General features: G+C 41.2%; 5 protein-coding genes across 11 annotated transcripts in view; 4 read left to right on the top strand and 1 right to left on the bottom strand.

Moving 5' to 3' along the window:
• ctbp1l (C-terminal binding protein 1-like) overlaps positions 1-1,647 on the top strand; it is a 10,797-nt gene extending 9,150 nt beyond the window's left edge. For both annotated transcript variants that reach the window (XM_085423548.1, XM_085423557.1), the window contains 2 exons: positions 421-538; positions 622-1,647. In XM_085423548.1, the coding sequence (XP_085279674.1) occupies positions 421-538; positions 622-808 (305 nt within the window). In that variant the 3' untranslated portion in view covers positions 809-1,647. The remainder of the gene's footprint in view (positions 1-420; positions 539-621) is intronic.
• A 4,754-nt stretch (positions 1,648-6,401) lies between these two features.
• spon2a (spondin 2a, extracellular matrix protein) lies at positions 6,402-24,931 on the top strand. Of its 4 annotated transcripts, XM_085423515.1 has the most exons (7): positions 6,402-6,555; positions 6,995-7,067; positions 15,116-15,344; positions 17,295-17,515; positions 22,915-23,106; positions 23,441-23,612; positions 23,983-24,931. In XM_085423515.1, the coding sequence occupies exons 3-7, from the start codon at positions 15,116-15,118 to the stop codon at positions 24,168-24,170; spliced, it is 1,002 nt and encodes a 333-aa protein (XP_085279641.1). In that variant the 5' UTR covers positions 6,402-6,555; positions 6,995-7,067; the 3' UTR covers positions 24,171-24,931. The 4 variants fall into 4 exon arrangements, with proteins under 4 accessions (XP_085279641.1, XP_085279661.1, XP_085279652.1 ...); XM_085423535.1 differs by lacking the exon at positions 6,402-6,555 and having other exon boundaries at positions 6,921-7,067; XM_085423526.1 differs by lacking the exons at positions 6,402-6,555; positions 6,995-7,067 and adding an exon at positions 10,348-10,497.
• Positions 24,932-25,901: 970 nt separating this feature from the next.
• Positions 25,902-51,859, top strand: kdm3b (lysine (K)-specific demethylase 3B). 3 transcript variants are annotated; one of them, XM_085423487.1, is made up of 25 exons: positions 25,902-26,415; positions 34,746-34,904; positions 37,963-38,076; positions 38,389-38,494; positions 39,274-39,398; positions 39,496-39,555; positions 39,677-40,372; positions 40,487-41,684; positions 41,767-41,983; positions 42,098-42,312; positions 42,406-42,558; positions 42,674-42,781; positions 42,893-43,020; positions 43,120-43,417; positions 43,527-43,780; positions 44,149-44,421; positions 44,584-44,755; positions 44,891-44,981; positions 45,179-45,309; positions 45,411-45,530; positions 46,349-46,372; positions 48,818-48,957; positions 49,192-49,368; positions 49,491-49,625; positions 50,899-51,859. In XM_085423487.1, the coding sequence occupies exons 1-25, from the start codon at positions 26,209-26,211 to the stop codon at positions 51,004-51,006; spliced, it is 5,409 nt and encodes a 1,802-aa protein (XP_085279613.1). In that variant the 5' UTR covers positions 25,902-26,208; the 3' UTR covers positions 51,007-51,859. The 3 variants fall into 3 exon arrangements, with proteins under 3 accessions (XP_085279613.1, XP_085279606.1, XP_085279622.1); XM_085423480.1 differs by having other exon boundaries at positions 43,117-43,417; XM_085423496.1 differs by lacking the exon at positions 46,349-46,372 and having other exon boundaries at positions 43,117-43,417.
• A 1,185-nt stretch (positions 51,860-53,044) lies between these two features.
• On the top strand, positions 53,045-64,821 carry reep2 (receptor accessory protein 2). The gene is made up of 8 exons (XM_085423467.1): positions 53,045-53,278; positions 55,198-55,270; positions 58,405-58,481; positions 58,744-58,864; positions 58,968-59,081; positions 60,298-60,478; positions 61,684-61,850; positions 62,869-64,821. Exons 1-8 carry the CDS (start codon positions 53,247-53,249, stop codon positions 62,938-62,940), a joined length of 837 nt encoding a protein of 278 aa, XP_085279593.1. The 5' UTR covers positions 53,045-53,246; the 3' UTR covers positions 62,941-64,821.
• A 1,236-nt stretch (positions 64,822-66,057) lies between these two features.
• Positions 66,058-68,288, bottom strand: LOC146677528 (uncharacterized). The gene is made up of 4 exons (XM_085382273.1): positions 68,125-68,288; positions 67,856-67,884; positions 67,167-67,262; positions 66,058-66,983 (listed from the first exon to the last, which is right to left on the bottom strand). Exons 1-4 carry the CDS (start codon positions 68,194-68,196, stop codon positions 66,188-66,190), a joined length of 993 nt encoding a protein of 330 aa, XP_085238399.1. The 5' UTR covers positions 68,197-68,288; the 3' UTR covers positions 66,058-66,187.
• Positions 68,289-127,546: the final 59,258 nt, after the last annotated feature.

Below are 127,546 nucleotides of genomic sequence, written 5' to 3'. Positions count from 1 at the left end.
GGAAAAAAGAGACCTCTACTCGTGCTGTGCTTCCATGGTAGGACAGCATGAGAACAAGAAACAAAAAAACTCCTCTGCACAAAAAGCACATAAATGTCCACATCACACTTTGTGAAAGACATGACAAGCCACAGGATTGGGTGGGGGGTGAGGAGTAATACGAAGCGAACACAGCAGCCGCCCTGCACAGCGCTACCATTCCAGCGCGGCACATAGACCCGCTGTGTTCCCCCGCAGGAAACAAGCATCGAAGGCGTTTGGAATACACAGGCTTCATTGGAGTAACGTGTTCCCTGTTGCCATGCTGAGACTGTTTTGACTCATATTGCTAGAACATTAAACCAGAAATGTATCCGGTAGCTGAATAAGGAGGTTGTTGGTCATATCTGACAGCGAAACTTTGTGGTTTGTTTACTGCAGGGCGTATCCCCGACAGTCTGAAGAACTGTGTTAATAAGGAGTATCTGATGGCAGCCTCTCAGTGGCCCGGCATTGAGGCCGCTACTGTTCACCCAGAACTAAATGGAGCCGCCTACAGGTGAGCGGAGAATTGACCAAGATTGCCTCATTGGTGATAAGGTTGAATTTAACCTGATCTGATTTTGTTTGGCTCTGTGTCAGATTTCCTCCGGGGCTGATCAATGTTGCAGCAGCAGGCGGTCTCCCAGGAGCTGCCGCAGGCGTTGAAAGTTTGGTTCCAGGAACCCTGGCACATGGCATCGCCCCCGTCTCCCACCCCCCTCACGCCCCATCCCCAGGGCAACCTACTAAGGCCGAAGCCGACAGAGACATCCCTTCCGACCAATAGCCCCCCCCCACCGCCGTCAGCACATTCCGTCATCTCTGGAAACCAACCCCCGCCTCCCAGGATCAGACACAACCCTACCCTCCAGTACATCGGCAGCACTAGTTTGACCTGACGTGGCTCTACAGTCTTTTCTCAGATCACATAACCAGCCCAGGAGTGACCTGTCCACACCACAACAATCCACCCCCCCAACCACCACCACCCAGAATACACCCTTGCCTCCATCATCCACCTGCTCACCCACCATCCCCTCATCTCCTTCACTCCCCCACTACGTCAGCAATAACTGTGTTCTCAAGGATTCAGTGATTGGATTGGTTTATTTCCTTAGTTGGTTGTTGTTTTAATGAAAAGTTGATCTGCTCTGGTTCTAGATGTTAATGTTTGTTTGTTTAAAAAAGAAGAAAACAAGAAAAAAAGCATTTCTGACACGAGGCTTTACAGTCTGCCTCCTGCAGTCCTCCTCTGACCACTAGAGGCACAGACACAGAATGGTTGAAGCCCCACTTTTGTACATTAATGGCTCATGTTACTGCTCTCTTCCTCTTTTCTTTTTCTTACCCTTTCCATCTTTCTCATGATGGGGGGTGAAGTTTGTACTGAAGTAAAAGAAGAAAACAGGACAGAATCACAAACAGTACATCCTCTTCTCCCTGCCAAGTATCTAGCTAACCCTTTAGCCCACTTTGGCCCTTGTCTCTCCTCTGCGCTGTCATCAGTTTGCTCAGCAGAGGGATCCATAATGCTGTCAGTGTGGAGCTCTCTGACTGTCACAGTGTGTTTTTTATCTGCTAAACTCGTCTGTGAGTATTAAACCCATTATTCTTTGTCAACTTTCACTGCTGCGATTGTCTAGTTTTAGGACAGTCATCCCTGTATTTACACACGCTTTTCCCCTTTTGGATTGTGATGTCATGAGATAAAAGCTCTGAGCGTCATATCAGAGATGTACCTGCATGTCCTGGTATGAATTTCTATCTCTTGCCAGCAGTCTTGAGTGATGTGCGTTTGAGTGTGCGAGTGAGTGTGTTAGGTCCTGTGCACCTGGTGCCCACAGGGACTCGATTGCAGCAGCTTTTCTGTTTTTCATTTCCTTCCCAGCTGGAAACCCAGCAGCATTTCAGCAGAGGGCGCTGTCTGGCTGCTCAGAGCAGAGGAAGCTGCCTGCAGCTTCTCTCAGTCACAGTTACAGGTAACCTTTAGTGACGAAGAACACGATGACACACTGCCGACGTTCAAACCACAGGAGGGGTGACCAGGGATAGATTACCGCCTTATTGTTAAGCTCGCGCCACAACCACCAACACACCCACTCTGTCACCCACCCTCCACTATTCTCCCACTGTGATGCTCCAACCCTATACATCTGCTCATGAATCCATCAATTCCTTGAAAGTGCGAGGGGACGATAGAGATTAGATTCTCCGTAGGAGCAAATGGGACGGTGTTCTTGCATGCTGGCTCATTAATGACCATGGCATGCGTGTGTGTGTGTGCGCGTGATAGTGTGGGTTTGCGTGCGAGTGTGTGTTTGTATGTTCCCTCACCCTTATAACAAGCTGTTGTCGTTCCAAAGGAATAGCCCCTAGGAGTAACTCTTAAACGCTGTTGCCCTGGTGTCATGGGAACACCACTTCTAGTACCTCAGTAACAGATATTGAATGTACCGTGCATACCCTTTTATTTTTTTGTACAGATTTTCTAGATGCATCTTTACTATTCTTTACTAGAAGGGTTGTAAAATGGTAGCAGTAATGATACAATTTAAAAACAAAAAAAAGCCCCATAAAATAATTTGACAATATCTTTGTAGGTTCGATAAGATCAATGAATACTCAGGCATTAAATCCAATGCGTATCTGTTTGCCTTTACCTTTTTATTTCCTCATAGTGTAAGAATTCGGCACAGATTCAGACTGTAGTCGATGTGTTTCAGTCCCAATCTTACTGGCTGATGGAAAAATGAGAGGAAAAAAAGGAGGAAAAAAACAAAACAAAAGGCGATCGTTGTGATCTGCTAGTTTTCTTTTACTAGAACAGTAGTAGTAGGTGCTGTTTTGTTATTCATTTAATCCCCCTTCGTCAAGCTGCTCTATCTATAGTGCATGTGAGGTCATTTTTAAGGGGAAATACTATTGCCCCCCCCCCCCCCCACTCCCCACTCCCTCCTACCAGACCCCACCGAGTGTTTCCAACCCGAGTTGCCATGTTTGTCGTGGTCAGTTTCCAGTGATGTACAGTTTCCCCCCTCAGAGTCTATGACAGACGTGGAGCGCGTCTGTCCTGAGATGTTAGGCTCCTCTGTCATGTGATGAGTATATATTTTTAATAAATAACCCCCATAGTTTGGATTATGAGCATAATAGTAATCTTAAAATTTTTTTTTTTGCTGTTGTTGATGATGATGATGATTATATATATATTTTTTTTTCAGTTCATCAGTGCACTGTTATGAAAACCGTTCTGTTTTATTTTAATGGATATGCTGTCTGTGTTCTACATGTTGTACTGAAACATTTCAGAGATCAAGAGTTCCCTCTTTCCCCCGCAGCCCCAATTTTTATTTTTTTTTTCTTCTTAAAAGAAATTTGTCTGATCCCACCACCTTTTCTCTCCAACTGATATCCTGTGGGCCTTACTTACTCTCCCCATAATAGTAGCTGTTAGTGAAATTTGCCATGGAACCACTCACTGCCTTAATACAGTTGACCACAGCAGGTGAAGTCAGGAGACACACACCCAGCCAAAAGGAAAAAAGAAGATTGGGCCACATTCAAGGCCTCTCCGCAAAAAGCTCCTCACACCCCAGCAGGCCTAAATCTACCGCACCTTGTTTCTTTATCAGTGACGAACCACATTTAGCCTTGTGTGAACTCTTTTAGCTCATTCTGCAGCACATCAATCCTGTGCTGTACAGCATTATTTTAAATGTCTTTTTCATTACTCCCTGGTTTAATAGTTCAAATCAGCCGGGCAGAGAGTATATGTGTGTTGGCTAACAGATAAGCACAGTGTGAGTATGCTCATAGCTGATATTTCACTCTTGGGTGTGAGACTGCCCCGCCACCGTTACCATCACCGCTCTGCTGCTCTTAAAAGTCTCCGAGCCGGAGCCACAGGGGTGACTGGTAGGGGGAGGACAAAGCGGACTCTGGTGTGGTCTGTTGGCAAAAAGCAAAAGGAGAAAATTATGGTGAGAGCTGGTCACTTTTTCTCTCTCAGGGTTCAAAATGCACACATATCCTCCAGCAGTCGCCCTCTGTCTCTTGTCCCTCATCCCAAGTTTTCCGCCCTGACAATGTAGAACAGCCTCCTGCATTTTTTTTTTTTTCTTTCTTGTTTTTGGAAACCGCTCTCCCCTTCGATCCGTTTGTGCACAGGTCTGAACTTTTTCCTTTACTCTTTCATTTTTGCTTTCTTTTAGCACTGACATCTAACCATCTAACAAGGAATGAATGAATGAATGCTTGGAAGTGACTGTGTGTAATGTTAAAATTGGGAAATGTATTTTTACAACATGTGAACATTTTTTTTTTTTTCCACACACTCTCATTGTGAATTGATTTTTGTTTTGTTTTTTTGTTTTTTTTCTTTCACCAGACTGCAAAAACAAAACAAAACAAATTAAAAAAAATTCTCCTGTAACTAGACTCTTAAGCTTTATTTTTTTGTTTTGTTTACTTTTTTATTAGAAACAATCATGTTTGTGATGGTAACTTCCAATGGTAAACTCCACACCGTATTTTAATAAAATCTTAAAAAATGAAATTTCTCTCACTTCTTTCTTTGCGTTTGTAAGCTGGTACCAGGCGTCCTGCTGTGTGCTGAACCTTTAACACTGCCTTTGGTAATTTCTTCGGGGGGAAAAAAGGGGGTCTGTGCTTCATTATTAGTGGTTAGTTAGATGGTGACAGTTAATTGCCAGCTGTGATATGTTGACAGTCAGCATGTTGAGAACATGGAGCTGTGTTTACAGAACGTCTGCCATAAACAAAATTGTTTACTAGCAGGCTTAAGCTGCTCTTTTATACGCCAACTGTAGCTTAGGCACTGCCAGCATGACCACAGGTTTACAAGTGGGCAAAGTAGGTGGGGAATACAAGGAAGGGGGCCTCAGGAGGGTGGAGGGATTATTGGCTCCAAAATTGCTTCCACATGCACACAACCAGGAACTTTTAAAATGGAGCAGAGATCGCTCTTGACCCTGTTTTCATTTTACTGTACTGTGCACAAGTCTAGAGCCACCCCTCATTTCTCTGCATTTGATTTCAAAGGAGCCAGACCTTGTATCTTTTTTTTTTTTTTTTTTTTAAATGGTCTTGAGCACTAGTTCTCCAGGCTTTCTAAAGGTCTTTCAAAGTCTTTCTCTGGATATTTTGTTTCACTCATCTCAGCCCAGTGCTTGTACCTGGCTGTTTTAGATGAATATATCTTTTTGTTAAGCCACGTAATGCTGACTTGTGAAACACTTATTCAAGTAAAAGAATGGCATCTAATTCAAGGGATGAAGCAGAGTTGCCTACATATAACGACTCAAAAAAAGAACCAGTTTTAAATTGGATTTAAAACTAGGATAGAGACTGTAACTACCAGCCTGTCACAAAACCACATCATTTGTTCCCATTTTTTCAGCTGAATGTGTGAACAGTTCAAACGATAACAGTTTGACAGGAATAAGGTAGTATTTTTTTTGCACCAACAAGGTGGTTCCTAAAGAGCTAGTAGCTCTTCCCATGGTGTGCAGTATGCCCTGAACAAATTTGAGGAAACTGGACAAGTAGAGGACAAAAAATGCAGGTAAAACTACAGCAGATTAACACTACCTAGAAGTCTTGTCCATAAGAAATAGGAAAAATTGCAATATAGATCTGACATATGACATGAAAGATTCATTTGGCCCTTCAGCTGATCCATCTACTGTTCACAGAAGGAAAATAAGCAGGGAGAAAAGGCTGAGCTGTGCCGAATTACACAAGAACTGCACTAAAAATCAGTGCCAACAGGTCTTGTGGAGTAATGAATCCAGATTTAAAATTCTTGGTTCACTGTCAGAGGATGCCAAAAAAGAGGCGCACCAGTGAGTGTCAACAGCCATCTTGAAAACGTGGTGGAGGCACAGAGGTTTAGAGCTGCATTTCAGCCAATAGCATTGGAGAACGTTAAAATAAACACATAAAATTACGGTCATATTTGATCCACTATGCAATGCCATCTGGCAAGCATCAGACTGTTAACAGCTTCATTTTTTAGCAATGATCACAGATACTCTGCCGATGCAATTAAAACATACTTAGATGGAAAAACAGTGAAACACCGTCAGTCATGGACTGGCCTCCCCAGAGCCCGGGTCGCACTATGGGTTCATCTCGACAGAAAACAGAGCAAAAGGCAGTCAATATCCAAAAAAGAGAAGAGCTGGAGAGCTTCGAAGCAGCCTAAAAATTTTCAGACTGTATTGAAGAATTAAGTCACCAAATACTGACTTTGAGTGTTCAAACTGCACAAACTCTGTGTTTGTCTTACATACTGATGTATTTCCATGTAAGTTTACACATATTTTAATAACTGCATACATTTTCCTGGCACCCACACTACCAACAAAGCAGCTACTATGCTAGTAGCGGCTAATGTAGCTCTGAGCATCTTGCCTCAATAATCAAAAGTGACTCAATTTCAGCTGTTTATGTGCTTTTTAGAATTGTTTTACTGTATAGCTAGGTTGGGTCTTGGCTTTTTTTTCTTAAAAGGTTAGTTTTCAAGGTTTAATAGTAACCATATGTACCACTTTAGCTCAATAATGGTATTGAGGTATATGCTAGCAGCTATACCTGAATGTTGTTGTGTTTGGAAGATAGATGTATAAAGAAAAAGAGATTTTAGTCTATTTTCTAAAATTTCTTGGTTAAATTATGGTTCAAATAAAATTAACCAAATTTAATTGCAGTTCATACAAACTACAAAATTATTATCAGTCATCAGAGGTAGTATCAGCCCTACTTACTGTTTTTGTTTAAGAGAGTGACAAGCATATACTGTGTTATGTAACCATGTGTGCAGATGAAGCAGGCCCAGGGTGCCAACGGTATTATTTACCAGACCTGATTCACACACACTTCAAACACACCATTGCGACATCTGTCAGTTCCCATGCTGTGCCAACACATTTTTTTTTATTTGTTTGTTTAGTTCAGAGGAGGAGGGAGTCCTTCAGGTCAGGCCAGTAAAATGTGAGAACTGGTTCCTGCCCTGCTTCTGCAAGGTCAGTAATTTCATTTAACTACTCTTTAAAACGAGTCGTCTGCAGGTTTGAGTGGAAAAGAAAACAACACAGAGGTCTTAGATACAGAGTTGAAAACGTTAAGAAATAAAACTGTTTGGAGTCTTTCTGGTTATACAGGGGAGCGGTTTGACGGACCCACATGTGTCTCATATTGGTTGCGTGCTTGCCCTTATGATAAATTAGTCTGGCAGATTGATGTCCCCCCATGTGGAGGGATCCTATCTTCAAAGCTGTTTGGCATCTTTGGAGTAATTTCATTCTTTTCTAGTAACCGAATCAGTAAGATACCAGTTTTGCTTTCAATTTAAAATGAATGAATCCGGTACTCTGATACTCTGAGATAGTTAATTTATCTTCGACTTCAACTTTGTTAAAAAAAAAACATCACTTTGGTAATACAGGGGACTTTATCACAGATAACATAACTTAAATATTTGAGATAATGTGCAAAACGTAAGTAAAAACAACAAAACAATGTGAAGCATACAGAATTTAGAAAATACAGCTGTATTAAATTCTAAATGGGTTTCAAAAGCACAAATAACGATTTACAAATTCAAAGACAAGACGTAAAAAACAAGATGCTCTGCTTCAGTTCATCATTTACGGTACTCTGAGGTAATTATGGGTCACTCCATCTCAAATCAGCACAAATCATGCAGATCTACGATTTGTATTAAAAAATCGAGGTCCAAAGGTTGGACATACATAATGGCTGTTGTGAAAATTTTGGTTCTTTGGAGTACTTTTCAAAATATGTGTAATTTTTAAAGATGTCGACCCACTTTCTGAGAATGTATTCACACTTTGAAATCTGAGGTGGTGTTTGATCACAAATTTTCACTGGTCTTTCTTACCATTGCAGCGAATCAGGGTCTGTTTGGGGACAGATGAAATGAGCTGTATGTGTCTTTATAAATGAGTAATACATTTTAACAAAGGCCCTGAATCCCCCTGTTGAGAACCTAACATCTTCTGTCAAGCAAGACTGGGAAATACATTTCTTGCAAAGCTAGTGCAGTCGCTCTGCTCGGTTCACGAACTCTTATAGACTGTTGTTAAAAGATGAGCTGATGTAACACAGGGGTAAACATGACCCTGTCACATCCTCTTCAAATAGTGTTTTTTGGGTCAAAGAAATAAACAAATTTCTCAGTTTTCACATTTCAATTATTTACAGTATTTTAGATGATTTAAAAATTATTGGATTCTGTTTTTATTTTCATTTTGCAAAACATCGAAACCTATACCAAAATGTTCTGTTCTGTCGTGCCAACTCCTCTTTGATTGGTAACATCTCCACACCCATGTGTTTTAGGGAACGAGTATATATTTGTGACTTGTTTTTAAATATTTATCTCTTGCAGGGATAAATGAGTTTAAGCTGCGTGGCAGAGGGAGGGTAAAGATGTGCTGAGGAGTTGAGAGATGGATGAACACATTGTTGGTTTTGGTCTCATGCACCGTGTATCGGTGTAATCCATCTGTTCTCCCTGCTGTTCTTTCCTGTTATAGGGGTGCAGACTGTTCATGGCAGTGAGGCTGACATAGTGGATCTAGTATGTCCCACGCACAACGCTCTGTGATTAGCTCACGGTTTTCCTTTCATTGCCCTACTCGCTTGGCTCGTGTAGCACTGACGTGAGCACGTGATCGACAGGAAGAAAACCTCCAGCTATCTTGCCGATTTGCGTCAGTCAGGCAAATCCGCTGCTGTATCCGGTGTCCTAAAGCGAGACTTTTTGAGTGTGTGTGTGCGCTGGAGAGCGCAGCTTAACCGTGAGCTCTGCATGTGTTATGGTAATGTAAGCATTCATCAATTCCCACATAGGTTTGCAGGCACACGTGTGTCAGTGTCCACCGGCATACCTCCCAATGTGGGGTCAAAACTGAGGTCGTTTTGTGGGTGCAGTGTGTTTGATTGCATGCACGTATGCACACCTGTGCAGCTGATAGAGTGTCACTGACATTTCACATTAACGCGGTAAGTCAGTCTGGATGCTAAGCTCACTGTCATTAATCAGCAGGCAGCAGCAAGGGAGTCATGCTTATTTCCCGTAACCTACTTTCAACAGCATCAGCATGAACAGATAGATAGATAGATAGATAGATAGATAGATAGATAGATAGATAGATAGATAGATAGATAGATAGATAGATAGATAGATAGATAGATAGATAGATAGATAGATAGATAGATAGATAGATAGATAGATAGATAGATAGAGCTGGTGAGGAAGTAGTAGTGGAAACAGATGTGTTTGATGGTGTTTGCGTGATTGTTTATAACTGCAGGACACAAAGTCCAAATTGTTACCCGATCCACATCTAACCCCACTCTTCCTCTGCCCTCGCCTCTTCATCCCTTCTTATTCCAGGAAGGTTTAGGGCTATATAGTGACGTGGCTGCCTGTTTTCTTCTTGCTCTGGCTGATGTTTGCCAGGTCAAGCTGATAGCACATGTCTTGAGAGTGGCAAGGCTCGGTCCACACTGAGCCCAAGCAGGGTGTGTGTTTTGATGACACGCAGGCTGCTTTGTTGCACCGCGTACAAACAGTCTTATTTAGTTTCAGCCTCTGACACGTTGATAAGTTTGTGGCGGCCGGCAACAGAAACCTCCCTGGTCGTCCATGTGTCTACCAGCTGTGGGACCTGGTGGCCACACGTCTCTTTCACTCTCTCATATACACACACATACTTAGACACTCTGACCTGAGGAAATGGGGTTCCTCAACTGAGATCACAGATGGATAGGCCACAGGACAGGAGAACTATTTGAAAGGGGTGGGAAAAAAAGTAGACAGGAACCACTTTAAACTCTTTGGTTATCTGCGGTGTCCAATCAGTGCATTCACTGCAGAAATAAAAGCCCATGTTTCTGTCCAGACTGAGCTCATCTGTTATCCAGGTTGCATGTCTGTGCATGAAGCCCCGCTTCTTTCTCTTTCTAATTTACTGCCATTATTCAGCAACTCTACACCTCTCAAGTCTGACAGCTTGAGCTGAAAAACGGGGGCAAGATAATACATAGAGCTGAACGGGGTATGACGAGAGAGAGAGAGGCCAAGGTGGTGTTGATTACCTTGTCAGCAATGTGCCTGTTGAATTTACACAGCCACTGAAAGAATAGAGAGAGAGGCTAAGAGGGAGAAAAGAGGGGAGAGGAGTGAGGCTGTTAACTGCCTTTCCATACAAGGAGAAGTAGGGGGAGGAAAAGGGAAAAAAAACGAGGAGGGGGAGGAGAAAGCAGGAGAAAGGAAGAGAGAAAGGGTAACATGAGGAGATACGGAGAAGGGAGGAGGAGAGAAATTTGGAAAGAGATAAAGACGGGCAACCGAGGGATAAAGGTTGATAAGGCTGCACCAGAAAACCGGTTACAATAGGGAGCAAGTGGAGCTGTACCCTCTCTGTGAGTCTGCTGCAGCTTCTCTCTGTCACTGATAATCCAGCACAGGTAGGGAACACACACTTCATTCATTCACTGCACAGAAAGCCTGGGTGAGTTTAACCCAAATACCCACTTTAATGGAAAATCTTGCTTAAGTAAATGTATAATTTTAACCTTGTCAGTATTGCCTCTGAAATATAATGTAATATAATCATATGACACATCAAATTTCAATTGAAAGTATCTAATTCTGCAAATTCAGCGTTATGTTATACTGCATGCATTTAAAAAGCCCAGACTGAAGGTTGGTTGTACACAAAACTAATTTGTGATCTTGCTACTAGCTAGTAAAGTATCTAATAATTACACTATTCTCTCTGAAATGTAGCAGATTTGTGTTAAGTGGCAGTGATTGAAATATTCAAGTAAATAAAGAGATGAATCAATTTCCCATCACTGAACTCTTCCCTTGCAGGAATGATTCGACTAGATTTTTCTGTTTCACAGCTGATTTTTAGTTCTTCTTTTTTCATATTATAAATCCATATCGTCAGGAAAGCCAAACTCAGGCAGTGCCTCCTCACTTTTCTTTTGTACCAGGTATCATAATTTCCCTTCCAGCTACACGAGAAGCAGTTAAAGTTTCAGACCTGCCGTCGATGTGATGCACATCTCACTGCGTTTTCTCTTTGTATGCACGAATGAATGAAATGGTTGCACAGAAGTAGGCTAATTTAAGACAGACTGATGTGTCTCCCTTCTCGACACAAACTCCTAAACCGGCCGTTGCCCCGTAAAAGATTTTCATGAAAAATCTTGGCCACAAAAGCAAATTATCCCCTTTCCATTTTCTTGTTAAAAACAAACGTACCTCTGGCTGCGTGAACAAATCTGTGCTTTTGTGTTCATAACCGAATGCCTTTGTGTATGAGCTGAGGTGAATGTGTGTATTATCTCTGCTTGAAGCCACTTTAATTGCACAGTAAATGTGCCCGGAGGGCGGCAGCCGCTTAAGTTTGGCTCTGCGCCACATCCCCTTGTTTTATTGTGTCTCGTGCCTGACAGAAACACCGCTGTGTTTGTCTGTCTGTGCCGACTGGTGAGTGCACATCTAAATTGTGTGCGTGCATGTAACTGCGTGTTTGACAGTTTTTGTGTCTTTTATGTGTATTTTTAAAAAAAAAAGAAGCTATTATCTCTGCGTGTGTTGCAGCAGCACGCATCAGCTGGTAGTGTGTCTGCGTGCTAACCGATAAAGTTCACCGTGTCCATGTGGGAATTCAAGAAATGTCTCTTTAGTGTGTTACGGGGTCAATGGGATGAATTCAAAAGGAGCGTAAGAGGGTCAAATAAACCAGTCTCACTGTAGAGCAGGTCAGAGTTGATCAGAAACAAATAATTTCAGAATAAAAGATCATATATGTCCAGAGTGTTTAAGTAAGTGTTTGCATCACCCTGTCACAGCGTTGACCTCCTTTTCTCTAATAAACATAGTGGAGAGAGCAGACAGGACAGTCACAGTTACCAAGTTCACATGGTGATGTTAAAGCCTGCAGGGTCCAGGTCATGAATTTCCACACACAAGCTTCAGTCACAAAGATAAGATAAGAAGCTGAAGTTACTCTCTGGAAGGAGACCCATACTTCTCATCCTGAAGCTTCATCTGACTCCAGCCAAGCTGCAGCAGTCAGTGAGGTGATCTGATGACTGAGCTGCACGATCAATTGGGACCTCTGTGTGTCACCATATGTGGGGTATTTTTTTACAGCTGGCAGTTAAACAGTGCAGTGGAGACATTTAATGGAGACGGGGAATGGATAAAACACGCTGCGAGGACGCGGTCAGAAAAGTGTCAGAGTTGGAGTTTTGCAGCTATATTGGAGGAGTAATACTATCTGACCCCTGAAAATAGACTTCACTGACAATGTGGACATGAGTGTTGTGTGTGTGTGTGTGGGGGGGGGTGTTACATACACATGTGTGTGTTTTTGACTTGCCCAAATTTAACTGTCTGCATTCTGCAGCTGCTTGGAGTTTTAGTTATACTGTAGTAACTCACACAAATGCCACTCTCCCTTTCTGTATCACACAAACGGAAAAAAAGATCTGCCTCGAAGTTACAGACTGGAGACGGAGCTAAAGGATCTGCAAATAAAACACAATAAGTGAGGTGATGTCATTTTGTGTATTTTCCCTTGAAATGCTCGACTCAGCGAAGCATGTCGATGACTTTGGGCCCATCTAATCTAGGTGCCAGTTTGGATTAGGACGGTATTTGGGAATAATTGTAAGATCACATTTTGAAAGTGGAATCAAAAAGCCAGATCTGGAACAAATTTAGATGTAAATTGGTACGTGCACACTATGACACACAGCACTGCAGGGTTGTTCTTTCATTTAGGAGAAATAATGCTAGCTAATAATTGCTTTTGAATCCTCTTGGGTCCCGAGGCTGTGAATTTCCTTCTGAATCCAACTACTGATTTTCTGCCGCTCTTCTTGCTCGTCTTCTTTAACTCTTCTGACAGTGGGACTCTTTCTTTGCCATTAAGAGTTCAACAGTAAGGCTATGCCAGTTGCTCAAAGTTCTGTCATTACAGCTACCCTTGAAAGCTGGCAGCAAACACAAATGCTGTCCTCTTCACTGTGAGAATCCGCTTCCTAATCCTCCGCTTCCTGCCCTTGTGTGTTTCCCACCTTTGCAATTGCTCAAGTTTTTAATGCACTGCCCCTGTGTGTCTTTCCTTTTTGTGTACTGGCTACTTTATTACTTGCTAGTACCTGGTTGGACTCTGTTTTGCCCCCAGAAGTACCTTAATTCTTCATGGCACAAATACAACAAGGTGCTGGTAACGTTCCTCAGAGATTTTGATCCATGTTGACACAACAGCATCACAGAGTTGCTGCAGATTTGTTGGCTGTACATCTCCTGTTGCACCACATCCCACAGTTTCTCTATTGAATTGAGAACTGGTGACTGTGGAGGCCATTTGAATACAGTGAACTCATTGTCATGTTCAAGAAACCATTTGGAGATGATTTGAGCTTTGTGACATGGCTGGAAGCATCCAGATGGACATGATCAACAGCAATGCTCAGTTGGTATGAAGGAGCCCAAAGGCTGCCAGCCACAGCCAGCCTGAACTGTTGATACAGAGCAGGATGGTTCCATGCTTTCATGTTATTTACACCAGATTCTGACTCTACCTTTTGAAAGCTGCAGCAGAAATTGGGACATTTTTCCAGTTTGCTGTTGTTCAGTATTGGTGAGCTCTATGAATTTTATCCTCGACTTCCTGTTCTTAGTTGACAAAATCGGCACCCAATTTGGTTTTCTGCTGCTGTAGCCTTTCAGCTTCAAGGTTCAGAGTTGCTCTTCTGCATACCTTGGTTGTAACAAGTAGTTATTAAAGTCAATTTTAATTTTGCCTTTCTATTTTATGTCTGCACAGAAATGCACAGAATTCTTGCCCTGTGATTGGCCGATTCTGTACTTCTGCTAATGAACAGCTGTCCCAGCAGTTTATCTGGTTTTTATAGTTGGTTTGATTGCAAAGTTGCAAGTTGAGCTGAGATTTTTTGTAATAATCTTAAAAAACAAAGTAAAAACAACACTACTTGTTTACCCTCAGTATGGAACATAGAAGTAGTTGTGGTGGAGAGAGTTTATAATTCACAGCCATCCATTTTCTTCTGCTCGTCCAATGACAGTAAATACCAGGCCAACACTCCAACAAAGTGAATAATGTTATTGTTGCTATAAAACAGAAAATTGAGAGGACGGATGTAGTGACTACTTTGTTGGCTACTTTGTTAGAGATAACAGATTATCTCTCCACAACGGTAGACTCATTAAAAAAACAGAAAAACAAAACACCACAAATTTAAAAATAAATTCAACTAAAAGCATTTTCACCAGAATTTCTGTGGATTTCCCAATAATATTGTTCTCATGAATGTAAAAATCACAAAGAGTTCAAAACAAATGGGGGTTTCTAGACTGTGACCTATGGAGCTGAAATGCATTTTGAGCAATTGTCATGCCCCCGTCGCCCCTCTGCCTCTTAATAGAGTGTGAGTCTGAGTCAGCAGCTGGTGGTCAGTGGATGGTCAGTCGGTGAGATCAGTAGAGCAGACAGAAATTTGTATCCATCCTCAGAGATGTTGTTTTATTTAAAGGCGGCGTCTACAGCAGACATTACAACGTGATGTTTTCCCTGTAGCCAGAAATTGGCTTTTTGTCAGAAGTCTCTTGGCCCGACCAAAGAAATGGGAGAGTTTCTTTAATAGGAAGCCTAAGGGTCAGGGAGTTCATCGGGCTTTGGTCTTTGATAAAAAGGCTGTGTTTTGATATCAGGGCTGGGATATGGAATTTCCCCACTCATACTGATTTTCCGGGATTGTCTGGGTTTGGTTTCCTAAATGTTCGTCTTGCGATCTTTTCATTTACTTGCCCACGTACAAAGATTATATGTCACAGAGTTTATGGTAGACTTGTTCAGCAGCTTTTTGTTCATGCCATTTGCCACAGTGATTTATTTATTTCTTTTTACAATGATTGTGCACAGAGCAAGGAGAAAGACTTTAATGTTTTTTTGTTTTTTTGTTTTTTTGTTTTTCATTTCTCCATTTCTTGCAGATGATGTCATCAGAGCACCTGACCTGTGGCTGGCTGCAGCAGCTCCTTCTCGTACTTGTGAAGCTTGGCTTCACATTTGCTGGGCCTTTGCGACCGCTCATTGGGACAGAATGCACAGCCAAGAGTCCTGCTTCCTACATCCTGGTCTTTACTGGTCACTGGAGCCCTCAGGCTTTCCCAAAGCAGTATCCACTGTTCCGACCCCCTGCACAGTGGTCCAAACTCATAGGTGAGAAAGACCCATGGGGGTGGAAACACAGGTTACTGGAAAATCATCCATGTTAAATGGAAATTTTTACTGTGACACCTGATAATCCATTGCATGTGCACTATTACTTCAGATTCGCAACAGCAGCAAAGAGTCACAGTATTTTTTTTTTCATTTATTTTCAGCAGTTAAGAGTTTACCGATGTAAAGCTTTTGTGTAACAGGTGAGCCAATCAAAATGCACAAATCACATTCACAGTGAGACTTAAGGACATTTTGGACGAGCAGTCACACTGAAGCAACTTCTGCTTCACCCAAGGGCAGTTTATTTATTTTTTGTTCCTCATCAAGGAGCTTCATGCACAACTGCATACAAAAAGAGGTTAGAGATGTTAATGAGCAAAACAGCAAAAAGTTGAGAGCAACAAGAAAAACAACCTAAACGCTCCCAGATGGTAGCGTTTCTCTTTGTTTCTCTAACTTCTCTTCAGCTGTATCTTTAATATTTCTCTATTTCTTCGAGTCAGTCCTACTCTCCTTCCCACATTTCCGCTGGTTTACCACAGTGTTGGCGGTAAAGACTGGAGTGGTGAGTTTGGGGCTGCTGAAGGTGGGTGATGATAGTTGGGGTGTGGTGGGGTCAGACCACTCACCTCGGAGCCAGGAGGAGGAGAAGCAGAACCAGATACAACCTTATATTCTCCCTCTTTTAAAAAAAGCAAAAAACAAACATTGTGGATGGATGGATGGCAGATGTCTGCACATCTGTGTGTGCGGCGTCTTGGACTGCTGTGTGGTGGCTGCAGCTTTGTCTGGTTTCTAGGTCTCCCATTGGTGCTTGACTGCTTTGCCAGAGGATGATGTCCTACTTACTCCATATAGACAGAGGCATCAGAGATTCTGACACACCCATAATGGCTTTTAATGTTCTAGGGTGCTGGGCACCGGGGATTGGACTTTGTCACAAGAAAAGAAAAACAAAGACTTCAGTAGCCTCAGAGTCTGCAGCAGGGGGACACAAAGAAAACTGGGGATGAAATCTGTCACCGCACAAAAAAACAACCTGAAGAAGGTCTGACGGCCAACAGAATAAAGGAGGAATGGAGTTTGTCATAGCCAAAAACAAATACTCAAGAGAATTAGAGGGAAATGGGATTTAATGTCTTGATAGGGCTCAAACGTGATGGGTTATCAAGTTTCAATGATGCTTGTGGGAAGTTTGTTAGGATGGTAATGTAATTAAGCATGAAGTAATCGCAGTTTGGAAAGAAACAAGATAGTGTGTGAAGTGTGCTGGGCAGATCATGTGTGTGTGTGGTTCGGCGTTTTAACTTAAATGCGTTGGCGTGCGTGCGTCTGTACGCAGGTCTGAAAAGTGAGGTAAGGCAGAACCATCAGAGCATTTGTCAACGTGTTTCTGGCTAACCTTACTTTGCCCTTAAAACCACCGGCCCAGGCCAGTAGCTCTGTGGGATTCAACAACGTAGCTTCAGAAGCTGTGGTACAAACAGTTCAGCCTAAATCAGTGTCTCCATTCAAAGCGATTTCATAGATAGCCACAACAAAACATAGGAATGTGAGGCAAATGCTCACGGACCCGACGTATCAGAAAAAGCAAGAGTAAAAGTTATGAATTTATTATTTTATCCACCATCTGGCTGCCAATCCGAGTTCCTGACCTACCTCCTGGCAGCAGTGTTGTGGTTTCTTCAGTGATAGATGGAGAAAAGACGTAACTGTAACCTTGCAATATTGCCAAAGACATGCATGTGGGCAATTCCTTTAGAATTAAATGCTTAAGTGCAGGAAGGAGGAGAGAGCCATAGAAATACATGGAGGCTCCACTGGTGGAAATGATCTCATCGTCTGGCTGAGGCTCTGTGGTGCTTCGCTGACATTGATATGCATTCCAGTGAATAAGCATCTTACTCCTGTCATCTCCTCTTTCTTCAATTTCTTTTCTCTCTTTAGCGGTCAGCCATAATCGTCATTTTCGGCTATGGGAGGAGGGCGCTCCAGCCAGCGCAGGGGTTCAGAGCTTCGCTGAACTCGGAGTGACGGTGGAGCTGATGAAGACAGCCAAGGAGGCCAGGAAGAAGCGCGTGGTCGGCGCCATGTACCGAACGGCTGGCATCCCCAACGGCATCGGGCACAGCTCCACAGAGATGCTTATTCATCCCCGGAGTTCACTGGTAGGCACAAATTTACCTTCATAAATACTCAGACGCAGTAAGTCACACAAACCATCTGCTGGGCTAAACCTATTCCGTCATCTGGTGACCAGCCTCCCCATAACATCCACGTTCATCTGCTCTGATTAAACACTTCACCACTTCTTTCCACTATCCAATCAGCCTATGTTTAGCTGAAGTGCTTCAGCTCTGCAGCCACAAACGCCCACATCCATCCTGCAAGGTCTGTGCTCTGTCTGCTGCGGACCCATGATGACGCGCAGCACAGGGAGCTGTTTCTGGAAACACATTTGCCTGTTTTCTTAGCGTTAGATAAGAAGTTTGATAAATTGGTACAGCAAACGTTACGATATAGCGAGTGGAATCTGGAATCTGTCTTCATGTGATGATGAAATTAAATATATAACAACTAGATGACACCCACTATATAAAGAGCAGCACACTGTTTTTACACTTCGCCCATGGTCCAATAAAGACAAGAAAATGTCAGCTGCTTTTGTAGATAACTTTTGCTAACAGTTTACCTGCTTTAAGCCTTCAACTGGCTCCATATTTTGGAAGCAGACAAGAATAATAACATATGCTCCCATGCCTCTTCTACACCAACATTTAATGGTTGCTTTGATCATTTTACCCGTGTGCTCAACCTTAAAGTGATCCCAGGTGATCAGAACATCTTCATGTGACTTCAGCTACCCGAGTGAACCAAATTAAGTAAATGTTTACCAAGATTTTTTTTTTGCAAACTTTTCTTTTCTTCTGTGTCAGATTTCCTGTACTGCAGCTTAGCAGGGAAAATCCTTTTCTAAGGAAACACAATGTGAAACTGTTGCACTAAAGAACCAGCTGTGGAGGATAACCGCTGTGGTCCCACATGAGCCATATTTTTTTTTTTTTTTAATAAATAGGACAGGGGGAATGATTGAGAGAAAGAGGGGGAGAGAAAGAAAGAAAACCAAAGGGAAGAAGAGACGGTGAGAAGGGGGGGGAAGAGAGAGAGAGAGAAAAAAAAAAAGAACTCCTGGGTCACCTGTATGGAGAAAAAAAAAAAACAAACAAAAAAAACAAACAGAGGAGACAGCAAACAACAAAGAGCAACATAATAATAGAGAAAACAAAGCACCATCACAATAAACTAGCTAGCCATAGATATCAATATTTACTAAATAATAAATGATATTGTGCAGCACGCAAGATAGACAGCGCACAGTGTGCTTTGAGGTAGCAGCCAAGAAAGCTTTAGTCCGCGTCTGTGAATACCCATGTGTGCATACCTGTGTGGATCAGCATGCTTGCATTCCAAAGGTTTCTCCATGTAATGATCTGCTAGGGAGTGTGGGGGGGCCACAGCCCCGTCCTCCAGGGTGTGAAGCGGGTATGGAGGAGATCAAAACTCCAGATATCCAGAGGCCCCCAGAACACAAGAGACCATGGAAGACCAACAGAGGGGCAGCCGCGCCACTATTCCAGTAAGAGCTGAGGAGAGTCCCAGATGAGGGCTCGCCCAGCAGCCGCGGAGCAGAAGTCAGGGGGAGTTGCAGTGACGCGCCCGTGAGCTCCGCCGGCCCCCAGCTGCGCCTGAGTGACCGAGCCCCAGGCCGAGAGGCCGGGGGCACCCCACCTCCAAAGGGGGCCCGAGCGAGCCCCAGGCCCCAGGCCCCGACAAGCGGCCGCCAAGGAGTGAGCCGGTGTGTACCCGGACGCCCACCCCCAGACACAAAGAACCACCAACACACCGACACCTGAGGGAGTCCGCCACCGGCAGGGGAAGTGGTGGTGGGTGGAGATAGGCCTCCAAACCTTGGAGGGCCTGAGGTGTCCCCAGAGAGGTGGCGTCTGATACCCAACCTGACATATAGACACAGACATACAGGCACACACAGACACAAACATCCATTCCCACCCTCATGCTCTCACATGAGCCATATTTAAGGTTGTGGCTTTACTCATTGCTGGATAGCGCTGCGTATCTTGAATGGTGACCGAGTGCGGGAGCAAAAGTCACGGTTGGACTCTTTGTTGAGGCTCGGGTTAAATTTAGGAGCCGGGCCTTAAACAAAGGCAAAGGATTTGAGGCATGGCCATGTGGAAAAGTTACAACTCGAAATAAAATAACCCCTTTATGAGTCAGGCATACGCAGCTGATGAACAAGAAGGAAAAAGGTGTATAGAGGAGAGGGTGGACATTTTACTGGAGCTTGTAGGAATAGGTGTGTGTCTGCCTGAAAGTCTGGTGACCTACATTTGTTTATTGCCTGTCACACTGCTTGAACCCGAGGACCTTAAAAAAATCATAAACAACCTGGTCGGAGGGCATCGTTGGTAAGTACGAGTCATGGACAGCAGCTTAGCAGCTTGTCATCTAGGTATATGATGCCTGTGGCTGCTTTCAAATGGTCTGTTTTTAGACCTGTGGGCAGAACAGCAAAGGAAAGCGTGACATCGGCGGTTTTGTGCTGAGCACACGTGAATGATGTGAAGCTGTCGTCTGCTCAGTCTGCTATTGTGCTTCTCTGTCTGTTTCTCCCGCACGCTCATTTATAAATACCATCCTTTCTCTTCCAAACAACCAAAACATTCATGCTCAGTGACCTAAAAAGCAAAAAAATCCCAAACACATATGATTTCCATCTCCACTGCTCATGACTCTTCTGCTCTTGGTGTGTAATTTAAAACAGACAGATTACAACGAATAAGCCCCGTTGGGAAATTCAGGGCTTTTTGAGAGCAAGAATTCAGGTGACAGAGTCGCATGCTTTCAGGGATGACTATGCTGTTTGTTTTGATGGGTTGGGGAAAAAAGTGAGAGGGGTCATGGGAGATTTGAAACCGTCTATGCTTTGGAGACACTTCCTGGCCCGTGCGTTGCAAAACATCCGCGGACTGATCAAGCTGCTGACGAGGAATACCCCTGAGAAGACATCCTTGCTGAGTGGCCCAATGGATATAGCGGAATGATTTCTTGGAAAAGCCGCTGTTTCAGAGGAGGCTGAAAAAAGAGGACGATGAAGGAGCGGTGTTTGCAGAATAAAGGGAGGAAGAAAGGAAAGAGTGAATGAGTAGATTCATAAAAGCAAGCGTGCGACCTCTGATTTGTTTTTTTCTGTTCTCTGGCATGAATTACAGCCAAGAAACAGACCTCATGTGTCATTCTGACTCTAGCTACTCTCCTGTCTGAGTCTCTTTTGACTAGTTTGATTTCTGTTCCAGCTCTTTCCCCCCCATCCTCCAGGCCACCCTTTCCTATCCATCAAAAGCCAGCCAAGCCCAGCAATCCCTCCCTGAGACTGAGCAGCTTAGCCAAGGTCCTCAAATATCGGCCCTTGAGTGAGAAGGCGTTTTCAGATGTGCTTTTTTCTGGTCATCTGTGAACTCGGTGTGTGCTGACCTCCAGGCCACTTCCTGTATGAGGTCACTGGCACTCATGAGCTCACATGCATTTATAAGTTTTAGAGCTATAAATCCTGAGATCAGCTGTGTTTTTGAGCGTGATGTCATTCTTAATGCATTTATAGTTCTGCAGAATGATTCCTGTAATATAGTTCACGCAGTGAGCATTTGGACAGTCACATGTATCCACTTTAACACAGAGAGCCCAAGTTTAGGTTTTACAAGTTTAGGTGTTAGTGTGTGGTGAAGAAGGACCCAACATGCAGACACGGGGGGGCAGGAGCAAAAGGCAAGCCCTTTGTTAAGCTGATGATGTTTGTGAGGCAAACCACAAAAGAGAAACAAAGTCAATGAATAGTAAAAACTCCCTGGGGCTAGAAGACACTAAAAACCAGAGAACAGCAACTTGTATTGTGTAAAGTTAACAGTGACATTGACAGTAGAGGGAAGGCAGCACTATAAATACACAGACGGAAGATTGAAGCAGAGTCACAGGTGAACATAATCTAATTGATTACATTAAAGGACTTGGATACTAAAGAAACTGAACATAATCTGCCTCACAAACCCTAAAAGTGAAAATATGTACTCTCTTTGGCCCCTGAAAAGCTGCCTTAAGGTCCAGTAATGTTGCTTAGGCGATAACTTCGTGTAGATAATACCTATCAGGACAAAAATGGGCTTATACTGTAAGCTTATTTCTGAGAGTGTTACTGCGTGCATGCCTGTCTGTTGATCTGTCAAGCCAACTATCTGATCCCTCTGGAAGACCACGTTGTTTACTTATATTGACAAGCACTTTTTGTCAGTCTAAACTCTTTAGTACATATTCTAATGTTTAAATGTAACACACTTGGTAGCCAAATGTCCAACTGCTGTTGAACCCCCGAAAATCTGGGCCCTGTAATTTGGAAATATAAGTATATCACGTCTATTACATATTAAAGCTGGGATGTTTTTAGCATTACTTTAGAACAAAGTGGATGCTCTAAAGCACAGAGCCTGATGAACAAAAAGAGCTTGGCTGTCCACATAATTACGGTTTAGACTATACTAAAAGACAAGAAGCATTATAACAAAATATTGCTGTGCTGATGGGATCAGATTTATTGTTTTTTATGGATTGTTTGTCTTTTCTTCCCCAAACAGCCTTCGGTCAGCCTTTTCTCATCCAAAATTCCACAGTTAGACTTTTGATTGTAACCACAGAAATAATTAATAACAGAGGATTGAGTGTAACATTTGTGCTATAGTGAGTTAGACTACTAATTAATGATTAATGTGACTGCATTTTCATCATCGCTGATGTTAAAAGGAAAATGCTCACCGTCATAGTCTGACATCTGAGAATAGTGACTGAACACAAAATGCTGCTGATGCTTTGCAGGGTGAAAATAAATCAAAATAATGAACAATTCATTCAAACGTATCTGGCCCCTTCCTGATTTCTTTCTTTTTTCTTTTTTTTTGCATATTTGTTGCACTTACATGTTTTAGATCATCATGCACATTTCATTAGTCAAACCCAAGTACAATGATTTTGTTTATGAACGAAGTGAAAAATGCTATCCAAACTGACCTCTGAATGACTGAAAAATGAACAGAAAGGTTTTGGAGTGGCCTAATCAAAGTCTGGAGTTAAATCTGATGGAGATGCTTTGGGATGACCATAAGCAGACCACTTACTAGGGTTGTATTAAAACAATTCTGCAAAGATGGTGAGCCCCAGTAATCTGAAAGACCTATTGCCAATTATTACAAATGCTTGATTGCAGTTCTTGCTGCCACTTTTTAGGTTTAGGTGGCATTTATTTTTTCCCACAGGGCCCTGTAAGTTAGCTTTTCCACCCTGACACCGACACAAAGACATCCATGCTGTCAACATTAAAGCACTTTATAGCTTTGCCACTCAGTTTAAATCTGCTTATGAACCGATGACTTGACCGATTAAGACTAGTTCTGGCCTATAAGCTTAAATATTCACTTAACAGTGTCTCTTGTATCAACAGCTGTCCCTGATGGTGAAGGTGATCCCCAGCCCTGACTGGTTTGTTGGTGTGGACAGCCTAAATCTTTGTGAGGGCAACCAGTGGAAACAGGAAGTGACGGTTGACCTCCACCCTTATGATGCCGGCACAGACAATGGATTCACTTTCTCCTCTCCCAACTTCCCCACCAGCCCTCCAGAAAACATCACAAAGGTAGGAATGCTTCCAGTGTGGACTAGTACATCATGTGCTCATAACCTGACACTTCTCTACGTTCTAGGTACATTTTTGTATAGTCTTATTTTTATTTTTAGAACTTTGCAGGATGCTTAAGGGATATCATTCCTTCACTTAAGATATTGCTTGGCAGGCCTCACGTCTGACATGAAGTTGTTTTTTCAGTTAAGAAGGCTCTCTTGCGTAACGGACCATCTATCTTTTCCCAGCATGTGTCTGAAAGTGGGCTATTGTCCATTCAAAGTTGTCTTGAGAATCTGCTGGCTCTCCTGATGAGATATGCCTCACCGCTCTTTGTTGACTTCTCCAGATCACCTCTCAGTTTCCAAACCACCCGGCCAACTCCTTCTACTATCCACGCTTGAAGGATCTTCCACCGATTGCCAGCATAAGGATCACGCGACAGAGCAGATCACGTGACCATCAAACCGCGATGTCCAACCACATTCTGCCCAACTCTATCAGTCCCCGCCGCTTCTCAGGTATGACCACTGGACACATTTAATGCTGAAAGGCCAAATATCGATGCGAATGATTGGATAGGAGAGCACAGGTAATCAAAGAGACACATAATGTGGTTTTATTGTGTTTTTCATTGCATTGAAGTCACATTATGGTTCATTTAGTCACATCTAATGATGATTTAAGTAGGTTAGCAGTCTATGTCTCTACTGAATAAATAGAAATGTGATTTAATGAGTATTTGGTTGGTTAAATCATAGTATAAAATGGGAATGCACTCAGTCCCTTTAAATGCTACAGGAAACTCACAGCATAGTTGCGTCTTTGGTAAATCGCAGTACTTCTACACCTTTTTGGCTGTCTCTTATATTTTCCTCATCTCTTTCTCAGCAACGCCATTGGACTGTGAAGTGTCGCTCTGGTCGTCTTGGGGTTTGTGTCTGGGTCCCTGCTCCAGGGGCGGCGTCCGCCACCGCACACGTTACATCCTCTTACGACCAGCCAACGCTGGAACCCCCTGCCCTGAGCTGGAGGAACAGGCTGAATGTGTACCGCACAGCTGCATGCAACTCCAGTAGCTGCAGAGTGCATGAGCACGCATGCTGCCGGTATGCAACACACTGGGATTTTGTGTCATTACTGCCGGACTTTAAAAGGTTTCTGCATCTTGATCGGCGCGTTTATGAAGCGAGGGGTTCAATTGTCTTTGTTACAGCTCAGTTTTGTAAATTTAAGATGTGGCGCGATAACAGCGAAGGCCGTCAGATTTAGGGCGAACGCTCCTCTGGAACTGAAGTTTATGAGTCTGATTGTAACTGCATGCTGAACGGGTATTAAAGCTTGAGACAGCGGTTTAAATGTTTTGAGTGCAAAGTGATATTTTTGGTTTTTGGAACTGTTGTAGATGCAGAAGAGAAAAACTGATTATGGTCTGTTCATTGTCAGCAACGTATGCATTCAAACTGTATGTCGATAGCTGCACACTGGCACAGAGTGCTCACAAATGTCCTTGCACATACTGCATACCTCTACAGGCATGCTGGCATTACTTCTCTTAGATAACCTATACATGCTTGCCGGATTTCAAAATAACCTCACACCACATTTTATAAATATGACCTTTCATAAGAGACACCCAGTGGCTGACTTGAAGCGTAATGCCAGTCTGAAGAAGCTGGCTTGCAATAAGACACGATGCAGGTTTTTATTGGAAGAAAGATTAAAATATTTGTATTATTTTCTCTTTTGATATTTCATTGTTGAGACTTTTGTACATACTCTAATGTATCGTATCTTGTATAACTCATGAATAAACATGGAGGTGTGTTTTTCAAATTAATTTCTGTGTTGTTCTTCAGTGTGGTTTTCCAGCTGTATGGTGTTTATGTGTGAAAATTATATATTTTAATAAATGTTTACTAAATGCATGGGGTCAGGACCAGGCATTTATCTGAATATCGTCAGATTTTCATTGGGGGACATTAGGGACAGCACAAATTGAGCAGTTTGGAGACAAAGAGAGGCAAAGGTGAGATCGTTTGGACACATGCAGAGGTGGGATATATGATACAAAATTATGTTCATATGGATGCAGTGAAGGAGTAACTTCTCTTTTACACCAGTGTAATAGAGAAGGATGCTGGGGGACAGGGTGAGATGGTCTCCTGTGGTGACCCCTAAAGGAAGCAGCCAAAAGAAGAAGATTGCTGCAAAGATACACAGCCATAAATATCCCAAAAATATAGCTCACAGTTATATTTGTTTATAGATAGAAAGGCACATTTATTAAATTTCTTTTAAACTGTTTTAAAGCCTCACTTGGAAGTCTCGTCATTGCCCTTTAATGATGGCTTTGTGGCGATGTAGCACCTCCTAGTGGTCACAATCAACAACAATAACCACAGTGATCCTCATGAAAAAATAATTTCAATCACAGAAATACATGTATTCATTAGATGACACGTTGTGCGCTTACTCCAAGCTTATTTTCCTGTTTACTGGCAGTATTTTTGTACAATTGAAGACTTAAATTTTAACAACAAATGTATATATGTTATTTTTTGTGATCTTTGTAACAAGCGAATATCCCTGTAAAATAAATCAATAGGTTGTTGAATCAAATTAAATACAAATAATGTAAATAATCGTTTTGATAAAAGTATTTTAACCATTTGCAGTGTAGTTGGGCTGGTCCAGCTATCTCTGGTTAACACTGCGGAAAATCCTGAAAAATAAAGCAGCTATCGTTGAGGTGCTCTGCGGTCCTGTCGCTAGAGGTCGCCGTTTGCGCACACTTTCTCCGTGTCTCCGCAGTGCTGCCTGAATACGAGGAGTGCGTTTGATTGTTGCAGGGCTAAATGGCGGACAGAGCTGGATAGTCGCGTTAACACCGAGGACAAAAACGTTTCGACTGGGTGAATTCCTGGCGTGACCCGGTCCTCAGCCGCGTGTCCCCGGGGTGCAGCGCAATCGTCGAATCGAGCCGTATTGGGCATCGAGCTTAAAGCTGTTTTCCGATCGTACCCTAACCTTAGCTTTCTTGAGTTCCCATCCCAAGCGGAGAAGTTAACACTGTTTATGGTGGCTTACTAGAGGCAGCTAGCCTGTGAGCAAACCATGGAGGACTCTCTTGAATTGATAGGGAAGCGTTTGCTTTTGCTCCTCGACGACGGCAGGTCCGCGAATGGATCCGAGTCGGAGCAGGCTGCCTGGGCCCGGGACTGGCTTCGGGGAACTGTGCGGGCAGTGAGTGTCATCGGCCTGGCCGCCCCGGAGGTTAGCGTCGGGGAGGCGACAACAACAACCACTGCAGCGGGGCTAACGGTCAGTGTTTACATTCAGCTGATGCCGTCCTGCATAGCTAAATACACAACAGTTAACATACATGCACAGCGTACCAGCTGTTTATTATGTGCTCTACATTAGCGAACACATTTTTACCTAGCACCGATGCTACATTTGCTAGTATTTTATGTTAGCTTTTGGACATACTGGTTAGCTCCAAGTCGCAGCCACTGGGGCGCAGCTAAACTCGAGGCCGGGGATTTTTTTTGGCCTTTGCTTTGTTCGCTTTTCAGCTCTCTGACACCCAGCTCCAGTGTTATTCGTTAACTATTTAGCACGAATTTCGAAAGCATCGATACGTTAGAGCTAACTAAGGGTTCATTTCACTGAAACAAATCGCCGGCAGTCACAGAGTAACCGTAAAGGTTGATGAGCTTCCACAGTTGGCTGAGGCATGTCTAGTTAAAGGCCTTACAAGTTCATAAAGGGGCGAACCAGGAATCCCTGCGAGCGTACTCTGCGTCCAGATTATTAAGTATTCACACTGTTGCTCGGGGTGGTAATTAGAATGAATGAATGAAAGTGTAGTGTTGCCGAGCCCAAAAATTGGGAGAGTTTTTGAAAACTGGGTGGCGGTGGTTGACCTACATGACAGCTGCACTTTGTAGTCCAAATGCGGGTTATTACAGTAGCATGCATTTGAATTGACATTAATAGATGTTTATCAAGTAAAGTAAAAATGTAGTTTTAAGAAAAAAAATGTAATCGCTTCCGATGTTTTATCTTTTTGTTTATTAGAAAAAGCAAGCTACAACAAAAAATGTAGCCCTTAGTCCTCTTTTTTTGTTTGCTTTTATCTAAAGAGTAGCAATACTACTTATTGACCTCAGGTGTGCATTTCCTAATTGTGTATTGTTGTTTTTTTTCTTGGGAAATAAATCTTAAACTGAGGAATTTACTTCTTGTGTGAGAACTTGTTCCTGTGCTCTGCCCTTATCGTGCATGTCGATGCATAATTATAAAAACATAATGAAAAACATCTTCTATCCATGTTCGTCTCCTGCTCTGATAACCTGCTCCATCAGTGATAAACAAAACAAAAGGACTTGGACATGTGGTACTGCACACCCTTTTATGCTTTTAAACCTTGCTGTATGTGTCAGGGGTCTGTCCAGCTTGGAGGGTTTATGCCACCGGTGTTTACTTCTCAGAGCCCCACCATCCAGTGAACATGTAAGGACATGTCAGGAAATCTGAGCTTTGAAAAAATAGGTGGGCTAACTGATCAGTCCAAAAACGTGAAAAGCTTGTTTATGTGCTAACCTTTTTAAAGACGTGTAGCTGGCAGGTGTGAGTCAGGGGTCTAGTGAAGAAGATGGAGGATAGATTGGTAGTTGTAATGTTTTTTCTTCTTTGTAGGGCAGCGCTCATCCATGATCTGAAAAAAAATCCCACTACAATGATTTTTGGTCAATATTAAGTTAACTTTCCAAAGAGCACAGTGTCTTTTAAACATTGAATTTATCTAAACTTTGAGTGTATTTGAACTAGGGCTGCCACGATTAGTCAACTAGTCACGATTATGTCGACTATTAAAATCGTCGACGACTAATTTAATAGTCGACGCATCGTTTGAAGCTTTGTAAGATCACAAAGGACGCAGGAATGAGTAGTAGGATTTAAGAGTGTAATAACGGACTGAAACAGAAGATGGCAGCACGGCATGTACAAGGATGCCAGCTGCCGTTAAACCCCGAAGAAGAAGAAGCTGTGTCCCAGAATTCATAGCGCAGCCCAGCGCAGTTGTCGACAATGGCGGCAGCTAGTTAGTTTTAACTTTACTCTTATTATTCTTTCTGGGTCACAAAATAAACGTTTAACATATTTTCAGGCGAGAATGTAGCTGTGTAAACCTCAAATATCTGCTCAGTTTATCAAGACACCACATATTTTCAAAAGCGCTCCGACGTTTTCGGAGACGTCTGTTACCCACTAGCTCGTTAGCTAGGCGGGGGCAAGGCTAACTAGAGCCATGAGAACACCGGACTCCCGGCAAATCGTTTTCAAACCCACCGCCGTCTTTCGCTAGTCAGGTTAAACATATATATAAGTCACTTAGATAACTTAAAAATGTTAGTTTGGCTTTCTTTAGTATTTTATTTGTTCCTGAGTAAATCGGTTTGGCTGAGATTAAAGTTATAGTTTTTGCACAGCTAAAACTGTCAAGCAGACAGCTGATTATCAGAAGTGTGAGACGCTGGAGAATATACTCCGGTGTCCTGTTATATTTTAGAAAGCAATGAGTTTATTAAACTTCACCGAAACAATCTGCAAATTTCATTAAAAATTAATAAACTACCATCTTGTCTTTATTTTTAGTTAGCACAAACACTTCAAGCTGTAAGCTAATGATAGTTATATAAGACCAGATGCTGCTGGTGCAATAAGCTGTACGCTGTACGTCCAATGGATGATGATCTGATTAGTCGACTAATCGCAAAAATAATCGGTGACTAGTCGACTATCAAAATAATCGTTTGTGGCAGCCCTAATTTGAACTGAAACCCAAATAAATAAATTAAAACGTGCTGTGAAGGGACACATTTTATCAGTTAGATCCACACTAGACCATATATGCCCTGTAGCCCTGAACCTTTCTACATATTTCCCACAAGATATGGATATGAGAACATGTTCAATCAGAAGTATGATCGGACATAAACGTTCTCTTCCTTTTACAAGGTCTGAGCTAAGTCCGATTGAGCCCATTTGCGAATACAGGTAAGGGTCCAGTGACTTCAATATAGGGTCATATGGGCTAGTTGGGGTCATATTTCAACTAACAACTCAAAAACCATTGCCTCCACTGCAGGTGTTCTCTGGGCGTAGACAGCTGACGAGAGGCCCTAGTTGCACCACACAGCTGGAAAACCTGCAAGGAAGTCACTAGTAAAGTAACAGAGAGTCAAGCCTTCCTCAGTTGCAGACAGGGGGTTAGGCCAAGAGCCATCCAACACCTTTAGTGTGTGCTGCTGATGACAGACTGGACCAGGCACCCTGGTAACGTGGAGACAAAGACAGCCGGAGGCAATCGTTAATGATCCTTCCCCAGGTGAACCTGCAGAAACCTTAGTATGGCTTCTCTTTGTTGATCATAGGTACTCTTCCTGTCGTCCCAGCTTGATCTGGACTTGAAGGTACACAAGATTTATTAAATAGGCAGGCAAATGAAATTACAATAATGATCCAGCCACTAAGATGACTGATAGTCGTAGATGCCATACAGAAATTTATGAATTTTTGCTTCTTATCATCTTTAACCGTCTGATATGTTTTATCACACGTGCTTTCTGATTATCTTATCTCATAGATGTCAGTGCAGGCTGTCAGGACCAGATCCTAACAACAAAGAAAGAAGAACGTATGCTCTGGATTCATAAAAAGCAACACCAAATTTAGATTAAGAAGGTTTTGCACCAAGCGGCATTTGGTAGGGTACTCAAAGCTCACTTTGTGGTTGTTCCTTCTTCATTAAATGACATTAGATCCCCTAGGAGCATGGTACTTATATGTGCAGACTTAAAAAGCTAAAACAGTACTAACCACGTTGTTGCAGCTGGTGTTGTGACAAAAACAGATTGTCAGAATAGTGGCAAAAGTGACTAAAATCAAGCAATAAACTAATTTTAGTAAAGTTTCTGCATTCCTGCATTTTAGACCTTTGGCAGTTCATGATTTTAACATATGGCGCTTATTGTATAAATGGAAACAGATGGCCTTTTTGTTGTATCTGGCAGTTTTTCAAAGTCTGTCTGAGAGACTGAGTCTCTTTGCAGTCAGTTTACAAGTGGACAGACTCCTCGCAGTTACCATGAAACTCCAGTGGCTGCGAACCTGCTAGTCCTGGCTGTCCTGTCTTCTGTTTTCCCTACGCACCGGATCGCTTTCCAGGTTGCTGTTGCAGGGGCCCTCTATCATTCAGATAATTCTCCAGAGAGGATGCTTCTTTTGTCACATGTACTCCAACATCACTGTCTTGGACGGCAGGTGGTGATGCTAGACCTTCAGCTGTGGTGGATGCACTACAAGCTCCAGGGCCACAGTAGTTTGGAGTTGCAGTCTAACACTATGGAGGTGGAGTATAGGTATTTAGTCATTAATGCATATGCACCTGTCTATACAGAGAAACACCAGATTGTGAAGATATCTGATGAAGTTGAGAAGAGACTGGTTTTGGTTGATTTAAATTTAAATTTTTTTAAAGTCATTAATCCTTGACATGTTGGTGATTTTTATTCCTTGTTACCTTTGGAAAAGTAAAACTGAAGAACCATGGAAATCATGGATCACTTACTTGGCACAAATGCTCTCCATATGTGCTGCAGACAAGCGGTTATTACCTGTGATTTATTTGGACCAGTGAAAGCTTTTGACACCGAGATCTGTGGATTTCATAGAGTACTGTATTTGGAAGGCTGCAGATGCATGAGACGAGTGCAGCAAAACCTTAAAATCTGAACAATTACTGTAAAGCTTGATGCCACATGGACAAAGTTAGCAAATCTGTTGCCTTTTGCGTGGGATGTACCAAGGTTTTGGAACGTTTTTCCTTGTTGTTTGAGAATGAATTGTCTTGCACAGTGGCAAACCATCACTACCTGGAGGTTAAGCAGTTTGCTTGGTATTGTCTCTGCAAGTTTGCTGCCTTCAGAGTATATGTCCAGGCATCCAAATAAGTACGGCTACATTTCACCTATAAAATTATAGTTCCCTTTCAGCTGATTCACTCGGTACAACACATAAAGTACGGGATTTCCCTCCGCGTATATTAGAAGAGGAAACCTCTGTTTACGTCTTGACTTGTGATGATATGTGCATGATGACAGGGCTGAGTATTTGCTGCCGAGTTATTTGGGCAATCAATCAAAGCCATTAAGGCTTTGATCTGTGGAAGAAGCAAACAGAGGCACTGCGTGACATCATCGCCAGACGTCATACCAAGCCCAAACTAACTAGATCTCACAGTCCTACTGCTCCTCTGCCGCCAGGCAAGAGCAGCATCCACTGCTGCTGTGGGTGAACCTTCAGTGAGAGCGCAGCCTCCAGCTCGAGTTCCACGCCAGTCGGCTTGGAGCAAAGGTCCACATTCAAGCTCCCGGTGGGACCCAATGCCAAGGATGAAAAAGCCTTAGTAGTTCTAGGTGTGGGATTGAGCGGAGAGGGGCTCCAGTGGCAAAGATACAATAAGAGGCGCAGTCCTAGCATCAGTCCTTGAAGGCGTTGTACTTTCCCAGCACCGTCTCCCAAGCACAAAGCCCCTGCACACAAAATGTCTCAGGTTGTAACTCCCAGTTTGGGTGTGTTAAAACATCAGGTGCCGATGTCACATCAATCTGTCACATCAGTCTAACAGATGCTTATTTTCATGATGCTATACAAATGAACAACAGGCAGTTTTTGAGGTTTGTATTCGAGGGGGCAGCTTACAAGTACCTGGTGCTGCCATTCGGGCTCTTTCATTCTCTCTTGCAAATTAATGATCAAGAAACTGACCTCACAGCCCACTGTTTATCACTGGTGCTAGTTTCAGTCATTATGCAAATGCACTGCTTAAAAGGTTAGGGGAAACCTTTCCTATTAAAACTAAGTCGTTGCCGATCAGTTTCATAGATAGTGTTAATCAATAACATGATGTAATATTCCCACCTCAAGTGTAAACAAATGTGACTAGAAGAAGAGACGGTGGGAGTCTGGAAGACTGGAATCTCCATTAAACAGCTGTAGTCCTTTGTGAGAAGTGGGAGCTCGGGTGTTCTTATGTTTACTTTGTCACTTTGTGTAGCCGATCATTTGAATGTGAACTTTGGCAACGATCAACCATTGTGCATATTTGCATAAAGTAACAGATGACGGAATAATCATGTCTCTATGAAAATGTTCTTTTTACATTTGTAAAAAAGGTTTTCATTCAAAATCTTTACGTATCCTTCTTTCTTCACTATTCTGTGGGACGAGATTCCTAGTTCCAGAAGCACTGAAGCGTCATCTCAGCATAATACTCCCACCACCATGTTTCACTGGGAGCTTGATGTTCTTTCTCCAAACATAAGCTGAGTGTCTGTGATCAAAAAGCTCTAGTTTCATCTCATGTGGCCAAAGGTCACGCTTCCAGTGTGCATAATGTTTCACCAGGTTGTCCTTGTTCTGTACTGTGTGGCAATCTTTGAATTTCTTGATGACACTTCTCACTCCAGTTCTTGACTCTTGGAGCAGCTTTAATAACTTTGTATATCCAGCTCGTGTTTTGTGAGCATCTACAATTCTTTTTCTCCAAAGAAAAATAGTATGACTACTAGGGCTGCCACAAACTATTATTTTGATAGTCGACTAGTCACCGATTATTTTTGCGATTAGTCGACTAATCAGATCATGCATCAGTTGGATGTAAAACGTACAGCTTATTGCACCAGAATATCTGCTCTTATATAACTATCCTTAGCTTACAGCTTAAAGTGTTTAAGATATGTGCTAACTAAAAATGAAGACAAGATGATAGTTTATTAAATTTTATTTAAATATATTGTTTCGGTGGAGTTTAATGAACTCAGCCATCTGCTCATTGCTATCTTAAATATAACAGGACACCGGAGTATATTCTCGAGCATCTGACACTTCTGATAATCAGTTGTCTGCTTGAACTTTATTCAGCTGTGTAAAAACTATAACTTTAATCTCAGCCTAACCGATTTACTCAGGAACAAATAAAACACTGAAAAAAGCCAAACAATAACATTTTAAGTTATCTAAGTGACTTATATATCATGTTTAACCTGAGTAGCGAAAGACGGAGGTGGGTTCGAAAACTATTTGCTGGGAGTCTCACCGTCTCTAGTGAGCCTTGAACCCCGGCTAGCTATCGGGCTGGTGGGTAACAGACATCTCCAAAAACGTCAGAGTGCTTTTGAAAATATGTGATGTCTTGATAAACCGAGCAGATATTTGAAGTTTGCACAGCTACATTCTCGCCTGAAAATATGTTAAAAGTTTACTTTTTGACCCAGAAAGAATAATAACAGAAATATTAAAACTAAGTAGCTGCCGCCATTGTAGAAAACTGAGCAGGGCCGCGCTATGAATTCTGGGATAGGTTGGGCCACGAAAGATACATCCGACCCATCCTTCAAATCTGGGGAAATGAAGGGCGGATTTGGAGGAGTCTTCGAATTTGAACAGCCTTCGTCGTGTTGCTGTAACGTAATTGGCCTACAAATGCAGGCTCAGGAGTTTGCGGTTCCTGAATTTGAACACAGCCACGATACCAGACACTGCTTCTTCTTCTTCGGGGTTTAACGGCAGCTGGAATCCTTGTACGTGCAGTGCTGCCATCTTCTATTTCAGTTCGTTATTACACTCTTAAATCCTACTACTTATTTCTGCGTCTTTTGGGATCTTAAAAAGCTTCAAACGACACGTCGACTATTAAATTAGTCGTTGACAATTTTGATAGTTGACGTAATCCTGACTAGTCGACTAATCGTGGCAGCCATAATGACTACTATTAAGGCTAATTGTGATGGTAATATCCCGTGTCTGGTTCTGTTTTTGTTTTTCAGAACTAGCAAATACAGTTATGGTTACTGGGGAAAAAGACAAATGAAATTAATACCATTTGGACAGATATGACAGTTTTATTAATCTTGTTCTTGGTATCCACAGCCAGTGCTATTTTTCAAGCAGGGCACATTCATAGTAGAGTAGTACCCAGAACTGCAAGAACTAAAGTGGACTTACCATTTGGTGTTCTTCACTTCTATAGCGAGTGTTGACTGACTCATACTTGTATGGCTGTTATTTACTCTCCAAATCACACATCTTTTTTCAGATTTCTCACTGGGCTGGGCAGCATGGTTTCCACAGATGATGCATAAAGGAGCAGTTACTGAGTAAATGTGCAGATGTTTTTTTCACTTAGAGAATCCAAACAGCAGCCCGGGGTTTTGAGGGCTAACCTGAAAACATAACAAAAGATATCTCAAGTTTTCCTCTAGCAGTACTCAGCCTCCTTGAAGTTTAAGTTCAATTAAATGTGGATTTTACATATTTTACACATATTATACATATAGGTTATATAAACCTGTTGGAGCATGCAGTTCACTTAATTCACAAAACCAAAATACAGTTTAACATCCTGTGATGGTAATATATTAATTAACTTTGTATCAAATTTGATATTTTAATACCTTTTTAAGGAATCAGATTTGCTTTGTTTGTTTAGACTTGCGATTTCCTGAAAGTGTTAGAGTCTGCAGTAATTTCACTTGCTTCATCACTTCACAGTCCTTGTGTGTATGTTCTGGTTGATTTTGCAGGTATTTGTGGAGTTTGAGAATGCTTCGCAGCGCTGTTCTTGGGTGCAGGTGTATGACGAGGGGGTGAAAGCTGTGCTGGTAGAAGACTCCATTGTTTGGGCCCGTCGTAGCGACGTTACCGACACAAGCGGAGCCTCGGCACCAGCCTGGCCTGCTCTGGTGAGTGCTCAGCTGGAAACAAGCAAAACCATTAACCACCCAAATAGTCTGGGCTCCAACTGTGAATGAGGAGTAGAGTGAGCTGTACTTAGATCAGATTTATGTTTGGAATGTAAAGTGAATGGAAGTTGGATAACTCTTTTGGTCATTGAAATTCATTTGAAAATAAAGTGTGCACCTGATCCCACACTGGTGTCTCCCGACTCATTGAGAGGAGACAAAGAAAAATTAAAGCGCCATTTACATGTTGCTCACCTTCCACATCCACACTTGGAGTTATTTTAGTCATTGTTGTACGCTCTGCAGTGCACATTTGCATATAAGTATAATAATGTCCAATCTGAAGGTTACCATCACCTCGTACGTGTTTTGAACAGCTAACACTTGCAGCTGGATATTGGCAATGATAGCTTAATTTCAACAATAAAATGAGTCAATTACTATGGAGTTTGATTCAGTGCTTGATGTTTTACTTGCATAAGATCAAAGCATCCATGTTTAATGTAAATGCATAAAGCATGTTATAATTGTATTATTTGTTTCTATATTTCTTTGTGTAATCAGTGTGAGAGTGCTGTTTTCTTATTTATATGAAAATGACTCTGGTCCCAAAATGTTGATGTAATGTATGACAAAGCATTAACAAAAAATGATCTGCACGGTTTGAGTGCAATTGCAAAACATTGTCTACATGCACATTAAAAAAAAAAACAAAAAAACAAGCAAAATGCTTGCATGTGTTCACGCATGGACTCTTAGTACATACGTATACAACTGGCTTAATGATCACCTTGAGGGCAGATAGGAAAGTCAGCACATCATTAACTGCTTATGTTACTTATCTTCCAGATAGTAAACAGAAGTCAACCGAGGCCAGGTCAATGTGCAGTCTGTTTTACCCTTTCATAGACGTTTTGGTTTTGAATTGGCCAGTTTACTTTACTTACTCGCCACTTCATTAGTTACACCTTCTCCAGTGCCTCCAGAACTGTCCCTAATATTTCATGGCATAGATTCAACAAAGTAATGGTGTCATTCCTGAAATATTCTGGTTCCTATTGGTAGTTGCTATAGATGTGTTGGTTACACATTAGAGCTGCATTAAATCATTCTTCAATAATCTTAAAAAATGGTTGATGCATTTTTTTGGTTCAATGCTTTGGGTTAATCCAACAACTTGGTAGCGCTCACTTGTCACCCTGTAAATCACAAATGTGTCACCCACATTTGTGATTTAAAATATTTAAAATGTTTTTACTGCAGGCCAGTAAAAATATACATGGGCCTGTAAAACTCTAGGCTGCTGACATGGACACTGAATTATTGACATCAACTATTACCATTAATTATTACATCTACACCGTTAGAACGTCTGTTTTCTGCAGTAGAAAATATTGCATTTAAAAGCCCAGTTTCAGTTTTAAAAATGTGGACATGCTTGCTTTTCTTCATTGCAGTCATCATTTACAGACACACGAGTACACACACAGAAAACACATACGCCTGAACACCCACCCACTGAACACTACGTCCAGGTGATGCAGTACAGTCAGAACTCTTTTTGCCTCCTATTAATGGAAGAACACATTGAAAGAAAGAGTAAAGGCTGTTTTATTCTGTGCCTCAGCTTAGGTCGTGTATATACCTTTTTTTCTTTTTTTAAATTACTGTTACTTTGGATTTAAGAAATATTTTTCTTTAAAATATGATTTTAATATGATATTTAAATACAATGAGAGGTTTGAATTGTTTTGGCAGACGTTGTATTCAGTTAAACTATTAAAACATTGGTTTCCATTTTAGAAATTGCAATTAGTAGTGCAGTTTGAAAGATCAGTTTCCTCTCTTTTGAATATTTATCGTTGCTCATTAATATGACAAAGTAATATTCAGTTAATCAGATAATTGATCGAACACTCGATAACTAAAATAATTGATAGCTGCAGAACTAATGCATACATCTAATGCATCCGTGATGTAAATCTCCTGTTTCACCACATCCCAAAGGTGCTCTATCGGATTGAGATTTGGTGTCTGTCGAGGCCATTTCAATACAGTGAACTCATTGTCATGTTCAGGAAACCAGTTAGACGTGACTTGAGATTTTTTGACATGGTGTGTTATCCTGCTTGAAGCAGCCATCAGAAGATGGTCACACCGTGGGCATAAAAGGAGCTGGTCAGCAACAGTACTCAGGCAGGCTGTGGCATTTAAACGATACTCTGTTACTGTAAGATGATTAGAGTATGCCTAGAAAATATCCCCACACCATTAAACCCAACCCAATAGCCTGCAAGGCAGGAATGATCAATGTCTTCATGCTGTTTATGCCAAGTTCTGACCCTGCCGATTGATTTTTCCAGCAGAAATTGAGACTCATCAGACCAGGCAACATATTTCCAATCCTTTGGTGAGCCTATGTCAATCGTAGACTCTGTTTCCTGTTCTTAGCTGACAGAAATAAGACCCAAGGGCCTTCTGATGTTGCCCATCTGCGTCAAGGTTCAATGTGTTCTGCATTCAGAGATGCTCTTCTGCATATCTTGGTTCATCAAGTGGGTGTTCAAGTTACTGTTGCCGTTCTATCAAGCAGTCTACAACAGCATGGCGTTTTTACCCAAAGAACTACTGCTCACTGGCAACTTTCTTTTTCAGACCGTTCTCCGTAAGTGCTAGAGATGGTCCTGTGGGTAAATCCCAGTAGATCAGCACTGTCTGAAATACCCAGTCCAGCCTGTCTGACACCAACAACCAATAACCATGCCTTATTCAGTCAGTTGAATGACCATTTTTCCTCCATTCTGATGCTCAGTTTGAACTTAAGGAGGTTGTATTAACCATGTCTGCACACCTAAATGCACAGAGGTGCTGATTATACCAAATATAGTGGCAAGTAACTGGTGGTGGACTATTAGACTGATCTACAAAATTGTATAACATACAAAAAAAATGCATAAATGCATACTTTTGTTACTCCTTTTGGTTGTTGAACTGAATAAACCTAATGTAAGTTCTCGCCCTGTATTTATCTCATTACATGCTCTCGCCTTTTCCACAGACTTTCCGCTCTCTGGTGGACAGAGTTGGTTTAGGATCCTTGGTTCCTGTAGAGTACTTTGGAAACAAGAATTTTGAGTTCCTGCCCGACAACAAAACTGTCCAAAGGTTTGAGGTATACAAAAATTCTAGCGTTTGTTAAAGAAGTTTGTGAACTTGTATATCAAACAGTACCAACAACATTTTGTGATTTAGCGTCTGGTGTTTTCTATTTCATGCAATCATTAAACAGATTGACTATTTATCACTCAGGATACATGTTAATGTCACTGACATGTTTAAATGTAAAACAATTGAATTATTTTCTGTTTTCATTAAGTGCTTCTTACTTAATAATCTAGGGTGAAGCTGCATACATGTTTTGTTCTACATTTCAGCTCTACTGCGAGCGCTGCTTCAGATCAGTTTGGTTTCTGTCCTTTTGCAGGTTGATAAAGATGTTAGACACCCTCTGCTGTTGGAGCAGCCATCTCTGCAGGCTGCCATCTCCAGCTGGCGTACTGACTTTGAACTGCAGGAGATATTCAGGAAGGGTAAGTTTCAACCTTCACCAGTTTCCTTTATCTCGATTTCACATCTGGGACGTGGTACATACCAAAACAATTAAGGGTGTTTGTCACATAATTAAAATTGAAAGGAGTCCTAATCAGTGGCACTTACTTAAGTTAAGCCTATTAATTTCTGGTTATGATTTATTTGATGTTCTTAAACGTGGCGTTTGGGTGGCTTTGTAGTTTAGTGATTTACACAACAGCAACTCAGACAAGCACATTGGCACACAGCTGCTTGGGTTAATTAGCTTCCCACTGACTAGCTAATCGGTGGCATGCAGTCTGTTTTCAGATGACCTCAGATCAGTTTGAACCTCGGCTGAGTAGGTACTAAAAAAGTACCAGGTACCACCACCTACTGGAAAATCCTTAAAGTTGAGTCAAGCCCATCTGACCTCAGTAGGTACTAGTGGAAATGGGCTATAACAGTGCAGACAACTATTCCTATGAAGCGATACCTTTGCTGCAATTTGTTTAGTGCAAATTATAGTGGAAGACCTAAATATTATGCCGCCCTCCTCTGTATTTTTCACATTTTACAAAGTCCTCTATTGGGCTGGTCTCTTTCACAGAGCCGATCTGGCCCTCAGGTTGGACACTGTCACCCGTATTGTTAGAGAAATGAAGGAATTTGAGTTCAGAATAAAAACCATCTGTGTTTTATTTAAAAGCAACATATCTGTCTGGCAGATTTAAATGACATGTGAGGGATGTAGATTTAATTCTCTCAAGTCCTGTTTTCCCATTGTACCTGTCCTCAGGTTCATACACCATTCAAGGACGCAAAGTTCGTGTGTACCAGCCGGAGTTTGAAGAGTGCTGGGCCACTGGACTGGTCTCACAGCACGACCCTATCTCTCACATTATGGAGATTACCTTGGATAAGGTAATGTTTATGTTTTGCCTAAATAAATTCTACTGTTCATGGTGTAAATAAATGTTACTTAATGACTACACTTTTTTTTCTTTTTTTTGCGCTGCAGGGAGAAGAAAATCAGATGGTTGATCCTCGTGTGATACACGTCATGCTGACAGAGGAGGAGGTAGGGTTGTTTCAGTAGTCGATATCCATCAAACTCTCCTCATGCTGTGTGCTGTATGTTTAGTTAATAAGTCATTTGAGATTTAGATTTTTAATTATTTCTGGATATTTTCTGCCTTTAGCTTGGCAAGAATGGGCGGCGAAGGAAGGACAGCGAAACAATGAAAGGAGACAGCGGACGCAGACGCAGGACTGCCTCAGAAGGTGAGGATGACTTGAACTTGAAACGGTTTAAAGGAGCAGCAGATACCGGAGCGGACGCACAAAACTGCGGCGACACCAGCAAAACTGCAGTGGACGCGATGGGGATTTGGGCTGGAGACTCTGGTGAAAGAGTCAGCAGCACAACCAAAAATGGAAGCTCTTCAGATGGAACCTTTCCTCAGGGCCGAGGTTCGCCCCCAACAATTAATTCCTCGCTCCAGATGGACCAGTCAAACGCTAGTTCTCCTCGCTATCCCGGCCACATCAAAGAAAACGGTCGCGCAGTCGCCACGCAGGGAGCAGCAGACTCGACCACCACCATTACACCCACTCCTCCTCCCCTCAAACCAGCCCCTTCCCCCTTTTCCACTGCGTCTTTTCCCTCACTAGGCCAGATGCCAGTCTTGGTTCCTGGAGCACCAGCCCCCAAGGCCTCCTCATCCCCCCAGCTCGAACGAGAGGAGGGCAACCAGGCAGCTTATTCCAAAACAGCTGCTCTTGTTTCCCCAGGACCTGTCACCATTTCTTGGTCACAAGACAGCATTCCCAGTGTTTCGCTTTCAGCTTCTGTGGGTTTTAGCTCTAAAACTTCTAACTGGGGAAGCCAGACGGAGGTAAAACCAATGATGTAACAAGTACCATTAATACTGTACATTTCCAACAAATTGCTCTTTGCAATCTGTTATCTCTATTATTTGACTTAACCGTGTTGTGTTTCTGTTCCTCAGGGATCTAAAACGGCATCAGGCTTTCGTTTGTCCCAAGCTGGACCTACTGCTCCTGTATTTGGAGATGTTACCTCGCAGACCAACGGAGCTCCTACCACTACCACAGCCTCTCAGGATGCTCCCAAGCCTTTTGGCTTCAGTTTTGGTGGAGCAAAGACTGAGGCTCAGCCTAAGCCAGACCAGAACCTGTTTTTCCAGTGCATGTCGCAGAAGTCTGTCACCAGCCTAAATCTAACTGCTGATCAGACCCAATCCAAGGACACCAATTACTTTACTGCAGTGTCTGAGAGCCTGAGTAAAGAGCCTCCAAGCCTTTTCAAGCCAGCAGCCCCCACTGAAGGGCTGAAAAAGCCTGAGCAGCCTAAAGTGCCTGAGGTCCAGCAAACAGGAAATGGTGTGTTCAACAAATCATCTTCACCCTTTCAGGGCATGGGGGGCTCTCCAGGAGGACGGAGCTCTGGCTTAAATGTGGGTGGTCCAGCAGTGTCCTCTGGAGCCCAAAGTGCTTCTAAAAAGAACAGTAATAATGGAAGTTCAGTAGTTGGCTTAGGGCTGCAGTCTGGTTTTAATTCTGCAGAGAGTCACCAGAACCTTTTTCTACAGAACTCCAAGGAGTCTGCTAATCCATTTTTGGCATACGGGGAAAAATCCTCCCTCACAGCTTTCGTTGGCCTAACTGGGTCCGAGCCACAGTCCATGGGTCCTGCGCTGGACAGCAAGCCGAACCTGTTCACTATGGCAGAGCCACCTAAGGGGATTCTGTCTTCTCCTTTCCCAGCATCGTCAGCAGCTGCTTCAACCAGCACTTCCCCCTCTCCGGCACCAGCCTCATCTCAGACGTTACAAAGTGAAGGGACTGAGACAAAGGAGGTGCAAGATGTTAGCGAGATTTCATCATCCACCTCAGACTGCCCGATGTTTGGAAACGCTGGCCCTGGCGGAATGGAGGAGGTGCCCGTGCCCTTCGACCAGAGCCAGTCTCAGAAGTTTAGCTTGGAAGACAGAGGCCAGTCATCTAAACATGACTCCGAGTCCAGCAGCAACAGTGACCTCTCAGATCTGAGTGATAATGAAGAGGGCCTGGAGAAAGGTCAAATCCCAGGAGGACCTTCTGTTTCTGCCAAGGATGGAGCCATCATGCAGAAAAATAAGGTCCAGGGGGCCGCTAAGAGCCGTCCACGTAACAAGCCTTTCAAAGGTAAGACTTGTCCACTTCTCACTTTTTAAAATGGTGATAAACAAGCTTACCAAGAGAGGTAACACTAAACTCTCTTTTCCAGTGGGTCAGTCTGTACTTAAAGATCAGAGCAAGGTGCGTCGTCTAAAGCAGTCTGGTGAGTCCTTTCTTCAAGATGGCTCCTGCATCAATGTGGCCCCTCACTTGCACAAGTGCCGCGAATGCCGCCTGGAGCGTTATCGGAAATATCGGAATACGGGCGAAGAGAGCGACGACGATGATGATCCGAACGTAGCCTGTCGTTTTTTCCACTTCAGAAGGTATGGATCACGCAGCTTTGTCTTTCTTTATAATTTTATTTATGCATTTCTTTATTTTTGAAAAAAAAATGTGTGTTTTGACCTTAATGTTTTACTCTTTTTGCTCGTGACTAGGCTGGCTTTCACTCGTAAAGGTGTGCTGCGTGTGGAAGGTTTCTTAAGTCCCCAGCAGAGTGATTCTATGGCCATGGGACTGTGGCTACCTGTGCCCGCTGTCCATGAGGGCCTCGACCTCGACACATCCAAGTACATCCTGGCCAATGTGGGAGATCAGTTTTGTCAGTTGGTGATGTCTGAGAAGGAGGCCATGATGATGGTGGAGCCTCACCGTAAGTATAAAGACATCTCTCCAAGCTCATGTTTTCGCATTAGAGTTTTGTTTGCCACGAGTCTAATCCGCTTATTTTTTGATTGTCCTGCAGAGAAAGTGGCCTGGAAACGTGCCGTGCGAGGCGTCAGAGAAATGTGCGATGTGTGTGAGACCACCCTGTTCAACATCCACTGGGTCTGTCGTAAATGTGGGTTTGGAGTGTGTCTGGACTGCTACCGGCTTCGCAGGAACAGGCCAAGGGAGGGTGAGTCACTGGAGTGATATTAGAGTAACTTTAGGGCTGTTTAGTGTGTCTTATTTTATTCCTTATTTAGCTTATTGTGTTGGAAATACATGGTTGACTTTATTCTTTCCTTCAGATGTAGACGAAACTCCGGAGGATGAAGTTTTCTCTTGGTTGAAGTGTGCCAAAGGCCAACCTCACGAGCCACAAAACCTCATGCCTACACAAATTATACCTGGAACAGGTAACATGTACATTATGATCAACTCCCCCATCGCAGGAACATTAAATGTTACCCGTGATCAAATATTGCTACAGTAAAAGGTGTGATGATCGTACTGTCCTTCTCTTCCAGCTCTTTACAATATAGGAGACATGGTGCACTCAGCAAGAGGCAAGTGGGGTATTAAAGCCAACTGTCCCTGTGCCAATCGACACACTAAGCCTCTAGTGCGCCCTACTGCCCCAAATGGGATTTCACAGGTACAGTTTTACAACTTTACGAGCTTTCTTTTCTCATGTCTACACTTTGAAAGCTCCTAAACTGACGACTCTGCTATCTTGTTATGTGTGTCTCAGCAGTCCACACCGGGCAGTGGGGGTGTCCTCGCAGGTGCAACCTCTGGTACTGGCATCACTCCAAAATCAGAGGGAGAAACATCAGCAATCAAAACAGAAACCACACAGACACCAGTATCGTCAGACAGTGGGGGTGGAGAAAGTGTGGGCAGTACCAGTACCTCCACCAGTGGTACGTCCTCCCCCTGTAACCTCACACAGTCCTCTGTCAAGGAGTCGCGCTCATCAGGAGAAGGCAACAGCTCTGCTCTGCACTGGCTGGCAGACTTGGCCACACAGAAAGCCAAGGATGACACCAAGGGTAAGTAAGAAGTGGGTTACAAGTGTTGAGTGTGTAAAATCTTAGTGCATGAAAAAGATTACATCAACTGATCTGAATAACATCGTTCCTTCCTCCCATCTTTCTCCAGAATCCGGTTCGCTTCGCTCCATAATGAGTCGAGACAGTCGACCTCCCTTCGGCCTGGACTCCCTCAGTGCTCTTTCAAAGCCTTCTGCTTCTAGCCCTAAGCTATTTAACAGCCTTTTACTGGGCTCCAGCATGGCCCAGTCTAAACCTGAGGGATCCAGTCTCCGGGACCTGCTCAACTCCGGACCAGGAAAACTGCCCCAAGGCCCTGGAGAGAGTGGGGTACCATTCCCCTCTGTTTTTACCTCAGCAGGCGTAAGTAAAATGTTTTCATTTTTCCATATGATGATACAGTATTGATCAATTTTTTTCAAACGCATGTATCAACACAAAAACTTCAGCTAAGTTTCTGAACTTGAAATTACACTTCAAGTCCATTTAAATATGGAAATTTAGATGCTGAAAACAGGAATACTATTTGTTGTATTTCAAGCAAGCAAGCAACAGATTTCTGAAGTGCACAAGTTGTGGAGTAAATCATTAAAAAATTACCACCATCTACTGATTCTTTGTAAGTTTTAGTGTATAAACTACTGAGACTGTACTCCTTCAACAATAGTATCGGCTAGCTACGAATAAAACTACATTGTTGGGTAACCCAAAATCTTTATGTGACCTGACAGAGTGACAAGCTGAAGAGCAGCCTTCCAAACTTCCTGGATCACATCATCGCCTCAGTTGTGGAGACCAAGAAGGCCGAGGGCCGTCGCACCGGGGCCTCTGAAGGCGGAGAACTCGGAGCGCTAGGGTCTCGCAAAGACGGCGTAATGGGCCTTAGCGTTTTGGAGCCACATACCTCACACTCCTGGCTCTGTGATGGCCGACTCCTTTGCCTACAGGATCCCAGCAACAGCAACAACTGGAAGATCTTCAGAGAGTGCTGGAAGCAGGGACAGGTAGGAATTATGATTAGCATAACTTCATCTTTCATCCAATTCTTTGATTTTTGTGTTAAAATTATGCGGAGATGGATGTTACTGAGCTATGGGTTGAAATTTTATTGCATTGATTAATGTAACTCACCCATTACTGTCTGATTACCTCTGCTTTGTGGCCAGCCTGTGTTGGTGTCAGGGATACATAAACGTCTGAAGACTGAGTTGTGGCGGCCTGATGCTTTCAGCGAGGAGTTTGGAGACCAGGATGTAGACCTGGTCAATTGTAGAAATTGTGCTATTATCTCTGATGTAAAGGTGCGAGAGTTCTGGGATGGCTTTGAGGTTATTTCCAGTGAGTATCCAAACTCTCTTTTTCCTCAATTATTTTATTTGTTACTTGGATCCATGAGATCACCAATTATTGTATCTAGCATGTTTTTCTCTGATGCTGGACAGATGTCACTAAATGTGTTTTTTATGAATGCAGAGCGACTGCAAGATGCCGATGGCCTGCCCATGGTGTTAAAATTAAAGGACTGGCCTCCAGGTGAAGACTTCAGGGACATGATGCCCACAAGGTGAGGAACACAAACATTTACAGAGAAAGCGTTTCAGTGATGTTCTGCGGTTGTTCGCTCATACACATAGAGGACATAGAGGAGCTAACTGATTTTATCTCTTCTTTGTATTTTCATGCTTTGCAGCTGTAAATTCTGCCTGTTTGTATTTATGTAAGGTCTGTTATTGATGGGAATGTCTCTTGTACCTTTCCCAGGTTCGACAATTTAATGGACAACCTCCCTTTGCCCGAGTACACAAAAAGAGACGGTCGTCTAAATCTCGCTTCGCGCCTCCCTAACTTTTTTGTGCGTCCTGACCTTGGACCGAAGATGTACAACGCTTATGGTAAGAACAACATCTGATGGAATTATTTTGTCTTTCTCTTCTTATGTGCGATATAATTTATTCATCTCGCATCACTCTTTTCCCTCTATTTTAACCTGCAGGCTTAATATCGACTGAAGACCGGAAGGTGGGAACCACTAACCTCCACCTGGATGTGTCTGATGCGGTCAACGTCATGGTCTATGTTGGCATCCCTCACGGAGAAAACAACCAGGAGGAAGGTTGGTAGACTTAAACACACTTTGTCTCCTTTTTTTACGGTCTTGCTTTCTGTCTTCAACAAACTCATTGAAGATCAGGATTGTTTAATTTAACCGATTTCCAATAAAATGAACCAAATAGGAGCTAAAAATTTTACCTCTGTGGTCTCTCCGTAAATGGAAGAGAGTCACATTGGTGCTCCGACGCTGTTGCCTCTGCTGCTCATTTGATTTAAGAAGGGACAGTGTACATTAGCTGGTATGACTCCATCATGTAAATAACCCCGAACATCCAGATTTAGCACTACAGGTCAGATATCTGGAGTCTCTGTCAGATTTATGGCTTAAAAGTAAACGTGCAAAACCATATAAGCAAAGAGAAACTTAATCAGCTATAGTAATAAGTGGGAATAAGCTTTAAATGTCAGGGTTTTGTTTTATTTTCCAGGCTTGTGACAGTGAGATTTACACGTATATCTGTTCCTGATAGTAAAAATGTGTTACTGTAATATATGAATGTTTTTGAAATCCATCCTGACTTCCAAAAACACAAATTTTTGTAATGTGAGAGTATTTCTGTAACAATATTACACACCTTGCACACTAAAGCCATATTATCCTGTGAAGCATTAAGTGGAGTACAAGTTAACAAACTTTCTTCTTGAAACACTTCATCACTCATTCCTCACTTTATCGCTCTTGGACAACCTTGTCAGTTTTTCCACAACCTCATCCTAAACATTATAGCTACACTGTTTTAGTTGTCTTGGCTTGGACTCTGATAAGACCCTTCAGTGGGTCTTGCTCATTTACATTGTGGCAAAATTTCTCATTCACAGAGGCAGAAATCTCTGGACGCAAAGGTCTGTAGACTTTCAGTTGTATAAATTGAGTAGCATGCCCTTCTTCTTGACTAACTCCCCTTCTTCACTCCTCCACTCCATCCTTCTGTTATCTGTGCAGTAGGGGCCAGAGCACTGGGAACCGTCTGCTAGTTTCTGCTGCTGCATTTTTGTACGCTTTTTTCCAGATTTCTGTGTAAATACACGCTTTATTAAACTAAGTAACCACATATGGCATTTAAATTTTCCGCATTGCTGCTCTCTGGAGATCCGTGTTTTTTGTTTTATTTTCCTTCTGTGTATTTTCAGTGTTGGGTTAGATAAATGTGACACATTTGGTTGGAGATTTGGTAGTTTTGGGTGCACTGTGCTCTGGTCCTTACCCTGTGGGAGAAAAGTTTGAATGAAGGGCATCTAGATTTGGCATTACCTGTTCCCCTCTGCAGGCTTCTTTTCACTCATCTGAGTGACTCTCATGCTCCTGCACACACGCAATTAGGGATAAGTAGGAAATGTAGGAAACTACATTTTCCTGTAGTGTGCTTATCTAATATTCTTAATTAGTTAATGAGGTTTTAAACTTATACAAAGACATAAGTGAGTAGTAGAGGGAAGAGATTTGTTATGCTTTATTGAGCAAAGTTAGCAAAAAAGAACATTAGGAATAGAACCTCCACATCCAGCTGGTGATTTATCTTTCAAAAGTTAATTATGCTGAAATTACTACTTTCTTTTTAAGTTGTATATATTTTTCACCCTTTCCACTTCCTGGGTCACCACCAGGAAGTGGAAAGGGTGCAGTCAGGAAAGCCACTCTGTGCAGGATAAAACTGGATGGGTTATTGTGCTTTAGTTTCCCAGCTTTTTCAATGTTCAGTGGAAAAGTTTAGGAAGAATCAGCCGGATGTTTCTTTTCATTTTGAAGCATTAAACCACCTAAAACTTTTATTAGGATTTATTTTATTGCACTGTGATTACAGTCCAAAGAATATTACTCTAATGAGCACATCATTATTAGTAAGTTGGTTTAAGACAAATCCTTAGTATCCTTCCTTTTATACATAAAGACCCCAACAACATAAACATAAAAGGACTGTTGTAGCCTAGGAGCTGAACTTATAGCTGTAAAGAAGTTATTTATGATGGACTAGAGAAAAAAACTGCAGTCGTACACGGGCAAGTTTATTACAGCTGAATGCAAACACGTTTAGATTTCAATGAGAAACTTTGACCACAGCCAGGTTTTTGGTGAGGGAAAGATGAAAGTCCACTGACGCGACGGATTTTATTACACGCGTTTGTTTCGATTTGTGTTAATGAATCAAAGGTCTGTCAGTATTATGGCGAGAGTCCAGTGGACTCTTATTAAGGCAGTAGTTTTAGATGCTGTGTAAGTCAGCAGTAGGCTGTGAATGTTTATGTGTCATAAATGTGATTGTGTAGTCTGCAGCTTGTCCTGTCCTTTGCCCCAGTAGTTCTCAACTGGTCAGACCACAGGATCTACATTTTCAGTAGCGACATATTTCCAAAAAAAGTAGTTAGGAAATGTACAATGCTTTCATGCACTAGAAACATAGTTTATTAAATATAATAATAATAATAATAATGATAAAGATTTGGATCTCAATAATATGAATGCTTAAGCCGCATTTATATTAATTACCGTATTTTCTCAAGTGAAAACCTTTATTCAGCTAAAAGGAGCGCCTCCAATAATGCCTGGGGGACGTGATCAGCATGAAGAAATTAGCCTGTCTGGGTTCTCTTGTATTATTGTATGCCTTTAAAATCAAAGTGTTTTTGTGCACTGCAACACTAAAGGGCTTTTAATTTGAAGTACAATAATGCACTAACTTAAAAAAAGTATTCCTACTGAGATAAGACCAAAAATATCTTTTTAAAAAAACAAACAAGACATTAGAAAGTAAACCTGCCTCTTGATACAGACCTGCTTCAGCAGTTGAGGTACATAAAAGTCATGGTCAGTATTTGAGGAAATACGGTGGTCACAGTTCATTGAAAACCCATGAGCACACAGGCCTGCTGCTTGGCATGCTTGTGTCATGGAAGATGCAGATTCTGAGCTTTTAGTGCACTTCAGAATAAAACTCTTACAGCATTGATGTCCTCTTAGGTCATTTGTCACCAGTTGAGAACTACATCCCTGCACCGTTTCTGCCAAGAAAAAGTCTGTGATGGATGTATATGAATGAAATTGTTCTATTTAAAGAAAAAATATGTAGATTTAGCACTTCCAATCACTGTCCCAGCACTTAGCTTAGTCATTCATGGAAATGGAATAGAGTAAAACACGGTAGTGTTTAAAGTGCTGTGGAAAAATTTAACAATCACAGTGCAAAAGCTAATTTAAAAAGGCCACTAAAAGTCAAATAAACTAACTTCTCTTACAGCTGTTATAGAGACAGTGGTGATTACAACTGTTGTTTGTTTATGTTTGGTCTCCAGAGGTCTTGACCACCATTGAGGAAGGCGATGTGGATGAAATGACGAAGAGGAGGGTGCACGAGGGAAAGGAGAAGCCTGGAGCTCTCTGGCACATCTATGCTGCCAAGGACGCAGAGAAAATCAGGGAGCTGCTTCGCAAGGTCAGCAAGCCGGCAGATCTGTTTCAGGCTGGCTTGTCGCTAGCTGTAGCCGTAACATTTTGTAACCATAAACTGTGAGGACAGGATTGTCATTGGATAAATAAAATTGGGGTAGAACGATAGCTTGATTTCTGCAGAAGATGATTAAAGTTCACAAACAAAAATTAGCCAGCCGGGGAACTTTACTTAAAAGCTCATTCTTTCTAAGCAATGGCTTGTCCTGACCTTTCACAGGTGGGAGAAGAACAAGGTCAAGAGAACCCGCCAGATCACGACCCGATTCATGACCAGAGCTGGTACCTGGACCAGGTGCTCCGCCGCAGGCTCTACGAAGAATATGGCGTCCAGGGTTGGGCCATTGTACAGTTCTTAGGAGATGCTGTATTTATCCCTGCTGGAGCTCCCCACCAGGTCAGACTGTTTTTATATGAAAAGTGGAGCTGTACACATACCCTGTGATTCAACAGACCTGCCTGTTTTTTGTGATTTTTCTCACACCTCCATGAACACATTTGTCCTTTCTACACACTCAGGTGCACAACCTGTACAGCTGTATCAAGGTGGCGGAGGACTTTGTGTCTCCCGAGCATGTGAGGCACTGTTTCAGGCTGACCCAGGAGTTCAGACACCTGTCCACTACTCACACAAACCATGAAGATAAACTCCAGGTGGGTGTGTTTTTCCTCTCAGTGTGTAGTTTTATGTCTTATTTGGATGGTTTATACTAGAGGACGATGTTTGCTTGTGTCGCTTGAAGCTGTAGGCTATAGTTTACTTAACTCTGTGTTCACAGTTTTATGATCTTTTTATTGGAACAAAGAGTTTATTAGTTGCTGACAGTTATTTAAAAACTATAAAATTAAGATTGGTTACCAGTATGTCATCTATAAACTGGGGCTGAAGCCTGAGAAGCATTATAAAGTGTTAAAAATTGAAGGGTTTAAAGAAACAGGCACAATTTATATTGTTCACCTTTCATACACTCTTGTGTCTGTTTTGTTAACCCTTGTGTATATATATACACACTCAGCGGACACTTCATTAGTTACACCTGGCTGGTAATGGGGTTGTCTTTAGATTAGTTTTAATTTTTCATGGCATAGATTCAACAAGGTGCTGGAAACATTCCTCAGATTTTCATTCACATTGACATGACAGCATCACACAGTTTCTACATCCATGATGGGAATCTTCTGTTCTACCACATCAGGTGCTCTATTGGATTGGGATCTGTTAACTGTGGAGGTTGTTTGAGTGCAGTGAACTCTTGGTCATGTTTGAAAAACCTGTTTGAGATGATTAGTGCTTTGTGAGATTGTTTCAGTGTTGCTCACCTAGTACTGAGTGGCTTAAAGTTGGATGGATCCATGTTTTCATGCTCTTTGAAATTCTGACTTTTTCAGACCCGTTCCCTGTAAGCTCAGGAGATTGTTGTGTGGGAAAATCCCAGCAGATAAATGTTTAAAGTCACCTAAATCACCTTTCTTGCCCATTCAGATACTCAGTTTGACCATGTCTACACACGTAGCTCCACTGAATTACTGCCATGTAATTGGCTGATTGGATATTTGCATAAACCAGCAGCTGAACAGGTGTAACAAAGTGATCAGTGAGTGTATACACTGTTACAAAGGTGGATGTTTATATTAGAGGCCATTCTTCACTATAACGCAGCAGCATGTTTATAGAGTTCTCACTGGGAAAAGCTGATTGTTCTGTCTCTGTTTTATAGTCAAACACAGCACAGCGTGTGTTTACATATAACAATGCTATGTTTTTGTTAAATAAAAGGAAAAGCACGATGATACTGTTCAAAGTAAGATAATAAAAACTTTTTTTTTTCTCACAGCAGCATTGAAAAGTTATCATTTCTTATCGGTGTGAGGTGTTTTGTGTCTGGTGTTGTCTCACCACTGTTTTGTTGTATTTTTTTACCCTCAGGTGAAGAACATCATCTATCACGCAGTGAAGGACGCCATTGGGACGCTGAAGGCCCACGAATCCAAACTAACGCGCCCTTACTCGTCTCCTCAAACCGCTGGCCTCTGAAGACCACTCCACTACATGCACACAGCGCATACATTTCATACCTACATAAACAAGTACCAGCTGCACAGCGCAGAGTACAGAGATAGTGTAGGTTGTTTTGAGGGCAGTGAAGGTTTGAGTTTGGGAAGACTGTACATTTGATTAGATGGGGAGGGACGAATCAGCGCTTGGATGAAGGAAGTCCTTTATCGCTGTTACACAGTACGCTCAAACTTGTCTAGTTGTTTTCCTTTTTTTTTTTTTTCTGATTTTGGTTAACTCTGTATTTAAGGTCAGTGTGTTTGTTCTGTTTTCATTGTACATGTAAGACGTGAGAGTAAGGGAGGTAAAAGCTGACGTGCCTTTGAAGCAGAGGTTCAGCTACAATATAAGCAACTGACAAAAATGTGAGTACTGGGCTAACTTTCCTATTTTGATGACATTGATATTATCTTTCTTCAATAGGAGCGAGGTTAACCTGTTTTTTGTAGATTTTTTTTTTCTGTTTAAGTTTTTAAACAGCTGATTGTTTCTGCCCTCTGTGGCTGAAATGAATTTGTGAAAACAGCCAGTCAAGGGAAGCAGACCAAAGTTTTGTATTTTTAGTTTTCTTATTTCACTTTTAGAGTAAGAAGTCTTTTTTTTTTTTTTTTTTTATACACCACAAGGTAATAATTGGTTGGGTGGGGCTTCAAAGGAGGGCAGTCTTTTTTCACTTGTCTTTGTCATGTGGGCTGAATGAACTGCAGACTTCCAACATGGTTCAAGAATCACAATTGCAGCTGAACAGAACTACTGGCCATTAACATTGTATCAATATATATATTGATCTAGCAGTCTGTTTGATTTTTCACAATAAAATTTACAAAAACTGCTGCTTCTCTGATCTTTTTTTTTTTTTTTTAACCCATAAAGCCTCTACCCATGCACCGCTAAGATGTAGATGGTATTAAAATACAAGTTTGCTGGTATCTGATTGCCTGTTTGGTCAAACATCCCAAAAAAGAGATGCAGTTCGCAGTTATGTTGTGCTCTGCAAAAGTCTTGAGTCACCCATTTTTTTTTTTTTTTTATAATTTGCTGGGAAAATGTAAATCGGGTGCAGTGATACTAAGTATTCTTCAGGAATACTTCTCCAGGCTTCTTAAACAACATTCAGAGATACCTTTTGTTTCGTTCTCTGTCATGATGATCCCACACTGCTTCAATAATGTTGAGGTTTGGGGCTTTGGGGAGGTCAATCCATGACTGATAGTTCTATTGTATGTCTTTACTGCATTGGCAGTATGTTTGCATTGGCTGAAGTGCAGTCCCAAACCAGTCCTTGTTTGACTTGAAAGATGCAACACTGGTAGATCCCTTGTAAATGTTTCATATGTTAGTGTTAAGTGGCTTAATTGAAACAACACAAACATTCCTCTGACAATGGTCGGGTACAAGGACTGGATTGAAAATCGCTAAAGAAGCAGCCACTTTCAAAAGAAAAACTTTGAAAGACCCACGGGAAGTCTGGTTCCTTAGAGACAAAATATAAAGTAATCAGTGGTACTCTACAGGCTACTTACTTTTTGATAAGTTAACCACTCAGTTTTCTGCTTAACCGAGTAACTGTTATCAAATGTTTAAACTCAGTATCTTGTGGGACTGTGTTTAGTGTGTTTACATCTTTAAGTCTTCAGAGAAATGTTGAATCCCTCTCTTATGAGCCTAAATCATTTATCCACAGATCGGTCTTATGGACATAAAAAATAATGATCATAAAAAGGAGACCAGCACTGTGTGGGTTTTCACTAGGATAAACCTGGTATGACTGTGCTCGTCTTTGGTCCTTGTCAGTGAGCAGACTGTGATTGCACAGCAAAATTATGAAAGAAAAGGATGAAATCAGTTCTTTAGTAGTTTAATAACCTAATGTAGATGACTAAGGTTGTATTGTGCGCCACTGTTGGTTAACTAGGAGGAGCACCATGGGCCACATTTTGAAGCTAAAACTACAGATTTATCAGAGTGAGTCTGGCCCTTTAAGAGCCAGTCGTGTTCATCAGCGGTGGTGTTGGTGGTGATAGAGAGCAGAGCAGTCTGGAGCTACACACTGCAGAGCACATCTCCAGCTGCTGTTAGCCTACCTGACGGCACAGCAGCCTTCTGGCTCTCATCACAGCTCGTCCTGGAGGGGAATGGGGGCCACCTAGCCCGCTTACTAGCCGACTAGATTTCCTAGAAGCTGGGGGGAAAGCCTCGAAGGCTGGCGGTCCATCAAGATGGTATCCTGGATTATCTCGAGGATAGTTGTGTGAGTATGGGCAGGGTTGAATCTGTTTTTTTTATTCTTAAACACCATAACGGCTCCTTTCATCAGCTGTGTGATGCTGAACGCCGACTAGCTAGGCTGTCCGTTTCTTGTCCTTTTTATACATACACTTCACGTGTAGGGGAAAAATAAATACATTAGATATCCTGGCATTCAGACAGGGGCGTTTAAAGCTCCTGTGTTCAATAACCACAGCCGTTTCTTTAATCAGCACAATGATGCAGCACAATCTGCATCCAGCGCTTGCTAGCCGCTCGTAGCTAACGCGGGCTGGCTAGTCAGTAACTGTAACCACCTGACAGATAATGTGTTGGCAGGGAAAGTGCAGCCTGTTTAACATGCCAGCCTCGCTGCACACAAGTAAACAGACTCCGAGCTGCCAGCCACTGCTTTTTACTTTTAAATAGCCCTCTGTGAATGTAACTAGGCGCCGTACCAACACGAGTTGGTAAAATGTGGTGCAAGGCTAAAGAAGCCCAACAGCCCAGCCAGGGATGTGTGTCCATCCATTCATATGCCACTAGCAGTGGGGCTTAATAAGACGGACAAGCGGTATCAGCAGATCACTTCTAGGCCTCCACCTGAACACGCCACATCCACACTGTGTGGATGACTCAACTAAAGCCAGCTGTCGTTATCTTGATCCATTATGCAGACACTTCACAGTGCTGCACCGGTGCTGTCCCATCTCTAGTGAAATGTCCAGATACTGTGTGCTCATCAACTGCTAACCTTAAAGTCGAACATCATGATGCCTTTGGAAGGCCCAGGTGTAGAAATGATGCTTCATCCCTATAAATGTTCTGCTTTTCCTTGATTACATAAGCAAACTGTTACTGTTATTGGCTTCCAGCTGCCTGCATCTTCCACTTCACTACACCTCAGGTAGTCATGTGTCTACTGAAGGCAAACAATGTGACTTGAATATGCATCATAATGCCCGCTGATTATCCAGCACACAAGATTAGTCATTTCTTGTCTTTGTGCTTTAAATGTGCATCTGGCCCAGTTTTTAAAGGGTGGTCAGCCTGTTTCTTTTCTCCTGTTTTTACAGCTAGTTTATTAGTCTAACCTAAAGAAGTGAACACTAAAATATTTCCTAGACTGAACAAGAGGACAGAGTGACTGTAAGGTCAGTAGTGGGCTTTCAATGAGGACACAAAGAGGCACAGGGCGTCTGCTCTGGGAGCCCGCTGGCTTGGAGGCCTGCTACGAGTCATGTCGGCTCACTGTACGGAGCAGCACACATCACTGAGCAGCGTAGTCGAACACTGGGACAGAAGACCTACTTAAGGAAGGGGGGGAAAAAATAATGCTAGGCTACCTCTGTAATTGGCATTCAACCTTTATTTACATTAAGGGTTTAAATCCAGCTATTGGTTTGCACTGTAGGCAAACTTGCATGGCCCTTCTGATCTGAGCTCTCCCTGCTGTCGCCTCACTCAGCGTTCAGTATCCTGTCAAATCAGCACATATCAGCACAGTGGCAGAGGATGCGATCAAATGCACATCAAAAACAAGGCTGTGTTTGCACAATGTCCCAGTGTGCACGTGTTCTAACACATGGTGACCCACCCCTGGTGGAAACTGTGTGTTTTTTCCATTTTAGCTCACTGCAGTCTTCCTGACTCCATTACATTGTTTCTACTCATTATCAGGCCACTTTGTTTTGACAAGTCACTGCCCAGCACTTCTTTCGTGGCATCACCATGCGGATTAAAACCACATAGACACTCGCTCTGCTCAAGTACATGTCGTCCTTTTGTGTTTCATAGAAGCTCAGAGCAGATGTGGCTGCTGTGTGGGAGTGCGTTTGTGAGGTGTCAGAGTCAACACCCAGAGGCCATGTTCTCTAGCTGAAGCCCCTTCCTCTGACCCAGTGTTGTCTGCTTTTTTTGCAGCCTTGCCTTTGGGACGCTCTACCCGGCGTACTCCTCGTATAAGGCCGTCAAAACGAAGAATGTGAAGGAATATGTGAGTATAACCCCTGGTTACTAAACTTCAGCAAACCATTTTTGAGCTCTGTCTGCTCTGTTTGACCTTTAGGGTGTTTTGCCCTGAGCGCCTGCCAGCTATTTCTCCTCTAATGTGTTGAGAATCAACATGTGGCAGAGAAATGCTCTGTTTCATCAGAGCAAGCTTATTAATTTCTGTTGTCATGTTTTCTGCAATGCCCGTTCCGTTTCTTTGGCCGTTATCATTTGAAGACTAACAAAAATAGGAATCATGCTTGTGATCGGGGTGTTCCAGACAAGGCTAGAGGCATGGGATTGCAGTTTAACTAGGACACACCAGCCTTCATAAAAGAAGGGCGTTTATGCACCATAAAAACACTAAAAGACGGAACAAATCCTGCACTTTGGATTCTTCCTGATTCTTTTTCCGTTCTGCGTAGATCTTTATGAAGTTCTGATTTATAAACCTGAAGCATTTATTGTGACAGGACCTTAAAATGTGGGACTTAGTTCAGGGTATTTTAACGCTACCCTTGCTAACATTATATGAATTTACATGCAGCTCCTGATAATTGCAGGGTCATGTTGTGCACTGTATTGTGAGAGCCCATCGGGATGAATTGGACTGAGCACTAGACAAGTAGCTGGTTGTTAAAGACAATAAAAGGTTGTCTGTAAAGGTTAAAGCAAATCCTATAATTCGTGTTAGGATGATTAGATGATGTCCCAAAGAGCTTCTTTGGCTATCTGCAATGTTTGGCTTCCTCATTTTTCAAGTGCTTTCAAGTTGAGATCTGGTGACTGTGGATGAAAGTCCGTGACAGTCGACACTCTTCAGTCTTCTTTTTGGTCTAGTCGTAGTTCTTGCAAAGAGATGTGGTTGGGTGATTTATTCAGCTGCTGTAGGAGTCTTTCTAAAAAAAGGGCACCAACTGAAGGGTTTAGCATGTTAAGCACAGAGTGCACTTGGGTAAAGTTGATGCAGTGGAGGCAAAACCACCCCACAAACATGTTTCCGTGTCGGTTTGATCTACATCTACAAATCTTATCTTTTGTAATCTATGAGCTAGGGCAACAGTGACAGAAAAGAAAGGGGGGGTGCAAATGCACAGGAGTTAACTGGAGAAACAAGAGGAAGACTAGATCACAGCCTAACAAAGATGCAGAGGGGAAATCCGGATTAGGAAAATACTCAAATCTCCAAGCAGTCTCTCTCATGGATGCTGAAGGGTCTCTTCAAGGGTTGGATAGAAATACATTAGCAAGCTTTGCTCTGACCTCACGTCTCTCCGATGGAAACAGGAACACAATCTTCGGCAGTTTCACACCCCTATCAGATGGATGCATTATGATCGTGTTCATCACTTGCTGGAAAATACAAATCAAAACAAAACAGGTGCTGCAGCTTCAGAGTGTGGTTGGAAAATCTGCGCCAGTGCAGAGTTAGTGCTGGAGAGCGTTACACTTTCACAGCACTCGACATAGTGGACTCTCCATGCAAACACAAGAGGAGTGAGCGGTGTGTGTGAGTAGAGGTGTTATTGGGGTTGTTGGAATTTGTCCTAAATTCACACTAGGAAGAGGGGAAATAAGGCGCAGGGGAACTCAGTCGAGACAGAGAATGAAATGCAGAAAGCCCTGAAAACATTCAGAATGAAGTGGGGGCGGGGGCGGTGGGGAGACTAAGATTACAACAATAAACCAGGAAGAAACACTGGAGCATGAAACTGTTTTTACTTTTCAAAATGACTCAAAATTTCAAATCCTCAAACATTCAACAAAATTTTTTTTCATTTTTTCTTTATCATTTTAGACCCCAGAATGTATTTTGTTTTAATAGTTAAACATTATTCATTATTTATTTATTTATTTCACAATTGCAAATGATTCAGACCTGTGAAAATTGTCATATTTTTAAACGGATGTCTGTGCTGGATCCAGCACTGAATAACAGACTGTATTGCATTGCTCAAAAATAATTCAGGGGCACAAGTTTAACTCATAAACATGATGTGCCCTCCTGGAGGAGCTTTGAACATGAATGTACCTTTTCATGCTATAATTGGTTACAATGAGTGTAGCAAAAAGCAAAGCTGGACACTGATCAGTCAGGAGAGGATGCTAGACTGTTGTCTGTATCCAGGTGGTCTTGTTGTTGCCTCTCCTGTGGGCCCGTTGAAAGCACCTGCACCTGACTCACAATGGTTTAAGCTTCCTAAATGGACAGATTGATATCCCTGAAGTTTAACTGACTTTTTTTTAAAAGAAACATATATGATGAGATTCCACATGAATGATTTGCTTTGGTTTAAAGTGAAATAAAGGTTCCCTGTAAAGGGCTCAGTCAGTCTATTGGATGTTTGGACTAAAATCCAAAGGATGAAGATTGTATGAAACTGCCCGACCCTTTAATACAATAATGTTTCATCGTTCGGAAAGTGCCTGGGTTTTTGATCACTGTGGATATTTTTAAACACAGCTGATTGGGGCTCTTCCTCATTACTTCATCACTGCATGAGAGAGAGGTGGGGAGATGGCAGCACTCTGGCCCTCAGCCTAGATTTGCACTGGAGAACAGTCTCCTCCTGGCTGGTTACTATGGCAACCCACCCTCTCAGTCGCTGCTCAGGCAGACGGCCACAGAAGGAGCGAATATGGGGCGGGGAAGTGTGAGAGGGGGAGAGAAGGGAGACGCCATTTTTAGAGCTGCTCTCATCCCCGTTCTTCTCTTGTTTGGCTCATTTCTAACGAGCCAAATGATCCACCGTTTGGTGCATTCTCGCGGCTGCGTCCCCGTGGCTTGTTAATGTCTTTAAATGCACCATTACCACTCAGAGCTGTTCTTATGTTGAATGTATCAGTGTATTTGATAACTGATGATTTATCTGATATTAGCAACGAAGTTAATTTGCCTGTAAATGACCAGTTTAGAAGATGACTCGCATCTCTCTTTGTCTCAGATGTGCCCATGCACAGTGATGTGATGCGAATGGACTGAAGCATGTGTCCGATTTCTGTGTAGGGATGTCTGTGTGCGTAACCTCTGTTTAGTGCCACGTGTCTCAGCACATGCGAACTGGATGCTGTGGGTTTTCGTGTACTATTTTTAATCATGTTCTCTCCCTCCGCGTGTGTGTGTGTGTGTGTGTCCAGGTGAAGTGGATGATGTACTGGATAGTGTTTGCATTGTTCAGCACAGCAGAAACAGTCACAGACCTGCTCCTATCATGGTGAGTCGGGAGCTGCTTGTGATTGTAACCCTCTTTCTTCACGCGCTTATAATAAATGAACCACTTGTAAAATTAAAAAAAATCAATAGATGCTTTAATGTTCTGCTGCTGATTTTTAATACAATAATCTCTTGAAGGATCTTTTTTGTTTTTTTCCTACTTTAGCATCCTAATCTATACACCACTCATGCATACCTTTTGCTCAGTGTGTTGTTTCCTTTACGTCTCTGCCGATTGATTAACTCTGTGTTTAATTATCCAGGTTTCCATTTTACTTTGAGCTAAAGATTGCGTTTGTGATCTGGCTGCTGTCTCCGTACACCAAGGGCTCCAGTGTCCTCTACCGCAAGTTTGTCCACCCCACCCTGTCAAATAAAGAGAAGGTAAAAAGAAAAAGCCCATCAAAATCTGATGTGAAGTCCACACTGAAATGATATGACAGTGTCGTCTCTAACTCCTCCCTGTGTACTGTCCTTTGTGCTGCAGGAGATAGATGAGTACATCGCACAGGCCAAAGACAGAAGTTATGAGACCATGATGAAGTTTGGAAAACGGGGTCTCAACCTGGCTGCTAACGCTGCCGTCACTGCAGCCACCAAGGTGACTGTGTTTAAATGTCCCCACATAGATGCCTCTGCTTTTCTGTTTGCATGTGAAATACGAACTTCGGCCAAATGGTAAATAATGTTGTTATTAACTCACTTGTACAGCTAGAAAAGAGGACTGAGATGACTGTCAGTAGTTGAGCTTCCTCTAACGATTAGTCTCATAATTAAGTGGGCTCCGAATTTATTTTCTAAATGAGTTTTTTGTTCTATTCACGGAAGAACATTAACAAACCTCCACCAAGCCAGCTCACTCTGTGGGCAGTATTTACTTTAATGGGACCTCTTACTGTAATGTACATAATAAAGTGACAGGTCCCTATATATCATCTCTACATCCCCAGATGCGTATGCTTTCAGATAAGAGTTTTAAATAGCTCTACATATCATTATTAGCACTTTGACCTTCAGATCAATGTATAGATCTTGAAGGAGAGGTCAGAGTTTGACATGATATTTGAAATCTTTTTATTTGTTGACTATACACAACACATTTGTAAGAATCACAGTTTCTAAGGTTTAAGGCTTTTTTGTTGGTTTTCAACCAATAAATAACTAGGATGACCTTTCATGGTGGATGTGCATTTTATGTGACCAGGTGACTGGACTAAATAACTTTTTCTGACTTTCGTCAGATTAGCTGTGCAACTGTAATAGTGAAGCGTGCTATTAGATACTGAACAGTTGTTCTTGTAAGCTGCGAAACAGGAAGTTGGCGCTACTAAATCATTCTGTACTAAAGGCTTATAGCTGCTGCCGACACTTGTTCTATATTTATAGTAAAGCTTGTTTGTTCCTTAATACAAAATTCCATATTAGTTAAACATGCACTCTCTAACATTTGTCATTTGTCCCAAACACAGGATCACAGATCGCATTTATCAATGTCCTCAAGTATTCACACACATTTGTTTGTAAAGGCAAATATTGTCCGTGCAGCTGCTTTTTATTAAAGCTCCACTTGGATTATTTTCATATTGATTACCCTGTTGATTATTCTGTTTAGTAAGTTAAATAATTGTAGCCAAAATTGGTCATCTCACTTTCCCAGAATCCAAAGTGGGGTCTTCCAAATATTAATCAGCTTCACCACATAATCATTGGCAGATTTTTAAAAAATGAACTTTTGAAAACTGTTTTCTTCTGAGCTCTAAGTAATGGTGGTTTTGCATATCTAATATGCCTGTTTTTGTTCCTGCTGTGACGCCCAGGGGCAGGGCGTGTTGTCAGACAAGCTGCGGAGTTTCAGCATGCAGGACCTCACTCTCATCAACGCTGACGACGAGCTGGCTCTGCACACTCCCGATGCCCGCATGAGACGGGACCCCATGGATGAGATGAGCTCGGGCGCGAGCACCCTGCCCCGGGCCAAGAGCACCTCTGCACGGCAGAGTAAGGCCTCACAACACGCATCTCCCACACGACATCAGCAGCAGCTTCACGTAGAGAAACACGGAGTTGTACACAAGTGCATGAATACACACAAGCTGTGTTTGCAGCTTGCTGACTGACCCAGAGCGTGACGACGAAGACTTCCTTTATTTAACTTCAGAGCAGGACTGGGACTACTTCGGCCAAGTGGAGTCATGTGATTTAAAGCACTGCAGGGTGGGAAAGAAGGGTGGCTGAGGGAGGCAGTGCAAAGAGGATCGAGCCAGGGTGAAAACATGTGATCCCAGTGGGAGGGGAGGCTTGGAAGGAGGTCTCTTTGTGTCTCGCTGCACTGCCGGCTGGCTAACTGTGTGGGTACAAGCTGTGAGCTGAATACAGAGAGACACTGAAACAATGAAGTCACGGGGCCGAGTGGTGCATTTTAATATGTACAATGCATTTTTTTTTCCTTTTTGTTCATTTACACATGACTTCTAAAACCAGACTGAAAACAGCTGAAACAAAACACTGAAGTCAGAGTTCAACTGAAATCTGCCGTGGCGTTAGTAAATGAGTAGACCCTAACTTTTATGAACTAGCAAGTTCAAAATTATTTATTTTGGAATACTTTTCTTTTCTTTTTTATTCTAAATGATCTGCAGATCATCACTAAAGTAACGAGTTGTAGCTTTGCAGCTCCTAAAGTTGCTGTTTGGGATTTTTCTAATTTTATTTAATAAAACACTTTTTCTATTCTAGATGTCACACAAACAGTTTAGTTTCCTTCCTAATTTAACATTTGCAAAGAAAACTTTGTAATCTAATGGACCAGTTCTTCTGATTTTATGTCTCCCAAAAGCAAAGGATAAAAATGATTTCACAAGCTAATTTGAGTCTCTGGAAAATGGGTAAATGAAAACAAAAAAACAAACACATAAAAAGATGGAAGTGACTCCTTTTTTTTTCTCTTTATTTTAAAACTGGTGGCTGTATGTTATTAAAAAAATAGATAAATGGAAGTCTCCACTAGGTGGCGTCAAAGGCTCTGTCTGTGATGATGCACTGGTTCAAGGCTACACCAAATAAATCTGTAAATTAAGCAGTTCTGTGGCAGCAGTAAAATGCAGAGGTGTGATGTTTGGTGTCTCTCAGATCATGTGGTGATGTCACTCTGAACACTCAGCTTCTCTCACTGACTGTCCATCAATCTCTGTCCTGTCCTGCAGCTCGCTCTGTGGCAGCCGCGTCCCTTATTGATGACACATCGTCCCAACACAGCTCTGACCTGTCAGACACAAGGACCGAACACTCTGATGAGGATGTGGGAGATAAAGGGCACAAACGCAGTACCAGTGTCAAGGCAACCAAGAAGCCTGCTGCTGCTAAGACAGAGGTAGAGCATACACGCACACATGCTTTGTAGATTTGTCAATCACAGGGCAATTTTCTTAAATTGTATATTACAACAGTCACTAGCCACTTTAAGTACACCTTCAAATGCTCATTACCCAGCAACTGCATTTAGCCATGTAGACATGGTTAAGATGACCTGCTGAAGTTCAAACTGAGCATCAGAATGAGGGAAAATGTTGTTTAAGTGACTTTGAAAGTGATTTGTTTGTTTTTTGGTGCCAGATGGGTTGGTCAGAGTATTTCGGAAACTGCTGAGGTTTTCCCACACATTCATCTCTAAGGTTTACAGAGACTGGTCTGAAAAAGAGAAAATATCCAGGGGCTCTACAGTCACCCAATCTCAGTCCTATAGAGCATCTTTGGGATGTGGGAGAATGGGTGTGGACAGAAATCTTACAGCACCTTGTTGAATCTGTGCCTTGAAGAATTCTGAAGGCAGACGAGGCCCCAGCCCTGTACTAGCAAGGTGTACCTAATAATCTGACCAATAAGTGTAGCATTGTCAGTATTTCCTAGTATTTTTTTCTTCCTCAACAATTAACCTACTTTAATTTGGTAATAGTAATATATGTATTTCGTTACTAACACAGTTCATTTCCAGTAAAACGATGATAAATGATTTAGTGTTGCACACATTACCTCTTGACCTACATTTAGTTCTGACCTACAAATTACATGTATGCGTTCACAAGCAATTAAGTGGCCTGTGAGTTCATATTATCATACCTGTAATTACACAGGCAAGTGATACTACCTGCACCAACTGTATATACATCAAATGTTCCTGTGGTGTTTTGCAGCATCAACAGTTCACTCAGAAATGGCACGCTGCTCTTTATGGAGACTTTGTTTTCACTGTTTACACAGATTAAACATGCTTTGAGCAGCAGTTACAATGCAAATAATATTTGTACTTTTGTTAGTGAAACCACTCATTTTACCAGTCTTTGATTGATCAGCTCTAGTAATCTCTCTTTATTTTCTTCTTCTGCGGCCAGACTCAAACCAAGACAGTGAAGAAGCCTGTGAAGAAGAAGACGACAACTAATAACGCAGAGACGCCACCATGAGTCCTGCAGCCCACACATGCACTGGCCTCCACTCGCTCCACCCACAGCCTGCAGTCCCTTCCTCCTGTTTGGTGTCCACACAAGTGCACATATACACTTTACATACATACATACATACATACATACATTTCAAATACAGTTCTGTTAAAGTTACAGGCCCTTGTTTATGTCTCGTTCTCTTTAAGGAGAATTTAGCTGAGATTTAACTGAGACTTTTTTCCTTTTTGATTTCACACAGGCCACAGTCTTCAGCTAATCTTGACCTGACCGTGTGATAGAAATCGTCCAAAGTTTGTCTTTTGAAGCACTGAAAACTGGAACTCTGGGCTCTCAGTATTTTGCCATCATTTTAAACTAAGGAGAAAAAGGCAAAATCTCCTTTGAGGCCTACATTAATTAATGAGTGGATGAGTGTGTCCATCCTTACTGCTGTTAAGCTCATCACACCTGTCACTCAGGACCAGCCTGTCTTCACTCTTTTACAGCAGTGTATCCTGTCTTTGTTTAATGTTGAACTAATTCTTTTTTCTTTTTTGCGTCCAAAGTTTCATTGTTAGCTTGTCCTCAGCCTGTTTCCTCTGAGTGAGTCTGGCTCTGCCACGTTCAGGTCTCACTCTTTCACGTCACACACAGTGCTGATGATGAATTATTTGTTCAGTGCTGGTTTTGTGATCCTCGGTCTGGACGCTACTCTGAGGTCATATGTAACTATGATCTGTGATGTTAGTAATTAATATGATCAGCTGTGCTCAGCTGGATCTGTGAAGGCAATGCTGCCAATGAGTGATGACTTTCATGCTGGTGTTTTTGAGCTAACTTATCCACTTTCACTACAAAGGGGATGTTTGTATATCATTTCCTTTCAACATTACAAAGTGACTCAGCACCTCTGCGTTTCCTTTTACTCCTTCTATCCAGCTGTGTGGTGACACTTGACCTGATTATTAGCATTTCTACACACTGGAAGCTTGGATGGACTACAGAAATATGTGAATAGTGACACAAATAAAACTACTGCGAGTGATTATTTTAGTCTCAGATATGGAGGGAGAGTGAGAGCAGGCTGTGGGTGTTTCTAAAGTTACTGGACTTCTGATTGTCAGCCACTGCATTATGTATACTGAGTACACGAGAGCATGAGGAGGTCAGTGCTCATTACTGCTGTCAGCAGTGTGACTCTTGAACCAGTAGGGGGAGCCAAAGCCCACCTCAACTGTTAGCTGAAGTTGCTGAACCACATGTAAACACCAACATGTAAATAGTAACCTTGACTGTATATACAGTATGAGCTTGCTTGCCTTATTCATTCTTTGGGCTTAAATCAGTTTTTAATCATTTCTGTGTATTTTTCATTCTTAGTCTTGACAAATCACATGCTCTGACTGAGACCAGAGGAACCTCAGACTTCAGTAAAGACTTCTGGTAGTAGAAGTGATTATTGAATTTTAAATTAACATGTTTACTTTTCTCCTTGAGACATTTAACTCCATCTCAGTGTAGGGAATCAGCTTGTAAATTTACATTTTATCTTTGGCATTTTAGGGCCAAAAGTTGGAAACAAGACTTTTTTTTTTTTCTCTCTCTTCTCCTTAATTTAATGTTTACACTGAATAAAAACACATCGTATACTGAAAAGACATTTTGTGTTATGAAGAGAACGTTCTTCATTTTTATCTTGTGTCATTTTGAGATATTTATTGCTGATTATTTTGAGTTTAAAATCAGTATTATATACAGGGACGTTCATTTTTATCTTCTTTGTGCCAGTTCTCAAAGCTTCACATCAAAGAGGATAATTTCATGTGCCGGCACAGTGGTACCTAACAAGGTCATGTAATGGTCAATAAAATACTAATAAAGAACATTAAATGTTTGTGTTTCTGTGGATTGTCCAGCTAAATGATAATGGTATACACAGCACTATGTGGCATTAGCTCAGTTGTTTCTATTGGTGGCCTCTCACACCTCACTGAAGAAAGACACTAACTTTAACCTCCTAAAACCCGAACTTTTCCATGGCATGCATTTTTAATGTCTCTTTGCTATTTGGGCTGATTGGGACCTGATGAACGTAAAAAAACAAAGAATTGCCTAAATTTTTTTTTCTTTTTCAAACCTGACTTTTGTTTCTGAGAAAAATGAGATCCACATAGGAGGACATTTGTTTTCAATTTCCATAGGACAGTGGCAGTATAATGTTCTTGTAAGTAGATATCAGGCACTTGTAGAGCAGAATTTAGTATTTTGGTCTAGACAACCCAAAATGTGATGTCCATATATGTGGACGCCAGGTCCTAGGAGGATAATGTTTTGGCTGAAACTTTGACAACAAACTATTTAAACTGTTTTTTAGCAACTTTTTAAAATTTGTATTTTATTTATTTGCTTTTATTTATACATCGAAGACTGCAATCTCTGGTAGCTCACTGTGGAAGCTCACCCTCTCTCTTAGTTTAGTTAATTGGTGGGTTTGGGTTTGAATTCTAACCATGACTTTGATCTTTGTCACTGTTTTGATTCTGTAAACAGACAGATGATGAACACTTTGAAGAGGAAACAAATAACAGTACTAAATTGTATTCTTACAGTGTCCAACAGTCTTTATCTTATGGTGCCCTCAATCCAAAGCTCAAAAGAAAACAACATAAGATGCCAAAAAGTGGTTGTTTTACAGGAAAGTTTTAATAAAGCAAAGGGGGACTGAATACAAGGAGATAGAAGGATGACAGTAAAACAACTGGATAGCTGTGAAATTACATAACATGCTAATTATTCCTCCAAATACATCCAAATAGCAGTGAGTATTCTGTAAATGCATTTGTTGTATTGGTTATTCAATTAACAGAGAAAACTGTGAGGAATGTGGTGAAGGCGGAAGAAGCCTCTGCTTCCTAGAATTGACTCCAATTTCTTTCTAAAAACAAGAGAGATCGCATTATTTAAATCTTCTCTAATGCACTTTTTTATTGATCGCATAAAAGTGTTGTTCTCCTTCAGTATTTTATAGATTTCTGCCTGTACTTTTGGTGGCGATTTGAAGGAAACGTAATGAGTTTCCCGTCCACTGACCAAGAACTTTTTAAGCAGATCAAATGAACTTTCTGCCTCCTTTAAAAAATTGGATGCGGTTCGAATATCATCATTTTTAAGTGTCTTTATATCAATTTTCTCTTTATCCAATGCCTTGAGGAGCTTCCTTTTGATAAGTTTTGGTAAGTTTTGATTTTCCAATTCACTTTTAGTGTTTTTACATTTTTTCAATATAAGAATTAAAACCACTGTTGGGAGATGAGATTTCGTCAAATGTAAGATAATTAAAATAGTTTGGACCACATATGCCATAGGAATGTGTGAATGCCACATTAGTGAAGATTTGATACTTCTCGTACCATTCACAAGCTTTGCGCAAAAGCTGAAACATACAAGGGTTTTTTTTGTCAGTCCTTTTTAAACACGGGCTATTATATGAATATATAAAAATTTTTTTTACCTTGTTTCCATTTTTTGATAGAAATTCAACCAATTTTTTAATTATAAATTCTTCAGTATGGGTTTTGTTTTTTGAATCTTGGGGAATTTTTTCAGAAATAATTAGGGTACCATCTTTCATCAAGATCAAATAAAATCCATACTGGTTTATTTTATTTTTTTCAAGACAAATTGGAATTTTACTATTTATTGCTCCTTGAGGCCAAATCAAGTTCCGTACTAGCATTATAGATGTCTTTAATTTGGGAATCCTTTTTAAACATCGACACAAAAACGTACAAATGGGGTTTTCTGCTTCCTGTAATTTTTTCCAGTCATCCATCACGCGTTTAAAGATGTTTGATTTGTCGGAATATTTTAATTTGTCAGGATTTATTAAATTAGATATTTCTTCTATGAAACTGTCGATTTTCTCTTTTATTTCATTATAATTATTCACATTTATTTCATTTAAAAAATTAGGATACTTATTTTGCATAACATGTTTGATTATTTCATATAATTCCATATTATTCTCCGGACTTCCAGGCTCCTCCTGCTGCTGGCCTTCGTTCCTGAATAATAAAAAATGTTTAAATTAATCATGAAAGAAAAATGGTGAAAAATTATGTAAAACTATAACTGTTTGGCTGCCCATAACACAAAAAAACATGTAGCTGCAAACTGCTAAAGTACCATTAGTCTGTTTCTTTTTATTCGATAAATCCTTTAAAACGTACACAGATTTGAATACTTACTGAATAGTTACGCCATCACCAACAGATAAACAAGAACTCGAGCCAGGGTTGGGGGAGGGATCTTTGTTATTTATTGGGGTCCCAGATTTTACCAAACTGAATTGAATAACATGTAAAATACAACCATTAGGTATTTAATTTAATTGTTGTATTTTGCAATGTGTTTAACCTCCTAGGACCTGGCGTCCACATATGTGGACATCACATTTTGGGTTATTTAGACTAAAATACTCAATTTTGTTCTACAAGGGCCTGATATCCACTTACGAGGACGTTATACTGCCACTATTCTATCAAAATTTTAAACGAATATCCTCATATGTGGCTCTCATTTTTCTTAGAAAAAAAAATAAGGTTAAAAAAAAATCTGGTAATTCTTTGTTTTTACATTTATCAGGTCCCAGTGTGACCAAATATCAAAGAGAAATTAAAAATGCATGTCGTGAAAGAGTTCGAGTCTTAGGAGGTTAAAACAACTTGAATTCAGAGCAAGTTGGAACACAGAATTCAATTTGAGTTAAAGTACGAGTTAAAGTATTACTGTTAAATAATCAAGATAAAACAACATGAATAATAAACACTGATAAATTCAAAGATATTTATCCCACAGTTACCCCACAATCTTATTACTTGTACTTTTCCAAGTTCACGAGCTGTTTTGACTATAACACTTTGTTTCATAGGCTTACCTTTGTTGATCATGTTCATGAAGATCCTCCTTTGTGGGAAAAAAAGGTTGATATATAACAAATTGTTCTGTGTAATCTGCCGTTTTGATCGCACAATTATTGTTAACCAAGAAGATTTGCAAAATTTGGCTGAGTCAGCAATTACATATCAAGGAGAGACGACACCAGAGATGTACATTTACATGGGTCAAAATAATAAATAATATCTGACAACATTACGTAGAAAAACATGAATTTTGAAAAGCAAGAAGATTTATTGCTGCACTTACCAGAGGTATTCCTCCACCAGCTTCTTGGATACAAGGTTTACTTTCTGAAGTGAGCTTGTGTTTTTTACTCATTATAAATTTTGAAATTTTGCTGATAGATCCCTCCCCCGCGCGTCGACTTTGTGAAGGACTTTTACTACTGTTTAGTTTTTTATCTAAACCAAATTTAATCATTTGGTTTAGATAAATGGGTGTTCTTTAGCCCAGGCTTTATATCCTCTATCGTCCCTTCCCTTGGCCAATCAATTTGGAGAATCTGCTGCTGGAATGCCGTTTGTCAAGGCTGAAGGGTTGGGGCAACCAAGCAAGCACCAGTTTCTTGTCGCTCTTTGCTAGGAAGTATTTATAGTGAAAATTAAGTAATTAACACTGCATCTATGCCTCATTCTGTATTGTTTCTTAAAATAGTTATTGTCACTGCACAACACTTCTTGTCCAGGTTCCCTCTGTGTTGCTGAGGGCATCTTTTATTTGTGCGCGTGCTAAGTACATTTGTTAACCAGTGTGGGAAGACCAGTATAAGTAAAGGTGGCAAAGCCGCTTAGAGCAGCATACAAACTGCCATAGATTCTGGTGCTTTTGGAAAGCAAGAGAAAGTGCACACCTCAATATCTGTCTGTCACCTCAAAGAGACAGACAACAGCTCCACTTTTAAGATCAGACTTTACATTTTTGTTTTTAATAAAGCATGTAGTTAGATCAGCTGGATAAGGTGACCATGAATCCTCCCTTAGCTATGCTGCAAAATGCTTAGGCTGCAGGAGGCTTCCCATGATGATTTTCTTCTTTACTGTTCTTTTACACTCACTGTGTGTCTATACACCATTCGGCATTTCATCATAAGTCAATATTAATCTCTGGTTCTCTTCCACAGTGTGTCATTTGTGCTGTCTTCCTCCCCTAAGCCACATTTGCAGCAGGTGGCTTCTTCTCCGTGAGCTCTGTTCTGCTGGAGGTTTCTTCTTGTTAAAAGGGAGTTTTTCATTCCCGCTGTTGCCAAGTGTCATTCTCTCCATTATTGTCCGGTCTTTACTTTAGAGTATAAAATGCCTTGAAGCAACTGATTTAGCACTACATACTGTAAAAAAGGTAATTGAATATTTTCTTGTAATAGATTACCAAATAATCTGAACATTTATTTTAAACTAAAACTGCCTGTTATTATTGTATTGCTTTATTTTTCATTCCAGTTTTACTTTTGATTTCTATTATTGTACACCCTGAGAGTCACACACATGAAAGCATACAAAGTCATGTTTGTAATATCTTTGCAGGCTTGACGCATTCATCAGGGATCTAACAATAGGTGGGTGTGCCAGGCTGAAGTGCAGAAATGCAGTCACTCCTGAAGTTGAGTATCATGTTTTTGTTTCTCTAACGTCAATAACAATGTTCACATGCACATTTTCAAAACAATCATAGGAGATACTGGGTGCAGCTGTAGCTCACTGACCAGCCTTTAAGACCATTTAACAATTTAACTGAATGTTTTTGTTTTTTTCAGATAACATTCAAGACTCTGACACCAAAGACAAAACAAGCTCTGTAAAAGCAGCTGGAAATGAAATCCAGTGTGCCTCCGACATGACAGACACTGGTGTCTTTTTGTGGACAGCTTCAGTTTGTTTCAAAGTTCAGTATACACAATCATTGTTCCAAGATATTTGTAAGACTGAACATATTTCACTGTCTGAGTCTTATTTTTGTGACATCTTGTTTACGAGTTACATTTTATAAGCCAGTGATCAGATCATTTGTGCTAGAAATGTTTAGTTGAAATCAATGCTCATCACACCATCTAACACTGGGTTGGTCTCATTGTCCTGGAGCTGAATGGCAATAACAAAGTCATCTGCATACTTTGTAATGGCCCACTGCTTCGCTCTGACACTTATTTGTGTACAGGATAAAAAAGTATGAGAGCACAGATCCTTGTAGGGAGCTGCCGATGATCAAACTTGATCGGACATGAGTCCATTTATCCAGACTGTTTGAGTCCTCTTAGGTAAAAGTCGAGAGTCCAGAACACCACATTGTTCTTCATGTCAGATTGTCCTTTAAAAAAATAAATAAAATTTTTTAGTTTCTATTGATGATCTTGCAGAAATAATTTACATTAGGAGCAGTAGGACACCCCTGGAAAACGAAACCAACATTTAAATGCATAGTATTTGTCCATACACAATTTAGCTAAACATTGGAGGCAAACATTTATGACAAATAACTTCAATTCCTCAAAGTTTTAGCACGATGTAAGTGGTAGCTCCGGAGTGTATTTCCCTAATTGTTTTTTTTTTTAGAATAGAATTTTTATTTGGAATATTTGGTTGTTTTAAATAGTAAGCAAAGAAAAAGAAAACAAACAAAAGAAACCAACAAACTGAACAGTTGGACAAGTGGAAACAGTTGATCCAATCTTGATGGAATTTCCACCTTAGACTTGTTTTACTAGGTAAGATAAGTTATTTAGACAAAATAGCTTCTTAACTCTTTAATTGTACTGGGCCCATTTGAGTACAGTTTATTACATTTATCTCTTTGAAGCTCAATATGCGGCTGGTTTTTGTTGAAGGATGAAGAAAAATCAACAAATAATAATTGAATACAAGTTTGGTTTTACACACCACCTGAGCTTCCTGCTTTCCTTCTCTTTAAAACTCTAATTGCATAAACAAAAGCACTACATTTTGTTGATGACAAAAAAGGTACACAACATTTTTTTTACTATACAAAATGGTATATCTTATTACCAAATGAAGACAGCAAAGCCGAATTCTGAATTCTGTCTTGCCCAAAGACAGTCCCTAGGTTGCTCTCCGATGGGTCCATAAGAGTGTCAACGTGTGTGAATGCTAGATAGAAAGCACTTGCATAAAAAAAGTGAATGGATGAAAAAGGCTTTGAGTGTTATTATTCTCATTCCTTATTGCAACTTTAGTCCTTGACTTCCCTGTCAATTGTCAATGAAGTGAAATTTCACTGAGCAGTTGTTTCTCGGACTGAGTTTGTGATGTTTTATGGAAAAGCTACGCGTCACATCATTTAAATGTGTTTGTTTATGGCTTCAACTTGAGATGGTCAAATGTTTTTCGCACTTTGTTAGATACTATTATTTATCTAAAAGAAAAATACATTGCCTAGATATTTTTAAAAAAAGGTAATCAGGATCTTCTTTTTTGTTTACTACTACAATGATCAGTATTCTCATGGACAGGGTGGTATGTCAGCGGAGTGGTACCTGTGTAACTGAACTCTGACTTAAACAGTAAAGGCTTGCAAACACAAATCATCATTTATTTCTGTTAATGTAAGAGAGGAAACATAACAGGCAAGTACAGTTGTATACAGTATAGTATAAGAAAAGAGTCAATCTAAAAAGAGTTGGGAGATCAACGCCATAAGTGCAGTACAAACATCAAGAAGCTGCTGCTGCTAAGATACATGGACATACACAAAGGTAATTTTCTGAATTAAAATTCAGATTACAATATAGGCAGTTTTTTATTACCCAACTTCAATAGAATGGCAAATAAAACAGAATATTTCATTGGTTTGCATTAGAGATCAAAATGTAAAGATTGTCAGGGTCATGGGGGGGGGGGGGGGCTGGAGCCTATCTGAGCTATCATATGGTGAAAGGAAGGGTAGACCAGACTGTTGTTGAGCCAAATTAAAAAAGAAACCATTAAAATCATGAATAATAATAATAATGGTGTACTCTTTCGTTTCAGTATTTATCTCAATCAATTTAAATTTTAATAAACAGTTGCTCCCAGGAATAAGCTCGGGGTACTTCATAGAGAAAGAAGCTATTATGTTGTCTAAAATTGTTTGTATCCAGTCTGTATGTGGGATTTCATATAGTACCTTTTTTAAGATACTGTACTTCATAAATCCAATTTTCAATTTGTCTGATTGGTTGGAATTGTGAAAATAAGGTATAAGACATAAGATTTTCTGTGTTAAGGGGGGGCTAGAGCCCATTTCATCTATCATGGGGCGAGAGGCAGGGTACACCCTGGACCAAACACCAATCTTTTTTAGGTGTAAATTAAAACTAAGATTGCTAAGACCAAAATTATGAGAAATGGATTCTTTCAACAAAGTGTTTTTGTCAATTAGATGGAAATTTACAGAACATTCTTCCCCCCAAATAAGCTTGGAGTACTTTATAAAGAAATAAACAAATACTTCGTTTAAATTATGTTGTATTTTGTCTTTCCAATCCATTTCGTCTTTGTATTTGTAAAAAATACTACCTGAACTTGAAATTTTAGAATACTGAATGTATTTAACAACCTTTGATATGCTAATCGGTCCGAATATATTTGAAAATCCAACATCAGTAGAAACATTATATTTTACTTGCCATTCATCTGATTTTTTTTTTATGAGAAAATAGCAAGGTGTCAAATTGTCATTCTCTCTTTTAACACATGGACTATTTAAGGTGTAAATGAGAATATAACCCCCTCTCTGTACAATGTTTCTTTTCTGTGAAAGTTGTTTTAAGGTGTTATCAATCCATTCTATTGCTTCTTCCTCTGAGTGTTTATTAAAAGTTTTTCTTCCCCTTGAGGTTGGGATGTATTGTTTGTAAATTTTAAACTTCTTAGAAATAATTTCTTCACAACCATTAATGAAAAGAGCAGCAACTGCATATTGTTTCTCATCACTAACAATCGTCTTTAAAAAACTTCTCCAAAGATCTCTCGTATCGCTTGGTAATCTAACTGGAAGACGGTTAGGGTACAAATGAAAGGAGGTTGACCTCAGTCCATCCCTCTGCCCAGCTTCTTTCCTGTTCAATGATGAAAAATATTAATATAATATAATATAATATAATATAATATAATATAATATAATATAATATAATATAACTTACAGAATCTCACTGATTTTGTTGTACTCCAAACGAACTTGCTGACGGAGCATTAGAGTCCATTCAGAGGTATGTTGAGACTTGTAGAAGGTTTCAACCAAACTGGATGGGAATAAGGAATAAAATTCAAAGCTGTGGTAACCTCTTGACTTAGTACCCATTTTACATTATGTGTAGGCAAAAACCTAAATTATAAAAAAATTAAATGAGGCTGAATATAATTTTTAACTTGACAGAACAAATAAAATGTATTGATAATATGAGCAAAGAAAGTCCCTGAAATTGAATAATTTATTTAATGTTTTTGTTTAATACTTACATTATATCGTTGATTATTTTGGTCGTGGTCTTTATTTTTAAATCCGAACTTTTGTCTAATCCAGTGAACTGGCAACAACAAACGATGGCCTGCATAATGAAGAATAAATGCTTATACATAATATTTATTACAAGGTAGTGAATGTAAAAAGCACTGATATGATAGCAGAAGCACTGGATATTTAAAATATGATCAAAATTACACTTACGTTTGCTTCTTGTAGTGATTTGATGATTTCTGAAAAAAACAATTAAGATATTACAAACTCTCTCTATATATTCACTAATTTCATTTTGACCTAGTACAGATCTTAATATATTCTATTAGTCCCTAAACTCTTAAAAAATGTGTTATTATCCATACGAGTCAATTCCTAACACATTAAAATACAGATGGATGGATGGAGTTATAAAGACCATGTGTTCTGTAATATATAACAGAACACAGGTCTGAGCAAATATAATCACAAACAGAAAAAATATCACATAGTAATAATCATCAATATCAACAGCCAACAAGCACAGTCGGCAGGATGAAAACATTTATTTATAAACGCCATACACCATAAACACAATTGCCACTATGGTGATAATTCCTCCCACTGATACATTAATGATGTAATGCGTATTACTGGTGTAAGTGATATATTTTTTAAGATTATGTTTCTGTTGCTAAAAATCAAATAATCTCTTCAATGTGACATTCTTTTTCATTCTGTTTCATAAGATTTTAGATGTACAAGCACTTTAACCCTTTGCATCCTTTGCAGTGGATAACTCAACTATCTACCTCCTGCTTTCACCCTGTGCTCATACTTTATGCTCATACTTTACTTTGGGAAGCAGAGGAGTGGATGAGACAGAAAGGAAACACTTCAATCCCTCAGTAATCAAATCAAACTGACTATGGCTGTGTGAAAGCTAGAATATATAATAATTGCACCAACATACCTCTAAAATCAGAGGAATCATCACCATCATGGTTGCTGGTGGATGAAGGATTTTCCACATCGTCAGGAGTCTCACTCATCCTCTATAGCTGTGTTCATGTAATGGCTAACGTGGGTATTTATATGTATGTAAAATGCGTAAAGATGTGTTTCGTTATGCAAGGAATTCCATAATGAATGGTGCTGGAAAGTTGAGTCTCAGAAGAGGTGTGGAACAATGACGCACAATGACGCAAGCACCAGTTTGTGCTGATGCTCATTTGGATTCCACAGTAATGGTGAATGTGGGGTAAACAAAAACAACAGAGTAAAACAATGTTCTAACAGTTGCTAGGTGTGGCAGAGCAGTATATACAAAAGAAAGAAAAATAAAGACAAAAAACTACATAAATTCACTTTGCATGCTCACTGCTGAGAAGGATGTGCCGTGTACCAATCTTCATGCAGAAATGTGACTGAAAGCCTGAAACACACTTCTTTTAATAGTAATGAATAATGAAAATGTTTACTATTTTCATTATGTACAGCACTTTGGTTCAACCCATGTTGTTTTTAAATGTGCTTATAAATAAATTAGTTAATTAGATACAATTATTGCCCAAAAGCGGCCACAGTCTCTCTGTGCAGGTGACGCTGATTTAACTGTATTAACAGAAGCTTGTGATCTTGCAACAAAATGTTTACATCAATGCGTGTTTGGGTCAGACCAGTGATATTGTGTTTATCTGAAGCATTGTGTCTCAGTCTTTTTGTATTACAGAAATAAGAAATGCCGTGTTGGTAAATCAAATCTGGACATTTCAGCATGACTCTTTGGGCTGAAATTTAAAGAAATACATGTGTAAACTTACAGAAATCTATAATTAAATTGCTTTGATGTGTTATGAGTAGCCATAATGAGGTGAGGTGCGATGAGGTTAAAGCTAGAAATCAAATACCTGCAGGTTTCTAAGGTTTCCTTTTTCTGGTGGGTGACAATTAAAATTTTTTTAAATCTGATCACTTAGACTTCTGAACCTAAAGAGTGAATGCATTTAAAGACCATGAGTCAACGGTGAGTCATAGCAGGATATACACTCAACAAAAATATAAACGCAACACCTTTGTTACTGCTCCCATTCCCCATGGGATGGACGTAGAGACCTAAAATTCATTCCAGATACACAATATAACCATCCCTCCCAGACAGTGGTCACAAATCAGTCCAAATGTGTGGTAGTGGGCACATCTGCTATATTGAGATAATCCATCCCACCTCACAGGTGTGCCACATCAGGATGCTGATCTGACATCATGAGTAGTGCACAGGTGTACCTCAGACTGCCCACAACAAAAGGCCACCCTGGAATGTGCAGTTTTGTCTCACAGCAAAATGCCACAGATGCCACAAGCAATGAGGGAGCGTGCAATTGGCATGCTGACAGCAGGAATGTCAACCAGATCTGTCGCCCGTGCATTGAATGTTCATTTCTCAACCATAAGCCGGAGAGGTGTGCGCTTCACGGATGAATCATGGTTCACATTGTTCAGGGCAGATGGCAGCTGAGAATGTCCCAGTTCTTGCATGGCCAGCATACTCACCGGACATGTCACCCATTGAGCATGTTCGGGATGTGCTTGACTGGCGTATACGACAGCGTGTACCAGTTCCCACGAATATCCAACAACCTCGCACAGCCATTGAAGTGGAGTGGACCAACATTCCACAGGCCACAATTGACAATCTGATAGACTCCATGCGACGATGTGTTGCACTGCATGAGGCAAATGGTGGTCACACCAGATACTGACCGGTTCTGGGTCCCCAGAATAGCGCAAAAAACTGCACATTCCAGGGTGGCCTTTTGTTGTGGGCAGTCTGAGGTACACCTGTGCACTACTCATGATGTCAGATCAGCATCCTGATGTGGCACACCTGTGAGGTGGGATGGATTATCTCAATATGGCAGATGTGCCCACTACCACACATTTGGACTGATTTGTGACCACTGTTTGGGAGGGATGGTTATATTGTGTATCTGGAATGAATTTTAGGTCTCTACGTCCATCCCATGGGGAATGGGAGCAGTAACAAAGGTGTTGCGTTTATATTTTTGTTGAGTGTAAGTACAGAGTAAAACAATGTTCTAACAGTTGCTAGGTGTGGCAGGCTGAAGTACACCCTTGCGTACAGAAATTCAGTCACTCCCGAAGTTGATGACAAGCAGAAAGCATTTCAGTGAAAGCATGTGATACTGTTTAAAATGACAGAGTATTTTTATGTGTTAATCTGAGAGAGCCTCTAAATATGGAGGATCAGAAGAGTCACGCACATTGAAATAAAAAATTCTATCCTTAAACAATGAATGCAATAAAATATTCATCCATCTATATCGAGTGGTACAGAGGTACCGCCCCTAATCTCCACGCAACATTGTATAGGTGTGTCAACAAGGACAGCCCTAAAACATCCAGAGCATTCAGGAACCCAGGGCGAACCTCGTGAACACCAGGGCTCCTGCCACCAAGGAGTTGTTCAACTGCCTCAATGACCTCACCCCCAGAGATAAATGAGTCAACACCCTCATCTCGTGGGATTAAGGAGGTCCACAAAATATTCCTTCCACCACCCGACAATGTCCTCGGTCTGCAGTGTTCACAGTACAGGTAGAGTACCGCATTCCCCTCCTGGGTCGCCTGACAGTTTGCCAGAATCTCTTCGAGGTAGAACAAGAGTCATTTTGCATGGCTTATCTGAACTCCCCCACACTCGAGTTTTTACTTCAGCTACGTTCCACTTGGCCTTTTGGTGCCTATGGGCAGCCTCTGGAGTCCCACAGGCTAACCAAGACACATAGGACTTTGTGTTTAGCCTGATGGTTCCCTTAACCTCTGGTTTCCACCATCTGGTTTGGGGGTTACCACCATGACATCTACCAACCACTTCGCAGCTCAGTGGAGCAGCTTCAGCAATGGAGGTGCTGAACATGGTCCATTCTGACATGTCCCCAGTCTCTCTCGGAATGCTGTCAAAGCTCTGCCGGAGTTGTTTAGCTCATGGACCAGGGCCTCTGCAGGCATTTTTAGTGCACCCTCACTAGGTGTGCCAGATCCGTACAGCATCCTCTGTATCTGAATCTGGCACGTGTCTTCACATGAGGATATTACATTTTGGCTTTTCTACACCTTCATTCTGCTCAATTAAACTGTTTTAAACTTTGATTTGCTTCTGTCACACCTGAGCACCATTGAACTTAATTAAATGGGTGTGAAGACAGTGCCAAGTAGTGTTACTGCTCCCTCCTTTGCTGACAAGTTGCAATAGCACCAAAAACATAAAATGGCTCTAACACTGCTTAAGTTGGATGATTGTGTTCTCTTGAATGTGTAACTAAACAAGTTTACACAGCTCTTTCAGATTGATTTTAATTTTGTGTTAACAGAATGACGAAATGTAGAGTCAGAGTCAGAGTATAGCTCGAATAGAGAGCATTAAAAAAAAAAAAACGAAAAAGCTTACCAATTTCCATGCAGAAAAATGTGATTAAAAACCTGAAACACACTTCAGTTCTGCTTAGTTGCAATAGATTACCATTATTATTACATGGTGGATGAGACTTCTCTAGACCAGGTTTGGTTGGTTCATATGGGCAGGTGGGGCAGCGCCCTTTAGACCACCCCCCAACCCCCCAAAGTTATTCTCTTAAAAAAAACAAAAGAAAAAAAGAAAAAAATGTAAATAATTGGTTTGCAATTTATTATTTATTTTTGCATGTTTGTATAGTGTTTTAATAATTTTTTATCTGGAAATAAAATGACGTTTGGTAATTGTTTCTCAGTTTAATGGCAAATTCTAGGACTGGGGCAGGACGGGTCAATGACCACATGTGTCCTTGCAAGCAGCAGTAACAGAGTCTAACAGGGGCAGAATTAAAGCTTTCCCATCTCATGTACCAACTACTGTTGGTGCTTGCTCCTGTATTAGTCCGCTACCAACGCTAGAGGTAACTTGACGGTATCACATGCAGCTATGGCGTGCACCATGGAATAAGCCATGTCTGATTAGGTTTCTTTAAATATGAATGTGGGTTCATTTATTTATTACAAAACTAAGCACACACACAAAGGCCGATACAGTTACTGTGCAAGTTAGATTTTCCTATTGTGTGTTATGTGTAACTTAAATCTGTTGGGTTGATCTGTCTTGTTAACTTAAGTTACCAAGTCTAACTGTAATTAAATCAGGTATTACCAGATGATATAATATTTCCAAAAGTTTTCCAGTACTTCTGCTTAAGATAGATAGATTGATACTTTCTTGATCCCACAGGGTAAATTGTTCTGTTTAAGCAGCACGATAGAGTGAAAATAGTGCAGTCTATACCAAATAATACACTATATACCAGAGGTGGGACCAAGTCATTGTTTTGCAAGTCTCAAGTAAGTCTCAAGTCTTTATCCTCAAGTCACAAGTCAAGTCTCAAGTAATGTCAGGCAAGTCAGAGTCAAGTCTCAAGTCACTGGTGTAAAAGTCCGAGTAAAGTCACAAGTCTGAAACTTTGAATTTCAAGTCCTTTCGAGTCTTTAAAAAAAGAAAGAAAAAGAATGTTGCAGTTATATGCTAAATGTAAATATTAGACCATGAGATTTTTAAATCTCTGTTTTTCTCAACACATGACGAAATAGTGGACTTAGAAAATATGCACAAATTGTGAAATTGCACCTCTTTAAAATGCAGCTCAATTAAACTTAGCTCGAAGAATAATTTTCACGAGAATTCTGAGGTAAGCTGCATGTTATTCTTGGATGCGCTTGTAGGACCGGCTTTAAAATAGCATGACAAAAATATCATACACATTAAAACCAAACAGTATCATCAACGTAGCCTGGACAACATTTGCTAGTTAGATGAAGTCAGCTATCTCATCGTAGCAAAAGAGAAGCACCACCTACCGTTCTTTATGCAACTGCAACTGTTGGAAGTTGGAAGTTGTTCCATCTCTGTCTGTGATTCTCTTCTTACATGTTTTGCATATTGCATTTCGTTTTTTTGTTGACTTCTTCATAGTTTATGTACCTGAAAAAAATAACTCCTTGCAGCATTTTTGAGCGTTTTTAAAAAAAATCTGGTTAATTTGATTGGCTGTGCTACAGCTCACCCACACGTACGTACGGAGTATGGTTTGAGCTAGCGTCTCCCTCTGACCCATGTTGCAATCTCTTTCATACCAGCTGTGTGTTCTCTTGGTGTTTAGCTCCTAGAAATTCCAGTTTATTTCCTGTACTCACTCATTTCAGCAATAAAGCTGTTTTTTTTTTTTCAAGTTAATTTTTCACATCCGAGAGTCTGCATTTGGGTCCTACCCTGTTTTAACTTTCACATCACAGTGCCGGTGATGCATTATTTTTTTTTAAGTGCTGCTTTTGTTGTCCTTTATCTGGATGCTGGTCTGAGGTTGTATTTAACTATGATCATATTTGTTTCTGTTTTTGTTATGTGATGTTAATAACTAATATGATCAACTCAATCTCAGCTTGATCTGTGAAGGCAATGCTGCCAATAAGTGATGGCTTTCATCATGGAGGATCTGGTGGGTTGCAGGCTGTGGGTGTTTCTAAAATCACTGGACATCTGGTTGTCAGCCAATGCGTTGGCTATTATAATCTGTGAGATGTCGGGGCTCATTATTGCAGTGTGACTCTTTAACCAGTAGGGGGAGGCAAACCCCACTTTTACTCTTAGCTGAAGTTGCTGAACCACATGTAAACTACATGTAACCTCGACTGCATATACAGTAAGAGCTTGTATTTTTCATTCTTAGTCAAAAACTGCTACTGAATACCGATACGCATCTATCTTTTACATAACATTTTAATTCTGTAAACAGGCAGATGACGTATAGTTTGTTGATGGTGAAACAAATACATTTTGTAAAGTTCAATTTCAACTTTATTTATATAGTTATTTATTTATATATATATTTCATGAATTCACTTCTGAACCGGGAGAACATTTCACTACTGCTTTGCCTCGCAACAAGACAGATATTTTTGGAGTTTTTTTTTTTTTTTGGTTACATTTCTCTGATTTACCATCAGTGTATGGTTATAATCATGCATAGTGTGTGTGAATGCAAGCATATATTTTTAATTTTGTTTATTTTTATAGTGGATTTGTAAAACAACTTTAGCTGAATGACCCCTTGTCAGTGTTGATCATTCATACGATCTGACCCTGAACCAGATGTCTGGTTGTTGGTGAATAGCTGCCTCAACTTGAATTTATGTGTTAATTAATTGTATGTCTTCAAAGATTTAAAGAGTGCTGTATGGGTTACTGCCTCAGCTAACTTAGATTTTGGACAAACTGTTTACCTCTCACTGGTGGGACCATCTTTGTAGCCCACTGACTGTTGGTATGTTGTTACTACAACATACATTTCCTATTCCACGTCACTTGTTTTTTTTTTTTTAAAAGCTGGGGGGGAAAGCCGGGCTCCGGGGGTCCACACACGAACGGGAAAGACGCCGAAAGTCACACACACACACACACACACACACACACACACACACACACACACACACACACACACACACACACACACACACACACACACACACACACACACACACACTCCTCACGCTCCTCTTCACACTCCAATCACTCAAATAACACAGGGGTTGTTCCAGGGAATCTACACAGAGACCGGGCGACCGTGGCTCAGCAAAGTTGATGTTTGCAGGGTTACTCGGGCATCCATGGGGCCAGCCTCAGGTGAAACTTGACTTGACTTTTCACTTCCTGATCATTATTCTGTTTGCAGGTTTAATCAGTTACTTGTCTCATAGATAAACACACGAAAACAATCCCAATTGTGTGAGAGTTCACTGAAATCCTCACTCCTCCTCTCATGACACACCAATTGGCTCATTCAGGATAAACAGAGATGTTTTTTCATACACTTCTCTCTGTAAGGGGGACCTGATCTGAAATCAGTTTTGGGATAGATAGAATAAAATGCCATGAAATACAGGACTCAGATTTGAGTAAATGACCATAAATATTGTGAGGTCAGTACGATTTGATAATGCTACGTGATAAACCACCAGACTATGTGAGTTCTGCCAGCTTGTTTTAATGTTTATCCAAGAAGCTTTTAAGCAGAGACATTGCAGAAAAATGTCAATGTCCCCCTCATCCTTTTAACACAGACACTGCGAATGTCCCTGCACAACTCAAGAAGAAAACACCACAGACTGCAGGTTGTTAATGACATGTAGCCACTAGTTTATGCACTGTGGCTTCAAGGCTTTCATCCTGTGTTTGCTTTTTTGGTACCAAAATTGGACATATGAAGATGACAAGGCATATTTCACACCGATAGAATTATTTGCAGCATTAAGAGAAACTGATTTTCATCAAGTGCTTGAACCTACAATCATGATAATAATAATGGCACTGGTATCACATAAATTCTTAATAATTCTAAAAACGCTACGTCCACATGAACAGAATTAACTTTTTTGGGATCATTTTATATCATGTTGTAGAGGATTACAGCCCCGTGAACACCAGCTATGAGATTTAGAATCACTTGCTAAATGATTTTTTGGTGAATTGCCATGAAATACATTACCACATAAACCGAACATTCAACTCATACTTTGGCTGCATTTTATTTTTTCCAAAATTTTAAAAATAACTTGTAATTATTGTATTTTTGTTTTAAAATTTCAGGTTTTTTATTTTAGGTTTTGCTTTTGTGCATCCTGAGAGTCAGACATGAGCACAGAAAACCTGTGCAAAATAAATCTTTATAAGATGGTTGTAGGCTTAAACAGGCATCTATGGCTCCAGCCTCAGGTTAGACGAGAGGAATACTTTCGTTTCTGCTAATGTACATCATGTCAATCACACACACACACACACACACACACACACACACACACACACACACACACACACACACACACACACACACACACACACACACACACACACGCACACACTCAACAAAGCAAATCGAGGGCTAATCAGGTACAGCCACGGGTTGAACAGCAGGAATGCTTTTGTTTCTGTAATGTCAGTAACTGAAATGTCAATCACACACACAGACAGACGTGCATGTGTAACAATGGGTTCCGCCTCAGGTGAAACTGCAGGAATGCAGTGAGTCCTGAATGAAGCTGGTTCAGGACTTTGTTTGTACCTGCAGGTAGAAATGGTCTGCCATAGATAAGTTTTACAACCTCATATGCATTTTCAAAACCAACACTGACAACAGATAAGTGTATAAATTAACTGAATAACTGAATAAATTAATAAATAAATGATCCACAGAGCATCATGTATGAAGTACAACTGTCATTTATTTATCTGAGTTATCCCATATGGAAAAGAAATAGTAAAAACTTATAAAAGACTTGCATAAGATGTGGCCTACTTCACATAGTGAATCATATAAGGCTTATATGATTTACTCATGAAAATGGCCACTTTCTCATTACTTTCGTATATTGTTTTAGTAAGTATCCAAAACATACAAGTTTCATTTATATGATTTTTCAAGGGATCTTATATCTGTTTTCACTCTTGTATGCTTTTCATACAAGTTTCACACAAGACAGATACAAACTTTATAAGATTGATGTATATCTTTTCCAAATAGGATGGCTGCTGGAACAAAGCTGTTTCTAAACTTGGGATAGAAGCTTTCTTCCAGAAGGAAAAAACTGATACTGGTGAACGAGGATGTGGGAAGAAGTGGTGCTCACATTTTGTTGGCAAATGTTTATGGTAATGTTGATTAAATAGTAATAACATGTTTTATCATATACCTTTTTCACATTTTCATTGCCTAACTGTAATATCTAGTCTTACTAGTGGACATTTATATAGAGAGACGAAATTGATATCGAATTTACTGATGCAGCCCTCCACAAACCTCTCTCATGTGGCCCCATTAATTGTCCGCCCATGGTTTCGGGGTTTCCCATTTGGTCTTCCATTTCTTTATTTTGCCAATTAGATGTTAAGCTAATCTTGCATCTTTAATTTTGCAAACTATTTTATCTATAGTAGTTTGTGATTTTTCATGTACTTATTTTAAGTATACAAACTGCACTCCTAATAGTCCTGAACTTGAAACTTAATTTCCATGTTGCAGTATAGTTAACAATTTTTGACTCACTTTTGAAGTTGTGACTGAACTTCACCCGGCTCAGAACTACTGGAGCCTCACCCTGGGGGCCAGGCTTGGGAGAGGGACACATCGAAGAGTGCCTACCCCCTGGTAACCCATGAGTCCTGAATGAAGCTGGTACATCATCATGTTTGAGCCAGAAAGAAAATCAGGGTGACGTTCAAATGACTTTATTAGAAATGGTGGACATGGTCTGCCAAAGACTAGTCTTCCATCCCAACATGCACATGTTCATTATAAACACAGACAAAAGATCAGGATAACAAACATGCAGAATAAATTAATAAGTAACTAGAAAAATTTGCATTTCCTGCGAAAATGCAGTGTGGATGCTTTAAAGCTGAAGCTGTATGCAAAAAGTAGCTGAAAAAGCTGAAAAGTTGCAGAAATTGTAAAAACTTTGCAGAAGCAAAAGAACTTTGCTAAAATGGAATAACTTAGCAGAACTGCAATATCTTAGAGGAAACATAATACTTGGCAGAAATACAATAGCATAGCAAAACTTAGCAGAAATATTGTAACTTACCAGAAACATAACTTCTCAAAAATACAAGAATTTAGGAGAAATAGTATAAGATAACAGAAAGAATATATTTAGGCAAAAATACTTAAACATTACAGAAACACTATGATTTAGAAAAATAGTACAACATAGCAGAAATATTGTGATTTACCAGAGACACTGTGTTGAACTGTGAATATTGTAATTTTAAATTAAGACTATGTTTTAGCACAAATATTATAACATAGCAGAAATACAATTATATAGCAGAAATGCTATATTTAGAAAGAAAAATATAATATAGTAGAAATACTATGATTTAGCAGAAATACTACAATATAGCATAATAACAATGATTTAGAACAAATACTATGATTGAGCAGAATAGCAATAACTGAAGTAGAAATATTGGAAAAGTAAAATGACAAGATGACAAAAAAAACAGAACATGGTTAAGTTCCCTCAAAACTAATTGTTGTTCACCTGTGAAAAAAAAAATAAAGAAATAAAAATAAATTAAAAAACAAGAAGGAACAGCCAACAATTACACATAAAATCAAATATGTATACACAAATGCACAGAGAGAGAGACACACAGAGGGTCTATGCCAGTCAACCAGTCTGAATATATTATATGTTTTTCCAACAATGAGATGCTGCACTAAAGTGGGTCTCTCTCTCTCTCTCTCTCTCTGTCTCACACACACACACACACACACACACACACACACACACACACACACACACACACACACACACACACACACACACACACACACACACACACAGGGAGAGAGAAGTAAGTAAGGTCAGCCTGGGAGCTGCTGAATTTGAATCCACCACTTTTTGCACTTTTTCCCGCCAAAACAGGTGCACGCAGCACAGAGAGACACAGGATTTTTGCAGTCTATTTCTCATAATGACGATTCCCCTCAAACAAATGACCGTAATTTCCTAACCGTAGGGGCTAGAACGGTCATTCTTACACTGTTTTGTTCAGAAGAGATTGGGGAATCTTCAAGTGTTGACAATTTATCATTAAAATATGAATTTTTAGAGATATATGACATGGATGACTTGTTGACTTAGAAGCCACAAATTCCCCAATATGCAAATTTGAATGCCTCAGACCACATATATGATTGGCTGGCTGGGAAGCCGTGCAGGCCCTGATTTGTGGATTTGAATTCCTCAGCCCTCAGATATGATTGGCTGGCTTAGAAGCCATGAAGGCCCCAATATGCAAATTTGAATGCCTCAGTCCACATATATGATTGGCTGGGAAGCCGTGCAGTCCCTTATTTGAAAATTTGAATGTCTCAGTCCTCACAGAGGATTGGCTGCCTGGGGACCTGGCAGAAATATATAGAAATACTATGATACAGCATAAATACTACATTTAGTAGAAATACTATGTTTTAGCACAAATACTATAAAAAGCAGAAATACTATAATTTAGCAGAAATACTATATTAAGCACAAATCCTATAAAAAGCAGAAATACTATATTAGGCACAAATCCTATAAAAAGCAGAAATACTAAAATTTAGCAGAAATACTATATTAAGCACAAATCTTATAAAAAGCAGAAATAGTATGATTTAGCACAATAGTAATAACTTAAACAGAAAAATTGGAAAAGCAAAATGGACAGCTGAAAAAATGCTGAACATGCTGAGGGTCCCTCAAATATACTTGTTAAATGAAAAAAATCAGCAAAAAAAATATATAACAGCAACACAATCACAAATATGGACACATAAGGAAACACACACACACACACACACACACACACACACACACACACACACACACACACACACACACACACACACACACACACACACACAGGGAGAGAGAAGTAAGTTTCTAGCTCAGTCAAGCAGCCTGGGAGCTGCTGAATTTGAATCCACCAATCAGAGAGGCTGTGTACTTTTTCCCGCTAAAACAGGTGCACGCAGCACATAGAGACACAGGATTTTTGCAGTCTATTTCTCATCGTGACGACTCCCCTCAAACAAATGACCATAATTTCCTAACCGTAGGGGCTAGAGCGGTCATTCTTACACCGTTTTGTTCAGAAGAGATGGGGGAATCTTCCAGTCTTGACAATTTATTATTAAAATATGAATTATTAAAGATATTTGACTTCTAATGCACCATAAACTGCCTTGACTTGCCCTCAAACAACGCTTTCTAACTCTAAATCTATTTGGAGTATCAATATCATTCTTTCACTGTAAGAGACAGCAGGCTTTGGTGAACAATCATGGAAATTTTCAGGTCTCTGTGGAAATCCATTAAAAAGATATGACGAGAGAAAAAAGTGGTTCATTTCCAGAGTTTGAAATCTGAAGAAATCTGAGCAAAGGACGAATTTCCTACCCTCAAACAAGTCTAACTCATTTCAGAATGGTAATAGGTGAGAAAGAAATTCTTGAATTGTGAGCGTCAGGAGTGTCTGAAGATATACTGGGACAAGCCTTATGTCTTAACTTTGCTTCGTTAAGGAGATATGACAATTCGAATATGCCTCTCATTACAGAAATCAAGCGGTGATTTTGAACAAGCTCTCCATTGACTTTCTATGGAGAGTTTTGTGACATTGTGTTGGTCTGAGGAGATTTGCCAAAATTCTATAAATTCCACAACAATGATAGTGACATTTCCTGGAAGCCAGCAAAAATACCTACGTTTTGATGTATAATTTGTGGAAGTTGAGTGAAAATTGAGCAAGTAGCAAGAAGTTGTTCGGACATGAAGAGAAGACTGCAAAACCTTCAGTGGCACACTGGAAGCCAAGTGCATAGCAACCATAACAACGCATGTATTTTGTGAAAAATCACAATTTTGCAACTGAAAACTTTAAGAGGCATAAAAGTAAAACGGTAAAAGATTTGAAAAAGCTGATTTATACCTGAATAGCCCAATAACTTGAGAACATTTTAAAGTTTGAATGGTTGTTCTACGTGAAAATATGAGGAAGTAGTTAAGTTTCAAAAACAAGCAAATTTTAGCAGAATTGCAGAAGTTTCCCATTCATTTCAATGGGACAAATTAAGCTTAATATTTTAAAAAGTATAATAGTGAAAAATACCAAAAGACATAGCCATAATTAGCAGAAATAGCAGAATAGTTTAAAATTTGAACGGTGAAAATCGGCTGAAAATTGTGGAAGTAGTTAAGTGCCAAAAAGTGTACGGAAGTCCCAAGAGGAACTCAATAGTGTGGATGCTTAAAGCATCCACACAATAAAGTAAAGATAAAGAATAAAGAGAAACAGGAACTCAATAGTGTGGATGCTTAAAGCATCCACACAATAAAGAGAAACAGGAACTCAATAGTGTGGATGCTTAAAGCATCCACACAATAATGGAGAATCCACACAGCATCGTGTATGAAGTAAAACTATGATTTATTTATAAAGTCCAGATTAGCTTTTATATTCTTGAGGATTATGAGAGGTTTGCACCTTGCAGTGAACCCGTCTGTATTTACTTCCATGCAGTTTATGGTAGACGTGGATATCGATACACCTACCTACTGGGTTGTTCACTTGGTTGGCTGTTCTGAGGGGGTTTCTCTTCACCATGGAAATGATTCTGCGATCATCCACCTCTGTTGTCTTCAGTGGACATCCAGATCTTTTTATGACAGAAAGCACTGAGTTCACCAGTGCTTTCTGTCTTTATCAGGATGGACCATACTGTGATTTTACCACTCCTAATATTGTAGCAGTTTCTCAGATGTTTTTTCCCCTTTTTTGACAGCTTAAGGATGGCCATAGACAGACACAGTGGACTATTATACATTTTTCCATGATACTGGGTTGCACAGAAAGTTGGAGTGGAGCAGGTGTGATGGGTTGTAATTCCCTTGAAGCACAGGCATACAAGAGTGGTTTTCTTTCAACAGATTTATTTGTAGACTTCTCTCTAAATGCATCGATGAAAACTAGATCCACAAAATAAAGACAGCATGTGGATCTATGTTTAGTAAAACAAAGATAAAACTAATAAATGCCTCTTTTGCATTCTTTCAAAGTTTCTTTACAGCTTTCCCCATGTGATCTAGTTTGTTTATCTTAACTTTTTACCAGGGACATGTCATGCCCCGGCTTGCTACTTGCTCGCTGGCTGCCTAGAATCCCTCACAGAAGGGAACAGTGGAATGATTGCTTAGGCAAACTTGTACCTTAAAATAAAAGCAGCACAGTTTAAAATAAAATCAGTAACACAAATAACAGATGCCACTTACAATTACAGCTACGACATGGACCATGAAAAAGAAAAATATCTTAATTATGTAAACAGTATCATTTACCACCTTTGTTGACCTAGTTGCAGACAAAGGAGATGGAGTGAGGAGATTAACAAAAAAAGTGAGCCTTTATTTGGGGGCTGAACACACAACAAACAAATGCATAAAGCGACAAAGACTAAACAAACAAAAGAAGCAACTAAAAAACAACTAAAAAACAAGTACATAGAAACTAAAGACCTGAAAACCTGACACGTGAGACCCAGAACATAGCAACAGGAAAGGAAAGAGAGAACTAAATACACAAATACACATAACGAGGGGATGGGAAGCACAGCTGGAACTAATTGGACACAATGAGACAGGGAGGAAGCAAAACTAAACACACTGAAAACTAGGCGAGGGACAATCAAAAAAAAAACAGGAAACATGAGGCATTCACAAAGACGTGGACTGGACACTGTGACATGGAGACATGACTTAGTAGGGAAAAAGAGGAAACATGAAAATGGAGACAAGAGTAACTAAACGTGGAACACAGGGAAGACACAGTGACAGAAAACTAAAGACTAGGAACTATAAATATAACACAAGCAGAAAACAATAAACAGAACCAAAACCATGAAACAAAATAAATCAAAGAAATTAAACCAGAATTACACACACTAGTGGTTAAGTTCACATTAACCACCCATAGGGCTGTTTTATATTACACTGTAGGCCACTGCTGTCATTGTGGTAAGTCATGCTTCTCTCAGTAATGCTTCAAAACTCTTGCTCCTCCACTCCATGTTAATGACAATGACAGTGTATTTGTATAGCACATTTCATTACATGAGAGCTCAATGTGCTTAACACAGAGAGAAGAAAAACAAAAGCTATTAATTGTTGGCCTGTGTGAACAGAAAGGATTTGAGTCTGTTTTTGAATGCACACATAGATGTAACTGAATCTCCAGTCAGCAGGCAGCTTGTTTCAAAGAACAGGACTGCAATAACTGAAAACACCTTCAACATACAGGATCTTATTCTGCGAACAGTAAAAGATCTGAACTTAATGACCTGAGAGGTCACAGTACTTTCTTCTTTTCTGTAATTTGATTAATCAACTTTATTTTATTTTTTTATTTTTATTTTTTTGCCTGTCCCGTTTGGTTCTTTTGCCATCAGAATTATTGTCTAAAGGCGAAGAAAGATGCCCAACGGATTTACTTTACCAAATGGACCATCCCAGCCTTGCCGTAATGGTCTATTTGATTCACCTTTTATTGTTTATTTTATTTTACACTCAACAAAAATATAAACGCAACACCTTTGTTACTGCTCCCATTCCCCATGGGATGGACGTAGAGACCTAAAATTCATTCCAGATACACAATATAACCATCCCTCCCAAACAGTGGTCACAAATCAGTCCAAATGTGTGGTAGTGGGCACATCTGCCATATTGAGATAATCCATCCCACCTCACAGGTGTGCCACATCAGGATGCTGATCTGACATCATGAGTAGTGCACAGGTGTACCTCAGACTGCCCACAACAAAAGGCCACCCTGGAATGTGCAGTTTTTTGCGCTATTGGGGGTCTGGGGACCCAGAACCGGTCAGTATCTGGTGTGACCACCATTTGCCTCATGCAGTGCAACACATCGTCGCATGGAGTCTATCAGATTGTCAGTTGTGGCCTGTGGAATGTTGGTCCACTCCACTTCAATGGCTGTGCGAGGTTGTTGGATATTCATGGGAACTGGTACACGCTGTCGTATACGCCGGTCAAGCACATCCCGAACATGCTCAATGGGTGACATGTCCGGTGAGTATGCTGGCCATGCAAGAACTGGGACATTCTCAGCTGCCATCTGCCCTGAACAATGTGAACCATGATTCATCCGTGAAGCGCACACCTCTCCAACGTGCCAGACGCCATCGAATGTGAGCATTTGCCCACACAAGTCTGTTACGGCGACGAGCTGGAGTCAGGTCAAGACCCCGATGAGGACGACGGGCATGCAGTTGAGCGTCCCTGAGACGGTTTCTGACAGTTTTTGCAGAAATTGTTTGGTTGTGCAAACCAATTGTTCCAGCAGCTGTCTGGGTGGCTGGTCTCAGACGATCTTGGAGGTGAACCTGCTGGATGTGGAGGTCCTGGGCTGGTGTGGTTACACAAGGTCTGCGGTTGTGAGGCCGGTTGGATGTGCTGCCATATTCTCTGAAACGCCTGTGGACGGCTTATGGTTGAGAAATGAACATTCAATGCACGGGCGACAGATCTGGTTGACATTCCTGCTGTCAGCATACCAGTTGCACGCTCCCTCATTGCTTGTGGCATCTGTGGCATTTTGCTGTGAGACAAAACTGCACATTCCAGGGTGGCCTTTTGTTGTGGGCAGTCTGAGGTACACCTGTGCACTACTCATGATGTCAGATCAGCATCCTGATGTGGCACACCTGTGAGGTGGGATGGATTATCTCAATATGGCAGATGTGCCCACTACCACACATTTGGACTGATTTGTGACCACTGTTTGGGAGGGATGGTTATATTGTGTATCTGGAATGAATTTTAGGTCTCTACGTCCATCCCATGGGGAATGGGAGCAGTAACAAAGGTGTTGCGTTTATATTTTTGTTGAGTGTATTTTCACTTGCTAAATACGGGACAGACTTAACTGAGGAAAAGAAAAGGGAGAAAGAAAGAGGGAAAGAAAAACAGCGGGTAAGAGGGACGGGGATAAAGGGCAAAAAACAAAAGCCAACAAAATAAGCAGACAAAAAATACATATATCAATCACCTGGATCACCTGTTGAGAAAGAAAAAAGAAAACAAGCAGAAGAAAAAGAGAGCAATAGAATAAACAACATCACAATGATATATGGGAATATAACAGTAAATACTAAATATTAAACATTATTGTGTAGCACGTAAGATCGACAGCGCACAGTGTGCTTTGAGGTAGGTGCCAAAAAGAGTGTAGTTTGTGGGTGTGATCACCCGTGTGTACACCTGTGAGCATGAACGCGCTTGTTTTTAAAAGGTTCCTTCATGTAATGATCTGCTTGAGGGTGTGGGGGAGCCACAGCCCCGTCCTCCAGGGCATGAAGCAGGTATGGAGGAGATCAAAACTCCAGACATCCAGAGGCCCCCAGAACACAAGAGACCAAGGAAGACCAACAGAGGGGCAGCCGCGCCACTATCCCAGAAAGAGCTGAAGAGAGGGGGTTGCAGTGACGTGCCCGTGAGCTCTGCCGGCAGCCAGCTGTGCCAGAGTGACCGAGCCCCAGGCCGAGGGCACCCCAATCCAGAAGTGGCCCGAGCGAGCCCCAGGCTCCAGGCCCCAATAAGCAGCCACCAAGGAGTGAGCCGGTGTGTACCTGGACGCCCATCCCCGGACACAAAGAACCACCAACGCACCGATGTCTGAGGGCGTCTGCCACTGGAAGGGGAAGTGCTGGGGGGAGATAGGCCTCCATACCTTGGAGGACCTGAGATGTCCCCAGAGAGGTGATGTGCTGGCCTGGGAACGCCTTGGTGTTCCCCCGGATAAGCTGGAGGAGGTGGCTGGGGAGAGGGAGGTCTGGTTAGGCTGCTGCCCCCGCGACCTGGCCCCAGATAAAGCGGATGAAGATGGATGGATGGATGGAATAGTAAAGTGATCTTAGCTGAATGATCCCTTGTCAAAGTTGACAGTTCATACCTGTTATAGCATATATGACCATCACATCTATAACTGTAAAACTTAAAATGCCATTTTAAAATGTTGGAAATTTACAATATTTTATCAGATGAGGCAACATTTACTGACTGTTGTTATGTTGTTATTACAACATACTTTTCCTGTACAGTTTTTTTAAAGGCTCTTGGTTTGCACTGTTTTTCTTAGTAATGTTAATTAAGTAGAATTTACCTTGCGGCAGCTCAAAACAGAGTTTAAAATTGATTTCACTTCATTTGGTGGGTCCTCAAACCACTTTACACACTTAATTTAATTCAAATGTATAAACACTAGCAGCACATGTTTTTAATGGGAGGAATAACAGCACACAGTTTGATTAAAACATTTATTTAAAGAAATAAAACTACTAATTGTAGAACTGAAGAAGCTTCTTGGATGAGAGGTGAAAAATCTTCAAGAAACTTAAAGAAATCCAGACGCTTTTCTTTCCAAGCTCCTTAGCCTATTATTGAGCATATTGATGCAGCCCCTCACAAACAATGTCCGCCCATGGTTTCGGGGCTTGCTGTTTGGTCTTCCATTTCTTGGATTGATCTGATTTATATTGGCAATTAGATTAGAATGGAACAGCTAATCTTCCATCTTAAATTTTGCAAACTAGTCTTATCTCTAGTAATTTGTTATTTTCATTTACTTATTTAAAGTATACAAGCTGCATTCCTTATAACCCTGAACTTAAAAACTGAATTTCTATGTTGCAGTACAGTTAACAATTTTGACTTCCCTGTGACGACAACAAGGATTTAAGCAACTTCACCCGGCTCAGAACCATTGAGGCCCCACCCTGGGGGCCAGACATGGGAGAGTGACACATCTGAGAGTGCCTGCCCCCTGGAGGTTAATCCAAGAGGCCCAGGTGCCTCAGCCTGAGTGAGCGATGAGTCCATCCTCCTGTTTCTGGATTATTAAACATCCTCTGGTTTACACTGCCACCATGTGGCAAATGGTTAACAGCATCAACATGGCTCTGAACTAAAACTCGAGACAGTCAGTGTTTGAAAGATAAAAATGTAAATATCCATAAATAAGCAGCGCTGCATGGGATTGAACATACAGTCTGTGAGGTTACTCAGGTCAGAGCGACCCTCTGATGGAGACTGCTCCATAACATGGAAAGTCAGTCATCTGAAGTATAATTAGGTGAAATATTCAGCGCAGTTTAACTTTCACCTCTACAGGATCCAACAAAAAGAGAAGACGGGTGGCTGACCTGACCACATGAGCCAGGCCAACAACTGTTCTCTCAACAATCATAAGATAAGAGAAATTATTAATGACCTCTGAAAGAACAAGGTGGTCATCCAAGAATTGGACCCCAGTAGAGGTTTGAAGAACTGTGACTGGGAACCCTTTTACCAATGCTCTGGAACCCATTTTAAAAATCTTTCTTAATAAATTTTTGACCATTAAGTTAATGAAAGTCACATTCATACTGAAGACTCATTCATTTATGCAACTTTTGAAATCTACCTTGATCCACACTTCAATAATATTTAGTTATTGAAGTGTGGATCAAGTTTAGTAAATTAGTAATTTCAGCATTTGTTTTGAGATCATTGGTCAAACACACTGTTCATATAATCATTCAAACTATTACAAAGGCAATGGATTAAATCCCGTGTGTTCCAAAAACAATGTCTTTTATTTTTTTTTATATTAAAAAAAGACATAAAATAACTGTGTGATTATTGAAGCAACAGGGTTACACAACATTATCAGGGTTGAACTATTACTTTTGAATGTAGATTATGACATAAATGTAACAAAAATGCTAAAGAAATGTTATTTATTCATTTGTTTTATGTTTTTAACAGATTCTTTTAATATACAGAAAAAGAAACTGTGGGATGGAATGGATTGTGAACATCAAGGGTAAATGTAGCTACACAAGAAAAGGAACGAAACTTTTTAAAACATTTTTTAACAACTGTAAGAAGAATGTATCAACAAAGTAAAAAAAAAAGATTTAAAACTTAGTTTAACTGTTATAGTTGGCATGCAATTTTACGAAGAAAAAATAGAAAAAGAGCATTTTTACGATGTGCTCAAGAACTGCTTTGTATTTTAAATATTTTGTATGCATTTTCTTTCAATTAGACTTAAATTTTACCTTTTGTAAGTGTAAAGCGTTATTTTCAAATTTGTCTGACTGTGGGACACAACATGTCCTACAATGCTGAACTAGCCCTCAGACCTCTGACTGCACCGTCCAACTGTTGAGAGGAGCAGCTTCATTTTGTGTCTAACTCACCCAGGAACTTGAATCCCTCTCCTGGTTCTTCAGCTCAGCCAACACAGTTATTTATAAGGAAGCTGAAAGGCTTTGGAGGAGGTAACTGCTACCACTGTTCTATAGAGAGCACTGAGAATACAGGCTCAATCTATCACAATATGGCTCAGTGATCTGACTGCCAAGGGCTTGCAAACAGTGGACCATACTGCTAGAAAATATAAATGATGCAGAGCTCCCCCTTCAAGGCATTTACTCTAACCTCTAACATCATCAGAGACAAACCAGGTCTTCTCCTCTTCTCACTACTATCTACTACTCTACAGGAGGATTTGCACACATACCAATAGGCAAGCAGCAAGTGACTGAAAATTACAGCTGCTTGAGGTTTTTTTTCAAATTATTCTGTCTTTTTTTCCTAATTTTTCCATCTTTTTTCACCCTTTTGTCTTTATCTGTTGTTAAGGATGTGTCATATAAAGACAAAATGCTTTAAAGTAAACATTTCAGTCTGAGTGCAAATCAGACTATAGTTACAATGAGGAACAGATTCAATAGAAGCATTGAACACATGGTGGCGCTGTCTTACCAACAAAGAAACCAAGGAGAGGCTCTCCTCTGCGTGCGGCAGCATGTCTGAGCTGTGGTGAGCATTTGGCTTAATGTGATATCTGATTTAATTGAAAACTGTGAGGAAATTGATCCGAACTGACTTATTACTTTCACTAAGTAGCCATTCATTTGATTCCAAATATATTAACTACAACTACATTAAAGCTTGATCAGACCCGAAGTCATCCTCCTAACCAGTAAGGCGATGTCTTTTAACCCAAACATGGCCCCATAAACTGGCCTGTCAGAGGTTGCTTGAGCACATATCCACTGACGTGTAAGGAGGCTACTGTTTCTACTACTCTCTGCCTATGAGAAATACAGCTTTCGACAGCTTATGTAACTTGTCAGCTAAACAGGGGAGACGTTTCGGCGTGTGTGTATGCGCACAGGAGTGTTTCAGGACATACAGCATCAGGGTTTAAGGTGTTGGCAGGGGTGAAGATTCGGGTCAGAGTGTCAGGACCTATCTGTCGCATCTGTGGTCGTGCGAGGCGGCCCGTGCGGTGCTACACATGCACCTGCATCTGTTCATGTGTGACTGCATGTACAGATGCACTGTATTCTGTGTGTGTGTGGCAGGGGGTCAGTATGTCAGAGCCTACCAAAGGGTTCAAATATCCAGACAAACCCCTGGTGTAACACTGAGGAGGTGAAAATGCCACTAACAATCTGATGGCACCAACAGCAGATATTTTTTGAACTTTATCTATCAAGAGGCATTGGAGTACAGTTGGCCTGGTTAAGTTTCCTGTCGTCCCTGAGAAGAAAACTGCACTTTAGAGTTTAATAGCTATTGTGTGCGCCTGGTGACCAATTTATAGTTTCTTCTTCTTCTTTTTTCCACCTGTCATTCCTAGACAGTGAGAGTTGTTGTTAAACTGTGTCTCTGACAATGTGCCTGACACACACAGAACCAACCACCCCCCTTTGAACTAAGCACTGTTCCTACTTCTTTTGCCTTTGTAGAGCTTTTGTTTGCTTTCTCCTTGCTTCTTGTTTCTGCTCTTGTTATCTCCTCTCATCTCTTTTATCTATTTCTATCTACTTTTTTTTTCAGCACAGTGATAGAAAGGATTGCGAGTATCCATAGCAACATGTTTGCGCGCATGTTGCGAGTGTGTGCGTGTTGTGTGTGTGATTTGCGTGCGTAGCCTCTTGTCCGAGACACAATGTGGTAATTACCGGAGCTTACCTCAGCGCTAATTAACCGTCGCCGTGGTAATTGGAAGGGTCAAGTGAGCAGGACGATTGGCTCATCTTCCTGCATCATCTGCCACCCTCTCCTCCATGATCCCTCGCTCTTTTTCCTCCTCTGCTGACAACTTTGCTTCTCCACCTTCACCCCTCTTTCTCTACTTGCCTCCTCCCCCCTCTCTTCATTCCTCTCCTTTGCCCTTTCTCTTCTTCATACCTTCCTCTCACACTTACTTTAATACCCGATCTCATGTGCTCATCACCCTGTGATTTCTTTCTTTCTTTCTTTCTTTCTTTCTTTCTTTCTTTCTTTCTTTCTTTCTTTCTTTCTTTCTTTCTTTCTTTCTTCCTTTTGGTTTTATTTATTGCAAGAAGGCTTGGCTACCATCCCTAAAAACTCACCCGCCCTCCACCTGACTGGGCAGACTGACAGCTGGCTGCCAACCAGAGGTGGAGCTTTTGACCTTCAAAGCCTCCAGGAGTCCGCAGCAGCGTGTGATTAACTTACCTGGAAATGTTCACAGGCATGTAGAGGTCTCGATGGCAGTGATAAACAGGAGAGTTTTAAACATAAAAAATGAATCATTCTGGGCTCTATCTCTGTGGGCAAATTAAAATAGATTTCTGTTGGGTTTTTTTAAGAATAAATTTTAACAAGCAAAAAAAAAAAAAACTACACTCAGCTGCTCTTTTATAATTTCTAAATGGTAGGTTCATAGGTTTGCAACAGAAACATCTAAAGGGGTTATCACAGGGTTTCATTTCATTAACTATTTCTGTTAGTTAGTTGGCCTCTTGTACTGTACACTACTTACTGTTTCATACTTCTGTATCACTTTATTCTCTGCGCTTGACTGTGATTGTTTAGCTATCACAATTTGTGATCATTTACACCTTTTGAGATCTGGCCGCACAGATAAGCCACATTTTTCTGAAGTGAAGACAAAAGTTAAAGTACATAAACACCAAAAACTCAACAGAAGCATCAGTACTTTACAAATATAGGGTTGCAAACTAGCTAGAAGGCCCTGGAGCTGGATGAAGATTCCTGCTAAATAACAACAGTGATGACTATTGAAGATGAGAGGTGGAAACACACGTAGCCAAAATGTTAAACTCCAGGCTACAAAAACAAGCCATGTTAATTTTATATACAGTCTACAGTGTGTAAGACATTTGTGAATGGTGTCTCTGTGTCATATCAGCCTGTCACATGCTCTGTTACAGACTGGCAGCCTGTCTGGGGTCGAGTCAAGTCAAGTTTATTTGTATAGCAGATACAAAAACAACAGTTGCTGACAGCTAAAGGAATAAAATAAAATAAAATAAAATAAAGCAAGATAAAGCAAGACATAAAATGAGAAAACAACAAAAGAGCTCACTGTAGTTTAAATGTCAGGGAATAAAGGCCCTGATATGAAGAGGTAGTTTGTTCCACAATTTACGAGCAGCTGCTATAAAGTCCCGATTGTCTCTATGTTTTAATCTGGACCTCGGCACTGCTAGGAGCACTTGTTCTGCAGATCTGAGTGATCTACTGGGAGTTTGCAAGCTTAAAGGATCAGAGAGGCAAGGAGGGGCCAACCTCTGCCTTAAAAACAACAAAATCTGAGAATCAATTCTAAAACTGAACAGCCGCCAGTGTAAGGATGTACCTTGCCTCTTGCCCTATGACGTCTGGCACAACCTCCGGCAACGCCGCAAACCTGAATTTAATAAACGCAAGAAAATGGATGGATGATATGATAACAGTAAAACACTGTGATTATGTCAAAGGTGATACTCAGTGTCACGAGCCTCCAGGAAATGATCACGTATCACTAGAAATCAACGTTACAAAGCTTTATATTGGGTTTAAGACCATTGTTTAGCTTGAATGTTTTGATACTCAGTGCATTACTATAGCTCTAAAAACTCACATTAACACAATACCAGCTCTATATCAAACACAGCTGGAGCATTTAGTAGCTGAACATCCTGATAATTTTCTTAGAAACAGGTGAACAGAGAGAATCACATGAATCAGGTGGACACAAACACAACTCTAAATTATATATTATATTATAATCTTTACCTCAACTTTAAAAATGCCATACTTGCATTCACAGCTTGTTTGCACTCCCTTGGATTTGATAAAGAAAAGAAATTAATGAAGGTTTCAGAAACTCAAAAGTATTTTGATCATTCAGAGAAGTCCTATATATTACACATTTTATTTTAAACACCTTCTTATTATCAAGCCAGCATTAGCCGCAGTTAGCCGCACAACAGTTACAGACTGCATTTCCTCAGATGTGGAAAGATCCTTTGAGTTTCTGTCTGGCGTCTCTCCTTTTTGATCTCTGTCTCTGTGTTGTCAAGTTGTTTCAAAAGGAAGCACTAATGGTTTAAAATCATCAAGTGACCCCAAAGGGAAAAAGGAAATACTCAAAAGTAATGTCTCCATGCATCAGCACAACCTGTTTCTGTTTTCTTGTACTGACATCCAAATGTAACTGAAAAAACAAGTCTAAATGCACCGCTCATGTTTGTCCTGCTTTCTTCCAAAGAACTGAAGATTGTCAAAATGTCTGCAGATTTCTAAACACTGTCACCCTCTTCTTCTATGTTAACCCCACTAACACATTTTGGGCTTTCAAATTCTCCTCATCATTCTTCTTCCCCAGGTTCATGAAAAAAGAAAATCCATCTGCCCTTTGGAGGAAAAGGTAAAAAATAGCCCTGCATCTCAAATTAGACAGCAGAACAGATAGAGTTCTTTAACATAGAGGAAAAACGCAGACCAGGGCAACCTGAAGTGTTGATGGGAGCACTGAGGTGCACTGAAATGCTTCATAATGGGAGAAGAATAACCTGTAGACATTATACGGACGGCGAGGATAAGAAGGGAATGCAAGATGGAGAGGGCTGAGTCAAAAAGGGCAGCAAAAGTGAGGTGAGGAGTGAGAGTTGCGTTTAGATGGCATCGAGTTAAAGAACAAAAAACCCCCCAAAAAACAAAGCTCACAGACAGATGAGGAAGAGGATGGACGGAGAGAGCGAGAAGACGAGAGATAAGGTTAGATGTGTGTTTGACATCATTACCGTCAGCAGGGCTTGTGTTTACCGCTCTGCTCATGTTTACTGTGGAACTCATACTGAGAGGACACCTGGTGAGCTGTCAACACACACACACACACACACACACACACACACACACACACACACACACACACACACACACACACACACACACACACACACACAGGCAGCCGTGACAGTGGCGCTCTCCATGGTGCTGATCCCTACATGAAGGAGCCCAGAGTAGAGCAGAGCGGGGCAGGCCTCTCCATATGGAGAGGCTGCTGTCAGAAGGGGAGAACCAGGGGGGGAAAGAGGTGTGGAGAGAGGGATCTATTTTTAACCGCTTCCCTCATTGTTTATTAATGAGCGGGTGTTTAGTCAGACCTGGGGTGCTGTTTAATGTATGATGACAATGTCGCTCTCCGGGGACCTTTTCCCATACTCCTCGCCCCACGTTTTACATAACCGACACAGATTTGCGGGGGTGGGTGGGGGTGCCGGCGCATTGGCCAGGGTGAGGTGTGCGGTGTGTAATTTTAATGTGTGTGCGCAGACAGGAGGATACCCTCTCCCTCGCTGCTGAGCGGTGCACACATGGGGAGTTTTAACAAGGGGCCACGGCGAGGTTCCCGTTTCTTTTCAACGCCGGGGGGCAATTCGGCAATGCAGCAGAGATGCGGCACTTTTCGTTTGATATGATACGGATCCACATATTAAATAACAAAACTAACTTAATAACATGTACACTTTCCCATCGCGGCACATACCGTCATATCTGCTGGCAGATTTCAAGCGGAATTGGCTCACCGTCCCGTTCCTCAGCCCATGGCTGCAGGATTGTTGGTGTTACATTACACTAGTGCTGCTTAGGCTTTCTATTTTCTCAGGAACAGCTCTAAGATTAGAACACTGCTTTCTGCTAAAAATCTGGAGACTGTAATTTATGCATTAATTTGTTCTCCATCTTGACTACTGTTGCCAAACTTACTGGCACCAATAGAATTATATTTTTCTACTCAGCTGCCAGGAGCTCAACTTGAACTAAGAAGCGAGATCCTATTTCACAGAACAGAAATTTAAGTGTTTGTAAAAACTAAAGCTAAACACAGGACCTTTGCATTTTTCATATTACTGAGCTGCTAAAAAAAGGTTTTTCCACACCACCTTAGTTCTGAGGATGCGTTTCTTCTCCTCGTTCCCAAGGTCGAGATCTGGTAATCAAGCCTTTGCGATCAATACTCCTAAACTCTGGAATAAAGAGTCCGTAGAGAGTCAAGCAAGAGAAAAAAACAGCTTCTTCCTTTCAATCTTTGAAAAATCTCTTTCTACAATACGTCTTTAAGTTCAACACTTTAAAGATCTTACACAGGAGAGAGTGTTCTTTGTTGTTTTCTTTTAGTGTCACGGTAATTTTATTCTTCACATTCAGCTAGAAGCCTGTCTTATTTATTACAAGCACAATAAGTAAATGCAGCAGGGTAATGAGGTGGCAAACTCTACAAAGTGTGGCCTCATGGGCCAACAGACGTTGAGGATAATGGGGGGGGACTAAAGTGAGCTCCTATAGTCAGACCATGGCTGTGACATGGCGCTGACAGCAACTGCTAAACAGCCAGAAGAAGCGTCGATATCACTCATTTTCTTCACCATAAAGGCAAAGAGCGCGGCAGAGCTTTGACACTGGTTAGAAGCACTTATGAAAAACTTTCTGTGTGGGTACCTGTGTTATCACTGAGCGCTAGCAGGTCTCCTGATGTTCTTCTCTGTGGGGCGAGTCTCAGTTACTATTCGTTAGCTATCATTTGCCCTAAATATCTTGTTAACCTGTGAATGCGGCACATTTATCGGCAGCCCTGCGTGTCGCTGCCACTGCGGAGAAATAAATCTTGTTCATGTCATTTGTGAGTGCTTTTTAATGCTAATTTTTACTGCAGCTTTGTGCGAGAGGCACAAAGCGACAGAGAAATCAGCGAAACTGAATTTTCAAGTCAAGGAAGTTTTGCTGGGAAAAAAAAAATCACTGTTATCAACATGCATACTTACCAAAATCCATGTGCAGATATTTAATGTAGAGAGATTTAGAGTTTACAGGTTAAAGCTTCCTCAACAGCATCCATTGCTGTATGGTTGAGTTAATCTGATTCACCAAAATGATAGATTAGTGAAAAAATCTGTCAGATTGTTGCCAAATTTGTGTTTTTACATTTCAGTTGGCCACTTCCCACGAATCCAAGACCTCTGGGGATTCTGTACCATGGCCTGACATTTAAATAAGATCAGGAAAGACAAAAATGTGCACTAAAAAAGACTGTAGAGATCACTGCTAAGCTGACTGTAGAGTTTCCTTACATTTTAGGGATCCGGGGCACATTTCTTTGAAAATGATTAAATAAATAATTAACATTTTAGTATATTTGTTATGGTTAAGATCATGACTACAGTTTTGCTCTTAATTTTATTACCCGAGTGAACTAGTTCTTCTCTCCAAGCAGCAAAAATGTTTTTAAATGCACATCTAATAAACATACACACTACACAGAAGCTCTGGACATACTAATAGTAATCTGAACGTATATAATGAATGAGGAAATCCTGCTGAGGCGTGTATGTCAGACACGGGATCATCCCGACAGTCGCCTTGAAGACCTCTCTGGGCGTGGGGCAGAGGACTGAAAACAAACCAATTTGTTTCTCCATGCCAGGCCGATGAGCCTACACGCACGCACACGCGCGCATAAACAAACACACGCAGGCACACAGGAGGGGTGAGTCACGAGAACTCGGGGCATTCGCTGAGCTTTAATGTGCTGAACAGACAGGAACGAAAAAGACGCAGGAAGAAGGGACTGGAGGAGGCAGAGAAGAGCAGGAGGTTAAGAAAAGGAGGAGAAATGAAGGGACAACGATCGCCATGTTTGCGAGGCGACATAATTACTGGATGTGTGTGTGGGGGGGCAAAGAAAGCGATACTGCAGTTGGAGTGTAGCATAAATACATAATAATGCAACTTAAAGAGGAATTTAATTAACATTTAAAGTAATCTGTGCTTTAATAAGGCTGTTATTACTATGGGGACATTTCATTTGCATGTAAGACTCACACACACATGCACACACACCAAGCTTGATTTACCGTGCACCACAAGCTAAGAAAGTACTGCAGCGTTCATCAATAATGAAGAAGAGAGAATTTCAAAGACAACAGAGCAAATGAATCACACTGATCTAAAGAACAGAGCAGACAAATTGTAGCATTAACACCTGCCTGTGCGTGCGTGCGTGCGTGTGTCTATAGAAAACCAACAAACAGTAACAAATGAGTATAATGTAACACTGGACTGCATTGACACTGAGAGGCAGATGCAAAATGTAGCAATTGAGTCTACAATAACATTCATTAATGCGACTGTGAAATTACGGTAAAACTGACGTAATATTTCTCTTTAAAGCACAACATCTGCCCTTATTTGTTTGGCTTTGTCATTAGTGCGTTACATCTGAGTTGAAATACATACACATACAGGACATACAGGATCATCTGCGTCTGTAGTAAAACCATCGCGTGAGTTTTATACCAAACAAAAAGCTTGATTACATAGTTTAATGTAAACCTAATGATTATTCTACTGACACAGCAAGTTTAAATATTTTTATGATTCTCTTGATAGTCTCATCTTTGGTTAACCTGATTAATTACTTGAGAGACTTATGGTTGAAAAAGTAACGATCTCTATTCCTATAATGATATCAAGTGACAATGTGAATGTTGTGCCCGAAAAATAAGACAATCCACATTTTAATTGAACTCTTATAGAGAAGAAGGGGAATACTTTCTAATTGTGTTGTCATTTTATTTTGAAAATATTTTGTACACACTGCTAATTTGTTTTAGTGCCAGGAAGTGTAGAAGTGAGCGTGAATTGATGTCATCAGTCAGTGTGAGTAGCAGCAAGGTGTGTTTCTTGTGACTCTGTTGCTAAGTTGCCAAAAGAAAGGCTGACTTGACGCTTGTTTAACAGTGCAACATGAAAACAAGTGCGAAGGAGTTCATGGAGATCATTTAAACGTGAGCTATGTGCAAAAAGGATGTAGTTAGCTGCTCGTTAGCAACATGGTGGAGTATTTGGCTCCTAAAGAGACAGACTTTACGCTTACAGGTGGGAAGGGATTAAAAAAATTTGAATATTCGACTTAAAGGTTGATGATATGCAAATGTCAGTAAAACATTTCTGGAAATATGGGATTATTTCACTTGATAAGCACAGAAAATGAAAAAAAAAAAGCTCTTTTTGCTGCCCCCAAGTGGTCAAAATGCACAAATCAAACACAAAAAATTCTTGCCATTTCAGAATATCTTAAATATATAAGTACATAAAACAATTAGCTGCCTCCCAGTTCAGTTCATTTAGAACGGTCTCTTACAATGTTCTTAAAAAACGTATGTTGCACACTTGGATTAAGATGAATCGAAACCAGTGTAGCTTTGTGAGTTTGCCTTTACTGCAAATGTATAGACATGTATAAACCCAAAACACTAAAGCTTCTTACAGTACATCAATGAAATAAACATAAACAAAAGATAGTGTGATTCACCAGTCTTCATTCGCTGTGATTACAGCCCAGTACAGGTATAAGTCCACAACAGCGCCATGATGTTTCCACACAAACTAGTGAATTAACTCTAGCTTCTAATCGTTAGCTTCACGGCTAATCTACATAGCTACATAACTTCTATACTAATGACACATTGTGGGGATCAACGGCCAACTTTCCCACATTCTCATCAACCCTGGGGACTTATCTTGAGATACATCTCAAGTTCTTTCCTATGGTGTATCTGCTTACCTGCAAATGTATAGACATAGTGCATTGTTACACAGTTGTACAACCTCTCACAGCTCTTTTAAACGCACTGCCTTATGGTTAGTAGCTGGGCTTATTTACTCCCGCTAGAGCTGCTCATTTTAGGGGATACTCCCTCTTGTGGTGTAACGGAGGAATAACTACCCTTCCCGCACTATGTCTTTCTGGAGACTGGGGCACACATTATTTTACAACAACCAAAGAAAATAACATGTTTGAACAATCAGAACATTTAACCAAATATAATATTGTAACTAAAGATTATGGAGGGTGTCTTGTTTTTGTCCACAATGTCTTTCTTGTCCTTACACTAAGATGGAAATGAATGTGAAATCTGCTTCTTTCCAGAACATTTAATCAAGACGACAGATTTCAGCCAACAGTGATGCAAATTTCCCTTTCTTCGCTTCACATCGAGTAGCTGTGGCAAAACTTCTGCTCGGCTCAGGGCTCCAGGTTTCTGTGCTGCTGCTGCTGTTGTTGCCATGTTGTGATTAAAGACTTTGTGAAAGTGCTGACATGCAGCTTTTTTTGAGACTGTGTCATGAAGGAGCGAGTCGAAATCTGCTGTTACTTTTTTGCTAAATGTCTGCCCTTTATGGCAGATCAGATCCAAGAGATAACCTGTGATATACGAGCGCATTTCTGCTGCACGTGGAAACTTTTGTTATTGAAGCAGCTCCAGTTTGGGCAGCAGCTTTAACACTTTGCTTAGGTGTTAAATCTTGTTTCGTCCTTGTTGGTGTGATTTTTTTGTGTGTGACTTTTTTCCCCTCTTGTGGCATTTCAGCTTAACGTCACTGTGTTTGTGTGTTACTAATGTACTCAAGTGCGTTGTATAGTCTGTGTTTGTTCATGATCATCGACGTGTGTGCGACTTCTGTGTGCATTATTTAAGGGAGGCATTTTATTATTTGTCTTTATGTAACAGTTGCCCTAAGCATCTGACATGAATCCAGATTGGCTGTTTATTTGCGTGTGTGTGTAGGTGTGTGCTTTACAGAAAAGATCCTTTGAGTCCATGTTTACATAAGAGTAGCAGGCATTTCACTGTTTCATGGCACCGGGAAAGCCCTTTTCCACCCACATCTGCTCTTGCAGTCTGTTAGCAAGAGCCGAGTCCACACACACCTACACACACGCACACGCACACACACACACACACACACACACACACACACACACACACACACACACACACACACACACGTACTAAAACTGTAGCTTTGAATAATGAACACGACCCTCTTGATATGGCTTCATAAATATTACATCAATAATCTGACATTAATGGGTTTTCCTTCCACGTAATCCTGCCTCCTTATTTATTCAAAGCAGCTAGACAAACAAAAAAAAAAAACTCCTGGTAAAAAAAACACCTTGTGAGTAGCACTCTGGATGTTGTGAGGCTCACACACAACTCTATCACACACTGTTCACCATATTTATTTGCTTATAGTCTACATATGTGTGTGGATCATCCGTTGATTCACTGAATAATGCATGCTTTACGTTTCACCTGCTCTCTGGTGTCTATAGGTGTTGTTGTTTGACAGGCCTCACAGCTGTTACAGCATCGGGGAAGCCCTTTGTACATCTGTCTGTGTGTGTGTGTCTGTTTACTCTTGTAATGAAGCTGCAGTTTTCCGGGAAAAGCCCAAGGGCTAACCACTCAGTGTGTCTGGATACCTGTCTGTGCATAGCTCCCTCCCTCTGTGTGAGTCTGTGCATCATTGTGTGTGCTTTTGTGCTCATCTTTTGCAAAGCCATCAGCCTCTGGATTTCTCAAATGTTCTCTGTCTCTTTCTTCCTCTCGCTCTGCCCTTTCTCGTTTCCCCCTCTCTTCTCCACATCCTAAGGGCACAGACAAGGCTTGAGTTCTGTTTTTTCACTCTGGAGCTCAACTACTGTGGGAAAGAGCATAGTGTGCATGTGTGTGTATGTGTGTGTGCAGGGGAACACAGCATTTTTACTCATGATGCCATAAACATCCCATGTCTAGCCATTTAAACAACAAAGAAAAGAAGAACCCCTTTTTAAATAGCCTTTGTTGACCTAAAAGCTGCAGATTGGTACCACGGCCAGCTCTTATGAATGATGACTCAAATGCCATTACATGGTATCAATCATATGACTCCTAAATACTGGGATAATTTCTTTGGTAGACTGTTGATAAGGTACCCTGGAATCTCTATCTAGATTTAATATATACTTGGGCTTTTGCTTTTAGAGTTGCATGCCATTAAATATCAAAGGTATATCCAGAGACAGTCTTCAAAACAGTGTACTGCATTCCTAGCAAAGTATCAGCAAGAGTGCATTGAAGGAAAACACCAGCAACAGGTTTTCTATTTTTGTTGAATCCATTGAAGATGGTAGAGATCAAAATTCGGACTTCATACTACAGCAAGTCATCCAGGTGTTAAAGAAGCAACGCAGCCCCAGACAATCACACTGCCACCACCATGTTTGACTTCTGGTATGATGTTCTTTTCATGAAATGCTATGTTAGTTTTATGCCAGATGTAACCGGACTCGTACCTTCCAGAAAGATCAACTTCTGCTTGTGAGTCCACAGAATGTTTTCCCAACTCTTTATGATCAGACTGTTTATTGGCAAACCTCTCTGTTCTCCTTGGATCTCTCCCATGGATGCTGTTCTAGCTCAGCTTCATTCTTATTGTTGAATGATGAACTCTGACCTCAATTGAGGCAAGTGAGGTCTGCAGTTCTTTAGATGTTTGACTTCTTTTGTTGCTTTCTGGATGAGTCGTTGATGCGTTCTTGGAGTAACTCTAGGAAGGCTCACCACTGTTCCAGTTTTCTTTATTTGTGGATAAGGTCTCTCAGTATTGTTAACTTGTTCCAAAGCCTTAGAAATGTCTTTGTAACCCAAACCAAAAAATGTGATTAATCACAGTTAATTCATACTTCAGGTAGGTTCAGGTAGCTTTTTCCCCTTAATAAATGAAATCATCATTTAAAAAACTGCATTTTGTTTTGGGTTATCGCTTTCTAATGTTAAAATGTTTTTTTAAGCATGACAAATATACAAAGTACTTAGTATTTAAGACTAAATGAAAACTATTTTCAGTCTACACAGCATTAACTTTTAATAGATTTTTATTTGCATTGAGAAGGCAATGTTGCCTTGTCAGTTCATACTTTAGTTTCCATTAAAATAACAATGAGAAGGACTGCTGCAATATTTTAAAAGTTTACGAGTTTGGATGGTTTGCTTTTAATGTTGCTACATTGTTTTTTTTAAAAACAAAACAATTGTGGATATGAACTTGAAATGTGCTTTGTTCTTCAAGTGGGTTATCCTGACAGCTGTGGTTATTCTTTACCGCTTTTTGTTAAACCACCATCAACTCTGAAAGCTCCTTATGTGACCCCAATTAAACTAAAGCTGTTTTCACACATGCACTGCATGCTTTGCTAACAATAACCCAGTGGAGCCATATGTAAGAAAGTACAATTCCAAGTCAGGATCTTCACCCTGCCAGCAGCCTATGTGATCGATGATTGAACCCATGTGAAAACCTAATGTTCACAGCTATACAGTGAATACAGTGAATGTCAAATGCATGCTCTACCCAGGAGGTAACCCCAACGAAACCAAATGGAGTATTTCCAGTAGTGAGAACGCAGACTAGAGCCTGCTGTGTGCTACAGGAAAGGCAGCTCTAGATAATGTTCTGATATGATTTTCCTGACACTGTCACCGAGTTCAGAAATGGCTTCTGACTGTTTAAAGAGTAAAGACTAAAATAGCTAAATGCATTAAATATGAAACTGGATCAAGATTTATCAGTGGAAAAAATACGAGAACATGATCCTCTCTGCTCTGACTCTGTATCATTAGCTAGTGCAACATCCTGTTGTCCGGTTTGTTCTAGTTTATCCACAGCCATTAAAACTAACAACACTGTTTCATCATCTTACCTGCATCCATAAAAACAAAAACTTGCTGCAAGAATTTACGTGTCAATGTGACACCCACTCTGTAAAATACCAGAGGAAACCCCATGGAGGAGCAGTACACCTCCATGTCATATGACAGTTTTCACACCATTTGTTTATCAGTTCGTTCTCACCATTATTGACTAATCATCCGTCTGCCAGAGTGTGGAGTGAGAGTGTGTGTGTGTGGGTGAGGTAATAAGTAGAAGCTGTAAGTAGAATGTGGTGGGAGGAAAGGTACTGGCTGTTACTGGATGTAGAGTGGGAGGCAGGCAGGCAGAAGCAGGGCTCCCCTGGTTACTGTTGCTCTGTGGGTGGCTACCAGCAGCTAGGCTCTCCTCTCTCCTCATGACACTGTAACTGGGCTGAGGGGGCGATGGACGGGACTACCGCTCTCCCTCTCCGTCTCTCCAGCTCACATCCACTCCCCCTTCCTGCGCCTGTTGTCCTTTCTTCTTCTTCTGCTTCTTTTCTCTTTTTCCCACCTACACAATCTTTCACTTTTTTCCAACACCAGTCCCCTCATCTCGCGCTCCCTCGACTCGGTTTCTTCTATGGGTTTTCCTCGGTCACTCACCCACGCTGGCCTCCTACCCTCTGCTCTTGAATGGAGATTTCCGAACTCCACGGTAGTCTGAGGAAAGACCTTTTCTCCAGTATCTCAACCTCTACACCCACCCGCCTGTTCCCTTTTTAGCTTTCTTTCTTTTCTATTCATTCTGTCCTTCATGCAAGCTTTCTCTGTCATGGACCCCTACCCCACGCTGCCCCCCATAGTTCACCGATATACGTCTGTATAAAGTGCAACAGCGCTAACTTTTCTACGGCGATCAAAGATGCTGCTTTGTTTCTTTTTGGCCATCTCTTTGTGCGTCATTGCTTTAAGCCTGCGTTTCACTCTTTATTACTCTGTGTGTGTATGTTTATGTGTGTCTGTGTGTGTGGTCAGCTGTTCTTAGTGCTACACAGCTGATGTCAGATTGGATAGTCTCAAAGCAATAAGGTAGTAATCTCTTAAAGGCCCAGAGGCTTTTAAGTCCACACATTCTCTCATCCTGCCTCGTTCTCCCTCGGACTTTCTCACCTTTAGAAAGAAAGACCATATTACCTCTAAATGGATCTTTTGGTGTGGTCACGGCCTCCTAACACTCACACACATGCCAATGCATACATGACTGCTTGCACTCGCACGCACCTAAGGATGCTGCTCCGCACCCACCATCTTTATGAAGCTGAGAATTATCCCACCATAGGTAATCATAACTTCCCATACCTGGGACTCATACAAATACACCTAGGCCCCTTCTCTCTAATAATGTGTATACAGTAATGTAATATAGAGGCTACATGAAAGGGCTTGATAGTCTTGAAGCCAGCGGGAATATTCAGTAACCAGGTGCTCTTTTCAGTCTCCGGACTGTGTCGCATATCTGTGCTGGACATGAGCTGCATAGATTGAAAAGGACACAAAAAAACATCTGTGCTATATTTTCCTCATCTTTCTGTGTGTTTACACTGAGGGATCGCTTCAGGGAACAGGAGCATTAAAACCATGTCTTCATAGCAGCGTGCACAGAAATAGAAGCACGCTATGTCGTTTGATACAAGATATGTGCTCAGGGTGAGTGTGAAAGCAGGACTGGCAGACAGACAGGAGAGTGAGCTGCCCCCAGGCTAACACTTATATAACGATATGTCTAGGATATATGGCACACAGAGGATCCATACTTTTGCTGGTCAACAGTAGAGTCATTTAATACAGGCCTGTAGGAGCCCGATGTGCTGATGCGCATATGCATCCCACAACATTTTCCACTGCCTCAAAGTTTAGAAGAAACTTCTGCTGATAGCACTTCTGTGAAAGTTTATACTTTGCTATCAGAACTCCACCAGCTCGAACAGGCCTGAGTTTAGACTTTCCTTGGTTCCTCAGCTGTCTCTATAGCAACCACTGTAGGCAGTTGCTGCGGTAATCACTAGCTGTTCCTGCCCATGGCATCGTTAAGCGTTTGAAGTTTTCCCAGAGGTGCTCCGCTGAAAGGGTTAACTCCACTACTCCCCTGATAGGCGTGTTCGGCGGCACGCTTATTTGTCTCTTTGATGTTTTCCACTGATGGGGTTATCTGGCATCTGGGTCTATCTGGAGGTGTTTGGAGTGAACAAGCGGCGGGCAGCAGTCTGACATTGATGCTAAAGCCAAAAGAATAGGTCAATGTGTCTGCTGGTTTGTAAATGCGCTACACAAATGAAATGCCCACCACTCAGCGCAGCGTGGTGCCCGGGGGGTGCCGGAGTGTCACAAGCCGTTAGCCAAAGTGAGGCAACGGGCGCTGACACCAGTCAGAATGGCAGATGTCCACACGACTAGGCAGGGTGGCACATGAGGGCACGGGATAGGCCGGGGCTGGCTTGTACAGGCTGTCCCCCCTGGACATGGCAGGAAGCAGACAGAGGCGTTTCTATCATGGGCAGCAAGCTGTACCCACCACAACTCGACCTATTATAAACACGGAGCCACATTAAAGACTGACAAAACTGATTATAAGCTGATAATGAAGGCTGACCTGACGGAGACGTGTGCGCACATATGTGTGTGTGTTACCTGCTACTGTATGTCTATGTACATGAAACACTCAGTTCTTCAAGTAAGTGTTTAGTAAGTTTAGTGTTAAGATAGGAATAAGAGGATTTAGGCTGTGTGGTTGTTGTAGTAAACGTTAATCAGTTAATGCAGCAAAATAAAGGTTAAGAGGCCAGAAGAAAAAAGCCACGTGAGTGGGTGTGTATATAAGTGGTGCTGTTGTGTTGTGCAGATGTACAACTTATTCATCATGTTTATACACTGTATAAACAAGATGTCAATTACTGAGAAGTCCTGCTTTAAAGCCTTGACTTTAGCATTTTAGCTGCGACCGTGCTTCCGTCCCCTCTTTTGTGGAACCAGGTCCCATTGAAATTCAGGAGATGCTCTTTACTTTAAAGCTTAGGCTTCTGTCTTTCCACACTATTTAATTAGTACTGATTTTCATCTTTTTTATTCACTGATGAAAGTGTCAATACATGTTAATGTAGATTTTGTCCTTGTGCATTAGGTTTTATTCGGTTATCATCTTGTTTTCGTATGAAAAAAAGGGCTGTTCATGAAAACTATGACAAAAGTTAACAATCAATGAAATTAACACTGCTGTGAACCCTCACTTAGTTTTTGCCTTGTCTCCCTCCCTGCACTTTCCTGTTAAAAGGGAGTTTTTTCTTCCCACTGTTGCCAAGTGCTTGTTCACAGGGCCGTGTCTGACTGTTGGCATTTTATCTCTATTATTGTCTCAGTCTTGTCTTGTCCTACCTTACAATGTAAAGCACTGTTGGAAACTGTTGTTGTGATTTGGTGCGATATTAATAAAACTGAATTGAATTGAACCATATTAGATATTTGGAACCAGAAATCACAAATGGCAGTAGATCTGACAAAAAAAATGAGGAAACTGATCAAAACTACATGTATAAATCACAAAATGAACATTTTGCAGCAAATCAAATCAAATCACTTTTATTGTCACATCACATGTGCAGGTACATTGGTACAGCACATGTGAGTGAAATTCTTGTGTGCGAGCTTCACAAGCAACAGAGTTGTGCAAAATACAATAATGTAAACAAGCAAAATACAATAATGTAAACAAGCAAAATACAAGAATGGCTACATCTGAAACTAATAAATATATGTACAATATATAATAGTATATGCATTTCTGGATGTGTATACTAAATATTTTTCTACGTGTGTGTGTGTGTGTGTGTGTGTGTGTGTGTGTGTGTACACATATTTTACAAATTAAATAGAGTAAACAATAATAAAATATATAAAGTGAGACATGTGCTAAACAGTGGCGTTACTGTACAGTATGGAGTGCATAATGTTAAAGTTCCAGTAGTGAAGCTGAGGTGTCTATGACGTGTTCAGCAGTCTGATGGCCTGATGGAAAAAGCTGTCTCTCAGTCTGCTGGTACGGGACCGGATGCTGCAGAACCTCCTTCCTGATTAGCATTAAATAGCATTAAATAAGCCTCTGTCGGCTATGACAGCTGTAATCAACTGATGTTTCTCCTGTTGTCTGTATGAAAAACTTTTTCCAGACACTATATTTGAATATATTTGAAAAACACTGACATAATAAATCAGGAAAAAATGTGTGTCAATTAAATAGTTGTGTGTTTCTAATGCAAGTCACCTCCAACACTGGCTGGTGCTCATCTGTAGTGAGTGTAGTTTGACAGGTCAGTGTTTACCTCAGCTGTCAAAATGTGGGGTGTGAAGCATGTATATATTCTTAAGGAAAATAGTCCAGTATGGAACAATTAGTCAGTGAAGCTCACTTCTATGTGACGACAGCAATTGTTGTTGAAGATATCCTGAATTTCTCTGTGAGTAGGTGTTGGTGTTTCTTGGTGTTAGCCGTTGTTAGCCAGTGTTACTGAAACTTTCATTGAAGTGGATCTAATACTTTCAGAGTCAGGCAGTTAAACTTTCATGCATGTGAGAATGTAATGAAACTGTTTATCAGACTGAAAATGCGATTTTTAGGACACTTGAGCCTAGCGTTAGCTGAAATAACGTTAGCTTATAACCAGCTGTTGTTGTTATAGCCAACATCTCGTCTGCTGTAAAAGAAATCATATTTTATATTGCTTGTTTTTAAAATATTAATATAATTTTCAACATTGGCCTTGTTGTATATGTTTTTACATTCAGGTTTCATTTTTGTGATTTGTAGTATAAAAAGTTTAAATATTTAATTTGGGACTGCCTTTTACTAATTTTATTAGTTTCATAATCAAAGTTTTTGTTTTGTAATTCTTTTTGTTGTTGTTGTTCATGTTAGTCTTCAATTGGTTCAAACAGTTTGTAATTGCACTGTGTTGTTATTGGATTGTCAGTCATCTGTAACGCATTAGGGACTGCACTAACTTGTACAAAAGGTTCTGAAGATATAATTACTGACTGATTCATTAACTGATTGTGAGCCCAGAGATGAAAACCAACTCTGATTTCTTGATGGATTCATCACCAAGTCTTTGTTGGCTGGATTTCTGTCAAGCGAATTTCCATGCGTGGACTGATCCTGTTCCTACTTCGTTAAGAACCGATATCAGGGGAGATGGAATGAAAAGTTTCAGATTCACACATTATGTTGCAATGTGTCAACACAATGGCTGTTTGTAGCATTTCCATTCACTCCAATGAGGCAGCTTTGCATTTAATTAAGCACAAAAAACCTAAACCTTGGTCGTCGGTGGGCCAAGACTGTGTGCGAGAGGTGAATTTCAGGAGTTTTGGCTACACTTATATAAGCTCTGATTTCATGTGCTGGCAGACCCTTTCTGCCTGTTCCCCACTCTCCTCATCTTCTCTTCTCCTCCCAGAGATTACCTCGATTACTCTGGCAAGACATCAGAAGCAAATCAGTAAACAGGGAGAAAGCAAGCAAGCGAAGAATTACTGTTGCATGACTAAAAGTGTAGCGCTATCATAGCTAGTGGGCATCTGCCATCTCACAGAGAGGAATATACTTTGGTCAAACAAAAGATTTTTTTTTCTCTTTTCTTTCTTAAACGTGTCAGATGCATGCGAACGTTAAGGACGAGACTGACAGATATATGTGTGCAAACTGCAGTTTAGCTGCACAGTTCATGAATAAAGTATCCATTTAAGATCAAACGTGCACCGAATTTCAGTTCAGCTGACAGAAGACGGAGCTGGAGCAGATACATCGCTGCAGCGCTCCATCTCAACAGATGACAACATTTCCCGTTCCATATTGTATTTCTTCTTTAATTATGAATCCATAAGTGAACCAAACCATGCTGTGTTCCTGCGTTTACCCACAGCAGCACATCATCCGGAGTGATTGGCTCATAAAACATGTCTAATCTGCTAATACTGAATGAAGAAAGCCCATCATCTCGCCAAGACTTAAGACAAGCCTCCCCCCCCACCCCTTTGCCTTTGTTTTCATCCCTGATAGAAATAGCAACACATGGGCCACTGTGTTTGTCTTTAAGATGGCACACAGCTAATCCTGTGTGAAGCTGGAGGGATCTCTTCAGCTACTCTTGTCAGCGTTGATTTGTCAACAACAATCTTTTTATTTTCTCTGTAAGCTGACACCATCATGTCTGCGCGATAATGTGATAGAGGCGAAGCCGGATTGAATCTGAGCAGGGTGCGTTCAAAAAAGCCGGGCCGCCACTATGCCACTGTACGAGTGGAGTCTTTGTGGGCTTGTGCACTGTGGCTTTAAAAAACAAAACACAAGCTCAACAGTTTAACAAACAAGCCAACTAACTGAAAAAAACTTAAAATGTTGACTAAACTGTGCTGCTTTTGAGGACGCAGAAAGGAGGAACGCATATATATGCAGCGCCCATTTAATCACGCAATTGTTTGAAATAAGGGGATGAGTATTGAAGGTAATTAAAGATTCCAACCATGACTGCCTGGCTGGTGAATATGTAGCTATGAGCAAAAGAAGCAAACAACAATTAAAAAACCTCAATAGGAACACCCAGCTTAAAGCGAGCAATCATGTCCGAGATGTTGGGCCTAAATGAGGATGTTGTTTTCTCTTTTCTGTTCTGTCAATCTCCGCCAGAAAGCGATTTCCTCCTGAAGAATGGCGGCCAGGGCTAAAAGCATGTTTTAATAAGCGCACTGACACATCCATCTTTGTTTCTGAGAGATAAGTCACAACGAGCGCGGAGCAAAGCATCCGGGGCTCGCTGGAAGGATGCCCACTGCTGCGTATCAGTTGAATGTGCTTAGGCGCACAAAAACACACAAACATGCACTTACAGTCAAGCTCACAGCATGCATACGCATACATACAGAAGAGCTGTCACCATAACTTAAATCCTATTTATCACCAAACCAGTGGAATTTGTTTTTTTTTTTCTCTCCTTGGAGCTGAAGGTGGTTGGCATGTTCACTTTATGCCTCCTCGGAGATTAGTGAATTCAGCCTTGCTCTGTTCCCACTGTGTCTCCTTTTAAGTATTCTCTCTTATACTCCCCCTTCCTCTTCTTCTTCACATCACCGCATTACATTAAATGTGCTTTTATTTGTTTATTTATTTATTTGTATCATCTGGGGGGGAAGGAGTGAAGTCTCAAATACCTGGGACTTATAGCCGGCTGGGGCTTGCAGCTGTGCGTGTGATTGAGGAGCGTGACAGAAATGTCCTCATTAGGTCTCCAAATGCAGGGTAGGGAAGGAGGTTAGGAGAGGAAAGGAGAGGAGAGGAGACATAGAAGAAAACGGAGAAAAGTTTGGGAGCTTTTGACACTTGCCGCCTTTTATCTGTGCGGCATCTAAAGTTATGTGTGCTCTAAAAGATATTCATGCACAGGCTCCAGTTCACACTCTCTTTCTCTCGCTCACACGCACACAGAGACACACACAATGAGTCACAAAGTGCACTGGAGTAACTGTAAGTCATTATTATACACTATTAATTAAAGAGAAATAATAGAAGCCAGATGAACTTCTGTTCAGCCTAATTATCATGTCTTTGATACCAAATTGTGCAGAAAAAGTGAGCCGAGTCGAGCGATGGGGAGGCTCAGGCTGGGACTTGGGGAGTGGAACTTGGTGAGTGGAGGATCTCATGCTGCATCCCAATATGGCACCCATAACCCTTCCTTGAAATCAAAGCTCAATTTCTTAATTGCAGAATGAAATGAGACACACACAAACAGAATGGGGTTTTTATTATATTATAGGACCAGAAGAACTAGGTAGCAGTAGGGGTAAAGGGGAAGAGGAAGCGGTTTGCTCAGGGGAAAACTGCAACAACAAACAACAATCATCTGTTTTATCTGCCTTTTCTCCACATCTCGCCCTCTGAGTGCATCGAGTGATCTTTGAACTCCGCGCTTCCACGCCAACTCCCCTGTCGCCTTGTTTACATGTTGTTGCCGCCGCTTCGTTCGCTGCGCGCTGATCATTAACATCATTATGTGTCTATGATACCACACGTCGAATCAACAAATCAACTTTTCTTCTGAACCATCTCTGCTGTTCTAATGATCAGACCAACTTTGTAACCCTGTCTTTTTGCTGAAATGTTTCTTCACTTGTTGTCATTAAAGTGCTGTGAAAACACACCTGTTTGTTGCCGTTTGTCACGGGAGCACAGTGCAGCCGACGGCTCTGCTCTGTCTGTATGAGAGATGAGATCCACTGTGGAGAGAGCCAGACGGAGCCACGGCAGAACCAACGGGGGTAACAATGGGGCCATCGGTGGCAGCTTTTCAGAGAGGTAGTCAGCAATCAATAAAAATGTGAATAAGTCAAACAGGAGAGAGATGGAGATGTAGAGGGAGAAAGGAAAAGTCAAGAAGATAGGGGAGAGGGAGAGAGGAAGAGGGAAGGAGAAAGTGGTGGCACAGCTGAGGTTGACACTAATGAGGAGCCTTTGCGATGGGTCCTGACAGAGGAGAAGAAAGCAGAATCCCCCGACACCGATGCTCCACAACACTCCTCTGCTTAATTGGGAGAGCCAGAGCCCACAACCAGAGAGTGTGTGTCAGAAAGCATGTGCATCTGTTTTAGTTGGAGTAAGTGAATGTAAGACAAAGTAGACTTATATAGATGCTCACTCAATTAAGCCTTCACATTGTATGTTGGTGTATGTAATAGAGATCATGTAGATATTCGCAGCTCACTCTATGTTCTTGGTGGATTTTCACACTTTTTTGGTCTCGAATTTCACGCTTTTAGTCGATGTTGGCAAGATACGCGGCTCAGAGCATTAAATGCACACTGATGGCTTTGAGGTTCACACGTCAGATATCTGCAATCTTCGCACATTCTTTAAAGGTGTCAGGAATACGATGTCATAAGCCAATCCTTCGTTTTGCATTACCCGCAAATGTACACGCGTACTGTAGGGGCCCTGCTAACACATTGTCCACGGCGACAAGGCTCGCACGCTTGCATGAACCGAAAAAGGGCAGCGCAGCATTCGTGCACATGCATGCACTTAAAAGCATGCGCTTGTGTGCAGACACAAGTTAGGGGGGGGGGGGGGGGGGGGGGGGGGGGGCACGATCGCTCGCTCGCTCGCTCCCTGCGTTGCAGTTTCCATCTTTGACTCTGAATCAATCATTTTTAATTTATCAGAAGGGATTTGTGTCATGAAGGCTGATGCCAACTCCAATAAGAGGGAAAAAAACAACACAACAGCAGTGAAAAAGCCAAAGCAAATCCCTGCTCTGATGCGATTATACACACAACCAAATCAGGGCTGACTTGAATAGACACAGAACACAAAATCATATTAAGGGAAATTCGATGTGGATGGCATTACATTGCTCCCAATCTCCCTTTCCCAACCCCCCTTACCCCCTTTCTGCTCTTCTCTCCCTCATTCTTTCTCTGACTTTCTTCCTCCATTTCTCCCTGTCCTTCTTCTGTCATCATCATCATTGCCTCCTGATTTTTTATCGCCAGTGACCTGAAAAATTCCTAACCAGTGATTTATATTTTCCTCTTCTCTGAGTTGATCCTCTGTTTTCTGCTCGCAGCACTAAATCTGCCATCCACCCTCCTCCAAGGGGAAAAACTCTTGTCACACAGGTAGGACCCGGGATAGATGACAACAGATAGAAGATAGAGTGTAATGTTAACCCTCAGTGCAAAAACGCCCCCCAAAACAGCATTGTGCAAAAAGCGTCCATTTAAAAACAGTTGAATTGTGGCCACAGCAAAAGCTCTCCCGCAATAATGTTCGATTTTAATGACAAAACAGCTATGCTGCAAGCAGGAAAAGGGAGGAAAAAACCACACCTTTGCGATCAGCGAGAGAGGTGAGTCAGGGAGAGAAACTGTGAGGTATAGATGAAGGGAGGGTGGGCAGGGTACAGTATAGCGAGAGAGAGGGCGAGCGAAAAGAAGCTGAAGAGATAGATAGAGTAGGGTTGTTATGTCAGAGGCAGTCGAGCTGCTCTCATCTTGCCATTATCTCAAGCACCCTCACATTACCATAATAATGGCTTTTAACCAAATGTAGCACTCTCCAAAGCAACACAGGCAGAATCTGTTTTAACCAAATGTAAAACACTCGTTGGCAGGCAGAATCTGAGGGGCTTAACGTTAACATCACCATAGACTCACGAGTGCCGTGTGGAAAGCATGTGTGGGTTTGAGTGGGAGTATCAAGCTGGATATAGTCTACTGATGTAGTCTTGATTATACATATAATCTACAAAGAGCATTTTGTGTGTCATATACTCACCCACAGATATACATCGACTGTGAACGTTCAGCAGCCGAACATATCGGGATCCACATTTATACTTCTGTGTGTGTGTGTCTGTTCCTAATTGTCGTACGAGTGCTGCTATGTGTATATATACATGTGTAAGTGTGTAAGTGAGCGTGTGTGTGTGAGTCAGAGTTGAGCTCCAGGTCTGGCCAGGTACTCTGCATGTGTTTCCCCCTGTCCAGATGGCCTCTCGGCAGGCCTGGGCTGGGGCGCAGGGTGTCCTCCTGCCCTCCTGCCCAGCCACTGCAGAAGGTCGACTCGACCGTGCCGCCTGCCTGCCCTGCAATGCCGCCTTCCAGACCCACACTTTAATGCCGGGGAGAAAAAGAGAGCCAAAAAATGGTATTGAAAGCCAGCTTGTGCCATGTATGTCGTTGAGCAGGTGGATTTATAGCAGTGCCCTTCTATTAAACCGACCGGAGGAATGTGACATTTTTCTAAGCCGTAATGCTCTTCCTCTCTTTCACAGTCTCTTTTTTCTGCCTCTTCTCTTTCAAGCTGCCCTGTCCTTCTTCCTCTTTGCCTTACTTTTTGAGGAAAGAATCGTTATTGTACGAGCATGTGTGCGCGATGCCAGGAGGGTGTGGAGACCCACAGATGGTCAGGGTGGTTCCCACTCAGTGAGATCTGGGTCAGAGCCCGCTCTCAGATTAGTGGGCCTTACTCGTGAAGCACCACCCACAGATTTCTGGGCAGACCTGGATCTGACACAGAGGTTTTGTTTTGTTTTGGAGCACGCTCGTCCATGATATCATATTGTTTCTGCTCTCCTTTGAAAACAGGGATGTCACCTTTCTGTGTATCTGACTCTTGGCTTGGCTTGTGTTGTTAGTGCATCTTTGTGGGTACGAGACTAAGCTGTGTGTTCAAATAGAAGTAGAATAAAGATTTAAATTCTTGTGCACTGCGAAAACCTTTTGCCTGTAGTCCTGTTTTCTCATTTGGGGGGGTCTGTTTAAGTCCGCGTAGTTCAGAAAACAAAGCAGTCCCTTGGTAATTATTTCCAGTGTCTCCTATGGCAGAAAAACCATGCTGCTACAGTGACAGCAAACAAAGACCACAGTGAAAACAACAAACAACAAATATACACAACCACAGAGAGGGTCCTGAACTTTACATATTTAAAAAAGAACTGATAATAAAAATAAGTTTGCACGTGCTTTTCCACAGTTCTAACTCATGCTCAGGGTCAGTGTGGTGATGGAGATGTTGCTGGTGGTTATGTGGACTTGAGGTAACAATGAAGGACGCTTCAGCAGGGTGAGCGCTAAAGGCAGCATCGCCTCACGTAAGAGCGCAGCTTCAATGGCACAGCAGGAAGAGTGGATGCTTTAAAAATGCAGGGTTAATGGTTAGTTCCCCGGTGGCAGCTGTAAACACGTTGGATGTTTGGCTCTTCTAGACCTGAGGCACACTTCTTTCAGGTGGATTCTGCTGGAATAAAAACTTTAAACCTTTTTTGCGCAGTCTCAGAGTATTATACCTCCACAATGCAGGTGTCTTAGGAGCTTTCAACCTCTTGGATCTTTCATTCAACCTGGACCTTGTGTATTGTACAAGGTGCAGTCCTGGTGATCTGATATTAAAAATAAAATACCATACTTGATTAAATCTGGCTGCTCTCCCCATAAAAAGCATTCTCCTTGTATATTTCTGGACCGTTTCCACCACTGCTGCAGTTTTTTTTCTGATTGGTCCCAGAAAGCCATGTTTTGAACAATTTCCATATGCAAATCTGCAGTTTTACCAAGGACCTCAAACTTGAACAGGTAGAAAACATCCACGTCTGCGTAAACCTGACCTGAATTTCACATCAAAGCAATGAGAGCTATGACCCAGTGACCAGGCAGCAGTTTTCAGTGGAGAAGCAGACAGGAGCACAACAAAGAGGCCCTACTTTTTTTTCTCTTCTTTTCACCAGCTATGTTGTGAAATATGCGCTACGTTTTTTCCCACAGGGTCAAACTGTCAATGTTGAGTTGTATTGTATCATCTTCAGGCATCTGAGGGAAAACATTCAGCTCAAACAACCCGAACTGTAATGCACCCCATTGTGCAGCGGCGTGCAGTCAATTTTAAATCCAGAGTATTCTTCCACACAAGTACAGCCTTCTCTCACCAGCTGCACTACATGCCAGAGCGGCCTCCCTACGAAGTCTCTCCCTCAAATTAAAATCCAGTGGTCAGAAAGGATCTTCCAGGGAGCTTCTAAATTTGAAGCTATCCTGGAAGCAGTCTGGAAGTCCACAAAGTCACTTTCTTGACAGAACAATCAATTAGATTTAAACCAGTTATGGGCAAAACATTGTAGCCACTCCTCATATATCACTGTCTCAGTGATACCTCAAGCAACTTTTGTCTGAACACCTGCCAACAACACAATAACGATAGTAAACCCGTAAGCTATAAAAGTAGAATAGAAGATGAAAAATTCACTCGACTAAGTTTCCAGTCAGCGCCTCACCGTGCCACCTGCTCTTTCTGGTACGTGCTCATTGGAAGTTGTAGAGCTGACCGGTGGGTAATACAAGACGCATAAGTCAGCATGACAGGACGTGCAGAGGGGTAATGGTGTCACAGTGTGTGCGGCAGCATCCTGTTGCTGTTACACACAGCACGCCACCATAAATTCTGTCAGCTTTCATTCTTCACAGAGACTCTCTGGTCTTTCATACACACATCTTCGCTGGTTCGTGCGCCGCCACGTGCACAAACGGCAACAAACACAGAACCCAAACCGGCATTAATTACAATCACAGCCACTGTGCTCGTGTGTATGGGCTGCTAATGGGAAGTGACAGGGGCTGCGGCGATGTAGTCATCACTCCGGGCTTCCTGCCGTTCCCCACCCTGCCCCTCCGCCTCTCAACCCCCAGCTGAGCTAGACATCTCTATCTTTGTAGCGTGGTCACCTGTCATTCTTTGAGCTGTCTGTCAGCCAATCGCTCGCACTGACACAATTGTATGCGCACACATAAATATGCAGCACACATGCACATTTCCCACATGCATGTCTGCTCTCACTATAATTGTGGTAATACCTTATATACTATATCATTATGCATGCATGCAATGAAAATGTAGAGACATATGCACCTTGCAGTGTTTTAGGATTAGATTTATGCCTCATATTCAGTGTCCCTGCATGTATTTTTTCAGACAAGTGAGAGCGCATAAAGGTGCTGGATTCAAAAGCTTCAGTCTGCATCAGAATAAAAATGACTAAAGCCTCTACAGCAAATGTGTGGCTTCTCACCTCATTCATTATGTAATGAGAGTAACAGCCCTCCTCCCGCACCTCTTCTCTCCTCCGCTCTCACTCCTCGCCTCCCTCTCTCCACCCCGTCCTCCCCTCAGCCTTCACCTTCTGTTCACCACCTGTATGGGAACAGATTCTCTCCTCTCTCCACATGACACTTCAATCTGTTCTTCAGCACATAGAAGGATCGAGTGCTGGCATTTTCATCTCATTTCTACGTCTTATTTTTCTCCGGCACGTGGCAGTTGGCGACTGACATGCCTGGGTGCCGCCTCGGGTCACATTTTAAAAGGTTAAAGGTCTGACATTTGAACGCGGAGCCAGAAGGGTTGATCTTCACGTACACGTGATGCAAATACACATGCGTGCACGAGACATTTCGGCATGTTTGTAACCTGACCTGAAATGGCTCGCCCTAGTTGTGCGGTTTCATATTTGACGTATGAGCCGGTCAAGCTTTGAAGCCTTGTTTCACATTTTACAGGTAGATTTGAGAGCAGCATTTGATCAGTATTATATATATATATATGTGAATCCTAAAAATGCCAAAAGAAAGAGATGAGTGTTGTGAATGACATGAGATAAATGTCAGGCGGGGATGATTCAGATGGATGCAGGAAGACAGGAGGAAGAATGAACAGCAGGTGAGAGGAAAAATCATTTACGTACACACACACACACACACACACAAACACACACACACACACACACACACACACGCACGCTCGCTCGCTCGTAAATACATGTTATTGAGAGGTGGCAACAGCAGGCTGATGGTTCCTTCTCACTGCTAAAGAAACAACTGATGACAATTGCATTAATCCTGTCAGTCCTCTCCCTCCATCTCTCTCAATCCCCCCCTCTTTCGCAGTCCTTATATAGATGAAAGGGTTCCACTTTTTCTGTCAATGGCCTGCAGTCATCTGAATTAAACATTGATTTTATCGGAAGTTTAGTCACTGCATCCATGACGACTCGCTGCCTCCTCAAAAGCCATTTGTGAGCGGCTCATCGCGGAGGAGTGCAAAGCCAAGGAGAGAAGGATGAAGGAGATGAGAGATGGAGCGGAGAGAGTTAGAACAGAGGAGACGAAGTGAGGGGGGGGGGGGGGGGGGGGGGGGGTTCCAAGAGGACAACATTAAAATGAGAGCAGGGAGATGGATGAGGACTGAGGGGAGCCGAGCAGGGAGACACAGGAGAACACAGGGGGGATGAGAAGAAAGAACAAGGGACTCGGCGAGCAGCAATTAAAAGAGGAAGAAGGGAGAGGAAGAAAGACTCACACAGAATAGAAAGGGGAAAGAGTTTTTTGAAGTACAATGTTCAAATCTCTCTTTTGTTCCCGTCATTGTCCAACACCTGCCACAACTCATCTCCGTAAAACTCCCTTCCCTTTTCCTCTCGTTCCCATCCTCCCTCACTCCCACCATCAACAAAGACACATCACAGCTAATCAGCTGGCCTACCACCGCACAGGCCCACTTTCTTCTTCTTCTGGAATATTAAATATGGTTTCGGCGTCTTCGGCCGGGCAGCCGCTGTTGCTCTCAGTGAGCGGATCGGTGTTAAAATAAAGACAATTGTGCTTTGACTTCCACACAAAACCTCCTCGGTTGCGCATACATAACCTCTGGTAAGAGAGAGGAAAATAAGGTTATGTTGACACCCGGCTCGCGAGCACACCAGCCAAACTAGGATAAACAGAACAGGTTGACCTCTAGCTGGGAATGCTCAGGCTTTGCTGTCATCCCACCTCAGGCCACAGCTTCCCTTTTCTTCTTACTCCGTGCTTCTTTCCCCTCTTTCTCCATCGGAGGTTTGTTGTTGGGCACCCCGAGGATGTGAGGAGATGAAAGAGCTGGTCTCGAGGGAGCACTGCAGATGAATGGGGGGGCCCTGCGCTCTCTTGGCGCTCATTCCCTGCAGTGGCGCGTCATCTCTCGTGATGAGATGTCTCCGGGGTAGGTCGGTGGGATTTGGGAACTTTGGTTCACATTTTTCCCGCTTCATAAGTGCATTACACACACACACCTTGGTGGATACGGTCCCAAGTGAAAATTACGACTAAAACTTCCACTCTCTGCTGTATTCGTGCTCATAGGGTATGTTAGGCTCGAGGGAAAGTAAAAAGGGAATTCAATATAGATAACAGCCAGACTGAGCTAAGGAAGCATAATACAACTAATGGGCTACTTCTCATAGATTTCACGAGTATCTCTCTCCTCACCCACTTGATTTCTCTCTGCGGCCTTCTGGCAGCTTGAGGTGGAGTTCCCTCACATTCATGGCCCCAGGGCGGCACAGCTTTGGCTCCCAGAGTGCACTACTGCACTAGGAATACCTTCCCATTTGGGTCAACCCTGCTCTCCTTTATCGCCCTCTCTTTTTGTCTTTCCCCTCGGTGTCTCTCTCTCCCTCTCTTGCTCTCTTTTTGCTGCAGTAGGTATGAATAATTAAACCTGCGTTTCCTCTTCTCTCATGTCATGTCTCTGTCTGCCACCCCTCTCCTCCCGCCCTCCCCGCTGTGTCTCTCACTCGGGCTGAAGTGTTATAACAGAAGTGAGTCATTTAGAAGAGGGAAAAGGCTGCAGATCAAGGAGAGTTGAGTTCAGTTTGGAACTTGACATGTTACATAAGCTGTCACTGTGTGTTATTGACTGATAGAACGAGAGAAAGAGAAGAGGAAGAGAAACTGAAAAGGAAGTGAGTAAAGGTGAGACTGTGATAATGGCGCATGGAAAGAGTGAGGATCAGGAGTGAGTTAAGTAGAGTGATGGAGCATCAGAAGTGATAAAGATGCATTTTCTAGTATTGTGTTGTAGCTTTGTTTTCAAGGGCAGTATGCAAAAAGCATGTAGCGGCCTGAAGGATCCACAGCTGGGCATGAAAATTTTGTCCATGAGAGCCTGACTGTCCTTCAAAATAAAAAAGAAAAGAAAAGAAAAACTAAATCACCCAGTACAATATTTTTTATACTGACAGCTTCCTCCTGTAGTCAGAGTAATTATGAATTGGTTACAAAAGCGATTGTTCTCCTCTTCCATTTTAAAGCAATGCATAATGTACATTTTGCTCCCAAAACCTAAACCTTGTGTCGGTTGTTGTTTGAGGATGATTTCCTTTAACTAAAACTCTGCCTATAACCCTCACCAAGTCCTTTTCCCTAAACTTAAGCAAAGAGGTGAAAAATATCTCTACTATCACTGCCTGTGCAAGCACCGATCAAAATACATTTCTCTGCATTGTATTAACATTACTGTATAAAAGATGGATGAAGCCATAATTATGTCTCTCAATGAGATAATGTCTTGATGGTTTGGGTCTGGCATTATTTTGATCCAACTATATTTATAGAGCACTTTAAAAAAAACCCTGCATATTAGATCAATGGGCTTTCCAGCAGTAAAATACAAAATGCATATTAATCCACTTCAAAAGGAAAAATAATAAAAGTGAAACATGGAAAAATAGAATTAAAATAGACATTGAAATATGTCCACAGCAAAAGTTTGGTCTCCCCGGTGTTTCAGTGTTGCCATGGGGACAACAAGAAGTGATTAGTCAGCCAGTCTGAGACCTTTGTGGGTTGTGTATGTGTAGAAGGTCTGCCAGGTAAGTGGGAGCCGGGCTGTGAGGGCAGGCAATACATTTTTAAAATCTATCCTAAAATGAACAGGCAAGCAGCATATTTGTTTCAATTTAATATATTTGAACATGAACACGTGTTTGTGCCGCCAAACACGAGTGAGTGCTAGCTAGCCTGGCTGTAAATTTGTTAGTTTTATTTTATTCTATTGTGTACAGTATCATCTTATCTTATTCCAGTGTTTTTCTAATTTTTGCTGTGCACTGTCCACTTTCTGCTGTAACAAAACAAATTTCCCACGTGTGGGACTAATAAATGTTATCTTATCTTAAAAGTGCATCCATACTTCAAGGTGATATTAAAGGGGATGTTCCCTCACTTTGTGAGGCACACCTGTACAAAATCTTGCTAGTGCAAATATCTAATCAGCCAATCATACAGCAACAAGGCTAAGCTTTTATGCTTGTAGACATGATCAAGATCACCTGCTGAAGTTCAAACTGAGCATCAGAATGGAGAAGAAGGACAAGTTAAATGACTTTGAACGTGAATGCTCTACGCTCTATTTGATTATAGAAATTAAAAGGTTGAATTGTTTTTATAAAAGTATCACATTATGCCACATGCTGGTGTATAACACATTTAAAGTTGTGATGTCACTTGGTATTAAGGCATTACATGCTCTTCTGCATGATTACTTGTGCATGTAGACTAGTGTTACTGTAAAGAATTTTAGTCCAAGACTCCAGAGATGAGCAAATGACTCTGAGCAAAGGCTGGTTCAACCTAAATGAATCTTGACCAAGACCAGAGTGGCTTAAGTATTGAAGTTTAATATTTACTGTAGCTGAGACTGATGGCCGAGAGTTCACATGAACCCAGGACAAGTTAAAAAATAGATTTTTAGTCAACAATGTGTACAGCACATTCTTGGAACCTAAGTAGTTCCCGTACTCAAGTTCAAAAGCTACAGTATCACATTTATTGTTCACCTGCGAGCAAACTTACTTTATGAGCCTACAAATCACATCAGAACATCACACGTCCTTGTCTTTGCACACCATTTTCCCCTGTGAGTACCCATTAACCCTTCTCTAATCTGTGTAAGCCTGCGTCTTCCTCTCTTCCATCTTTCCCCTTCCCTCCAAACTCTCTGACAACTTCTTCCCTCTTTCCGTCTCTCTTCCCTCAGGTGCTGTATTACCATAATGGCTTCCTGTGACGGTGATGTACTAAGCAGCGGTATGGAAATGCAACATGCCACGGTGCACATTATCCGAGCTGAATGCATTAGATGTCATTTGAGTGAGTGTACGCCAGTGCGGTCATAATGTGTTAAACTGTTCTGTGGGAAACAGTGGGACAGGAGGGGGACAGAGGGAGGGAGAGTGATGGTAAACTGCATTCCATTTACGGCGCTGTTAAAGTATTCTGCAGCTTGCGTGCAAAGAGGAGTGAGGATTGACGGGGAGATGAAAATAGGGAAAATGGCCTCTTGTCTTTCTTTTTTGTATTCACCGCTGAGCGACTGTGGCGTTTTTAGCTGGTCTGCGTATGATGGTGCAACCTTAATATACACTAAATCTGCTCTTAACAGTGACAGCTGTAAGAATATATATGACATTAGACAGATTACCATTTTTTTAAACTGCAAACACATGAACAAGAACAAACACACGTAAATCTAAACAATATGGAAATATGGCCTTGGCACTCAAATGCAAATTTTTAAACAGCAGTGCTCTTTTTTGCCTTTAAGGTCATATTATTGTGCTACAAATCTACATCTCATTTACATGCCTTTTTATAATGTTGATACTAAAACAAAAAGTAAAGCATTCACTGGCACTAACCTCTCAGTTTTGACAATTTCCGCACTGTCCTCTAGATATCACTTTCTGTTCAAATATTACAATATAATTGGGATCATTTTCCCAATTATGCTGTCACAGTAAATGTTATCCCTCCCTGGATTATATTCAGAGGCACCTTTTTCTTATAAATGAACTGTACCACGGAGTCAAGGAAGGATACTTGGGTCTGTCCTTCCCTAATGCTAAATTAGGGAAGGACAATATATCCTACAATAGTCACAAAAGCCAGTCAAAGAAGACATTGAGATTTTGGTTGTTGAAAAAAACTGTAACTTTTAACTGAGAGGTTCGATGTCAAGCAAAAATACTGTTCGACATTTAAAACTGCCACCGATCTCAAATGAGTGTACTTCGGCTTTTTATTTTTCACCTTTTTGTAAAGTAGCGTCTAATCTCTTTGTGCCTCACAGATTTGACAGTTTCATCGTCTTAAGCTTTTGTGGTTTGATTTTGTAGCTATTAGCAAACAGCGTAAATGTAAATCACTGCCCCCTTCTGGCAGTAGTTGTGCATTACACAGTAATAGACAGGCAAAAGCTATGTAAGTAATTTAAGAAAAAAAAAATACTTGAGAAAACTATTAGATTAAATTTTTTACGCTTTCTTATTTGGAAAAAAAAGATG

Source organism: Rhamphochromis longiceps, linkage group LG2 (assembly GCF_057381845.1).
Source record: "Rhamphochromis longiceps isolate RC_006_pf linkage group LG2, R_longiceps_female_GT1.1, whole genome shotgun sequence".
Lineage (NCBI taxonomy): Eukaryota > Metazoa > Chordata > Actinopteri > Cichliformes > Cichlidae > Rhamphochromis > Rhamphochromis longiceps.
Note: the sequence above shows the minus strand (reverse complement) of the source record. Positions and strands in the feature narration are given on the sequence as shown.

Coding starts and splice junctions, on each gene's coding strand:
- reep2 (XM_085423467.1), top strand. CDS start 53,247: ATGGTATCCTGGATTATCTCGAGGATAGTTGT. Junction 55,271..58,404: donor CGAAGAATGTGAAGGAATAT/GTGAGTATAACC, acceptor GTGTGTGTCCAG/GTGAAGTGGATGATGTACTG. Junction 59,082..60,297: donor CCGTCACTGCAGCCACCAAG/GTGACTGTGTTT, acceptor TGTGACGCCCAG/GGGCAGGGCGTGTTGTCAGA.
- kdm3b (XM_085423480.1), top strand. CDS start 26,209: ATGGAGGACTCTCTTGAATTGATAGGGAAGCGTTTGCTTTTGCTCCTC. Junction 45,310..45,410: donor GAAGATGTACAACGCTTATG/GTAAGAACAACA, acceptor TTTAACCTGCAG/GCTTAATATCGACTGAAGAC. Junction 49,369..49,490: donor CTGCTGGAGCTCCCCACCAG/GTCAGACTGTTT, acceptor CTACACACTCAG/GTGCACAACCTGTACAGCTG.
- LOC146677528 (XM_085382273.1), bottom strand. CDS start 68,196: ATGAGTAAAAAACACAAGCTCACTTCAGAAAGTAAACCTTGTATCCAA. Junction 67,885..68,124: donor CTGGTGGAGGAATACCTCTG/GTAAGTGCAGCA, acceptor TTTCCCACAAAG/GAGGATCTTCATGAACATGA. Junction 66,984..67,166: donor GGTGATGGCGTAACTATTCA/GTAAGTATTCAA, acceptor TTTATTATTCAG/GAACGAAGGCCAGCAGCAGG.
- spon2a (XM_085423515.1), top strand. CDS start 15,116: ATGATGTCATCAGAGCACCTGACCTGTGGCTGGCTGCAGCAGCTCCTT. Junction 15,345..17,294: donor ACAGTGGTCCAAACTCATAG/GTGAGAAAGACC, acceptor TTCTCTCTTTAG/CGGTCAGCCATAATCGTCAT. Junction 17,516..22,914: donor TTCATCCCCGGAGTTCACTG/GTAGGCACAAAT, acceptor TTGTATCAACAG/CTGTCCCTGATGGTGAAGGT.